This window comes from Oncorhynchus keta, chromosome 25 (assembly GCF_023373465.1).
Source record: "Oncorhynchus keta strain PuntledgeMale-10-30-2019 chromosome 25, Oket_V2, whole genome shotgun sequence".
Taxonomy (NCBI): Eukaryota; Metazoa; Chordata; class Actinopteri; order Salmoniformes; family Salmonidae; genus Oncorhynchus; species Oncorhynchus keta.
In genome coordinates, this window is record NC_068445.1 from 8,775,379 (window position 1) to 8,919,557 (window position 144,179).

The window sequence follows — 144,179 nt, forward strand, 5'->3', positions numbered from 1 at the left end:
TGCATCTCAGTGCCAGAGGTGTCACTACAGACCCTGGTTCGATTCCAGGCTGTATCACAACCGTCCGTGATTGGGAGTCCCATAGGGCGGCGCACAATTGGCCCAGCATCGTCCGGGTTAGGTTTTGACCGGAGTAGGATGTCATTGTAAACAAAAATTTGTTCTTATCTGACTTGCCTGGTAAAATAAAATACTTTATTTATAGCCACTATGCTGCACCAGTTAAAGTATGAGGCACAAAACACTCTCACAGGGTTGGTTAACTCTTGAGGTCCCTTGTGTCTCTACCAACCTAGGTAAATGAGCCCCCCCCACACACACAGACACACACCTGAATGCTAATAGCATACCTGACCATATGAACCATGCATAGGTTATGCATGGTCCAATATTAAAAATAATTTTAACAAAGAATTTTACCAATATGTTCATTGGGCTCATTTCTGGAGGTGGAAATTATATTTTAGATAGTGTCAGGATCATTTTATTTTCATTTATTTTTGAGTAGAATGTTCTTTTAAAAAGTCACTCCGCTACCTTTCCCCTCCACTGCTACAAAACTTTCCAGAGGAAACACTGACTTTAGCCCATTCCTGTCATGGGCCATAGACCGGTGCCCAGCGGCAAATTATAATCGAATCCGCCCACTTTGTAGGTTACTTATGTCAGGTAAAGGTGTGGACCTACGTCAGGTCCATTTGTGTGCCAATATGAATGCAGCTCCTACAATGGTAAGTTAAAAAATACGTTGTATTTTATCTTCCTATAAGCAAGGCAGTTCATTAGCAAGTTTCTATGATAGCCCAGTTGTCAAATTATGGAGGCTACAATGCGAAGAGATAATTGGAAAAAAGGTGATGATAGCCAGAAATGTTGAATTAGTATCTAATTAGAATATCAGTGGTATGAAATGGCAAAATTGTAGCCTAACTGAAATTAGCACTATTTTCCTTTCTAAATTCATTTGGATAAAGTTATGAGTCCTCAAATGATTCTGAATTAGTCTTTACTATCAGATAATAATACAACTGCTTATTATATAAGTACACGGAAATCAAAAAGGTGTGAAAAGTATAATCGTTAAGTAACTCTAAACCTGAAGTCAAAGTTTATATATGCGATTTAAAAGAAAAAAAATTGTAACCCAAACGTGGGGTGTGCAAAACAAAAGCTTGAAGTGTGTGTGCTGCATAAATGATGAGCGACATGGGAGTTGTTGAGATGCCCATAATGAAGGTAAATCTCTTTGGCTGTGTCCGAATGCCCATAATACATCCTAAATAGTAGCCAGTTTGAGTTTGCGATAAAATTAAGTTTTATAATATGTGAATTTTCCAATATCGAATATGTTTTAAATGCCAGGATGTTATACTCATTTTGGCTTTTCATTTAGTAGGATTCGTCGCATACTTTTAGGGAATTTCACAGCCACAATGCATTGGAAGAATGGGGCTGCAAGTTTTTCATAGCTAGATCTCTTCAAGTAAACAACAAAACAACTTGGAAGATTGCGAATACCGAAGCCTCTGCGGTGGTTCTCAAATGTAAGTAGGTTTTGTTATTTAAAATGATCATGACCTTTTCATTGTAGCTACATCTTTGAAAGCAGATTTGCAGCCTGCCGTGCCTTTCGCTAGTAGGATTAGAAGTTAGCTTTAGAACAGTAATGTTAGTTACAGGTTTACTTGCTGTTGAGCAACGACTTCATATTTAACATTAGCCTAGCTAGCTAGTTTCATTGCACATAACCTGTTATGGTGAAAGTAATGGTAAGATGCTCTCATGGCACTCTTAGAAAAAAAAGAGTTCCAAAACGGTTATTCGGCTGTCCCCATAGGAGAGCCCTATTTAGTTCCAGGTAGAACCATTTTTTGTTCCAGGTATATAGATTCCAAAAAGGTTCTACCTGGAACCACAGCCTGGTCTCAAAGTAAATGTAAATCCGGGGTCAACTTAGTATGATAAATTACATACCATATGGTTACATAAGACAGATGCTTACTTAATGAAAAACTAAAGTAGGATGGTTGGTCAGGGTGGATGGGTGAACTTAAAACGCAAATGTCTAGCAACCCAAAGGTTTGCGAGTTCGAATACCATCATGGAGAACTTTAGCATTTTAGCTAATTAGCAACTTTTCAGCTACTTACTCAGATTTACGTACAGAATAATGCGAAATACTCTGAGACCAGGTTGGGAACCAAAAGGGTTCTACCTGGAGCCAAAAAGGGTTCTTCAAAGGTTTTTCCTATGGGGACAGCCAAATAACCTTTTCATGTTCTAGATGGCACCTTTTTTCCCTAAGAGTGTACTGTTTCACCTTGGCACTGCAATTTGATAAAGTATGTGGCAGTCTAGCTACAGAAAGTTCACACAACTCTACTTTGCTCATGTTTTGGTTAATGTTGTACTTGATCTTATGTCTTTTCACGATCTTTGTGAAGGAGGTGGAGGGACAGCTATCACCTGCATGGGTGAAAAAGAAGTGGGAGGACCTGAAGCAAAATACTTACACTTAATGTTGTGCTTGGCTAATAAAGTTCCCCTTTTCTCTGAAGCAACAACACTTTCCCATCTATTTCCTATGCTTCACTGGCACATTCATGTAAGTGTGAAAATATGCATGCTAGAAATGTGCATGTATTCCAGAGAAATGTACTGCAATTGGCATAATACCTTTTACAGGGTTTTACATGTAGTATGTTTGATGCTGAAAGCTATCCTTACCATATTTTTCAGGTGTTGAAAGCTCCCCCCACCGGAGTCAGCATGGAGGGAGGGGAGGTCACAGCCACATCCTGGAAGTGGTATGCGGGGATGGGTGAGGCGCTGCAGGGGCTCTCACTCTAAGTCCTTTAAACTCAAAGTGGATTTCTGTTTTCTCATTGAAAAGTGTTTGTTTGTAATAAATAAAAAATTGATACCAGTACATCTACTGTTGGTGTGTTTTACTTCCAACATTAAAAAAATGCACTCGCACATCAGAGCTATCTTGTGTAAGGTGCATGGTAACAATTAAGTTGAAAGAAAAAAGTAACCCGCAGACTGCTCTTGCATGTATCACTTTTTTTGTGTGAAGATTACGCTCTACTAAACTAAGTAAACCAATAATAATAACAAGATTACATTTCTGTAGTGGTTTTCATAACTATCTCAAAGCAAAAAACAAACTAGTAATACATCCTCATGAGTAGCCTAGCTATAGTTGGCTAGGTCAACCAATAAATGCCATGTCTGAGTGCATTCAGCATCCTCCAAAGATGGAGAGGGGCAGTTGATCATGGCTTGATCAGAGGAAGGTGGTCAGGGGGATGGTCGATGAAGATGGAGTCTGGGGACGATCTTGTAGAGACCCACTGGGCACAGACGTCTATTCCATCTTGGTTCAAAGTAATTTCATTGAAATGATGTGGAACAATGTTGATTCAACCAGTGTGTGCCCAGTGGGGGGCTAGTTACCCTGGGAATCAGCCTGAGTCGTGTGGCCACTGGACTTCTTCACAATGTATGACACCCACGGGTGATACCTCAGCAGCTCTGGGCGCCAGGAAGCTTACCACACACACAGTTCAGTTCAGTCTTTACCAGTCGTCCTCTATTGCATCTCCCATTCCTCTCAAGCTTCAGGTGACTTTTCAATTGATACATGCATAGGCCTACGGTGCACTCAAGTTTACTTCAAATTAGTTGTTCCAAATGCTAGCTACATAGCTAACGTTTGCACAAAATAACGAAAGGTCAATGGGTGGTGCTACAGACGATACTTCCGGGTTCATATCTGAAGTTGTATGTGATGGTGCATTTACGACGACGGGGAACTCCGAAATAACTTTCTCAGACTGAAAATTCCAGGTGACTACCTCATGAATCTGGTTGAGAGAATGCCAAGAGCGTGCAAAGCTGTCATCAAGGCAAAGGATGACAAATTTGAAGAATCTCAAATACAAAATATCTTTTGATTTATTTAACACTTTTTTGGTTATTGAATGATTCCATATGTGTTACTTCATAGTTGTGATGTCTTCACTATTATTCTACAATGTAGAAAATGGTCAAATAAGGAAAAACCCTTGAATGAGTAGGTGTGTCCAAACTTGTGACTTGTACTGTACATTCCACTTGAACAGCAAAAGACAGAGAAATAAACAAAGAAAAACATATTTACAAAAAAGATGAAAAAGCGATCTGTTCATTGAGACCCTTTGGCTTGATGCAGTCTAAGCAGTTGAACTTAAGTGCCTCTCTGTAACAATTTCCTCACAATATTGGGTAACACTATTTTAAGGGGTCCTTATTACAGTGTAATTGCATATGTAATTACACTAACAAGTATTGTAATTAATTGTAATAATTCATAGCTACTCTAGTAACAACATGTAACCAACCGGTGGTAATTGCAGTCTGTAATTACAGAGGTGTGACATCGAATGCTTGTTATCATGCTTATTAAAAATGTTCAAGTTTCTGATAGCATCCGGACTCAACATTCTTCAGTACAAACCATGCTATAAGTGTTAGCCAATTGAAAACCAACCACCTCTGACACAACTCTGCTATAAAGGACTCTGGAGTCTGATGCCTAGGCCCAGGTCCAGCTTTTGTTTTAAATTAATGCATGGAAGCTTATGAGTGATAGGGCAAAAATGGGGGGTTTACATAATTGTTGTGTGTTTTAATTGTTGAATTATTTAACGGTGCATTTGACCTGGAAGGCAACAGTAGCTAAGGAGGTCAGGGCTTGAAAATGGGCGATTTCTTTTTCTTTTTTCTTAATAACCCCTCCATCACCCCCCTCTTCTGAGGACAAAGCTTTTCTGCTACATATATATACATTTTACATATACATTTTGCATACACATTTAACATACATGGTACTTTTATATAAAGCAGTCACATAACAATAATACATGACCAAACATGAGCTCTGCAATGCCACCCCTCAGCCCATCCCACCTATCACCATAAACCACCGTTGTTTCGTTTCCATGTGCCATATATTTTTCAATTGTGCTGTGATGTTTTACACCATTTTTTAAACTTTTCTAATCATATAGTATCCACAGATTGTGAGCTACAGATGAAAACCTTTATTGACTGACTATGGCTTTCCAAATCGCCCAACACTGCTATTTGTAAGGTTCATTTTAAGTGAATGATGTGCTTTTTTAACCATTCCTGAACCTGTGACCAGAAACAAGCTACATAGGGGCAATACCAGAATAAATTATATATTGATTCTGTCTCTTCCAGAAAAATCTACAGAGCTGAGATTGTTGTATGCCCCATACAGTGGGGCAAAAAAGTATTTAGTCAGCCACCAATTGTGCAAGTTCTCCCACTTAAAAAGATGAGAGAGGCCTATAATTTTCATCATAGGTACACTTCAACTATGACAGACAAAATGAGAAAACAAATATCCAGAAAATCACATTGTAGGATTTTTTATGAATTTATTTGCAAATTATGGTGGAAAATAGGTATTTGGTCAATAACAAAAGTTTTTCTCAATACTTTGTTATATACCCTTTGTTGGCAATGACAGAGGTCAAACGTTTTCTGTAAGTCTTCACAAGGTTTTCACACACTGTTGCTGGTATTTTGGCCCATTCCTCCATGCAGATACCCTCTAGAGAAGTGATGTTTTGGGGCTGTTGCTGGGAAACTGGAGACTGGCTAGGCCACTTCAGGACCTTGAAATGCTCACCCCACGGGGTGAGATCTTGTGTGGAGCCCCAGATCGAGGGAGATTATCAGTGGTCTTGTATGTCTTCCATTTCTTAATAATTGCTCCCACAGTTTATTTCATCAAACCAAGCTGCTTACCTATTGCAGATTCAGTCTTCCCAGCCTGGTGCAGGTCTACAATTTTGTTTCTGGTGTCCTTTGACAGCTCTTTGGTCTTTGCCATAGTGGAGTTTGGAGTGTGACTGTTTGAGGTTGTGGACAGGTGTATTTTATACTGATAACAAGTTCAAACAGGTGCCATTAATACAGGTAACGAGTGGAGGACAGAGGAGCCTCTTAAAGAAGAAGTTACAGGTCTGTGAGAGCCAGACATCTTGCTTGTTTGTAGGTGACCAAATACTTATTTTCCACCATAATTTGCAAATAAATTCATTAAAAATCCTACAATGTGATTTTCTGGATTCATTTTGTCTGTCATAGTTGAAGTGTACCTATGATGGAAATTACAGGCCTCTCTCATCTTTTTAAGTGGGAGAACTTGCCCAATTGGTGGCTGACTAAATACTTTTTTGCCCCACTTGTGGTCCTTCTGTAGCTCAGTTGGTAGAGCATGGCGCTTGTAACGCCAGGGTAGTGGGTTCGATTCCCGGGACCACCCATACGTAGAATGTATGCACATAAGTCGCTTTGGCTAAAAGCGTCTGCTAAATGGCATATATTATTATTATATATATATATATAGCATTCTGTTGGTGGCAAGAATTGTATATAATAATTTAAATTTAAAAACTGTAAGTGTTGAATCAAGTGTAGTTTTTTGTAATAGTTCATAAACCATGTGCCATGGAATTGATACATCGAAAATCTCTTCCTATTTATTTTGCAACCTGTATGGCACAGCTGTCAACATTTTTGTCCTCAAAGTGCCAGTTCCTTTCAGCCAATTTGTATCTTTAACACATGGCAGGCAAACAAGTTAACGACGTCTCCTCCATTTTTGTGGTAATGCTTTTGGTTGTAAAATTTGAAATATTCCCATATAGTTTTGATAGCTGCATATGTGACGTCACTCTTCCGTTTCTATTCATAATATCATTCATAAATATAATTTAAAAAAAAAAGTTTTATCCATTAAGAATGTTTTTTTAAATTAATCATTCTATTTGAGTTCAATCATAACATTTGTTGTAATATTTGTTATATCTTTTCTGGAGGATAAAACGGAAATTGTAACCAGCTTTGTAAGGCTTGTTTAAGAAAGGGCGATACTTTAAACAAAATTTCATTTTCAATTAGTCGGAAATGAGAAGTTGTAATCTGTATAAAGGCAAAAAGGCAATTTTTTAACAAAGCCTTTCTGAATAATCTACTGGAGAACCATTTTGGGTTTAAGTATAACTTATGCATGAGTGAAGCTTTAGTGAGAGGTTTAAAGCTTTAATATTTAATCATTTTAGCCCCCCCAAACTCATATTCATTATATAAATAGGCATGTTTAATTTTGTCTGGCATAACATTCCAAATAAAATGACATATTTTTTGCTCATACGATTTAGTTTACGAATCGTCTGAAGTAGGCAGTGCCATTAATAAGTAAGTAAGATAGGACCAAAAAGTTAATCAATGTGATTTTTCCATAAATAGACAAGTATTTACCTCTCCATGGTGGCAGAATCTTATCTATTTTTGCTAACTTTCTATTGAAATTGATTGTGGTAAGTTAATTCATATATTTTTTGAGATGTGAATACCAAGTATGTCTAATTCACCATTCACCCATTGTCACGTTCTGACCTTTATTTCCTTTGTTTTGAATTTATTTAGTATGGTCAGGGCGTGAGTTGGGTGGGCAATCTATGTTTGTTTTTCTATGTTTTGGGGTATTTCTATGTTTCGGCCTAGTATGGTTCTCAATCAGAGGCAGGTGTCATTAGTTGTCTCTGATTGAGAATCATACTTAGGTAGCCTGGGTTTCACTGTGTGTTTGTGGGTGATTGTTCCTGTCTATGTGTTTTGCACCAGATAGGGCTGTTTTTGGTTTTCCACATTTATTGTTTTTGTTAGTTTATTCATGTCTAGTGTCTTTATTAAAAAACATGAATAACCATCACGCTGCGTTTTGGTCCGCCTCTACTTCACCTAAAGAAAACCATTACACCCATTTTATTGGTAAACTACAAGGTAGTGTAAACACATTTTTTTTACGATCCAATACAGAATATGGTACACTTGTCATAATTAGGTTTTAATCCTGAGAGGCTAGAAAAGTGATCAAGATCTTCAATGAGACTGTACAGGGATCCAGATTGTGCGCTTAAGAAATAACTAGAGTCATCAGCATACATTGACACTTTTATTTTTATCCCCTGGATTTCTAACCCCTTGATGTTCTTGTTGGATCTAATTTTAATAGCTAGCATATCAATGGCCATAATAAATAGATATGGAAACAACGGACATCCTTGTTTTACTCCTCTTAAAAGCTCAATACTTTTTGAGAAGTAACCATTATTTACTATTTTACATGTGGGGTTGCTGTACATAACTTTAACCCATTGTATAAGAGATTCAACTAAATTAAAGTAATCAAGGCATTTATATATAAATTATAGTCGTACTTTATCAAACACCTTTTCAAAATCTGCTATGAAGACCAGGCCTGGTATCTTCAATGTTCAATCTTTGAGTACATCAAAAAAAGGTCTGATATACCTCTACTGGTATACCGTCAAGCCCTGGTGTTTTTCCAGACTGAAAATATTTTATTGCCTCAAAAAGTTCCTCTTCTGTAAGCTGGCCTTCACACAGTTCTTTCTGTAAATTTGTTAATAATACATTATTATTATTATTAGGAAAGAATTCCATACAGTTAACATCATTCAGTGGAAATGGAGGAGACTGAAAATTTAACAATCCCGCTATGTCCTCAGACGAACCATCAAACAGGCAAAGTGTCAATACAGGACTAAGATTGAATCCTACTACACCTGCTCTGACATTCATCAGATGTGGCAGGGCATGCAAACTATTATGGACTACAAGTACAAAGGGAAACCCAACCATGAGCATCCCAGTGATGCGAGCCTACCAGATGAGCTAAATGCTTTTTATGCTTGCTTCGAGGCAAGCAACACTGAAGCATGCATGAGAGCACCAGCTTTTCCAGACCACTGTGTGGCCTTTAAACAGGTCAACAGACCTTTAAACAGGTCAACATTCACAAGGCAACAGGGCCAGACGAATTACCAGGATGTGTACTCAGCACGTGCGGACCAACTGTCGGTAACCATGAAGTGCTTTGAAAGGCTGGTCATGGCTGACATCAACACCATCATCCCGGAAACCCTAGACCCACTCCAATTTGCATACGCCCCAACAGATCCACAGATGACACAATCTCAATCACACTCCACTCTGCCATTTCCCACCTGGACAAAAGGAACACCTATGTGAGAATGCTGTTCATTAACTACAGCTCAGCATTCAACATCATAATGCCCACAAAGCTCATCACTAAGCTAAGGGCCCTGGGACTAAACACCTCCCTCTGCAACTGGATCCTGGACTTCCTGACACATCTGCCACACTGATCCTCAACGCCGGTTCCCCTCAGGGGTACGTGCTTAGTCCCCTCCTATACTCCATGTTCACCCACGACTGCATGGCCAATTACGACTCCAACAACATTAAGTTTGTTGATGACACAACAGTGGTAGGCGAGGAGGTCAAAGACCTATCAGTGTGGTGCCAGGCCAACAACCTCTCCTTCATTGTGAGCAAGAAAAAGGAGATGATTGTGGACTATAGGAAAAGGAGGGCCTGAACAGGCCCCTATTTACATCGACAGGGCTGGAGCGGGTCAAGAGTTTAAAGTTCCTTGGTATCCACATCACCAACAAACTATCATGGTCCAAACACACCAAGACAGTCATGGAGAGGGCACGACAACACCTTTTCCCCCTCAGGAGACTTAAACGATTTGGCATGGGTCCCCAGATCCTCAAAACGTTCTACAGCTGCACCCTCGAGAGCATCCTGACCGGTTGCATCACTGCCTGGTATGGCAACTGCTCGGTATCTGACAGTAAGGCGCTACAGAGGGTAGTGCGTACGGCCAAATACATCACTGGGCTAAGCTTCCTGCCATCCAGGACCTATGTTTCCCAGGTGATGTCAGAGGAAGGCCAAAAAATTGTTAGAGACATAGATTGCTCTCACTGCTACCGCATGGCAAGCGGTACCGGAGCGCCAAGTCTAGGTCCAAAAGGCTCCTTAACAGCTTCCACCCCCAAGCTATAAGACTACTGAACAATTAATCCAATGACCACCTGGACAATTTACATTGAATTTACATTAAAATCACATTATATCTACAGCAGCTTTGATTGTACTGTCAACATCATACAACAAGTTGGAAATTGCAAATCGAACAATGAGTGGTTTGGAAGGAATTAGTAGCTAACTGCAAGCATTGCAAAGACTAGCCTGCTATTCAGTGGAGTGGGTGTGTGGTCCGCAGCCTGGATTTAAAGGACTGTTTTAACATTGGACATGATGTCAATGCAGCATGACTTCTGCCGAGCTCAAAACAACTGGAAACTCTGGGAAAAACAAACTCGGACTGGGAAAATACTTTGGAAAAAAAATGTTGAAATGAATTATTATTAACAACAAATCACTACAAAAAGTACATGGGGGAGCACAAGTACAGTACCGGTCAAAGGTTTTAGAACACCTACTCATTCAAGGGTTTTTCTTTATTTTGACTATTTTCTACATTGTAGAATAATAGTGAAGACATCAACACTATGAAATAACACATATGGAATCATGTAATAACCAAATAAGTGTTAAACAAATCTGAAAATATTTTATATTTCAGATTCTTCAAATAGCCACCCTTTTCCTTGATGACAGCTTTGCACACGCTTGTCATTCTCTCAACCAGCTTCACCTGGAATGCTTATCCAACAGTCTTGAAGGTGTTCCCACATATGCTGAGCACTTGTTGGCTGCTTTTTCTTCACTCTCTTTTTTTTTGCCCCACCAAGATTTACATGCTAAAATCGCCACTGGATATATATATCCTAGCTACCTAACCATTGGTAATCTTATAAACTAGCGATATGCCCCTAGCTATAGTTAGTCAATGGTTGCACATCTAACTAGCTGGAACGAAGCAAATGTGTGAATAGTAGACATGTAAATATCCTTTCACTGTTTATAGCCTGTCTCCAACTATTCACAAACATACTCTGAGGAAGAACCAGCACTGCCTGGCTAGTGTGATCAGCCTGATAGGGTACCGTGGGTGTGTCCAGCAATGGAATGAAACGTCCAACCAATGCCTCAACTGACATGCTGAAGGTCCAGAAACAACCATTAGCACATACAACCTAGGCACCTGTAAAGATCTGAGAGGATTGGACAGGTGTAAGCAAAATGGCAAAAAAATGTCACCAAGTCTGTCGGAGGGCAAGGTGGTGGAGCTATCTCCATGTCACCACATCAATCCCTCTCAGATTGTGTCTAGAGCGTAGGGTCTATGGTAGCGGTTGTGTCTGGGCAGTGCCTGGTATCTCTCTCTCTCTCTCTCTCTCTCTCTCTCTCTCTCTCTCTCTCTCTCTCTCTCTCTCTCTCTCTCTCTCTCTCTCTCTCTCTCTCTCTCTCACGCACGCACGCACGCACGCACGCACGCACGCACGCACGCACGCACGCACGCACGCACGCACGCACGCACGCACACACACACACACACACACACACACACACACACACACACACACACACACACACACACACACACACACACACACACACACACACACACACACACACACACACACACACACACACACACACACAGAACTTGTTCATCATGTGAGCGTTTCACTATTCTTATGTAATATGCAAAGTTCAAGTGCCATACAAAGTCAGTAATGTTGAGCTCCCGAAACCAACATAAATAGTCATGCATTAGCTCATTGGTTGTGTGACTATAAAGAAGGGGACTGACCATGGTAGACTATATCAAACCTGAAGAGGTGTCGTTTCAGAATGAGGGGTACTGTAGCTCTGCTGGTGTTTCTATTCTGATACAAGTATGTGTGTGAGTGCATATCAGTAGATTGAAAATGGTAAATTCAATACACATTTTGAACTTTGAAATTACAGATGACAAGTAGGAGCGATAAACACACACACACACACACACACACACACACACACACACACACACACACACACACACACACACACACACACACACACACACACACACACACACACACACACACACACACACACACACACACACACACACACACACAAACAAACAACCAAACAAACGTTTGTATCACTATGCTTTCTTTATGGTTATGTTCCATTTTACCCACCCACCCACTAGCTGTCAAATCCTTGCGGCTCTTTCCTTGTTTCCTCCATTCCTCACCTCTCTTTCAAAGCCTCTCCCCTAATGTGGTTTCAGAGGACATTTACATTACATTACATTTAAGTCATTTAGCAGACGCTCTTATCCAGAGCGACTTACAAATTGGTGCATTCACCTTATGACATCCAGTGGAACAGCCACTTTACAATAGTGCATCTAAATCTTTTAGGGGGGGTGAGAAGGATTACTTATCCTATCCTAGGTATTCCTTAAAGAGGTGGGGTTTCAGGTGTCTCCGGAAGGTGGTGATTGACTCCGCTGTCCTGGCGTCGTGAGGGAGTTTGTTCCACCATTCGGGGGCCAGAGCAGCGAACAGTTTTGACTGGGCTGAGCGGGAACTGTACTTCCTCAGTGGTAGGGAGGCGAGCAGGCCAGAGGTGGATGAACGCAGTGCCCTTGTTTGGGTGTAGGGCCTGATCAGAGCCTGGAGGTACTGAGGTGCCGTTCCCCTCACAGAGGAGTTGAGTAATGATAAAAACAACGACAGAAGAAGCAAGCATTTGACAGCCTGTAACATTTTTAGAGTGCCTGAGTGAGACATTTACATGTCTACTATTCACACACTTGCTTCGTTCCAGCTAGTTAGATGTGCAACCACTGACTAATCTATAGCTAGGGGCATATCTTTCGTCTAGCAATAGATACTGTTGTTTTGGCTGTATGCCAATCATTGAAAAAGATGATCAATGGTTAACCAGTTAGCTGGGATATAACAGTTAGCTAACCAGGTACAGTAAAGCAGTTCATCAAGTAAGTCAATAAACACTTATTTTTGTGGCTAGTTTATAATCTTGAATCTAAAGAAGAAACTGAGAAATGTCACCTTATCGTAACATGAATATGATATAATGGAGTTAGAAAGGTGAACCTCTATTTTGAAGGGACAGGAAGTGTTGGTTGTGCATTTGACATGCATTCCACATTTAACCCCAATGCGCTAAACGAAAGGCAAGCAACAAGTGCCTCTATAGATAGCTAACATTACATGATTGTCAGCAATAGTGAATCAATGGAGCTATCTTTACAGCTAGAGCTAGCTATGCAGCATATCTTTTGCCAACTAGCACAAATGTCATGTAGCAAAGTATCTCAATATTCATTTCGTAAACACTTACATAACCACACTAAGCTAATGCTAGAAGACGCACACTACTAGACAGCTTTAGCCCAATCGGCATTGTAACATAGCGATAACAGTTGTTATAATTCAGTTTACAAAACTTTCCGAATTCCCAGTTGTCTTGAACGCACGCACCAAAAGTAATACGTTTCGGGATACTTTTTACTGAACAGTACGTGCTAAATTTAGTTGATTTCTGGTAGCCTATATCATCAAAATAAGAGCCCCACCTGTTTTGAAACCCACATTTTTAGCAACAAAAAGGGGGGAAATTAATACGAGTCACATATCAGTTTGCAAACAATGTAAAATATATATATATATATATCATTGAGTTATTAAAGCCGCATACAAACAGTCTCTTTTTTGTTTTCTTGAGTAAAGCAGCTTCAATATGCAGGTATTTCAGCCTAGCACAGTGCTTTCTATGTTGGTGAGGCAAGCCGGCAGAAAATAGGAGCGTTGCGCTGTGATTGGCTCAGTGTTCTGTCACTCATGGGGACACTAGTCACCGCCAAGTTTAAGTCCTTAGTAAGGGTAGACATCGACAATTCAAGCCCTTTGGGTCCTGCCTTAGAGTTACATTAGTAGTGCCCTTCCAAGAAGGCTCAAGGTCATTGGCCACAGATAAAATGACGGCAAATCACGTTATATCTACTGTAGCTTTGATTGTACTGATCATGTGAACATCTTATTTTCAAAATCTTAGCTTGCAGTCATCATCATGAATCAAGTCAGCAATCTACCGGCAAATCCTTTTTAGTCCTTGTCATACGAATAGAAATAATGAAGAGAAATTATAGATAAAACGTATCGGTGCCCATCGGCCACTGTACATAAACATTCCACAACAAGTTGGAAATCGCAAATTCAACAATGAGTGGTTTGGAAGGAATAGTGACAGTGGCTAAATGCAAGCATTGCAGTTATAGCCCCTTATAAACTGTGCAGGGAGAGAAGACAGCTAGCTACATTTTGAAGTATTGCATTTGGATTCAAGTGGGTCGCCAACACCATATGTGTAATGCAAAGATTTGTGGTTAAGGGACAGGGCCGGTCAAAATGTATGCATTTGTTACCCGGAGGAAAATGGGGAAAGGTCATGCTTTTTCAATTTCAGTCAGGGAGTGTTTAGTATATTTTTCTTTAATCCAGGGGATGGTCATGTCATTTGTAATCGATTAAATGTCAGCATTTTAGCATTTACGTATTGGATTCTACTATGTGTAACTTCTGTGTATAACCCAGAAATGCTGCATTCAAAACAACTGAGAACTCGGGAAACAAACAAACTCCGATTGGGAAAATAGTTCTGAACGGTAATCCAACTCGTATTCAAAGTCAGAAACGTTGGCATCTTTCTAAAGCTCAGACTTTCCATCATTATTTGAGTTCGCTTTTTTTTTTTCTCTCTCGAGTTCCCAGTTGTTTTGAAAGCACCAAAAAACTCTTGAGCAATTATGCGAGACCACAGCTTGTGAAAAGTGATCTAATTTAAGGGTTTCTTGCAGTCTTTATCCGTTGAAGATGAATTCAATGGGAATCAAAAGGAGATGGTTCCTCAATGAGGAAAAAGTGATTGGATTAAATCAGATGTTTGAGGAGTTGTTACCAAATGGGGAGGACGACAGTCCATGTGGAAGGCAGGAATATCAGTATGTCTATGAGTTGTTCTTCTTTTTTGAGCAATACGTTTATCCTAGGCTGCCTGTCATTTCATATAAATCTAATTTGTACATTTAAAAAATAAAAAAAAATCACTGTAAATTCATTGGGTAGGCCTACAGGATAAAACAGCAGTTCCCTACCTTTTTTGGTTACTGTACCACCAACAGAATTTGGCTCTGCCCGGAGTACCCCTGAAGTACCCCCTCATGTGCATTTTACTAGTAGTTTTTTTACTAGTAAGTACCCCTAGTGGATAGGCCAAGTAACCGGAGGGGTCCTAGTAGCCCTGGTTGGGAACCATTGGGCCAAAAGCTAGACTTGGCCTACAATAGCTTGTTGTACACTTATTTTGAAAAATGTATTTACTACTACAGCTTGCTCTTGCTTGCTGATTTTAAAATGAAGAAACCAAAAGAACTGGGGCGTATTCATTACGTTGATTCTGTTGCAAAATGTTTCGCAGACATTGGAGGGACCAACCTGAATTATTCCAATAGAAACTCTTGTTTTTCTCCTTTTGCCTCTGTTTGGTTCTAAACGGTTTCCATAATGAATACACCCATGGCTGGGAGCAAGAAGAAAGAGAGAGAGAGCACGTGCGATGTTGTGATCAAATACACCACATGAGTAGCCTGCTAATGTACCTTTCTGGACCTTGTAAACTATACTCCCTCTATATAGATCAATTCTTGTATGTTATTTTATTCCTCATGTTACTATTTTATTTGTATTATTATTTTAAAACTCTGCGTTGTTGGGAATGGCTCGTAAGCAATGTTCCCTCAATTATTTTCCGGCACTGAGCAGATTTTTAGGTCTGTTGAGCTCACACTTGAAAGCTGTGAAAATCCTTTGCAACTTCTGGTATATGTTTTCTGGTGCCCAAGTAGCCTGCTTTGGCTTTTTGATCAGTGTGGCCTACCATAAAAACTATGGAGAAAATGCATCCCATAACATTTTAACATGGAAATAGCTGTTCTGTCATTCAGCCTACAGTAGCAGCCAATGTGTGTTGTTCATTGTAGGCCTACAATCAATGAAACTTTTGAAAAAAAAAACATGTAGGGATTGACATGAACCTGTTTATCCACTTGTCCTTCAGAAAAGGAGGTGACTGAAAATGTTTTGTTTGATGCAAAATAAAATGCATTATTATTCCCATACCGTTATTACAGAGAATCAGACAAATTATGAAATCCTCTGCCTATTGGTCTCAAAATACAACACTGCCCCTTTAAGACAGAAAAAAGCTCTTTACCTGACTTGCTTTTCAAAGATGGCTAGAAATGCATACGTTTTGTGCTCTTGTAGGAAGCAACAACTTCCATTGCTGAAATAATAGCTATAACTGGGCTACTAACTGACTTACTAGCAAAGAATATGAACAAATGTGATCTCAAAACAAGCGCATCTACTCACAACCACTCGTGCTGTAAACACAGTCCAGTTCAAAGTGAATGGCACAAATCCATATATGGCAATGGTCTATTTGCATATACTGTAGGGATACTGCAGCTCTGATAGGATACAGTGCACCGGTCTGTGTAGAGTATGGGCCTGTCAATGCAATAGAATCCTACTTCAATGCACTCTGCATACAAGAAAATATCTGTCATAGTTTGTTTTGTTTTGTTATGTTGCATTGAAAGTGACTAATATTGTGTTGATTCGATCACAATTCCCACAGTAAATGGAAACGTTGATAGTGTTAACTAAAGGGGATAACTAGAAAGTTGAGTAAAGTTCAATCTCGTTGCTTCTCTGCGTGGGCTGATATTTCTTCTGTGAGGCAGTCCTGGGAGAGCTGTGCTCCTGTTCGCAGCTTAGAGGGAACATTGCTCGTAAGCAAGCATGCCACGGTAAAGTCTACAACAGTTGTATTCGGCACATGTGGCAAATAAAATTTGATTTGATTTTATGCAGTCATTTTGGTATGAAGCATTCGAAGAAGGACGTTTGAGTGGTTATTGTCTTGCTCTTCACTGTAATCAGAGGGCTAATACCAATACTATACATGCCACTCTCTCTTGGCTAAAAGTAAAGGAGAGACTGACTGCATCATCTTTGTTTTAATATAAAAAGCATTAATATGTTAAATTGCAAATAGTTTCCATAGTTAAATTACACACAGCTCTGACACACACACTTACCTCACCAGCTATGTGTGACATTTTAAATGTATGTACACTACCGTTCAAAAGTTTGGGGTCACTTAGAAATGTCCTTGTTTTTGGGGTTACTTAGAAATACAAGTTTTGTGCTCTTGTAGGAAGCAACCACTTCCATTGTTGGAATTAGCTATAACTGGGCTACTAACTGACTTACTAGCAAAGAATATGAACAAATGTGATCTCAAAACAAGCGCATCTACTCACAACCACTCGTGCTGTAAATGAGAGAGAGAGTCAAAAACAGCAGGTTCGGGACAAGGTAGCACCTCTGGTGAACGGGTCATGGTTACATAGCCGCAGGCAGAACAGTTGAAACTGGAGCAGCAGCACGTCTGGTGAACAGGTCAGGGTTCCATAGCCTCAGGCAAAACTGCCAGGAGTCATCAGGCCAGGTAATCCTGAGGCATAGTCCGAGAGAGAGAGAGAGATTAATTAGAGGGAGCATACTTAAATTTAAACTGACCCTATCCCCCGGCACATAGACTATTGTAGCATAGACAATGGAAGCTGAGACAGGGGGACACTGTGACCTTGTCCGACGATAGCCCTGGACAGGGCCAACCAGACAGGATATAACCCCACCCATTTTGCCGAAGCACAGTCCCCACACCACTAGAGGAATATCAACAGACGAGTATAGCCCACAAAGTTCTCCTCCACCGCACAAGCCCGAGTTGGAGCAAAACCGGACAGGAAGATCATGTCAGTGACTCAACCCACTTAAGTCGAGTATAACGAAAAAAGCCTGCCACGATGTGACACATCCCTCCTAGGTATGGCATGAAAAAGCACTAGTGAACCAGTAACTCAGCCACCTTAATAGGGTCAGGGACAGAGAATCCCAGTGGAGAGAGGGGAGCCGGCCAGGCAGAGACAGCATGGACAGTTCGTCACTCCCGTGCCTTGCAGTTCACATTCGCACCCCTGGGCCAGGCTACACTCAATCATAGGACCTACTGAAGAGACAAGTCTTCAGTAAAGACTTAAAAGGTCGAGACTGAGTCTGCGTCTTTCACGCGGATAGGCTGACCATTCCATACAAATGGATCTCTATAGGAGAAAGCCCTGCCTCCAGCTGTTTGCTTAGAAATTCTAGGGACAACAAGGGGGCCTGCGTCTTGTGACTGTAGCGTACGCGTAGGTATGTACGGCAGGACCAATTGTAGTCCATGTAATGCTTTGTAGGTTATCAGTAAAACCTTGAAATCAGCCCTAACAGGAAGCCAGTGTCGAGAAGCTAGCACTGTAGTAATATATTACAATTTTGGGGTTCTAGTCAAGATTCTAGCAGACATATTTAGCACTAACTGAAGTTTATTTAGTGCTTTATCCGGGTAGCCGGAGAGTAGAACATTGCCATAGTCTAATCCAGTAGGGTATAGTAGTTAAGTAAAAATACTTGAAAGTACTACTTATGTAGTTTTTTGGGGTATCTGTACTTTACTATTTATATTTTTGACTACTTTTACTTCATTAGATTCCTAAAGAAAAGCGTACTTACTGACCACAACTAATAACCACAACTACAGGCCACAACCACACAACTACAGACCACAACCACACAACTACTGACCACAACTAATAACCACAAATACTGACCACAACCATGACCACAATTACTGACCACAACCACACAACTACTGACCACAACAATTGGCCACAATTACTGACCACAACCACACAACTACAGACCACAACCATACAACTACTGACCACAACTACTGACCACAACCACACAACTACAGACCACAACCATACAACTACTGACCACAACTACTGACCACAACCACACAACAACTGACCACAACCACAGAACTACTGACCACACAACTACTGGCCACAACTACTGGCCACACCAACACAACTACAGACCATAACTACTTACCTCATCTCCTGTCCACAAATACTGACCACAACCACACAACTACTGACCAAAAATATGTGAGCAGCATTAGGTGAAGATGGATGAGAAATACTCCTACAAGACAGATGGAAATATATACTTTCTGGAAAATGTACCTGTTAGTTTATCAATAGCAACACCAATGGCCATTCTCTCATCAACCCGAGAGGTGTTTCAAAAGAAACGTTCTGGAATTTCTGTTTCTTACGATGTGAAAAAATCAAGAGTAGCGGTGTAGTAGATGGTAAATGCAAACACAGGTTAGCCACCTATTGCGGAAGAATTCATGAAAACTATATGTATATGTACTGTAGACAAACAGTGGTTATGTGTAGGATGATCCGGCAGAATCAATTCTTCCTTAGCAGTTGACTGTACAGTATGTTATTATTCTACACAAGATTACAACAATCATGAATGAGCATCATTAGGTTAATATGAATGAGAAAACATATTGAACAAATGCAAGATGTTTTCAGGGAAAGTAGATTTTTTCAGAACAAGTCAAATGGTGTAACAAGATAGGCAGTTTTCATGTTTTTCTCGTGTATCACTTTAATCACATTATTGACAAAATGTCTGTCTTTCTCATTTTCTTCCACTACCACAAAAATAATTTTTAAAGAGCTTTAGCAAGCCTCACAATTTTACTTATAAAGTTACCCTCTAGTTATACCTCATTGTTTCACAGATACATTGAATCACAGCCCTGCCAGACTGATATCAGTGCAGCGTTTAATGTAAGCTTGCTGGATCAGGCGGCTTTGTGAGGCTACAGGGGTCCTGAAACTCAAAATCAAATATCTAAATAGTCGTTGGTATGACCATCTTAAAACAATTCCATATGTTAGCGAATTAGAAAGTCAGCCCCAGGCCCTTAGACCTTAATGTTGTGTGTTGTGTTCCAGTCACAGAGGTCTTGGATTGACGACACCTTCTGCAAGAGAGAGTGTATTAAATTCATCCCAGCATGTGGAGACATACACAGGTGCACTGGAATTGGTATTTGCTGAACAATGTCAAAATGTCATATGATAGTAGTGTTGGAATAATAATTGCAATAACTTTTACCATGTCTGGTTTTTGAAAAAGCTAACTTTTGGTAACCATACTAACTGTTCCAGGGAAACTCTAGCTATGTGGTTATGTTGCTCATGTATCATTTCCTGTTTATTACAGATGTTCAGTCCCTCCAGGATTTCTTGATTCTGTGATAGCAGTAATTTTGGCAAAATCAACAATTCCCCCGCATGTTATGCGAGGACTTGCATATTTGACCGCATAAAACAGTCAAATCATTCCAATATTATTGCATAAAATGGACCCATTGCCGCAGTACAAGAAGAGGGCTCGTAATTTCAACCAATCACCTCACATTTACAGCATACAGCATGGTTCAATCAAGCCACATGCCAACAAATGTTTTCCCTCGTCATTGCATTTTTTTTTTGGACAAATTTGACAAAATCTTCACATAATGTCATAATTGCAGCAGCAAAATTTTAGATATCATAAAAAATCTCTGCGGAATCCTGAAGGGACTGTGTGTCAAGTATGCCAAAACCTAATAAGATATGACTTTACTGTGTGTGCGTGTGTGTGCATGTTTTGAGAGTGAGATTTCCCATGTTAGTGTAAAGGTAAACTAACACAGTAATTCCACGTATAATATCATGACATTTATAGGGACAGCAATGCATTTTTGTGCCAATGTTTAACAACTATAAAGGTTTGAGTTTTTCCTCTCTCCCCCCAGATGCTGCTGCGGACGTCTGGTAGGGGAGCACACCTGGCTGGAGACTGGCCCCTTCATCTCCCACTGGCCTGGGCCCCAGGCAGTGCAAGAAGAGAGGTGGTCAGTGGAGTGTCACACACAAGCCAGTGCCACCGATGCCTACGGAACCATTGACTTCCAGGACAGCGCTGACCGTAACTGCCATGCCAAGGTCTGTAGCTATTGCTGCATTCATGTGCTAGTCGAAACTAGGAAACTCCGAAATATCCAACTGAGCGTGCAACGATGCTACCTGAGTTTCCCACTTGTATTTACCACTTGGAAGCTTGTTAGGAACCGTTATCTCATATTCATGTGGTTGACCATGCTTTATGTGATGACTGTGCAGTACGTTCGTGTTGCGGTCGACACAAAGGCTGAGGCTCTGCTGCAGCTGATGCTGAGGGAGTGGCAGATGGAACGGCCTAAACTACTGCTGACGGTCCACGGGGGAGCAGAGAACTTCCCTCTCCCCCTCAAGGTTAGACAGGCCTTCAGCAAAGGCCTGATAACTGCAGCCCAGAGCACTGGAGCCTGGATACTCACAGACGGCATCAACACAGGTGTGTGAAATAATGCAGATTCATTTTGCACTGGGGCTTTAATTAAGACAGTAAGCACGGGTGGATGTGAGCATCTGTGTGAGTGTGATTTTGGCTGACTTACATGTGTTATACTGTGTGTGTGGGATTACGTTTATATGTGTGTAAGTGGACTGAGTATCCGACCCTTCCTAGGTGTGTCCCTGTATGTAGGGGAGGCTGTGAAAGCATACGGCACCAATGGCCGCAGGAAGAGGAACGCTGTAGGGGTCACGCCCTGGGGCGTAATTGACAACCACGGTGACCTTATAGGGAGAGATGTGAGTGTTGTTCTCTGTAAATATATCAGTGCTTTTAAGGAACGTTTCAAATGAACCTTTTACTGCAGCAGGCTAAATCAGGGCCACACAGAATGTTTCTTGGTAGTCTTAAACAAATGTACCTTCAAACAAAAACATACACCTCACACACATGGTTGTGGGCTTAAAAAAAGAAGACATCTATAGAGTTAAATGTAGTGCATTTTGAGAATGCATCCCAATATTGCACTTTTATACATCACAGATGACTGAAATAAAACCATTTGACATAGAAACACTGGATTTTAAGCGGCTTTTTTGAAATCAATATGAATAACACTCCACCCATGAGGCCACTAGGTCATTTGACTGCAGGAAAGAGCTACACCATTCTGCCACCTTATAAGAAGATTTGCTGTATTTTTTGCACAGATCTGTACTAATTTTAACCACAGAAATGTCACCTTTTATCTCCTTTGAGCTACCATGTGCTCTCACTTTTCCGCTTGGACTATCTCAAATCCTTTATTTTCTCTCAACCTGCTTTCTGACCTGTTTTCTGTCCTGTTTTCTGATACTTAACCCAGGTGCTCAGGCCTTACCAGCCCCTGAGAAGCCCCTTGAGCAAAACTGTGTGTTTGAACAGCCTGCACTCCCACTTCCTGTTAGTGGACGATGGAACTCTGGGGAAACATGGCTGCCAGCTGGGACTCAGGAGGAAGCTGGAGAGACACATTCAACTGCAGAAGATCCATCCTAGTGAGTATGTGTGTGGCTTTGTGCATGTGTTTGTCTGTGTGTGTGAATGAGAATGTGTATGTGAATGTGTTGACGTGTGTGTGTGTGTTGTGTGTGTGTGTGTGTGTAAGAAAAATAGAGACTGCAATGTGTGTGTGCGTGTGAGTATTGTAATACACATGTGTTTAAGAGTCTATGTGTGTGTGTGTGTGTGTGTGTGTGTGTGTGTGTGTGTGTGTGTGTGTGTGTGTGTGTGTGTGTGTGTGTGTGTGTGTGTGTGTGTGTGTGTGTGTGTGTGTGTGTGTGTGTGTGTGTGTGTGTGTGTGTGTATCTCTCTCTGGCAGGGGTTAACCAGGGTGTGCCAGTGGTGTGTGTGGTGGTGGAGGGCGGCCCTGACATTGTGTCCATGGTGTTGGACTATGTGAGCAGTGTGCCCCCCGTGCCTGTGTTCGTCTTCGAGGGATCAGGCCGGTCGGCTGACTTGCTGGCATTCTTGCACAAACAGACCGCTATGGATAGGTGTGCGGTGCCACTGTCGTCATCTATATGTTTTTTCAGGTTTTCGCTCTCAAAATCACACTTTTAAAAAAAATAGAGAAACAACATCATTGGATGTTCTAAGTACACAACAATGATAAAACCAAAAGTTAAAAAAGAAGGGTTCCGTTTTTCGGGGGTAGTTACCCGTTAACTCAAGTGTGAATGCATCTAGCTAGCACTGTTGTTTGGTTAGCAGCGTTTCTGTGGGGCACACGTGATGGAGTTTGCAAAACAAATGCCCACTGCATTGATGCAAATAATCATGATATCATTCTGCCAGGTAGGCATAGGCTTCATTCCATAGTTCACATTTAATTGGGAAGTTTTTGGGGAAATCCTTTCCATCTACCAGAAGGCTTTCATTAACATCGCAGCATTTTTTCCTGTTCAGTATTTTTTGGGGGTGGTGGCAACAATTTAGCAGCGGCGGTACGTCACTGCTAAATTAATACAGGGGAAACACTGCTTACATGTTGAAGACTTTGGTGCTTGTCCATGTAGAGGAACTACAGAACTACAGAGACACACGATTGAATAGAGCCCTGAGGTTTCCCTGACTACCGCGTGACCTGTCCAAGGAAAATGCTGAGCCCTAAAGGACAGATTGAAGTTTACTAGGGGGGAGGGGCTGGTCCAACTTAAGGTGTAATAAAAAACGGCACCTTTTTGGGGCCCCCAAAAGTAAAACATATTTTGACATGACCCTCCACTTATACTGTAAAATAAATTTAACACACTCCCCCCTCATAGAATTAACTCCAAATGATGTTTACGACCACAAATAACTGTAGCGACCCTGTGTTAATAAACGGGGATATTGACTTTGCCACTTTTGTGGCACTGTCGATGCCGCGCATGGCTACGGGCCAGAAGGTTGAGAGTTAACTGACCACCACAGACGAGCTCACTCTCCCTGCCTGTTTCATTTACACTACGATCAGAGCTGGCTGCAGATAGTGATCAGCTAGGGGGGAATCTGATTTTCAACATTTTGATGCATTATTTATAATGATGTCAAATATATGCAACTCATTTTCCACCAACAGATTTCTGTGTCAATGCACCACACAACCAATAAACAAAGCATGCCGAATTCGTGCACTTCAATCTCATGGTTTGCGTTTTCAACACTGCAATAGATAGGCTATGTCAATTCTGACAGAAAATACAGTAAATACTTCCCTCCCTAACTTGTGGGCTTACCCAGTATCGAAGGCTTGGCTTGACAATGTCTGAATGTCATTAAACTTTTTGGTGTTTCGTAACAGATGTCTCTTTCTTTTCATCAATTGGCCGCTGCACAGTTTGGATTAATTGATTGATTTGAATTGTCGGTTAAAAAAATACGTATACAGTGCATTCTAAAAGTATTCAGACCCCTTCACTTTTTTCACATTTTGTTACGTTACAGCCTTATTCTAAAATGTATTAAATATTTTTTTTACTCATCAATCTACACACAATATCCCATAATGACAACGCGAAAACAGGTTTTTAGACATGTTTGCACAATAAAAACAGAAATACTTTATTTACAGACCCTTTGCCATGAGTCTCGAAATTGAGCTGAGATGCATCCTGTTTCCATTGATCATCCTTGAGATGTTTCTACAACTTGATTGGAGTTCACCTGTGGTAAATACAATTGATTGGACATGATTTGGAAAGGAACACGCCTGTCTATATAAGGTTCCACAGTTGACAGCACATGTCAGAGAAAAAACCAAGCCATGAGGTTGAAGGAATCAGGCCTTTATGGAAGAGTATCCAGACGGAAGCCACTCCTCAGTTAATGGCACATGACAGCCCACTTGGAGTTTGCCAAAAGGCACCTAAAGGACTCTCAGACCATGAGAAACAACATGCTCTGGTCTGACGAAACCACTATTGAACTCTTTGGCCTGAATGCCAAGCGTCACATCGGGAGGAAGCCAGGCACCGCTCATCCCATGGCCATATCATCCCTACGGTGAAGAATGGTGGTGGCAGCATCATGCTGTGGGGATGTTTTTCAGCGGCAGGGACTGGGAGACTAGTCAGGATCGAGGGAAAGATGAACGGAGCAAAGTACAGACAGATCCTTGATAATAACCTGCTTCAGAGCGCTCAGGACCTCAGACTGAGGCAAAGGTTTACCTTCCAACAGGACAATGACCCTAAGCACACAGCCAAGACAACGCAGGAGTGGCTTTGCAACAAGTCTCTGAATGTCCTTGAGTGGCCCAGCCAGAGCCCGGACTTGAACATCTCTGGAGAGACCTGAAAATATATGTGCAGCGACGCTCCCCATCCAACCTGACAGAGTTTGAGAGGATCTGCAGAGAAGAATGGGAGAAACTCCCCAAATAAAGGTGTTCCACGCTTGTAGCGTCATACCTAAGAAGACTCAAGGCTGTAATCGCTGCCAAAGGTGCTTCTACAAAGTACTGAGTAAAGGGTATGAAAACTTATATAAATTTGATATTTCATTTTTTATTTTTGCTTTGTCATTATGGGGTATTGGTTGTAGATTGATGAGGGGGGGGGGGGAAACAATTTAATCCATTTTAGAATAAGGCAGTAACTTAACAAAATGTGGAAAAAGTGAAGGGGTCTGAATACTTTCCGAATGCACTATATACACAAATATTTTAAGTGCCCGAGATTGCACAATGAAGTCGGGAACTTATTTCCATTGTGGTCCTTATTTCTTTTACATAAATACATATACAATTACACAGATACAGACACATTACAGAGATACATTACATAAATACATATATGATTACATAGATACAGACACATTACAGAGATAGAGACAACAAATGCTCAACCTCAAGATGAGTATGGGGGGGATTAAATACAATTCTTACAAGCTTGTTTGGCTGGTACCTTATTCATTAGATGTTTGGGGCTGCTGGTGAACCATGATATGCATGTATAATCACAGTGAAACTGGACCAGTGCACTTGCCAGAGTCTTTAGGGTGTCTATAGCTAGGTTTCCATCCAATTAGCGACAGATTTTCATGTGAATATTCTAAAATCTTCATAAAAACAATATGCCATTTTAGAGTTTCCTTTCCTGTTTTACTGGATATTTTAGAAATTTTACGAGCATCCATATACATTCAGATATTGTTGGATTATAGGAGTAAATCTGGTAGGCCTGAAACAGTCTTCCTCACCTAAAGTTCAACTGTCGGACTCAGTTGGAGCGTCAGGGTATACTGCCTTCATATCATAGGCATACAGTAGCTAAAGCTTAATAATAGCCATACCATACCAAACATTCACAAACATTTCTAAACTTTATTAGGGTAATATCAAAAGTAAGTCAAGCCATTGTTAATACAAGCAGAAGACAAAATCTCCCCTGTGCCCCCCCAAAAAACACACAACCCTGCCCAAAGCAACAACAAAAAAAATTGGACAACCCTCCCCTATTTGGATCACCCCTCCACAACAGTAAATTTCGATCTGTCCCTAACACAGTGGAAGACCCAGAGTTTTTCCTGGTCTGGTTACGTGCTCAGGAAAATCTCAGGGCTCTACTCATGTGTATGCGTAGCTCTGTAGTCAGTGTGTATGCGGAATACTGTATGTAGGTACAGCATACAGACGAAAAACATGCCTTTTTTTGGGCCAAAATATGACAAAAATTTGAACTGAGTGGAAGAGGAACCTCGCCAACCAGACCTCATATCTTAGCATATGGTCAGGCCAAATGGACCCATGTTGTTAGCCTGTGTCTTACTGTACCTCACTGGTGTATCAGTCTATACTTACTGTGTTGGTACTGTGTACAGGCAGCTGGACACAGACATCAAAGAGGACTTCCTTCTGAGGATAGGTGGCATGTTTGGTCTGGAGAGAGCAGACGTCAACCAGCTCTACAACCTTCTGATGGAGTGTATGGACTACAGACAGTCTGTGAGTAATGTGATTGTGGGCCGGTTGCCTACTCATGGTCTAAAATGCACTTTCAATTGAGATTCTCCTTTAAATAATGATTTAGGCTTAACCTGGGTCTAGGAAACCATCCCATCCATGTTCAGTTCATGATTATTTTCTACTATTCAACAAGCTCCCAGGCTTAGTATAATGTTTACATAAAGGGTGGAAATCCAATGACTGTCGTTCCCTGCATAGAACTATTTATATATTTATAAAACACAGATCACAATCTTCGACTCGGAATCCGAAGATCAACAGGAGGCAGACTGCGCCATTTTGATGGCCACACTGAAAGGTACCCCTCCTCCTGCCCTTTATGCGTCTTTCACTGGAATGTGTGATGCCATTCAGTAGATACTCAGATGAGACTTGACCTAGTCATGTTGTGCCGAGGTCTGTGGTGGTTATGACATTTTGGCAGCTGGTGATTGTCAAACAAATAACTGCCGGTTCGCTAATTGACCGTTAATTAACATAAACACATTTAGCGTCTCCTGGCTTCCATGCTTAGCCTACAAGCCACCGATGCAGACCTTCGTAACATCTACATTTCAAAAAGTCAAATAAATCAATTTAATATAGCCTACAGCATCACAATAAATCCATGATGTATTTTTAGACAGGTCTAAAGAAACATGATATGAAGATAATTTAGTCTATTTCAGAAGAACAGAATAGCATACTCTGAGTTGTCCTTATGTTAGGCCCTGATCTGGCTATGCCATATGGCTGTGGGCTACACTAGTTCATTTAGCAGACAAGATATGCTTAGAATTCTTTGGCATTATTTTATATTATTATATAGTATGAAGAATACAATTGAACATAGCTGAATAAAATTGAAAGGATATTTTCTCCAAACGATTTGAGGGAGTGCGCACATGCCGCTAGCCTATGTTGAGCGGCTAACAAAGAAACAGGTTCTCCGATTTGCTTAATTTAGAGTTATTTATGCAACTTTAGTTGTGATACAAATGTTGGGCTATATGTTTTGATATTTAATACATTCTAAAGGCTGCATGATGCGACTCTAATAATGATTTGAAAAAAGTTGCATGAAAGGCATGTGATCTGCTTTGTTGCTTGCGCAGGCTGCACACACTTCATCAGTCTCTCATTCACAATTTGACAAGCACTTGACAATGCCTCGAATTTCCCAGCAGCATCTCATTTGTGTGGCTGTAATACCCACAAAAAAACAAAAAAAAAACATGCCTTTTGCAGCCAATGGCGGTTGTGCCCTTGTGCTGAATATAATAATTGTAATTCCTTTCTCCCGGCTGCTTGCCCCAAAGCACCTCTCACTCACATGGCTCTCTCAGATATCTCAATTCTTATTAGCCAATACCCTTCACATGATAGGGTCCTTCTCGCAGGCATCCCAGGTCCTTCTCACAGGCTACAAGTGAAGACAGACAAATTAGAGATGCAACTGCGAGCGCCCTTATCTAATTCTGAGGTGCATATTGAAGGTGTTGGAGGAACTGTCCATATTTACTTTTTGTCAGCCAACAAGATGAGTAGGCCTAACGAACAGCAAAAGCACTGGCCCATGTCAATCTACTATCCTCAATAGTACAAAAGTTGACCTATTCTACTGGTCAACATGTCCTTCTGTGCGATAAATAAATATTCCAAACATAGTCTGGGACAGTTGTGGGATCCGATAGATCTCAAATTACTACAACCACTAGCATCAACAAACATTTTCAAATAAAATAAAATAAAATTTTATTGGTCACATATACATGGTTAGCAGATGATATTGCGAGTGTAGTGAAATGCTTATGCTTCTAGTTCCGACAGTGCAGCAATATCTAACAATTCCACAACAAATACCTAATACACACAAATCTAAGGAAAGGAATGAGCAATGTCAGAGCGGCATAGGCTAAGATAGACAGTATAGAATACAGTATATATATATATATATATATATATACATACATACATACACACACACACACACATGTATATATATATATATATACAATGGGGAGAACAAGTATTTGATACACTGCCGATTTTGCAGGCTTTCCTACTTACAAAGCATGCAGAGGTCTGTCATTTTGATTATAGGTACACTTCAACTGTGAGAGACGGAATCTAAAACAAAAATCCAGAAAATCACATTGTATGATTTTTAAGTCATTAATTAGCATTTTATTGCATGACATAAGTATTTGATACATCAGAAAAGCAGAACTTAATATTTGGTACAGAAACCTTTGTTTGCAGAGATCATACGTTTCCTGTAGTTCTTGACCAGGTTTGCACACACTGCAGCAGGGATTTTGGCCCACTCCTCCATACAGACCTTCTCCAGATCCTTCAGGTTTCGGGGCTGTCGCTGGGCAATACGGACTTTTAGCTCCCTCCAAAGATGTTCTATTGGGTTCAGGTCCAGAGACTGGCTAGGCCACTCCAGGACCTTGAAATGCTTCTTACGGAGCCTTAGTTGCCCTGGCTGTGTGTTTCTGGTCATTGTCATGCTGGAAGACCCAGCCACGACCCATCTTCAATGCTCTTACTGAGGGAAGGAGGTTGTTGGCCAAGATCTTGTGATACATAGCACCATCCATCCTCCCTTCAATACGGTGTAGTCATCCTGTCCCCTTTGCAGAAAAGCTTCCCCAAAGAATGATGTTTCCACCTCCATGCTTCACGGTTGGGATGGTGTTCTTGGGGTTGTACTCATCCTTCTTCCTCCAAACACGGCGAGTGGAGTTCAGACCAAAAAGCTCTATTTTTGTCTCATCAGACCACATGACCTTCTCCCATTCCTCCTCTGGATCATCCAGATGGTCATTGGCAAACTTCAGACGGGCCTGAACATGCGCTGGTTTGAGCAGGGGGACCTTGCGTGCGCTGCAGGATTTTAATCCATGACGGTGTAGTGTGTTACTAATTTTCCTTGAGACTGTGGTCCCAGCTCTCTTCAAGTCATTGACCAGGTCCTGCCGTGTAGTTCTGGGCTGATCCCTCACCTTCCTCATGATCATTGATGCCCCACAAGGTGAGATTTTACATGGAGCCCCAGACCGAGGGTGATTGACCGTCATCTTGAACTTCTTCCATTTTCTAATAATTGCGCCAACAGTTGTTGCCTTCTCACCAAGCTGCTTGCCTATTGTCCTGTAGCCCATCCCAGCCTTGTGCACGTCTACAATTTTAGCCCTGATTTCTTTAGACAGCTCTCTGGTCTTGGCCATTGTGGAGAGGTTGGAGTCTGTTTGATTGAGTGTGTGGATAGGTGTCTTTTGTACAGGTAGCGAGTTCAAACAGGTGCAGTTAATATAGGTAATGAGTGGAGAACAGGAGGGCTTCTTAAAGAAAAACTAACAGGTCTGTGAGAGCCGGAATTCTTACTGGTTGGTAGGTGATCAAATACTTAAGTCTGCAATAAAATGCAAATTAATTACATAAAAATCATACAATGTGATTTTCTGGAGTTTTGTTTTAGATTCAGTCTCTCAGAGTTGAAGTGTACCTATGATAGACATTACAGATGTCTACATGCTTTGTAGTGTATCAAATACTTGTTCTCCCCACTGTATATATGAGATGAGTAGTGCAAGATAAATAAAAATGATTAAAGTGCCATTATTAAAGTGACAAGTGTTCCATTTATTAAAGTGGCTAATGATTTCAAGACTGTATTCAGGTAGCAGCCTCTCTGTGCTAGTGATGGCTTGAGATAAAAAATAGTTTCTAAGTCTCTCGGTCCCAGCTTTGTACTAACCTCGCCTTCTGGATGATAGCGGGGTTAACAGGCAGCGTCTCGGGTGGTTGTTGTCCTTGGTGATCTTTTTGGCCTTCCTTCGACATCAGGTGCTGTAGGTGTCCTGGAGGGCAGGTAGTTTACCCCCGGTGATGCATTATGCAGACCGCACCACCCTCTGGAGAGGCCTGCGGTTGTGAGTGGTGCAGTTTCCGTACCAGGCGGTGATACAGTCCGACAGGATGCTCTCAATTGTGCATCTCTAATGTTTGTGGGGGTTTTAGGTGACAATACAAATTTCTTCAGCCTCCTGAGGTTAAAGAGGTGTTGTTGCGCCTTCTTCACCACACTGACTGTGTGGGTGGACTATTTCAGTATGTAAGTGATATGTACACAGAGGAACTTAAAACTTTCCACCTTCTTCACTGCTGTCCAGTCGATGTGGATAGGGGGGTGCTCCCTCTGCTGTTTTCTGAAGTCCACAATCATCTCCTTTGTTTTGTTGACGTTGAGTGTGAGGTTATTTTCCTGACACCACACTCCGAGAGCCCTCACCTCCTCCCTGTAGGCTGTTTCGTCATTGTTGGTAATCAAGCCTACTACTGTTGTGTCATCTGCAAACTTGATGATTGAGTTGGAGACGTGCATGGCCATGTAGTCATGGGTGAATAGGGAGTAGAGGAGGGGGCTGAGTATGCATCCTTGTGGGGACCCAGTGTTGAGGATCAGCGAAGTGGAGATGTTGTTTCCAACCTTCACCACCTGGGGGCTGGGTTGAGACCCAGGGCCTCAAGCTTAATGATGAGCTTGGAGAGTACTATGGTGTTGAATGCTGCGCAATAGTCAATGAACAGCATTCTTACATAGGTATTCCTCTTGTCCAGATGGGATAGGGCAGTGTGCAGTGTGATGGTGATTGCATCATCTGTGGATCTATTGGGGCGGTAAGCAAATTGAAGTAGGTCTAGGGAGACAGGTAAGGTGGAGGTGACATGATCCCTGATTAGTCTCTCAAAGCACTTGAAGTGAGTGCTACGGGGCGATAGTCATTTAGTTCAATTACCTTTGCCTTCTTGGGTACAGGAACAATGGTGGCCATCTTGAAGCATGTGGGGACAGCAGACTGGGATAGGGAGAGATTGAATATGTCCGTAAACACACCAGCAAGCTGGTCTGAGGATGCGGCTAGGGATGCTTCCTGGGCCGGTAACCTTGCGAGGGTTAACACGTTTAAATGTCTTATGTCGGCCAAGGAGAAGGAGGTCCGTGGTAGTGGGCCGCGTCGGTGGCACTGTATTATCCTCAAAGCGGGCAAAGAAGGTGTTTAGTTTGTCTGGAAGCAAGATGTCGGTGTGCGCGATGTGGCTGGTTTTCTTTTCGGAGTCCGTGATTGTATTTAGACCCTCCCACATACGTCTTGTGTTGAGCCGTTGATTTGTGACTCCACTTTGTCTCTATACTGACATTTTACTTGTTTGATTGCCTTGCGGATGGAATGACTACTGTGTTTGTATTCTGCCACATTCCCAGTCACCTTGCCATGGTTAAATGTGGTGGTAGGCGGTTTCAGTTTTGAGCAAATGCTGCCATCTATCCACGGTTTCTGGTTAGGGTAGGTTGTAATAGTCACAGTGGGTACAACATCTCCTATACACTTCCTTATAAACTCACTCACCGAATCAATGTATACATCGATATGATTCTCTGAGGCTACCCAGAACAAATCCCAGTCCGTGTGATCAAAACAATCTTGAAGCGTGGATTACGATTGGTCAGACCAGTGTTGAATACTCTTTAGCACGGGTTCTTCTTGTTTGAGTTTCTGCCTATAGAAAGGGAGGAGCAAAATGGAGTCGTGGTCACATTTGCCAAAAGGAGGGCAAGGGAGGGCCTTGTATGCATCGCGTAAGTTAGCGTAACAATGGTCCAGTGTTTTTCCAGTGCGAGAGCTACAGTCGATATGCTGAAAGAATTTAGGTAGCCTTTTTCTCAAATTTGCCTTGTTAAAATCCCCAGCTACAATATATGCAGCCTCAGGATATATGGTTTCCAGTTTGCATAAAGTCCAGTGAAGTTCCTTGAGGGCCGTCATGGTATCGGCTTGAGGGGGCATATACACAGGACTGCCGAGTGCTGAAGCGTGTAAAAATCGTCTGTTCTCGGTTGCAACACTCACTACCGAGTTCCAAACTGCCTCTGGAAGCAAAGTCAGCACAATAACTGTTCGTCAGGAGCTTCAAGAAATGGGTTTCCACAAGTCTAAGATCACCATGCGCAATGCCAAGCGTCAGCTGGAGTGGAGTAAAGCTCGCCGCCATTTGACTCTGGAACAGTGGAAACACTTTTTCTGAAGTGACGAATCACGCTTCACCATTTGGTAGTCCAACATACTAATCTGGGTTTGGCGTAGACCACGAGAATGCTACCTGCCCCAATGCATAGTCCCAACTGTAAATTTTGGTGGAGGAGGAATAATGGTCTGGGGCTGTTTTTCATGGTTGGCCCCTTAGTTCCATTGAAGTGTGGATGACGGATCACCACCTCAAGCTGAACCTCGGCAAGACGGAGCTGCTCTTCCTCCCGGGGAAGGACTGCCCGTTCCATGATCTCGCCATCACGGTTGACAACTCCATTGTGTCCTCCTCCCAGAGCGCTAAGAACCTTGGCGTGATCCTGGACAACACCCTGTCGTTCTCAACTAACATCAAGGCGGTGGCCCGTTCCTGTAGGTTCATGCTCTACAACATCCGCAGAGTACGACCCTGCCTCACACAGGAAGCGGCGCAGGTCCTAATCCAGGCACTTGTCATCTCCCGTCTGGATTACTGCAACTCGCTGTTGGCTGGGCTCCCTGCCTGTGCCATTAAACCCCTACAACTCATCCAGAATGCCGCAGCCCGTCTGGTGTTCAACCTTCCCAAGTTCTCTCACGTCACCCCGCTCCTCCGCTCTCTCCACTGGCTTCCAGTTGAAGCTCGCATCCGCTACAAGACCATGGTGCTTGCCTACGGAGCTGTGAGGGGAACGGCACCTCAGTACCTCCAGGCTCTGATCAGGCCCTACACCCAAACAAGGGCACTGCGTTCATCCACCTCTGGCCTGCTCGCCTCCGTACCACTGAGGAAGTACAGTTCCCGCTCAGCCCAGTCAAAACTGTTCGCTGCTCTGGCCCCCAATGGTGGAACAAACTCCCTCACGACGCCAGGACAGCGGAGTCAATCACCACCTTCCGGAGACACCTGAAACCCCACCTCTTTAAGGAATACCTAGGATAGGATAAGTAATCCTTCTCCCCCCTAAAATATTTAGATGCACTATTGTAAAGTGGCTGTTCCACTGGATGTCATAAGGTGAATGCACCAATTTGTAAGTCGCTCTGGATAAGAGCGTCTGCTAAATGACTTAAATGTAAATGTAAATGAAAGGAAACCTTAACACTACAGCATACAATGACATTCTAGATGATTCTGTGCTTCCAACTTTGTGGCAACAGTTTGGGGAAGGCCATTTCCCGTGCACAAAGTGAGGTTCATACAGAAATGGTTTGTCAAGATTGGTGTGGAACAACTCTGGCCTGCTAAGAGCCCTGACCTCAACCCCATTGGGATGAATTGGAACGCCGACTGCGAGCCAGGCCTAATCGCCCAACATCAGTGCCCGACCTCACTAATGCTCTTGTGGCTGAATGGAAGCAAGTCCCTGTAGTAATGTTCCAACATCTCGTGGAAAGCCTTTGCAGAAGAGTGGAGGCTGTTATAGCAGCAAAGGGGTGAACAAATCCACATTAATGCCCATGATGTTGGAATGAGATGTTCAATAAGCAGGTGTCCACATACTTTTGGTCATATAGTGTATTCACAAGTGATAGGCTAATATTGCCGCCCATCAGACTATTATTGATTTAATCTGGTCTTTACATAAATGTAGCAACAACAAAAAAACTCCCCATTTTCAGGACCCTGTCTTTCAAAGATAATTAGTAAAAATCCAAATAACTTTACAGATCTTCATTGTAAAGGGTTTAAACACTGTTTCCCATGCTTGTCCAATAAACAATTAATGAACATGCACCTGTGGAACGGTCGTTAAGACACTAACATTTTACAGACGGTAGGCAATTAAGGTCACAGTTATGCAAACTTAGGATACTAAGGCCATTCTACTCTGAAAAACACCAAAGAAAGATGCCCAGGGTCCCTGCTCATCTGCGTGAACGTGCCTTAGGCATGCTGCAAGGAGGCACGAGGACTGCAGATGTGGCCAGGGCAATAAATTGTAATGTCCGTACTGTGAGACGCCTAAGACAGCGCTACAGGGAGACAGGACAGACAGCTGATCGTCCTCGCAGTGGCAGACCATGTGTAACAACACCTGCACAGGATGGGTACATCCGAACATCACACCTGCGGGACAGGTACAGGATGGCAACAACAGCTGCCTGAGTTATACCAGGAAAGCACAATCCCTCCATCAGTGCTCATTCTGTCCGCAATTGGCTGAGAGAGGCTGGATTGAGGGCTTGTAGGCCTGTTGTAAGGCAGGTCCTCACCAGACATTACTGGCAACAACGTCACCTATGGGCACAAACCCACCATTGCTGGACCAGACAGGACTGGCAAAAAGTGCTAGTCACTGACATGTCACGGTTTTGTCTTACCAGGTGTCACGAACCGGCTCGAAGTTCGTAACTAGAAGGGAGACAAAGCGGAGATAAGGAATAACAAAATATATTTATTAATAGAAGTAAACTAAATACAATTAACAATGATGTATGTAGTCAGTAATCAGTAGTGTAAGTGAGTGTTTGCATACATACATGTGATAATGAGGGGTGTTGAAAGGTGCCAAGGTGGAGTGGCAACTAGGTAGTTTTGGTCAGTGCCCTGGCGCACAACCGTATATGGACTTTGAAACTTGGCTTGAAAAGGAGAACCAACAATTGGCAGCAGAGCAAGAACCTGGTCACCTGGACTAAAGTGACGAGGCTCAGTTCACCGATCAAATATGCCCTTCATCCTCTCCTGTGAATATGATAGCTTCTCGTTAGCCATTTCACCAGCGGCATACAGGCGTACAGGCAAAATCACACACATAAGATACCAGGGACTGAGGGGTCTCGGGAGACTTCCAGTCATCCTGGAGAACAGATAGAAGTCCACGCACCCTATGTCTAAAGGTAATTTGGACTGAAACCCGTACTTTCCTGTGAAACCTCCCTAGCGGCTAACCAAGGCAACCCCTTGTCACAATCCATCTCAGTACCATAAGCTGATGGAAACGTTCCAGCGCTCCTTGACTGCGCGTGATAGGCACTAGACAAATTATGTTTAATATGGAGCTGTTGGAGAACCTGACCAAACAGATTAAAGGTGAAATTAGATCCTTGATCACCCTGAATGACCTTAGGGATTCCAAACAGTGAAATAAACTGAGTCAAAGCTTTTAGCACAGACTTAGTCGTGATAGAACGGAGAGGATAGGCAGCAGGAAACCTAGTGGTTAGACACATCACAGTGAAAAGGTAGCTACTACCCCTTTTAGAACGAGGCAAAGGACCAACACAGTCAACAATCAGATACTCAAAGGGTTGGCTGAGTACAGGAATAGGAAACAGTGGTACCGGCTTAATAGCTTGATTAGGTTTACCAGTTAATTGACAGGTCTGACAAGTTTTGATGAACTCAGAAACATCTCTCTTTAACTGTTAAAGAACTTTTATTCCTATATGTTCATCAACCAATTCAATTAAAACACTCTGCCCATTTCTAAGAATTTGTAAGATACTTATTTGCATAAAATGGACAGAGACCAGTCTCAGAATTAATCAATAGTGTTTATTCTCGAGAGTACTGATCATAATACAATGTACATTGGTTTATATCATATTTTGTCATAGCGTTTTGAATGCTGCTCCTCCTTCTCTCCGATACAATGGCAATATAGTTCACAAGCCTTCCCACATTGTATGCCACCTGTTAAACAATCTACAACAAGCCCAAGGTCTCTCCCCTCCCTGGTAGGGACAGAATGTCCTGTAAGGAACACAGCATTCCAGCCAGTCTGACGATAGCTCCATTCGTTTCTAACAAGGAACAGACAGTCCTAATTCTGGACAAAAACTACACATTACATTCAGTATTATGATTATAATAAGATTCATACGTCCATACAGTAACATAGTAGTATTCTGTTTAGTTATAATTTAGTAATTATTCATCAAAATCCCATAACATTAACCTAGGCCAAAAGAAATGTCTTAGTATGCGATTGTAGGTTTTCCTCACAACCATATGTCCAGCAACGTCGTTGTGGGATGTTGTCCACACCAACTCACGAAGCTTAACAGGTACAACAACCTGACTAATCACCTCCCCCAAAAAACAACTACCATGAGACACCCACTTTCTCATCGGGACATCCGCTTGGATAAAATAGACATGGGCGACATCTCCCAACTGTTCCACAGGCACAATTTGGTCACTCAACTCTTCTAATGTGGAGTCAGTCCGTTGCTCCTTGATTATATCGGAGGGGGATACAGATAACGGGATAACAGGGAAAGCAGTAACAAACTTCTTTGTGGTATTCTCGTTAGCTGGCGCAGTGACCAGGTCGCCACGGCTCATAGAACGTGACACTGCACACGCAGAGAACGCCTCTGGGAAACTCTGCGCACTCTCATCAGGAATCCCTACAAATGACGGCTTAGTGGAAACCACTAGAGATGAAACACGACAGGCCATACACGCTCACCAGCCAAGTTATTCCCAAGGATAACGTCGATACCCTCAATGGGCAACGAAGGACGCACCCCCACAACAACCTCACCTTTCACCAGTTCACAATCCAACATCAGTTTATGCAATGGAACTGACAGTGTTCAAACCTATTCTCCTAATTAGAACACTATTCCCTGAATCAGTCTCAGCAGAGAAGGGTAACACAGACTCCAACACAAACGACTCAGAGGCACCTCTGTCTCTCTCAGGATCTTCACTGGCACAAGGTCGTTACTTCCTAACATCGACACAACACCCTCTGTGATGAAAGGTAAATAGTCTGGGTCAATATTGACTTTCACATGCCCCTGAGCATGAGACAGTGTGTCAGGAGTGAACTGATGTGGGACAGGCGCTGCTAACGCCGCAGGCTTAGATTTAACATAAGCGCAAGTACTGAATTTACCCCTAGCCCTGAGAACTGGACCTTCGTTTTTCCAATGACCTGAACCATGACAGTAATGACACTCTTGACCAAAGTCAGCTTTACCACGGGAGTCAGGCGCAACCCTAGTTGAATGAAACTCTGCCCGTGAACAAGAGTATCTCCGTGAGCGAGGCCCAAATCTCTCCGAACGCCCCCATTCACTCCGAATACGGGGCTCTGCAAAGACACTTTTGTGAGTCAAAACTTACTCGTCCTCCAAAACCGCAGCTTCAGCGACAGTCTTTACTTTTCGTTCGTTAATGTACGCGGCTATATGATCAGGCATTGTGTCCTTAAATTGCTCTAGCATAATCAGATCACACAGCCCTTGAAAAGTCATAACTGCAGAGGCGGAACACCAGCAATTAAACTGTGAAGATAACTCTTGCGCAAACTCAACATGAGTCTGTTTATTATCCCTTTTTTAAGTTCTAAATCGTTGGCGGTAAGCCTCAGGAACCAATTCGTAAATCTGTAACACAGCCATTTTAACCTCATCATAACTGACACTAAGAGCTGAATATGCTTCCTGCGCTTTACCAGTCAACACGCACTGCAACATTAAAGTGCGGTCAGAATCAGGCCAACTCCTAGCGTCAGCAACACGCTCTCAAACAACAACAAAAAATGTCTCAGGGTCCTTCTCATTAAATTTTGGCAACAACCGTAAGTTCCCAACAATATCAAATGTGTCCGGGGCACGACCGAAAGAGGAGTGACCCCTAGGTAAATCTGTGTCACCTTCCAGAGCAAACACTCCCCTGAGAGCTTTCTTTCCCTAAACAACTCTAGCGCTCTTGATTTTAGCACGCTTCAAATCCTGTTTCAATTCCAATTCCATTTCAAACTTTCCCGATCATCAAGCTCCAAATCTTGTTTAAATGCCAATTATATTTCATACTTCACACGATCATGCTCTAGCTGCAACAGAAGCAGCTCTATCTTCTGTTCAAAAGACAGACCACTGGGTCTAACAGATGGGGTGGCCATTGTAACGTTACGGGGAGATGGCGAGTCCTCGGCAGAGGCTGCCCCAGTGGTGACTTCAAGAATACCACTCTCCATCAAATTGGCCTTCAATATCAACCTAACATAATTTTTTTCATGTTTATCACTAATTTCAACCTTGTAGTGTTCAGTGATCTTCAATCTTCAAGCTGTTCTTTAGTACATAATTCTAACAGTTCCTCTGATGGAAAGCGAATACATTTGTCTACGTAAGACGCTATAGTCACAAGTAAATACAAAAAAATAAATCTAGCTCTTCTCCCACTGCTGAGCACACCAGACCGGACCACAAGAGAAATGACAATCACACTGGGCACCACAGAAGAGAGATGAGATTTATATGGAGCTTCCCCAAAACCTACAATAACTCAACCCTAGTCTTTGTGCTGATTTTCGTTGGGTAATTACGCAATGTAGCCAGCTGGCAAGGGGGGGAAAAAAACACCCAGCGCACTGGCAGATTCCCACAAGCCAAGGATGTGCCACCGAGACAACTGCTCAGTCCACAGACACCACACAAAAATAACAAACAAAATAACCATGCCCAACGTATTCCAAAGTGAAACACGTCGCTAAGCCTAACAGGGTAAGAAGAAAGGCTATAGCTCCGGGTAGTAAGTGTCACTACCCTACCCAAATCTCCCACTGAGGAACACAGCCAATTGTATTCACCTCCTCAAACCGATGTCCAAACAGCGAGTAGAGCAAGAGTTTCCAGCCTGGGCAGAGGCCTGGAAACTAACTAGTGTGCTCTCTCCAACGCAACACACAACCAACTATCCACTACAGTGGCAAGTTTACCAAACAAACAAAGGCAACCAATATTGGTTACCAAACATTACAACTCAAACAAGGGGTAACAAACGATGCAAACAAAGCACCTACAGAATTCTCAAACATTAACTCCACGTTTTCTCCCAAACACAACACACATACTAGTAAGCCCAACGACACTAGTGTTAGTCCTTCATAACGCAACAAAGTGCTATACGCCAAAATGTCTAGGAACCAACCTTATGATCCTGGAACGAGCCCCCACTTGTCACCAACTGGCTCAAAGCCCGAAACAAAAAGGGAGACAAAGTGGAATAAAATAAGGAATAACAAAATATATTTATTAACGGAAGTAAACTAAATACAATTAACAATGATGTGTGTAGTCAGTAATCAGTAGTGTGAGTGTTTGCGTGCATAAATGTGATAAGGAGGGGTGTTGAAAGGTGCCAAAGCAAACAAACAAACTGGCCACAAAAATGCCACAACCAAACTCTATCAGTGTGTCTGCATGGAGAGAGTCTCCTCAATGAATGAGGAAGAGGTGTATTTATCCCGGAACACACCTTGGGCCCATGTCGCTGCCGACCCTCCCGGCTCCGCCCACTGACATCCTAATAAGGAAAACGAGCAGAGAAAGAATACGGCAGACAGAGTGGGAGGGTCGTCACACCAGGCATGATGGTCGGATTTGCGTTTATTGTCGAAGGAATGAGCGTTACACCGATGCCTGTACTCTGGAGCAGGATCGATTTGGAGGTGGAGGGTCCGTCATGGTCTGGGGTGATGTGGCATAGCATCATCGGACTGAGCTTGTTGTCATTGTAGGCAATCTCAACTCTGTGTGTTACAGGGACGACATCCCTCATGTGGTATCCTTCCTGCAGGTTCATCCTGACATGAGCCTGCAGCATGACAATGCCACCAGCCATACTTCTCGTTCTGTGCGTGATTTCCTGCAAGACAGGAATGTCAGTGTTCTGCCATGGCCAGCGAAGAGCCCGGATCTCAATCCCATTGAGCACGTCTGGGACCTGTTGGATCGGAGGGTGAGGGCTAGGGCCATTCCCCCCAGGAACTTGCAGGTGCCTTGGTGGAAGAGTGGGGTAACATCTCACCGCAAAAACTTGGCAAATCTAGTGCAGTCTTTGCGGAGGAGATGCACTGCAGTACTTAATGCAGCTGGTGTCCACACCAGATACTGACTGGTACTTTTGATTTTAACCCCCACTTTGTTCAGGGACACATTATTCCATTTCTGTTAGTCACATGTCTGTGGAACTTGTACAGTTTATGTCTCACTTGTTCAATCTTGTTATGTTCATACAAATATTTACACATGTTAAGTTTGCTGACAATAAACGTAGTTGACAGTGAGAGGACGTTTCTTTTTTTGCTGAGTTTATACTAAATAATATATCTGTGAAATTTGTTTTGATTTCGAATTGACCATTATCATGCTCCTGTTTCGAAACAGGGGCAGGGGAAAAAATACATATCATTTATGCTCTTAAATAGGGAATGGATGACACTTTTCCCATGGTTCGTTTTCATGCCAGCCAGGTAGGCTGTAAACCTGTTGTAAAGAGAAACAATGTGCTTAATATTAGGAAAGTTGAGAAATAAATATAGTTGGCCTAGCCTATAGAAAGCTGAGGGGATCCTCCTCATTTTAATAGAGGCCATCAAAACTTTGTTTTCTCACGGAATTGCATTAACTATTGGAAAGGTCAGAGTGATTAGAGGTACAATAGAGTGCTGAGTACCAGGCAGTTAGCAAGTTTTGTAGGCTACTAACGACCATCAGCAGCATCAGAGCTTGGAGGAGACTGTGACTTAACAGTCGCATGGAATCACTGCCGGTGAGCGGTAATACGGTCACCATAGCAGCCCTAGTCGTGCCTGTTCTATGTGTTCTCAGGGCTGAATCCTAACTTGAAATATGAGTTCACACAAATGTACAATAAATCTACACGTGATCTTTAAAATTGTGAGTTAGGCAGGGCGGATGTTGCGTTAGGATCGGCCCACAGTCGTTAACAGATTTTGTGACAATTGACAGGTACCAAGTCATCTCCAGCGGAGCAGCTCGGTACGGCTCTGGCTTGGGACAGAGCAGACGTGGCTAACAAACACATCCAAGTGTACGGCCAGTACTGGCAGGTAACACAGACAAGGAGGCAGCCAGGGCAAAGCTGCCCAGTGTCATTGATTTTATGTTGATTCTTAAAAATAAAAAAAAATTGTATTCAGAAAGTAAAATGGAACTGCTGTGTTTGATGGTATGACAGTCATGCTTGATGGTGGTGGTTGTTGTCTGTCAGGTTGGCTCGTTGGAGCAGGCCATGCTGGATGCTCTCATAATGGACCGGGTTGGCTTTGTCAAACTGTTGATCGACAATGGTATGTCCATGAACCGCTTCCTGACCGTTTCACGTCTGGAAGAGCTCTATAACACGGTAATGACTTAATCACTTTCTCTCTTATCGCCTTTTCAGCTCTGTATTTACGAGTTACAATATATTGTATGCTGTACATAAAGAAGCAATTCTGTGTTGTCATATTGACACTACATTGGTTGTCAGCTTACTCATATACCATAATTGCCATAACAATGGTTTCTTTTGCAATCACAGTAATACAGTGTAAGTATCTCTTTGGTTGTTTGGTTTTCCCACTGTTTGAAAATGTTTTGTAGATCACATAGCTCTTTGTCATGAGTCCAGCTGTGGATGATATTTACAGTCATAAACAATATTCAATAATTCATAACGTTCTAAATGATGTAGCTCCATAAAGAGACAAGTAACACCATATATGATCATATAAAATTCATTCCGTAGGAACAAATGTATTATAATCCAGAAAACTAGCCATTTAAGTATTATTCTGGCTGGCATTTGGTTGTTTCTGAGTTGATTGTGGATAATTAATCATTTTTTATAGCAACAGGGACCAACAGACAATTTCCTCCATCACCTTGTGGAAGATGTGAAACAGGTGAATATGGTTGAACATGCAACATTGGGGAAAATGTAAGGTTTTCCTATGTGTGTTTCTATAGTATTTGTGTGTGGAAATATTTATGGGTGTGTGCACGTGTGTTTTTGTGCGTGTGTGTGCATTTGTGTGTAGAACCATATACCCAAAGGATACAGAGTCTCCCTCATAGACGTGGGGCAGGTGATTGAGTATCTGATAGGAGGAGCCTATCGGAGCACATACACACGGAAACACTTCCGGGCCTACTATAACCACTTACACGCCCACTGCATGGTAAGTGACCATGGTCGCGTTTCAGGCCAACTATTTTGCAGTTGCCTGCCAGATGTCACAGCGTCTGGATAGGTGTTTAACCTAGTCCTATAAACTGACCGCATCATACGATATAGGTGGAGTTCCTCTGCTCAGACGTTGCATGCATCAACCAATGTTTGCGTGTCAAGTCATCGACTGTGCCGTCGGGCACCGTATTGCTATAACGTACACTGTGTATTCAAAACATTAGGAACCTTCCTAATATTGAGTTGCACCCCTCCCTTTTGACCACAGAACAGCCTCAATTTGTCTGGACATATCGAAAGTGTTCCCCAAGGGATTCTGGCCCATGTCGACTCCAATGCTTCCCACAGTTGTGTGAAGTTGGTTGGATGTTTTTTTTGGGTGGTGGACCATTCTTGATACACACAGGAAACTGTTGAGTGTGACAAACCCAGCAGCGTTGCAGTTCATGACACAAACCGGTGCACCTGGGCCTGGCACCTATTACCATAATCCGTTCAAAGGCACTTTTTTCTTGCCCATTCACCCTCTGAATGGCACAGATACAAAATCCATGTCTCAATTGTCTCAAGGCTTAAAAATGGTTATTTATCCTGTCTCCTCCCCTTCATCTACACTGATTGATGTGGAGTTAACAAGTGACATCAATAAGGAATCATAGCTTTCACCTGGGTTCACCTTGTCAGTCTATGTCATGGAAAGAACAGGTGTTGTATACTCAGTGTGTGATGTGGCTAGCTGATTGGCCTTGTTAGGTTCTAAATGAACTGAGTAGAAACTCACCCACGATTGTTAAAGCTCAAACCAAGTTTATTCCCCCAAAGGGTCAGACAGCTGAGCAGACCAAGATATATTCACACAAGCCCTGGTATTTAACCCTTCTTCCTTATGTTGAGACTCCTCATTACATCTCTGAACAGCCAATACACCTCTGTGCTGGACATAACTTTAGTGATATCTGTTCTTCCTCACTTCATCTGACCTATGTCCCCACTTCTCCTCAACTCACGGCTGTCGTGACTTGTACCAGACTGTGGCCATTCTCCTTCCATAGGATGCCTGATGTCTAGCAATAGAATATTCTGACAGAATGTAATGTTCTACATTCCCCTCTCTCCCTCAGTGACATGAATAAGGATATTTCAAGTTTTTCATCAGCCTACATATAATACCTATCCAGGTGTTGTAAGATCTGGCATGCGTCAGCAACGTCTTGGCAGAGGAACACAACCATAGTAATGTGTAGCCCCACTACTCAGTCGATAGCATGGCACACAGCCATTGAATGTTGCATGCAGTGTGACTACAATGAAGTTGGTCTATAACACAGCCCGTGTTAAATGTCTGTATGCTGTACACGCAGGGCAAGATATCACCCTTGGCCGTCAAGCAGTTGTAAAAATGGACACCAATAATATAGCTGTATTCGTTTTTGTTTGTTATTTTTTATTTTGAAATGTAACCTGGTGTACATTTCACTTTGCACTGATTTGAGTGGCCATCATTTCCAGGACACTGGACTGGACAGGATAGTTCAGGACCCCGGACCAAACGGGGAAGCCTGCACCCTTCACCCACCCCAAACCCCTAACAACAGTCCGTCATGCAAACCTGTCTTCCACACTGCTCAGCCCTACAAACGCAAGGTCTGTGAGAGATCTGGGACAAGAACAAACTGATCTGGGACTACGCTAACTTTTCACCTACAAATGCAGTCTTTTAAAGACACTTGTCTCCACTCACACACTGAAACACACACACACACACACACACACACACACACACACACACACACACACACACACACACACACACACACACACACACACACACACACACACACACACACACACACACACACACACACACACACACACACACACACACACACACACACACACACACACACACACACACACACACACACAGGCTATTGATTGCTAGTATATTCTGTGGCTACAAATACCCCATGTGCATTAGTATTCTCATTGGCTGGCCGCCTCTCCCCTCCCTCCTTTCTCTCCAGGAGAGATCCATGGTCCACAGGGACCCGAAGGAAGCCCAGCAGCAGAGCTCCAAGCTGGGCGACTCTTCTCTGGTAGTGTTCAACTTCAACGACCTGTTTGTGTGGGCCGTGCTGCAGAGGCGCCAGCAGATGGCGCTGTTCCTGTGGCAGCATGGGGAGGAGGCCATGGTCCGGGCTACTGTGGCTTGTAAGCTGTACCGCGCCATGGCCCACGAGGCTAAGCAAAGCAACATGGATGACACCACAGCGGAGCAACTCAAAACCTACTCGCTGTCAGTCTTTCCTTATACACATCTTGAAATGTTTGTTTAGTAGTAGTGTGTCTCTGGGGTTTTGTGTATGTTGTTTCAGCAGAGTGGACTTTTGTGGTTGTGTGTGTATATTACTATGTTTATGAGTGTGTGTTTTCCGGTCTGTGTTTATCAATGTTCGTGTGTGGTGGCATGGTTGGCCGCAGGGACTTTGGTCAACTGGCTGTAGACGTGCTGGACAATGCCTTCAGGCAGAACGAGCGCATGGCCATGAAGTTGCTGACCTCGGAGATGGAGGCCTGGAGCCACTTCACCTGCCTGCAGATGGCCGTGTCCTCCCGGCTCCGCCCCTTCGTCTCCCACTCCTGCACCCAGATGCTGCTCACCGACCTGTGGACCGGCCGCCTCAACATGAGGAAGAACTCCTGGTTCAAAGTGAGGGTCTCAAACTCATTTGGTCTTCAACAAGGTCTGGAGGGCCACCCGGTATTGCCTTGCCCTCAAAAGCCACGGGCCGTACTTACTAAGACAACCACAGATCGCATTAAATCAGTTCATGGGATGTATCTGGCCCAAGGGCCGACAGTTTGAGTGTTCCAGGCACCTTGTCTCCTTTTAAGATCCTGGAAAGTAATGTAAAACCAGTGCACCTCGATGTTCTTTCCCCATGATAAGATTGAATGACTGCATAAATAAGCATTAGTTCATGTGTGTTCTTATGTCCATCAGTATATTCATATGATTAGTCTATTAATAAGTCTATTAGTCTATACATATTTCTAGTGTAGTAATATCAGTCGATGTTGTACTGTTCTAACAGTTTACCCCTCAGATTAGATTTTTGTTTATGTGTCTCAATCTTGTGTGTGTCAGATCATCCTGAGCATCCTCATGCCCCCTGCCATCCTGCTACTAGACTTTAAGAACCAGGCGGATATGTCCCATGTGCCCCAGTCCCAGGAGGCTTTGCAGTTTATTTGGGACACGGGGAGACCAGAGGCAGCCCAGGAGGAGGGGCATACAGTAACTAAGGTGCCAAAATGTACACCGTACACCAGTCTCTCTGAATTTCAGTCCTTCAAATCCTTCAAGGTTGGTATTCTAATGTGAGATTGATGCTAAATGTTGATACCGGAGTCATTTTTATTAGACATCAAATGGTAGGAAATGGACTGAAATTGGGAGGGACTTTTCTCATTATTGATTTCCGTTGCAAAGCGTTTTCTGATGTGTGCCCTAATGAACGTGGCCATGATCTCGTGGTGCTCTGAAGGAGGGCCAGGATGTGGAGAAGGGGTCAGCATGCTGGGAGAGGATCTCAGACCCCGATGCTGACACAGTCATACCCGTTACCACCCTGTGTCTCTTCTGGACCAGGAGGCTGTACGAGTTCTACAACACTCCGGTCGTCAAGTTCATGTTCCACACGGTGAGCTAGCAGCACCCCACTTCTGTTATTCAAGGTCATTTCTCCCATACAGTTTGCAATATGTCGAGGGGGGGGAAGGGGAGGAATCATTATACTCTTCTACGCCTCAGGACATGCGTATTATACAAAGACCTTTTGTTGAAGATATTCCTCAGTCTGACACGAATGACAGTGATTAGACTCACTTAGATCCCTGTGTCTTGGTGACGTTCTCACTCTGGTCCGTGAGCTGACGCTTTGTCACTGTGTGGTCTAGATGTCCTACCTGGCCTTTCTCATGCTGTTCTCCTACACTGTTCTGGTGAAGATGGAGGACCGGCCCAGCACTCAGGAGTGGCTGGTCATTGTCTATATTGTATCCACCGCGGTGGAGAAAATAAGAGAGGTGAGTGCGTAATACATTGAAGACTAAAACCTGCTCTGAGAACAGCTGTCTCATCTCTGGCATGTTAGACTCAAAAGGTCTGACACAGGTTATCTGCTATACCTGATAGGGAATTTCACATCTCTCGACCCTTCTTTTCCTCTCTATTTCTCTCGCTCTCTACTTTCTCGTTCTCTTTTCACATGTTCTCCAACCTCTTTTATCACTGTTCAACCTCACAACCAGTCTGAATACAACTTCACACATTTCCTTTATTTTTGACATGCAGTCTCATCTTTAACTTAGTAGGAAATTGTAATTGCTCACCTTACAAATGCACTTGTTTGTAATTCAAACTTGATGATTGAAGAGTACCAGCAGCGTATATGATGATTGTATGTGAGTGGATGTGTGTATAGTCAGTATAAATGTGTGTGTGCAAATGATGGAGTGAGTGTTTGTATGTGTGTTGGAGTGTCAGTGTGCGTAACTGTGTAGGGCCCTGTGAGTGTGCATAGAGACAGTGCATATTGTTAGCTATTAAGCAGTCATTTTGGCATGGGGATAGAAGCTGTTCAGGAGCCTATTGGTGTCAGACAATGCACTGGTAACGCTTGCCATGTGGAAGCAGAGAGAACAGTCTATGGTTTGGGTGGTTGGAGACTTTCCGGGCCTTCCTTTCAAACCGCCTGATATAGAGGTCCTGGATGGCAGGGAACTCAGCCCCAGTACTGTCCGCACTACCCTCTGTAGTGTAAGATGATCAAGGGAAGTGCTATTGCTGTACCCTTATCCATCTCCTCCTCTCTTCCTCTGGTGATGTAGAGGTTAATCCAAGACCTGCAGTGCCTAGCCCCACTCCTATTCCCTGAGGTGCACTCATTTGTTGACTTCTATAATTGTTAAAACCTTGATTTCATACATGTTAACATTAGAAGCCTCCTCCCTAAGTTTTTTTTCTCTCACTTCTTCAGCAGTCTGCCAACCCGAATGTCTTAGCCATGTCTGAATCATGGCTTAGGAAGACCACCAAAAACCTTGAAATTTCCATCCCTAACTATAACATTTTCCGCCAAGATAGAACTGCCAAAGGGGGCAGAGTTGCAATCTACTGCAGAGATAGCCTGCAGAGTTCTGTCGAGGTCTGTACCCAAACAATTTGAGATTCTACTTTTAAAAATCCACCTTTCCAGAAACAAGTCTCTCACCGTTGTCGCTTGCTATAGACCACCCTCTGCTCCCCGCTGTGCCCTGGACACCATATGTGAATTGATTGCCCCCATCTATCTTCAGAGCTCGTGCTGCTAGGTGACCTAAACTGGGACATGCTTAACACCCCGGCCACCTGAAATCTAAGCTTCATGCCCTCAATCTCACACAATTTATCAATGAACCTACTAGGTACAACCCCAAATTCGTAAACACGGACACCCTCGTAGATATCATCCAAACCAACTTGCCCTCCAAATACACTTCTGTTGTTTTCAACCAATATCTCAGCCATCACTGTCTGCATCCGTAATTGGTCTGCGCTCAAACGACCACCCCTCATCAATGTAAAACGCTTCCTAAAACACTTCAGCGAGCAGGCCTTTCTAATTTGACCTGGCCGGGGTATCTTGGAATGATACTGACCTCATCCCCTCAGTAGAGGATGCCTGGTTATTCTTTAAAAGTGCTTTCCCCACCATCTTAAATAAGCATGTCCATTCAAAAAATGTAGAACCAGGAACAGATATGGCCCTTGGTTCACTCCAGACCTGACTGCCCTTTACCAGCACAAAAAAACATCCTGTGGTGTACTGCATTAGCATTGAATAGCCCCCGCGATATGCAACTCTTCAGGGAAGTTAGGAACCAATATATACAGGCAGTTAGGAAAGTTAAGGCTAGCGTTTTCTAACAGAAATTTGCATCCTCTAGCACAAACTCAAAAAAGTTCTGGAACCCTAGGAAACACTTACCACCAACAAATCCACTATAATTGAGAATTTCAATAAGCATTTTTCCACCATGCTTTCAACCTGGCTACCCCGGTTAACTGCCCGGCACCCCCCACAGCTACTCGCCCAAGCCTACCCTATTTCTCCTTCACCAAAATCCAGATAGCTGATAGCTACAAAATCTGAACCCCTACAAATCAGCCGGGCTAGACAATCTGGACCCTCTCTTTCTAAAATGATCTGCTGAAATTGTTGCAACCCCTATTACTAGCCTGTTCAACCTCTCTTTCGTATCGTCTGAGATTCCCAACGATTGGAAAGCTGCCATGATCATCCCCCTCTTCAAAGGGGAGACACTCTAGACCCAAATTGCTACAGACCTATATCTATCCTATCTTTCTAAGGTTTGCGAAAGCCAAGTTAACAAACAGATAACCGACCATTTCGAATCCCACCGTACCTTCTCCGTTATTCAATCTGGTTTCAGAGCTGGTCATGGGTGCACCTCAGCCACGCTCAAGGTCCTAAACGATATCATAACCGTCATCGATAAGAGACATTACTGTGCAGCCGTATTCATCGACCTGGCCAAGGCTTTCGAATCTGTCAATCACCACATTCTTATTGGCAGACTCAACGGTCTTGGTTTCTCAAATGACTGCCTCGCCTAGTTCACCAACTACTTCTCTGATAGAGTTCAGTGTGTCAAATCAGAGGGCCTGTTGTCCGGACCTCTGGCAGTCTCTATGGGGTTGCCACAGGGTTTAATTCTCGGGCCGACTCTCTTCTCTGTATACATCAATGATGTCGCTCTTGCTGCTGGTGATTCTCTGATCCACCTCTACAGAGACGACACCATTCTGTATACTTCTGGCCCTTCTTTGGACACTGTGTTAACTAATCTCTAGACGAGCTTCAATGCCATACAACTCTCATTCCATTGCCTCCTCCCTTATCTTACCTCTTTTGCACACACTGTATATAGACTTTTTCTACTGTATTATTGACTGTATGTTTGTTTATTCCATGTGTAACTCTGTGTTCTTGTATGTGTCGAACTGCTTTGCTTTATTCTTGGCCAGGTCGTAGTTGTAAATGAGAACTTGTTCTAAACTAGCCTACCTGGTTAAATAAATGTGAAATAAAAAAAATAAAATTGAATTGCCATACCAGGCAGTGGGGGATTTGAGGGCCAATGCTGTAGTCCACCATCAGCTCCTTGGACTTACTAAAGTTGAGGGAGAGATTGTTGTTCCGGGCCCCACCCTGCAAGGTCACTTACGTCCTCCTCCCTGTAGGCCATCTCATTGTTGCCGGTGATCAGGCCTACCACCGTCGTGTCGTCAGAAAACTTGATGATGATGTTGGATTCGTGCATGGCCACTCAGTCCTGGGTGAACATGAAGCACAGGAGGGGACAACGCACACACCCCTGTGGGGTCCCCGTGTTGAGGATCAGCGTGGCAGATGTGATGTTGCCTACCCTCACTACCTGAGGTCGGCCCGTCGGGATGTCCAGGATCCAGTTGCAGAGGGAGGTGTTCAGTCCCAGAGTCCTAAGCTTGTTGACGAGCTTGGAGTGGACAATAGTGTGTGGACAAACACTGAACTGTAGTCAATGAACAGCATTCTCACATAGGTATTCTTAGTATCTAGGTGGATGAGGGCAGTGTGGAGTGCAATTGAGATTGCGTCGTCTATGGATCTGTTGGAGCGGTACGCAAATTGGAGTGGGTCTAGGGTTTCTGGGAAGAGGGAGTTGCTGTGTGCCATAACCAGCCTCTCAAATCACTTCATGATTACAGACGTTGACTGTTATAGGGCGGTAGTCATTGTGACATGAAGCCTTAGAGTTCTTGGGAACAGGAATAATTGTGGTCTTCTTAAAACATGTGGGGATTACAGACTGGGACAAGGAGAGGTTGAAAATTACTGTTAATATCCCTGCCAGTCTTTCTGTACATGCTCTTAGAGCACGCCCTGGTAGCTACTGTGTAGCTGCTGTGTAGCCTAACCTACTATGTTTATGTTATTTATTTATTTTCTGAACCACTCCAAAACAAAGTTCCCTTGCGGGGAAAATAAAGTTCTTATTTTTAGTCTTCAACTTTACCATCAAGCACATGAGAATCACAATGATAACCAATCACACTGCCTGTCATTAGTTATACAGTATGCTTTATGACGTCACCATCGTGAGGCAAGAGGTTGCCAAGGGAGCCAACAAATCACTAGCCACATTGTGCTTCTCAAGTCACATCCTACATAGGAGTAGGCAATCTCTGGAATAGGCTACTACTTTTGAGGAGAGTGTTTGTAGTGCATAAATGAACTAAAGGAAATAGAGATTAGCCAAGAGGATACCTACTAATGGGGAGAGGAGCATTGCTAAATGGACCTTGCGTCGGGGGCAATAAGTGCCACTAGTTTTTTCAATCTATAGTTTCCTATATTTCAGTTATCATTCATTTCATCAAGACCGATACATCTATTGTATCATGTTTGTATGACTTAAAGAGATGCTCCGGAACTTTGGTGACTAACAAGTATTTTATAAACCTCCTGCTTTGGGCTGGATAGGTTAATGTGTAGTTCATACATGCATAATCTATGAGCGGAATTAGTTTTACGTCAATTAGCCACAAAATCCCCATTTTGAAAGTGACGGTTTACTGGTGGCTGTGCATTGCCATTATCCCTACATTTTCCCCACACGTGGGTAAGCCCCCTAGCAATTAGAGTTCTAGCTAGTGAGCTTCAGACCCTTGCCATTTGAGTGACAGCTAGCAAGTGGCAAGAGAGAGAGAGAGAGCAATGACGTTGTGTACATATGTGATGTAGTATGCAATTTGAGCACTACTTTCACAACTGCTGGCTAAAAAAGTATACACAACTACTGGAGAATCTCTTTAGACCCCCACAATAATAGACTGTTCCTCCTCTGCATTAGACTTTACATAGTGATTCTTTCTACCAGCTCTCACAGTTTCACATCAGAATGAGATGTTCATCCACGTTTCTCAAATGTCACATTTGAAGTTGTTCCAAACATCAAAGTGTTTTAACCGTTCAGACAATTTTTTAAAAAGTGCTGCATCAGAAGAGTCTGTACCTTTTCAAAAAGTAGATTACAACCAATGTTGCTGATTGATGTGCTGTTGGGTTGTTTTTCTGGTAGCTGGATGTGTTTTCTTTCTACTAACTGTATTGGTAAGTGATGGTATTTAACAAACTTCAAAGTACACTCCAAAAAAAATTATGGGTTCAACAAGCGTTCTTCTTCGTCGAAGAACCCTAGGGTTCTTGGCACTGACAATTGCCCCCAAAAGGTTCTTCCAAGAACCCCAAAGGCGGTGGGGTTCATCAAGGAACCTCCTTGGTTGGTGGGGGCTCTTGCAGGAACCTAAATTCCCAACTGAAACATTTGGATTTGAATTTGAAAAGGACAGCAGGTGCAGACACTTAACTGAAAAAAAGTAAATATATCTTCAAGGTAAGGTTAGTCCCTTATATGATCTAAATTGATATTGTTTTATGACAATACCCATTTATCTTTTCATATTTGTGCAAATCTTTCGAAACAGAAAAAGGACACAATTCAATGGATATCAATCAACAAAGAGGTAAGAATATGTAGGCTGTAAGATTATGTAGCATGCTAACTGTATTGGGTGGGCCTCTGGGATATTCATTGAAGAGGTAAGGGAGGAGGAGGGTAAATGTGATCTGCATAACATACCAATAGACATACCTTTGTACGCCTCCTCGTCTATATACCTGCAGACACAGACACCAAAGTGAGCAGTTCAGTCAGTCATCTGCACCCAATACAGCTAGCCGTCAACATATTCTTACCTCTTTGTTGATTGATATCCATTGAATTGTGTCCATTTTCTGTTTTAGAAAGACAGGCACAAATATGAAAAGATAGATGGTTCATCATGAAACAATATCAATTTAGATCATATGGGGACACACCTTAACTGAAATATAACGACCTCCTCAATTTAGGGTAAGTGCCGAGACCTGCTGTTCTTTCAAATTCAAATGTTTCAGTTGGGCAGTTAGGTTCCTGCAAGATCCCCCACCAACTACCTCCAATGGAAGAACATCTTGGGGCCATGTTCAGTGCCAAGAACCCAAAGGTTCTCCAAAGAACTTTAGGGATCTTAGAAGAACCCCTAATTTTTTGAGTGTAGTTATATCAATTTGTAGCAGACAGATGGAAGTTGTTCCTATCACATTTTAATGTAGTAACAATCTCTGAGAAATTGACAAACAATTTGTATTTAACTAGGCAAGTCGGTTAAGAACAAATTCTTATTTACAATGACAGCCTAGGATCTGTAGGTTAACTGCCTTGTTCAGGGGCAGAACAACAGATTTTTACCTTGTCAGCTTAGGGATTCAATCTAGCAACCTTTTGATTAGTGGCCCAACACTCTAACCACTAGGCTACCTGCCACCTCACAATTCATCAATCAGTGGTGTAAAGCACTTAAGTAAAAATACTTTAAAGTACTACTTACTACTTGTAAGTAGTTTTTTGGGGTATCTGTACATTACTTCTATTACATTTTTTTTTACATTTACTTCACTAAATTCCTAAAGAAAACAATGTCCTTTTTACTCCATATATTTTCCCCGACTCCCAAAAGTAAACATTACATGTTGAATGCTTAGCAGGACAGGGAAATGGTCCAATTTCACACACTTATGAAGAGAACACGTGGTCATCCCTACTACCATCTGGCAGACTCACTAAACGCAAATGCATCGTTTGTAAATGATGTGTTACGAGTGTACCCCTGGCTATTTGTAAAAAATGTAATCAAGAAAATGGAGCTGTCTTCTTTGCTTAATATAAGGAATTTGAAATTATTTATACTTTTACTTTTGATACTTAAGTATATTTTAGCAATTACATATACTTTTGATACTTAAGTATATTTACAATTGCACTTCGTAGTCATTGTTTGATTTCAAATCCAAACTTTGAGCATTGAGCCAAAAGAATAATAATTACTGAGGGCACTGTAAATCATATCGTAGGCCTAATAGTACTGTAGAGCTCTTTATACTTGCACACAATATAGCTTGGTCGCCTCGTCCTGCCCCTAGGGGTTCACCGCCCTACATTGCCCCAACCCAACACACCCCACTCAGCTTTAGGATCATAGTGAAACATTCATTATTGGTTTCAGGTGTGTTAGACCAAGGCCAGAGTGACAACCAACAGTACGGTAGACCCCCAGTGTCAGGACTGAGCAGCCCAGCAGCTAGAGATGGCCAAAATAGGTATCTCCCTTGAAGTGGGCCCGTTTTCAGTACAGATTCCTTTGTCATACAGTATTCCATATAAGGCATCCAGACCTTATTACATTTACATTACATTTAAGTCATTTAGCAGACGCTCTTATCCAGAGCGACTTACAAATTGGTGCATTCACCTTATTACATCCAGTGGAACAGCCACTTTACAATAGTGCATCTAAATCCTTTAAGGGGGGATGAGAAGGATTACTTTATCCTATCCTAGGTATTCCTTAAAGAGGTGGGGTTTCAGGTGTCTCCGGAAGGTGGTGATTGACTCCGCTGTCCTGGCGTCGTGAGGGAGTGTGTTCCACCATTGGGGAGCCAGAGCAGCGAACAGTTTTGACTGGGCTGAGCGGGAACTGTACTTCCTCAGTGGTAGGGAGGCGAGCAGGCCAGAGGTGGATGAACGCAGTGCCCTTGTTTGGGTGTAGGGCCTGATCAGAGCCTGGAGGTACTGAGGTGCCGTTCCCCTCACAGCTCCGTAGGCAAGCACCATGGTCTTGTAGCGGATGCGAGCTTCAACTGGAAGCCAGTGGAGAGAGCGGAGGAGCGGGGTGACGTGAGAGAACTTGGGAAGGTTGAACACCAGACGGGCTGCGGTGTTCTGGATGAGTTGTAGGGGTTTAATGGCACAGGCAGGGAGCCCAGCCAACAGCGAGTTGCAGTAATCCAGACGGGAGATGACAAGTGCCTGGATTAGGACCTGCGCCGCTTCCTGTGTGAGGCAGGGTCGTACTCTGTGGATGTTGTAGAGCATGAACCTACAGGAACGGGCCACCGCCTTGATGTTAGTTGAGAACGACAGGGTGTTGTCCAGGATCACGCCAAGGTTCTTAGCGCTCTGGGAGGAGGACACAATGGAGTTGTCAACCGTGATGGCGAGATCATGGAACGGGCAGTCCTTCCCCGGGAGGAAGAGCAGCTCCGTCTTGCCGAGGTTCAGCTTGAGGTGGTGATCCGTCATCCATACTGATATGTCTGCCAGACATGCAGAGATGCGATTCGCCACCTGGTCATCAGAAGGGGGAAAGGAGAAGATTAATTGTGTATCGTCTGCATAGCAATGATAGGAGAGACCATGTGAGGTTATGACAGAGCCAAGTGACTTGGTGTATAGCGAGAATAGGAGAGGGCCTAGAACAGAGCCCTGGGGGACACCAGTGGTGAGAGCGCGTGGTGAGGAGACAGATTCTCGCCACGCCACCTGGTAGGAGCGACCTGTCAGGTAGGACGCAATCCAAGCGTGGGACGCGCCGGAGATGCCCAACTCAGAGAGGGTGGAGAGGAGGATCTGATGGTTCACAGTATCGAAGGCAGCTGATAGGTCTAGAAGGATGAGAGCAGAGGAGAGAGAGTTAGCTTTAGCAGTGCGGAGCGCCTCCGTGATACAGAGAAGAGCAGTCTCAGTTGAATGACTAGTCTTGAAACCTGACTGATTTGGATCAAGAAGGTCATTCTGAGAGAGATAGCGGGAGAGCTGACCAAGGACGGCACGTTCAAGAGTTTTGGAGAGAAAAGAAAGAAGGGATACTGGTCTGTAGTTGTTGACATCGGAGGGATCGAGTGTAGGTTTTTTCAGAAGGGGTGCAACTCTCGCTCTCTTGAAGACGGAAGGGACGTAGCCAGCGGTCAGGGATGAGTTGATGAGCGAGGTGAGGTAAGGGAGAAGGTCTCCGGAAATGGTCTGGAGAAGAGAGGAGGGGATAGGGTTGAGCGGGCAGGTTGTTGGGCGGCCGGCCGTCACAAGACGCGAGATTTCATCTGGAGAGAGAGGGGAGAAAGAGGTCAGAGCACAGGGTAGGGCAGTGTGAGCAGAACCAGCGGTGTCGTTTGACTTAGCAAACGAGGATCGGATGTCGTCGACCTTCTTTTCAAAATGGTTGACGAAGTCATCTGCAGAGAGGGAGGAGGGGGAGGGGAGGAGGATTCAGGAGGGAGGAGAAGGTGGCAAAGAGCTTCCTAGGGTTAGAGGCAGATGCTTGGAATTTAGAGTGGTAGAAAGTGGCTTTAGCAGCAGAGACAGAGGAGGAAAATGTAGAGAGGAGGGAGTGAAAGGATGCCAGGTCCGCAGGGAGGCGAGTTTTCCTCCATTTCCGCTCGGCTGCCCGGAGCCCTGTTCTGTGAGCTCGCAATGAGTCGTCGAGCCGCGGAGCGGGAGGGGAGGACTGAGCCGGCCTGGAAGATAGGGGACATAGAGAGTCAAAGGATGCAGAAAGGGAGGAGAGGAGGGTTGAGGAGGCAGAATCAGGAGATAGGTTGGAGAAGGTTTGAGCAGAGGGAAGAGATGATAGGATGGAAGAGGAGAGAGTAGCGGGGGAGAGAGAGCGAAGGTCGGGGCGATACCATCCGAGTAGGGGCAGTGTGGGAAGTGTTGGATGAGAGCGAGAGGGAAAAGGATACAAGGTAGTGGTCGGAGACTTGGAGGGGAGTTGCAATGAGGTTAGTGGAAGAACAGCATCTAGTAAAGATGAGGTCGAGCGTATTGCCTGCCTTGTGAGTAGGGGGGGAAGGTGAGAGGGTGAGGTCAAAAGAGGAGAGGAGTGGAAAGAAGGAGGCAGAGAGGAATGAGTCAAAGGTAGACGTGGGGAGGTTAAAGTCGCCCAGAACTGTGAGAGGTGAGCCGTCCTCAGGAAAGGAGCTTATCAAGACATCAAGCTCATTGATGAACTCTCCGAGGGGACCTGGAGGGCGATAAATGATAAGGATGTTAAGCTTGAAAGGGCTGGTAACTGTGACAGCATGAAATTCAAAGGAGGCGATAGACAGATGGGTAAGGGGAGAAAGAGAGAATGACCACTTGGGAGAGATGAGGATCCCGGTGCCACCACCCCGCTGACCAGAAGCTCTCGGGTGTGCGAGAACACGTGGGCGGACGAAGAGAGAGCAGTAGGAGTAGCAGTGTTATCTGTGGTGATCCATGTTTCCGTCAGTGCCAAGAAGTCGAGGGACTGGAGGGAGGCATAGGCTGAGATGAACTCTGCCTTGTTGGCCGCAGATCGGCAGTTCCAGAGGCTACCGGAGACCTGGAACTCCACGTGGGTCGTGCGCGCTGGGACCACCAGATTAGGGTGGCCGCGGCCATGCGGTGTGGAGCGTTTGTATGGTCTGTGCAGAGAGGAGAGAACAGGGATAGACAGACACATAGTTGACAGGCTTCAGAAGAGGCTACGCTAATGCAAGGAGATTGGAATGACAAGTGGACTACACGTCTCGAATGTTCAGAAAGTTAAGCTTACGTAGCAAGAATCTTATTGACTAAAATGATTAAAAATGATACAGTACTGCTGAAGTAGGCTAGCTGGCAGTGGCTGCGTTGTTGACTTTGTAGGCTAGCTGGCAGTGGCTGCGTTGTTGACACTACACTAATCAAGTCGTTCCGTTGAGTGTAATAGTTTCTACAGTGCTGCTATTCGGGGGCTAGCTGGCTAGCTAGCAGTGTTGATTACGTTACGTTGCGTTAAAAGAACGACAATAGCTGGCTAGCTAACCTAGAAAATCGCTCTAGACTACACAATTATCTTTGATACACAGACGGCTATGTAGCTAGCTATGTAGCTAGCTACGATCAAACAAATCAAACCGTTGTGCTGTAATGAAATGAAATGAAAATGTGATACTACCTGTGGAGCGAAGCGGAATGCGACCGGGTTGTTGAGTGCGGAAGTTCTATTCAGTAGACGTTGGCTAGCTGTTGGCTAGCTAGCAGTGTCTCCTACGTTAAGGACGACAAATAGCTAGCTAGCTAACCTCGGTAAATTAAGATAATCACTCTAAGACTACACGCTCTAAACTACACAATTATCTTGGATACGAAGACAGCAAAGACAACTATGTAGCTAGCTAACACTACACTAATCAAGTCGTTCAGTTGAGTGTAATAGTTTCTACAGTGCTGCTATTCGGTAGACGGTGGACGTTTGCTAGCTGGCTAGCTGCTGGGCAGATAGCAGTGTAGACTACGTTAGGACGACGAAATACGAAGTTGCAATAGAAGTGCTGACTGTTTCATTTTGTTGTCCTCTTTCTTTTCCTTTTTCTTCTGTCCTTCTTTTGTCCTTATTTTGTCCTTATTTTGTCTTCCTTTCTTCTGTTAACTAGATATTTTTTGTTGTTATTCTTATGAAATTATGAAAGTTATGAAAGTTATGAAGGTTGCACAGTGTGCCCTTAATCTGGTAATAAATTAAATCATAAATGGACATTTCTGCCATCCATTGTGACATTGTGGGACGATAACCATCCTTCAAATGAATAGCAATGCATTTCTTAGCCGCTATAAATGCTATAGTTTATTCTTATAACAGTCTCCATGACTGGGCATTCAAACATATCTGTATCCATTCATTATCATCAATAGCGTCTCCCAGGTCTTCCTCACATTTTTGTTTTACTTGTTGTGTGTCATCAGGAAAAGCCTCTATCAACCCTTGATACAGTTTGGAAATCAACTTGAGGTTTGTCAGACTCTTAAAATAGCATGCAGCTTCTTGCTTGTCCAGTGTTCGCTGCACAGAGATAATAAAGTATTGCATCTACAAAAGTTCACCTCAGCTCCACCACAGACTGGTGTTCTCTGGCTGCCTGACCCTGATGAGACCCCGGTCACCATCTGATCCTGCTCAGATGAGGCATAACAAAGAAGTGCACTGTGTCTGAAAGGGGTATACAATTATATATTTTTATGGATTTCAACTTTGCTGTATTATCATTTAACCCCTGGTTAAACTTACCTCCATGTAGCCTACTTGAGAAACACTATCTGGCAACAAATTAAGCTGTATTATCATGCTACTGCAAATCATAGGCTATGGTTCAACATTTACATTTACATTTAAGTCATTTAGCAGACGCTCTTATCCAGAGCGACTTACAAATTGGTGCATTCACCTTATGACATCCAGTGGAACAGCCACTTTACAATAGTGCATCTAAATCTTTTAAGGGGGGTGAGAAGGATTACTTTATCCTATCCTAGGTATTCCTTAAAGAGGTGGGGTTTCAGGTGTCTCCGGAAGGTGGTGATTGACTCCGCTGTCCTGGCGTCGTGAGGGAGTTTGTTCCACCATTGGGGAGCCAGAGCAGCGAACAGTTTTGACTGGGCTGAGCGGGAACTGTACTTCCTCAGTGGTAGGGAGGCGAGCAGGCCAGAGGTGGATGAACGCAGTGCCCTTGTTTGGGTGTAGGGCCTGATCAGAGCCTGGAGGTACTGAGGTGCCGTTCCCCTCACAGCTCCGTAGGCAAGCACCATGGTCTTGTAGCGGATGCGAGCTTCAACTGGAAGCCAGTTCAACAACAGTGGCAAACACTGATTGAATTATTCTGTTCACCATTATTACATAAAAAACATACTTTGTGACATGATTTTGATGCAGACAGTTTCCATAGGCAACAATACATCAGACACCAAACCACCTAGACCTACTTCAGTTGTCCTCTGTAATTGACTAATTTCTGTAATTCAGGGCTCATCTGTGAAAGAGACCGTGGTCTCAGTATGACTCCCTGAAAAAAATAAAGGGTTTTAAAAAAAGTATCAGACTACTGTAGGCTACTCATACTACTACAACCTCTACCGCTACAGTATTGCAGTAAAGAAAGTGTTAAAACTCCCTCTGCACTAGAGGGCTATGGGACTGTAGCGCAAATATTAGTTTACAGTGTCCGTAAACAAATATTTGTGATGGAAGCCAAGTGAGTCGATGTGCAAATCCAAAAAATGTGATCATCATTGAAAAGGAAAAGGCGCAACACAGTCTACCATGGTGAGCAAGCATTGCTCGTTTTCATCTTCAATTAACATTGAATCTCCAGTTATTTGTCTCTGCCTGCAAATCGTCCTCCTAAAAGTGTTTGACGCCAACACACTCATCCAACATATTACTACTTTACTCAAATTATCCACATTTACCTTAAGGCTTTTCTACTTGTATATTTTTTTAAAACAAATTCTAGATCTAACGTCTAATTTACCACAAAATCCTTTTGTTGAAATATCCCCAAAAGTTGTGATGAGACAGAGGGATTTTTTTTGTTGAGCAAGAGCAGTGGCAGCCAGTGAAAGTCTTGTCAGTTACACTCATATTTGTCTCCGTTAAAAATCATCGCACTCCTAAAAGGTAGGCCATGAAACGAAGCTCAAGAGAAATTGAAAGTCTCTCTAACTTTGCTCTTTTCAAACTACGACTGTATAGCCTCATATAATGGTCCATGTGAGAAGCTCTGCTAATTTAACCGATTTCTTAGGTTATTTCTGCACATTTTGATATTGCCTATAGTGACCATGGCTGACAAGTGATCTGCGTTACATGACTCAAATCACATTGTGAGACTTGTGTTCGGGACCAGTTCTTGCGGTAACGGGGTGGGAGTCTGACGGGGAGCGGGATGAATTCATCAGTCCCGCACAGACCTCTACTCTGCACCCACTCAGTGTACTTCTACTACTAGCCCGTGAATGTTCATCTACTGCAGACGCGTTTCTGTTTAAACTGTCTTACCACAGCTGTTCCCCAATTTCAGACGACCACACTGGTAGCTACAGTATCCCAATCCTAAAAAAAGGTCCAATAAATCAGTAAATGTGACAAATGTGTGGGTTGTCTGCCTGTTAGGTGTTCATGTCGGAGCCGAGGAAGCCCAGTCAGAAGCTGAAGGTGTGGTTCGGAGAGTACTGGAATGTGTCTGACTTCCTGGCCATCCTCCTCTTCCTGGTGGGGCTGGCACTGCGCTGGCACAGCGGGTCCTACCGGATGGCAGGGCGGATCGCCTACTGCCTGGACATCATCTTCTGGTATGTCCGGATGCTGGACCTGCTAGCGGTCAACCAGCACGCTGGACACTACCTCACCATGATCACCAAGATGGTGAGTACAGCCTTTCCTTCCTTGGGCTAACATCTAGGGTACGTACAAAACTATATTCCCTATATAGTGCACTACTTTTGTAAGCCATTTCAGGCGCACCCTACTGGGTTAGTGTAATAGAGGTCCTGAGTGACGCAGCGGTCTAAGGCACTGCAGCGCAGTGCTAGAGGCGTCACTACAGACCAGTGTTCAATCCCGGGCTGTATCACAATAGGCGGCTCACAATTGGCCCAGTGTCGTCCGGGTTAGGAGAGGTTTTGGCCAGGGTAGGCTGTCATTGTAAATAAGAATTTGTTCTTAACTGACTTACCTAGTTAAATAAAGGTTAAATAAAATACATAGCTCCACTTAATCACAGCCCAGTGTTTTTAGAATCTTGGTAGAATCTATAGCCCTCAAACACAACTCTGGAACTCAATGTCACGATCGTCCATTTGAGGAGACCGCAGCGTGGTGTGAATACATACTTTTAATTATAGCCGGGGGAAAAACGAAGTACACTAAACAAACTAAACAAACTAACCAGACGCACGTGACCGCTATAGAAACTGAGTGCTAACATGCAACATCACATAGACAATAACCCACGAACCACAATACAAAACAGGCTACCTAAATATGGTTCCCAATCAGAGACAACGACAAACACTTGCCACTGATTGAGAACCATATCAGGCCAAAACACATAGAAACAGACTAACTAGACATGCAACATAGAATGATGACTCATATCACACCCTGAACAAACAAAACATAGAAACAAACAATGCAAATAATGGTCAGAGTGTGACAGTACCACCCCCTCCCCCTTAAGGGAGGGTCTGGGTGGGCATCTGGCCGGGGTGGCGGCTCTGGCGCGGGACGTGGACCCCACTCCACCATAGTCATTTCCCTCTTCAAGGGCCCCTTTAGAGTGGCGACCCTCGCCTCCGACCTTGGGTCTAAGACCCTAATTAAAGGCGCCTCTGGACTGAGGGGCAGCTCCGGACTGGCTGATGGCTCTGGCAGCTCCTGGCTGGCTGACGGCTCTGGCAGCTCCTGGCTGGTTGGCGGCTCAGGACAGACGGGAGACTCTGGCGGCTCAGGACAGACGGGAGACTCTGGCGGCTCAGGACAGACGGGAGACTCTGGCGGCTCAGGACAGACGGGAGACTCTGGCGGCTCAGGACAGACGGGAGACTCTGGCGGCTCAGGACAGACGGGAGACTCTGTCGGCTCAGGACAGACGGGAGACTCTGGCGGCTCAGGACAGACGGAAGACTCTGGCGGCTCAGGACAGACGGGAGACTCTGGCGGCTCAGGACAGACGGCAGACTCTGGCGGCTCAGGACAGACGGGAGACTCTGGCGGCTCAGGACAGACGGGAGACTCTGGCGGCTCAGGACAGACGGAAGACTCTGGCGGCTCAGGACAGACGGGAGACTCTGGCGGCTCAGGACAGACGGGAGACTCTGGCGGCTCAGGACAGACGGGAGACTCTGGCGGCGCTGGGCAGGAGGAAGGCTCTGGCTGGAGGCGGGAGCACCTGTAGGGATGAGCGGGAGCAGCCTGCGGGGGCTGCCACCGGGGATGAGCACCGGAGAGACCAGCCTGGTGCGGGGGCCTGGTTGAATGCTCCCCATAACCAGGCCAGGCTGGTGCCACTGGGCTGTGCCACCGGGGACACCATGCCTAAGGCTGGTGCCATGTATGCCAGCCCGAGGTGACGCACTGGAGACCAGATGCATAGAGCCGGCTTCATGGCACCTGGCTCGATGCCCACTCTAGCCCGTCCGATACGAGGAGCTGGAATGTACCGAACCGGGCTATGCACACGCACCAGGGACACAGTGCGCTCCACCTCATAACACGGTGCCTGCCCGGTTCCTCACTCTCCCCGGTAAGCACAGGAAGTTGGCGCAGGTCTCCTACCTGGCTTCGCCAACCTCCCTGTGTCCCTCCCCCCAATACATTTTTGGGGCTGCCTCTCGGGCTTCCAGCCACGCTGCCGTGCTGCCTCCTCATACCGGCGCCTCTCTGCTTTCTCTGCCTCCAGCTCTGCTTTGGGGCGGCGATATTCCCCTGGCTGTGCCCAGGGTCCTTCGCCGTCCAGAATCTCCTCCCAAGTCCAGGAGTCCTGCGTTGTTTGCCGCTGCTGCTGCTGGCCGTTACCACGCTGCTTGGTCCTTTGTTTGTGGGTTATTCTGTCACGATCGTCATATTGAGGAGACCAAAGCGCAGAGTGGTGTGAATACATACATTTAATTATAGACAAAAAAAACACGAAGTACACTAAACAAACAAAACAAACTTACCAGACAAACGTGACCGCTATAGAAACTGAGTACTAACATGCAACATCACATAGACAATAACCCACGAACCACAATACAAAACAGGCTACCGAAATATGGTTCCCAATCAGAGACAAAGACAATCACCTGCCACTGATTGAGAACCATATCAGGCCAAAACACATAGAAACAGACTAACTGGTCATGCAACATAGAATGCCCACTCATATCACACCCTGACCAAACAAAACATAGAAACAAACAACGTAAATAATGGTCAGAGTGTGTCACTCAAAGCCAGTTCCACTGCATTTGTCCATTGTTCCCTTCAAATCAGGGAGTGATTTAGCCTTGGGATATCAGGTGTGTGCAATTAATCATCAGGTAGAACAGAAAACCAGCATGCTCCGGACCTCGTAGGGTAAGAGTTGAATACCCCTGGTTTATAAGGACCCAAAGGGATGCACGTTGTAGTTCTAGTCTAGCAATGAAATATCTGATAAAGCGAATCAAGGACTTGTTGATGAGAATCAGGGATTTTATTTTGTTGCTTGGACAACTAAAATGTGCACCCTTGTGTGACGCCCTAGCACCAGGATAAAACAAACGGACTTGTGCCTCATAGGGATGTAACGGTCATGGAATTTTGGATAACATTTATTGGTCAGCCTGTGGTCACCATTATAGAATTAGTAGAACCGGCGTCCCCATTCAAATAAATGATGGCATAATGGGTGTACTGGTGGCCATTGCGAGTGTACCCATAGGATCAAAGCAGGAAATAAAAGCAGGAAGTGTACCCATCAATATGTCCTATGATTTGCGATTTGTGATGTGATTACTATGGAAATTACCAGCCAGCCATGGCGGGGGAGTTTATTAGCCAAATTTCCAGGCTTAGATGTTCCAAGCCCGTTCTATTCATTATATTTCTAGGTGTGCTGCTGCTGCAGGGAGCGGGGCGTTGCCTAGGCTTGTTTCAGCAAGGAGCAACAAAGTTTCATTATGTTGTAAAGAGTCCATGTTACCGCAGAAACGGGCTCAACCGCACAAATGCCTGGCCATCTCTTCTTCAGTCAGCTGTTCGTTCCACAAAAAAAGGAAACAGTTACGACGGTTATTTTATTTTCATGGTGGTCTTCATACATAACCGTTGGTTACATAGTTATACAGTAATTGTGCCAGCCCTAATGCCACAGCATAGGGAAGTATTCAGACCCCTTTACTTGGTGGAGGCCCCTGTGTTCTTGGGGACCTTCAACGCTGCAGACATTTTTTGGTAACCTTTCCCAGATCTGTGCCTCGACGCAATCCTGTCTCGGAACTGTACGGACAATTACTTCGTCCTCACGGCTTGGTTTTTGCTCTGACACGCGCTGTCAACTGTGGGACCTTATATAGACAGGTGTGGGCATTTCCGAATCATGTCCAATCAATTGAATTTACCACAGGTGTAAAAACAAGGATGATCAATGGAAACCGGATGCACCTGATCTCAAGTTCGAGTCTCATAGCGAAGGTCTGAATACTTATGTAAATAAGGTATTTCAGTTTGACATTTTTTATACATTTGCAAACATTTCTAAAAACCTGTTTTCACTTTGTCATTATGGGATATTGTGTGTAGATTGATGAGGATGTATTTTTATTTGATCAATTTTTGAATAAGTCTGTAACGGAACAAAATGTGGAAAAGGGTCAAGGGGTCTGAATACCTTCCAAATGCACTGTAGTTCTAAAAAGGGCTTAAAATTGAACATTTTATTGTGATAAAAAACAAAAAAAACAATGTGTGATACAAATGTAAAAAGTCAAACATCCTTCCTTTCAATTAAGTTTCCATGTGAGAATTGCCAGAACACTCTGAGATAACCAAAATTATTTACCACTCCCGCTTGCGTGGAATCGCCCATTTTAAAATATTTTCCTCTATGTTCTCGACCCATCTGCTCAGACCAGTAACATGTTTTACATTGTGGTCATGATGGCCATCGTGCTGCTGAGTTTCGGGGTGTCCAGGAAGGCCATCTTGTCTCCAGACGAAGCTCCGTCATGGAGCCTGCTCAAAGATGTGGTCAACCAGCCGTACTGGATGATGTTTGGAGAAGGGTACCCCGATGAAATAGACGGTGAGTAACTACTAACCGGTGACCAGTTACAGTTGTGCTTCCGTTTGGTTGGAGTTGCTTGCAACACCAGAGTTGTGGGGGTGACTCCTGTATGGGCCACAGTCAATGGGAATATGGTGCCATTTGAGACCCCTTGTCCCTTTTGTGTTTATGGCAGCCTGTGCAGAAGGCAAGCCGTGTGCCCCCGGGGCTTTCCTCCACCCTTTCCTCCAGGCCGTCTACCTCTTCTTCCAGTACCTCATCATGGTCAATGTCCTCCTTGCCCTTCTCAAGTAGGGACTCTAAACCCTCCATTAAAAAATATAAATTATCTTTTGAATCTGTCTTTCTCTGCCTGATTGTGTCTTCCTGTTTATGCTTTTATGTACAAATAGGGTTTTGCAGCATCTCTCAGTGCTTTACGGTTTGTTATGGATCTTTTTTTTTTGACAGCAATGTCTACTTTAAAATGAAGTCCACGTCCAAAAAGCTGTGGATGTACAACCGTTACCGTTACATTATGACCTATCAGGAGAAGCCGTGGCTGCCCCCGCCCCTCATCAGCCTGAGTCACGTGACCCTGTGTGTGACCGCCATTTACCGGAAACACAGGGGCTTATCTGAGAAGGAGAGGGACTCCTGTCGGCTTAGTGAGTGTGTGTGTGTGTGTGTGTGTGTGTGTGTGTGTGTGTGTGTGTGTGTGTGTGTGTGTGTGTGTGTGTGTGTGTGTGTGTGTGTGTGTGTGTGTGTGTGTGTGTGTGTGTGTGTGTGTGTGTGTGTGTGTGTGTGTGTGTGTGTGTGTGGGGGCGCGTGTTTTTGGATGAGTACAACTAATTTAACCTTAGTCTCCTATGCTGTTGTTCTATGACAGTATTGATTCAAAGAATTTCCACGTGGTAGGAAAATGCTACAGTACTTCTAAGTGAGTGTATGTGTGTTTGAAATATGGACTTGTTTGTAATCTTTCTCTCCCTCTGTCAGAGCTTTACCTCGGCCGAGAGGAGCTGAAGAGGCTTCATGAGTTTGAGGATAGGTGTGTGATAGCGTATTTCCACAAGAAAAAACAAGATGTTCTCTGCAGCCAGATCCACAGGATCCGAGCCACTGCAGAAAGGTGAGACTGAGATTTCGATAGCCATAGAGTTTTCAATAGCCATAGAGATACCCTTTTTGTGACTCCCCTGAATGTCTCTGTGTCCTTGACCTGACAGGACTGATGAGATGGGTGTAGTTATTGGTGAGGTGTCTGAAAGGGTCCATTTCATCCAGGACAGCCTGCAGGTGCTGGACAGCCAGCTGGGCCAGCTGCAGGTCCTGTCCGCCCTGGCCGTGGACACCCTCACCCTACTGTCGGCCTCTGACAGCCTGCAGCAGAAGGAAGCCCACCTGGGACATTGCCGGCCAATTGCCCACTCCCATCACCACTCACCCAACAGCTGTACCCTCCCCCACATTGACATCACGCCCTGCCACACACCCAAGGCCTACCACAGCACCCCACCCTCCCTGCTGTGGGGCCTCACCTCCCTCAGCCACCGTCCGCCACTGGAGTGGCACCCGGGAACATGGGGGGACAGTGTCCGTGAGGGGTGGGTGGCTGGCGAGACAAAAGAGGAAGAGGAGGTACAGAGTATCATGGTGCATCACGGTGGCGAGGTATGGCCGGTTGGTTTTGGCTTTGGCTCGCATGACTCTCTCCCTCACCTGGGCGGTGCAGGGCTCAGAGACAAGACCCCCTGTGAGTCACTCGGGCCTTCCCACTGTGGCTCTCCCCTGCACCCCTGGACCTGGGCTGTAGAGGGTTCTCTGGAACCCCCCCACTGCAAACCCTGGGCCTACTACGACCCTGAGATGTGCATGGAGGAGGACAAAGAGGGGGAGGTTGGGCAGCCCTTTAATGTGGATGTGTCGAGGGCCTCTAGCCATGACTTTCTGTTGTTGGACCCCCAGGACGAGAGAGGCTGTGGGGCCATGGGTTTGGTGAACCCTTCCTTCTGTAAGGATGACGACCCTGGGGCAGCTAGCTCCAGACTGGGCCAGTGGGGCAGGAAGTGTCCTCATCGGTGGACATGTCTGTCCAAGGACCAGCCGCATAGACACAGGCGCTCTCCTTCCTCTAGCATGGAGAACATGGCTCTATCTAATCCCTCCCTGAGGCCATTACAAGCCTCTTTCCCCGCCCTCGACTGCCTATCAGGGGAGCGGAGCTTCACAGCTGACATACCCCTTGGCTGCAGTAAAAGCAGAGGTACTGTACTACCCTCTTATGCTTGGTGAGCATTAGCAACAACGTGCAAAGAAGGCTCAGTAACCCAATATTTTATTTTGTCATCACATTTGTACTATGTACCTCATTTCAAATCAAATCAAATGTTTGTCACATGCATTCGTAAACAACAGGTGTAGACTAACAATGAAGTGCTTCTTAATGGGCCCTTCCCAACAATGCAGAAAGAAAAACATGAGAAATAGTAGAAAAACAACAACACAAGGAATAAATAAATACATCACGAGGAACGGTAACTTGGCTTTATACACGGGGTACCAGTACTGAGTCGATGTGCAGGGGTGCGAGGTGATTGAGCTAGATATGTACATATAGGTAGGGATAAAGTGACTAGGCAACGGGATAGATAATATACAGTAACAGCAGTGTGCAGTATTTGATGAGGCTAAATAGTTTGTGCAAAAAGGGTCAATGTAGCTATTGGTTAACTATTTAACTAACTATTTAGCTGTAGGCCATCATTGTAAATAAGAATGTGTTATTAACTGACTTGCCTAGTTAAATAAAGGTTAAATAAAACAATTCTAAAATTAAAAGCAGTTTTATAGCTTAGGGATAGGAGCTGTTCAGTGGTACCGCTTACCTGTGGTAGCAGAGAGAATGGTCTATGACTTGGGTGGCTGGAGTCTTTGACAATTTTTAGGGCCTTAGGGCCTTCCTCTGACACCGCCTGGTATAGAGGTCCTGGATGGTTCTCTTCGGCCCCAGTGATGTACTGGGCCGTCCGCACTACCCTCTGTGGCGCCTTGCAGTCGGATGCCAAGCGGTTGCCATACGAAGCAGTGATATAGCCAGTCAAGATGTTCTCAATGGTACAGATGTGAATGCTACGGGACGATAGTCATTTAGACAGGTTAACTTGACGTTACCTTGGCCACATACCCATATACGAGTACAATACCCATAAAGTAAAGATTCCACTAATCCATTTCCCAATGCATCTCTAGTGATTCTACCTGTCCTGGTTGTGTTTTGCAGAGTGGTCCAAGTCGTCTGACCTGGCGATGACCTCAGGGAGCAGAGAGAGGTGTCAGGCCAGGAAAACAGTCAAGATTTTGGAAGGGAGTTCTTCAGATGCTGTAAGACAGACAGACAGACAGACAGACAGACAGACAGACAGACAGACAGACAGACAGACAGACAGACGTCTGAACACTGAATCTGTTCAATCATAGACTCAAACTGCATCAGCCATTTACTAATAGGTCCTGCACAGTGCCAGTCTAACGGAGCCGTAGCTATTTATATCAGTACATGTAAAGCTGTGTATAGCCCATGTAAATTGATTGATTTGAGATGACCCTTCATTGACCTCTTTGCTCTGGTGAAACAGGTGGACTCTTACCTTTCTGACGTGTGCAGGAAGAGGAGGCGCAGGGGAGGAGAGCCTGTGTGCTGGTCTGCATCTGCTAGCCTCAACAAGTTCGGTATGTGTCAATGAGCAGTTCCCATAGAGACAGAAACAGGGCACACCTTTCTTTGCCATAGATCACTTCTGTGACAGCATTGTAAAGCTGCACTCCATCTCTATGACAGTGCTCTACCCAAAATGTCAGAATGTACCCGAACCTAAAGCTATGGATATATCCTACACTCTTAGGAAAAAAGGTTACAAAACGATTCTTCGGCTGTCCCCATAGGAGAACCCTTTTTGGTTGCAGGTAGAAGGCTTTTCTGTTTCCATGTAGAACCCTCCATGTAGAACCCTCTGACTTCATATCAGCTTTTGACGATTCACCATTATCTTTTCACCAAACACCCTCTGATGTCAATATTGTTACAGATTTGGAACCCCTGGATACTTTGCAGAAAGAGCATTTTTCACGTCAGGTAAGATTTGATGTTGTGTATAAGCAGTTATATTTCCTGAATTATAAACATGTTAAAGGTCCAATGCAGTCATTTTTATCTCAATATCAATTAATTTCTGGGTAACAATTAAGTACCTTAACTGTGATTGTTTTCAGTTAAAATGGTTAAAAAATATATATATATTAAAAAATAGCTTCTTAGCAAAGGGCAATTTCTCAAGGAATAATTTTTCTAGGACAGAACATTTGCTGTTATTCGCAGAGCAGTTTGGAATTCTTTCGTATTTGTCTATTAACTCATTTACTGTGTAGTGATGTCGTCTTGGAAGGCCAAAACGCCATCCCACCTAAACAGGCTGAAATGTCAGTCTTTTCAAACAGCTCTTACACTAGAAGGTCATTATCATAATTTTCACAAATTCATAGTATTATTCCAACCTCGTAGTGTGAAAATATATACAAAAAACAGTGAAATCATGTTTTTGACTGCCATGGGCCCTTAAGTAATAAAACCGTGGAGATGTATACTGTATAGCGATATCTCTATAAGGGTTGAAGACTGTTTAAAGATGTTCAGCTAAAACTATGGCTGCGTTCCAAGCTGACTACATTGCAGTTGCCTGCCAGATCTCACAGCGTCTGGATAGTTGTTTAATTATCAGCTAACCATATCATATGACATACGGTACATTGTGAACGTCTACTCACCCTTGCAATTTATATGTTTTTGCCTTAAATTTCTATTTTCCCCACCACTGATCTACAGTTTACTCCACATTTAAGTGAAATAAAAACTGTCATCAGAAATGAATACAATTTTCTTAACAAAGACGTTGTGATTGCAAAGGTCTTCACACCCCAGGAGCAAATATTTTCATAAAGAATCACAATTTCTTGATTGGTGTCCATCTGTTTGCAAAAGTAGTGGCTCTCTTGATTTGAGAGCAACTTCCTCTGCCTGTCAAGTATCAAGGTAAGACCCAAGTGCAGACGGAGTTGAAGTAACAATGTTCATTGTTACAACAGGGGCAGGCAAACGACAGGTCATGGCAGGTAGGGGTCGATAATCCAGAGTAGGAGCAAAGATGCAGGACGGCAGGCAGGCTCAGGGACGGGCAGAGTGGTCAGGAGGGCGGGTACAGGGTCAAGGGTCAAAAACCAGGAGGACGGGAAAAAGAGAGACTGGGAAAAGACAGGAGCTGACAGGACAAACGCTGGTAAGTTTGACAAAAAAAGACGAACTGGCCCAGACTGACAGGAAACACAGGTATAAATTCCCAGGAAATAAGTGGGGAAGATTGGTGACACTTGGAGGGGGGGGGGGACAGGTGAAACAAGGACATGTGAAACTAATCAGGGCGTGACACTGCCTCTATAACGTCAGAGGATAGTGTATAGAGAATTCTGCCATACATCAATCATTTCCAAACAAACTGACTGAGCAATTTTGACCAAAAACAATGGATATATGTTGGCCTAAAAGTTGTACATAATTGGTGGAATATTATTCAAAATGATTCATAGCTGCAATTGCAGCAAGTATTAACTCTGGGGTGTGAAGACCTTTGCAATCAAGATATCAGTTAGTTATTATTGTTAGTCATTTTTTAAATGTTTTATACATTTTCCTTCACTTTGAAAATGTGGAGTAAATTGTGTAGATCGGAAAAAAAAAATCGAATTTAATCCCTTTTTAAATAAAAATTTAAGCAGTATGTGCAAACTGTGCAAGGGGATGTGTAGACTTTCACTAGGCACTGTAGCATTCTGATGCCCGACTGTGCAGTCGATGACATAGCAATCAACTATTGGTTGATGCAATGCAACAACTGTTATGTATGTTCTGCTCTTCTCCTGTAGGATTCTAGTCAGTCCGTGTTGACCAGCTGGGCCTGCTCTGTCAGCCGCAGGTCCTCGTAAGTCTGCATGTGGCGGGATGAGCTTATGAGATCACATGTATTGTACATGGACCCTTTTTACACTATCCCGATTCGGCTTAGTAGTGTAAAAAGTCCAAATGGAGTCCGACCTGGGTTCAAAAATGTTCTTGAACTTTCAAATACTTTTGAGCGTTTGATTGAGCCTACCTGGAGTGACAGATGAGCGGGGTTTACAGTTTTTGTACTATCCCATTGGTTCCATTGCGGCAGACAAGATCAATCAACCACAGCTAGTGATTTGCTAGCAGTTAACTAGCAGTTAGTAATTGAAGGTAAACACATTTGATCTCAGGTCTGCATGGAGTAGTGCTGGAATTGTGGAGAAAGTAGTCATTGTGGAAGTACTGAAGTTGTGTATAGTAGGCTAGTTTTATCTGTTCTGTATGTTCTTCTGTTGTAGAGTGCAGGGTGGGATCACACCTGAAGGTAGGCAACCTGACTCGTGTCTAGATAAATTGCTTGTATATAAAAAATGTATATATTCGTTTTCACTCTCATTCTTTTTCTCATCTTTCCCCTCTTCTGGAATATTCACCTTCCAAATCAAAGTCGTAATTGTTAACTGTAATTGTTCATTTTGTTCTGTTCTTTGTTGTTTACTCTGTGTTTGTCTGTTACATTTCAATCGATGGAAGACCTAGACCCACACTACTCAGGTACTCCTCAACAATCACATAAATCATATTTTAAAAATTATAGCTGCAAGCAGCAATGAACGGTGTTCACAGGTTGACAGATAGGACACAATATCAGTTGGATATCAAAGTAAGCACTTTATCATGTGGGAACTATCTTATTTTATGTGCAAACAGTGAAAGCATTACCATGTTTATCTCTCAATACCACACGGATGACACTAGCAGGACCAGATTACCGAATGGGCCGAAGGGCATGTGCCCTGTGGTCCCCGACCTCCAGGGGGCCCCCAACCAAATGTATTTATCATTTTTCGGGGTTGAGGTCGCCCCCCCCAGATAGCATATGATAGCAAAATGTGTAGAATAGCAGAAAATTAGCTTTAAAAATGCAAAATGTTAAAGGGTAATTTCACTGCTGCTCTATTCCACTATATATGTCCATTAATATGTTATTAACATATCATGTGTCATAAAAATAGATAACTTCACTACATGAGAATATTAGCGTTTCTGCATCTCATTTCCTTGTTGTAAGCCAACCACAATATCTAGAATTCATAGCGATTTCAGGACAAGTATCGCCCCGTTGAAGGTGGATCCAGTTGATGTGGAGAAATATCAAAATGTCTGTGTTTGTAACCAGCACTTTCGGCCAGAGGATTTCTAAACTGATGGGTTTTCCAGGTCGTCAAACATTGAAAAGTGAAGCTATTCCATCTATTTTCCCTTTCAAAAAAGAAGGCATCCGATCAGCCAGCATCAGCGCAGCAGAAAAGAAGTCATGCTGAGGTAAGGTAGCTAACATTACTTAGCTAACTAGCTAGCGAACTACATTTGTTTATCTAAACCAAAATCTAGCTAGCTAGCTAGATTTAATAATATGCTAGCTAGACATTCCAAAGCATATCAATATAATTAGCCAGCTGCTATCTGGCGACGTAGCTTTGCAAGCTATCGTTAGCTTCGTTAGATTATGTTAGTTACAGTCTACCGGACCGTATCTGGTCTAGCTAGCAACATCAAGCTCAACACTATGGCTCCATGATGAGCAGATACAGTGCATTCAGAAAGTAGTCAGACCCCTTGACTTTTCCCACATTTTGTTATGGTATAGCCTTATTCTTAAATTGATTAAATTAATTGTTTTCCTAATCAATCTGCACGCAATACCCCATAATGACAAAGCAAAAACATTTTTTTTTTAAACGTTGCAAATGTATTAAAACAAAAAAAAACAGAAATACCTTATTTACATAAGTATTCAGAGCCTTTGTTATGAGACTTGAAATTGAGATATTTCTACAACTTGATTGCAGTCCACCTGTAGTAAATGCAGGGTTGGTCCTACAAAGCCAGAGCCCCCTGATGGGAGAACATAATATACAAAGGAAATCTCAAAGCTACTAATGAGAACCTTGATGACCTTATACCTAGTCGGTGGGGATTCCGGTGGGGTACCCCCACCCAGGTAGTGGTAGTGCTGACAACACTGGCTCCTTTGGCTGAGAAGCAACCTCACACATGAATGGTCTCAGGATGCTTTACTGTTGGCATGACACAGGACTGATGGTAGCGCTCACTTTGTCTTCTCCGGACAAGCTTTTTTCCGGATGCCCCAAACAATCGGAAAGGGGATTCATCAGAGAAAATGACTTTAACCCAGTCCTCAGCAGTCCAATCCATGTACCTTTTGCAGAATATTAGTCTGTCCCTGATGTTTTTCCTGTAGAGAAGTGGCTTCTTTGCTGCCCTTCTTGACACCAGGCCATCCTCCAAAAGTCTTTGTCTCACTGTGCGTGCAGATGCACGCACACCTGCCTGCTGCCATTCCTGAGCAAGCTCTGTACTGGTGGTGCCCCGATCCCGCAGCTGAATCAACTTTAGGAGATGGTCCTGGCGCTTGCTGGACTTTCTTGGGGGCCCTGAAGCCTTCTTCACAACAATTGAACCGCTCTCCTTGAAGTTGTTGATGATCCGATAAATGGTTGGTTTAGGTGGAGTCTTACTTGCAGCAATATCCTTGCCTGTGAAGCCCTTTTTGTGCAAAGCAAATGATGACGGCACGTGTTTCCTTGCAGGTAACCATGGTTGACAGAGGAAGAACAATGATTCCAAGCACCACCCTGAAGCTTCCAGTCTGTTATTTGAACTCAGTCAGCATGACAGAGTGATCTCCAGCCTTGTCCTCGTCAACACTCACACCAGTATTAACGAGAGAATCACTGACATGATGTCAGCCTTTTGTGGCAGGGCTGAAATGCAGTGTAAATGTTTTTGGGGGATTCAATTAATTTGCATGGCAAAGAGGAACTTTGCAATTAAATGCGTTTCATCTGATCATTCTTCATAACATTCTGGAGTATATGCAAATTGTCATCATACAAACCGAGGCAGAAGACTTTGTGAAAATTAATATCTGTGTAATTCTCAAAACTTTTGGCCATGACTGTACACTACCATTCAAAAGTTTGGGATCACTTAGAAATGTCCTTGTTTTTGAAAGAAAAACAAAACATTTTGTCCATTAAAATAACATACAGTTGATCAGAAATACAGTGTAAACATTGTTAATGTTCTAAATGACTATTGTAGCTGGAAACGGCTGATTTTTTTATGGAATATATACATAGGCGAACAGAGGCCCATTATCAGCAACCATCACTCCTGTGTTCCAATGGCACGTTGTGTTAGCTAATCCAAGTTTATCATTTTAAAAGGCTAATTGATCATTAGAAAACCCTTTTGCAATTATGTTAGCACAGCTGAAAACTGTTGTCCTGATTAAAGAAGCAATAAAACTGGCCTTCTTTGGACTAGTTGAGTATCTGGAGCATCAGCATTTGTGGGTTCGATTACAGGCTCAAAATGGCCAGAAACAAAGTACTTTCTTCTGAAACTCATCAGTCTATCCTTGTTCTGAGAAATTAAGACTATACCATGTGAGAAATTGCCAAGAAACTGAAGATCTAGTACAACGCTATGTACTACTCCCTTCACAGTACAGCGCAAACTGGCACTAACCAGAATAGAAAGAGGAGTGGGAGGCCCCGGTGCACAACTAAGCAAAAGGACAAGTACATTAGAGTGTTAGTTTGAGAAGCAGACGCCTCACAAGTCCTCAACAGGCAGCTTAGTTAAATAGTACCCGCAAAACACCTGTCTCAATGTCAACAGTGAAGAGGCGACTCTGGGATGCTGGCCTTGTAGGCAGAGTTCCTCTGTTCAGTGTCTGTGTTCTTTTGCCCATCTTAATCCTTTCTTTTTATTGATCAGTCGGAGATATGCCTTTTTTTTGCGACAAAAAATTGAAGAATGGGAGAAACTCCCCAGATACATGTGTGCCAAACTTGTAGCGCCATACCGAAGAAGACTCAAGGCTGTAATCGCTACCAAAGGTGCTTCAACAAAGTACTGAGTAAAGGGTCTGAATACTTATGTAAATGTTATATTTCATTTTTTTGCAAACATTTCTAGAAACCTGTTTTTGCTTTCTTATTATGGGGTATTGTGTGTAGATTGAAGAGGGGAAAAAGCTATTTCATCACTTTTAGAATAAGGTTGTAACGTAACAATGTGAAAAAAGTCAATGGGTCTGAATACTTTCCGAATGCATTGTAAATATACTGAGGCATAAACATGGTCCATGTTTTGTTGTCATAGTTTGTGTATTCACAAGTAAGCTACAACTTCTACTGTAGTTTGTCTGTATTGTCTGTATTGTGGAGACTAAGTTGATTGTTCATGCAAGACTTGAAGTCTAATTTGCATAAAATAAGGTCTTGGTTACTGACTGGTTTCTATTGGGGGTGCGTATTGTGTGGAGGGGATGGTGTGGGGAGACTGACTGTGTCTTGTGGAGGTGGGTATTGTGTGGAGGGGATGGTGTGGGGAGACTGACTGGTGTCTATTGGAGGTGGGTATTGTGTGGAGGGGATGGTGTGGGGAGACTGACTGGTGTCTTGTGGAGGTGGGTATTGTGTGGAGGGGATGGTGTGGGGAGACTGACTGGTGTCTTGTGGAGGTGGGTATTGTGTGGAGGGGATGGTGTGGGGAGACTGACTGGTGTCTTGTGGAGGTGGGTATTGTGTGGAGGGGATGGTGTGGGGAGACTGACTGTGTCTTGTGGAGGTGGGTATTGTGTGGAGGGGATGGTGTGGGGAGACTGACTGGTGTCTTGTGGAGGTGGGTATTGTGTGGAGGGGATGGTGTGGGGAGACTGACTGGTGTCTTGTGGAGGTGGGTATTGTGTGGAGGGGATGGTGTGGGGAGACTGACTGGTGTCTGTTGGAGGTCTTTCCAGGACACTTGCAGTACAAACAAATCTTCTGCAAGTGGTAGAAGCAGTGGGGGCTGAACAAAGTGTACAAGCCCAGAACCCACCACTACATGGAGAGGCTTTTCCACCTCGTTGTGAAGTGCAGAAAGGACCAGATAGATGTCTACAAGGAGGCAGAGTCACAGCTCCCCAAAGCCAACATCGCCACAGCGCCAAAACCTGCTAAACCATTACCCAACACAAGAGTCGCACCAGTTTAAGAACATTCTGGAACCTGCTGCAATGTTCAACCAACACAACCTCCATATTCAGTTAGACAGATGTTGTAGTATAATATAGAATACCTATTATGCTCCCAACTGCATTGTGGTATAGATATTACTAGCTGTACATATGTATATAATTGTGTTTTATATAAGTACTGTCAACTGACTAAATGATTCCAGCTGCATCAGAAACCAATAAAGTGAGTGACTTCAACTTGTGGATCAGTTCATTGTGATGTCCATGAAATGTATTTGGATAAACTAGCTCCAATCTCACTGCTGAAACAAATGATGCAGGAAGTTGGTGTATCATTTACATTTTAATTTCTTCGCAAGTAATATTGACAGTCTGTCAATATAGAAAATAAGTAGACATGGCTTATTTGCTCTAGAGACTGAAGTGAGTTTACAAAGCAGTATGCAGGAACAGTTATGGCAATGTTGCCAGTTGCCATATGTCATAACATATATATATACAGTAGAATAAAAATGTACTACTGACGCCTTTAATAAGTATTACAGTTCTACAAAAGGAATACTTGCATAAGGTGTGTTTGGGTGGTGCATTAGGTGTTCGCAGTCACTTTGCTACAATGGGATATTGTTGTTATGTGACCTTTCACATCTCCTCTTGAGAGTCATCAACTTCTTTTTTTATTTTTATTTTTTTTATTTTACCCCGTTTTTCTCGCCAATTTTGTGGTATCCAATTGTTTTTAGTAGCTACTATCTTGTCTCATCGCTACAACTCCCGTGCGGGCTCGGGAGAGACGAAGGTTGAAAGTCATGCGTCCTCCGATACACAACCCAACCCAGTCGCACTGCTTCTTAACACAGCGCGCATCCAACCCGGAAGCCAGCCGCACCAATGTATCGGAGGAAACACCGTGCACCTGGCAACCTTGGTTAGCACGCACTGCGCCCGGGCCGCCACAGGAGTCACTGGTGCGCGATGAGACAAGGATGTCCCTACCGGCCAACTCCTCCCTAACCCGGACGACGCTAGGTCAATTGTGCGTTGCCCCACAGACCTCCCAGTCGCGGCCGGTTACAACAGAGCCTGGGCGCGAAGCCAGAGTCTCTGGTGGCACAGCTGGCACTACAGTACAGCGCCCTTAAACACTGCGCCACCCGGGAGGCCCAGAGTGGGCCTTCGTATCCACTTCTTCGTATCCACGTGGTATTGTCGCATGGGCAATCATTGTGTACTGTCTGTATTTCTACTGAAGCAGCATGATGTTTAATATGAGACATCTCACAGACAGTGCCTCTTTGCTTGACATCGATGGAAAATCAAAAGAAATCAGCCAAGGCCTCAGAAAAAAAATTGTAGACCTCCATAAGTCTGGTTCATCCTTGGGAGCAATATCCAAATGCCCGAAGGTACCACGTTCATCTGTACAAACAATAGTACGCAAGTATAAACACCATGGGACGACGCAGCCGTCATACCGCTCAGGAAGGAGACGCGTTCTGTCTCCTAGAGATTAATGTACTTTGGTGCGAAAGGTGCAAATCAATCACAGAACAACAGCAAAGGACATGGTGAAGATGCTGAAGGAAACAGGAACAAAAGTATCTATATCCACAGTAAAACGAGTCCTATATCGACATAACCTGAAAGGCCGCTCAGCAAGGAAGAAGCCACTGCTCTTAGACCACCATAAAAAAGCCAGACTACGGTTTGCAACTGCACATGGGGACAAAGATCGTATTTTTTGGAGAAATGTCCTCTGGTTTGATGAAACAAAAATATAACTGTGTGGCTATAATGACCATCGTTATGTTTGGAGGAAAAAGGGGGAGGCTCGCATGCCAAAGAACACCATCCCAAACGTGAAGCACGGGGGTGGCAGCATCATGTTGTGGGGGTGCTTTGCTGCAGGAGGGCCTGATGCACTTCACAAAATAGATGGCTTCATGAGGAAGGAAAATTATGTGGATATATTGAAGCAACATCTCAAGACATCAGTCAGGAAGTTGAAGCTTGGTCGCAAATGGGTCTTCCAAATGGACAATGACCCAAGCATACTTCCAAAGTTGTGTCAAAATGGCTTAAGGACAACAAAGTCAAGGTATTGGAGTGGCCATCACAAATCCCTGACCTTAATCCTATAGAAAATGTGTGGGCAGAACTGAAAAAGCGTGTGCGAGCAAGGAGGCCTCCAAACCTGACTCAGTTACACCAGCTCTGTCAGGAGGAATGGGCCAAAATTCACCCAACCTATTGTGGGAAGCTTGTGGAAGGAGAACCGAAACGTTTGACCCAAGTTAAACAATTTAAAGGCAATGCTACCAAATACTAATTGAGTGTATGTAAACTTCTACGCCACTGGGAATGTAATGAAAGAAATAAAATCTGAAATAAATCATTCTCTCTACTATTATTCTGACATTTCACATTCTTAAAATAAAGTGGTGATCCTAACTGACCTAAGACAGGGGATTTTTAGTAGAATTAAATCTCAGGAATTGTGAAAAACTGAGTTTAAATGTATTTGGCTTAGGTGTATGTAAACTTCCGACTTTAACTGTATGTACATTTCCAGCTGCAGACTGATAACGCGACGTCTAGGATTTGCTTCTTCTGTAGTGATCAATAGTTTCAGTGTTTATAAGCGTTTTGCAACATTTGGCTCGTGCCTCAGTCTGCTTGGTCTATAGAGCGGTAGATTTCTGAACCATTTCTAACGTTTTCAGCTGGCATTGCACGTAACTGGTCTCATACGTTAATTATTCAGTGCGTCCTTTTAAACACTTGGGGAAAAACGGTGTTCCATTATGTTTTGCATAATCTCTGTGCTCACGTGGGCGTGGTTACTGACTTGGTAAACTTGACATAAAAAATAATTTTCTCATTTAGAAGACTAAAATCACATTTCTATCCTTTTTAAAGTATTCTGATACTTAATCATTTATTTTTATACAACATTCAGATGCAAACCTCATAATTGAGAGGTACAGTTATATGGTTCTACAGTCTTTCATGATGTCACAACGAGGGTTCTTTCAGTCTCCACTGAACATTTACACATTCTCAAAAATATAAATATTGTTTAATTCTCCAATTTTGGGGCGGTAGGAGTTTTGGCGGGAGAAGGTCCTTTGTTCTGCTAAGGTCTCTCCCTCCATACTGCTTGACAAGGGAAGGTATTTACGACCATCATAAAACCCGCCCCGGGGGTGGGAGGGGTTGCCTAGCCAGCACCCCCGATCTCCATCTCAGGACTGGCAAGTCATAACTCTAGATATCCTGCAAAGTCCTGGCCGACAGGAACATCGTTGAGACAAGTCCAATGGCTCTATTGAACAAGGACAACCATATCTACTCACTGCTAGCGTGATCATGCAATCCGTGAAACACAAAGGCCACAATAATTGCTACAAAACATGGCTCAAAATCAAACAATGACGTCATTGGTTGAACTCTCCCGGCGCAAACATTCTAAAACACTGCTATAGTGCATAATTATGTCTGAAACACCTCTCGTCACAATTATGTAAGGAGACTGGAAAAACACCCCAAATAGACTAGTCTGGCCCTTGACACAAGTTAAGTTTAATCTCGTGCTGTAGCTTGATTATCTTTGAATGCAGCACAGAATGATTCTTAAAGTCATTACTTAATGTATGTAGTTTATATACCAATTCTGGGGTTTATTCGACTAATGGTTTATGTTAGTGTTGTTTTCACGATATTTCACGTTGTTCGTCTGCATAATTTAAATCTAACAATAATTTGCACAAGACAAAGTCCGCTTGATCAATAGTTATTGCTCTTGTATCCAAAAGTGTCATTGGTGCCAATGACATCTATAGTACCACCAACTGGTCTGGCGCAGCCATCTAATGTTGCAGTGACTTTATATTCACACAGCTTCTAAGGACAAATACATAAGGTTTATACATCAAATTTTCCACACCAAATTTCATGCCCCAATGTCCATCGGCTCAGTGGTGTAACGTGTCTGACTTTGAATACAGCGGCGAATCATTCTCAAGTTTATTAGAGGCTAATTCATTGAGTCTACTGTGTATACCAAATCTGGAGTCAATCGGACTTAATGGTTCATGAGAATAGGTTTTTTTAGCATTAGTATATGTACTAACGTGTATTTGCAGGTACAGTGACGACATGTTTGAATGCGTCAATGAATCATATTCTCAAAACCTTTAAAGACGGGATGTAATAAGTCTAAATCCAACATCTGGAGTGAATCTGATGTGTGGTTCATGAGGAGAAGATGATTGCAGATGATTATTGTCAATAGCTCAGCCCTCTTTTGACAAATCCCTTAGATTTTCTCAACTAAGTTAAGACATGTACCATGGGCCTACATTCATATGGTTCACGAGAAGTATTTTTTAGGAATTCTTTTTAGCATATTAGCTCATGTGCTAATATGCATCTACTGGTATAATGTGGCCATATTTTAATGCATTTCTGTTATTTTTTTCAAACTCTTTAGGGACTTGTGATGAGTCCAAAGAACACATTTGGAGTGAATCTGACTTTTAGTTCATGACAGGTAGATTTTGTATGATTAATTTAAGCATTAGCGTTACATTGTGAAAAAGTGAATTCTTAATAGTTTTGTTATTTTTTAAGATATCAATACCAAACGGTATATGGCTCATCGTGGTAATGGCTTTAATGAACCTACAATGTTTCAAGTAGATAGGCCATTGTGGAGCAGATTTATGAAGGATTTAAATGGACACAGAAAATCGGATTTCCTAATTTTATCTATAATTCAGCCATCTCTGAACCAACCCCTTAGCTTTTCTCAAACTAAGTTAAGAGATTCGTACCATGGGCTTACCTACTGCATTTGGTGTTATTTAGAAAATACATTTGAAAAAGTTACCAATCTGTGCTTGAGTTATTTGACCATGTCACGAAAAAATAACACACAGAAACAATAGGTTTCACAGCTTTTTTGTGAACCACAAAAATATTTCTAATACTATATTACCTCATTCCATGTGTGTTTTTATCTGGCTATGTTGTGTTATATTGTGTTCCATTGTGCTGTGTTATGATTTGTTATATTGTGTTGTGTTGTTGCCATGTCAGCCATGGAAAAGAACAACCTGATGAGGCTTGCTCACACCATACCTTTCACACCTGGCTCCATAATGGGTAAGTCATCAGCCAGTTACGTTAAAGGGATAGTTCACTGTTTTTGAATTTTAGATCTTTTTTTACTCCTAGGTTGTGGTTGTTTCCTCTAAACTGTTCTTACATTTGTTAGCTGGTTTATGTAGCAATTTCTAGAATAATCTGTGTAGCATTTTATGAGAATATAGCAATGCTACTGGAATTGGCTGTTTCTGTTAGGGATTGATTCAGAAGCATGCCATCTCCCCCATTGTTGCATGGTCCCTGGCAGCGGGAGAGGAGGTGAGTGTCTACTCCCTGGAGGAGGTAGAAGCTGCAGGTGCGGAGTCCTCCGTAATCTCCTGGTCGCCCCGGGGGCTGTCTGCAGTGCTGCAGCCGCTGTCCAGCGAGGGCTGTCTAGATGGGGCCCTGCGCAGGGCCATGCGCGTGTTGTGTACCTGGGCCGAGGGGGACATCCTGAGTGTGGGCTGTGTGTACGTGGTCAAAGCCTTCCAGCCCAAGGTGATCCGAACCTGGCAGAGGGTCTTCCACAGCGACACCCCCCTCCAACTCTGTCTGCGGGTATACAATTAATATCATCATTTCATCACTTCATTATATACATTGTATACTGTATAACATCATATATTGTTGTTAGGGCCAGGAGTGTTTTCTGACTATGAGACCTGTTAAACTCTGGGCCTTGGTTATTGTAGCCGATAGTATCCTATAGTTATAGGCTATAATTGGTGCTCGGATTCTTTACTTGTTCAGGTCACATAGTCAGGGAAAACTCCTGGTCCTACTTATGTATATCCACTTTCCACAGACAGCTGTTCACAACACCTTATTTTTGTTGTGTCTATTCGTTGTCTTATTTTTGACCCTAATGTTTTACTTGGCATGTATTACATCCACTAATAGCATCATTCTGGCCATCTCTTGTCCATATAGGAGATACAGCAACAGAGAGCTGCTCAGAAACTCATGCACGTGTTCAACCAAGTCAAACCAGAAAACGTGCCCCTTTCTCCCAGGTCAGTACTCAACATTTAGGACTTGTCTACATTACACGTGTGTGTGTGTGTGTGTGTGCGCTTGTGTGAGCTGATTGACTCTGTCTGTGTAAGAATGGGAGACAGGCGCAGGATTACGTAATAGGTGTTTTTTAATTATCAACCCAAAACAAAAGAACGAGGTGTAAAACCTCTAAAATAATTCACAGGACGAGACCCGTAATAACATAAATACATGTCGCACCAAAAACCAAAACCAAACAAGACCAACGGTCATGGGACAATGAGCGACAAGGACAATGGGGAACAGAGGGCACATGTATACACATACTAATCAGGGGGAATGGGATTGGTCCGGGTTTGGTGGTGATGATCCAGTTCAGTGACATCTAGAAGGCTGGTGAACAGAATGAGCAGCAGTACCAGGGGAATCCATGATAGTTTGAATGTGTGCACACATGTGTACGTGTGTTCATATATGCATCAACTTGTGTGTGTGTGTGTGTGTGTGTGTGTGTGTGTGTGTGTGTGTGTGTGTGTGTGTGTGTGTGTGTGTGTGTGTGTGTGTGTGTGTGTGTGTGTGTGTGTGTGTGTGTGTGTGTGTGTGTGTGTGTGTGTGAGAGATATATGTGCTACATATTGTAATGTGTTTCTCCCTCCTAGGTTCCTGGATGTGTCTCTTCTTCACTGTCACTCAGACGGACAGTGGTTGACCATAGAGAGGAACATGTTGGGTGACTTCAGGAAGTACAACAATAACACCGGAGAGGAGATCACCCCCTGCTGTGGAATGGAGGAAACGCTCCTGGCCTTCTCCCACTGGACCTACCAATACTCCTGTAGAGAACTACTGGTGCTGGACATACAGGGTCTGTCTTTCTGTCCTGTTCTGTCTGTCCGTCCGTCACATTCTGCTGCGCTGTCTGTACGTCTGACTATGGATAGATCAGAATGTTGTTAACACCATGCTTTGCTCTTTATCATTTATACTGTTTTGCACCCACATCACCTAAACAGGGTCGTCCTATCAACTACTACATTGAATTGAAGTCTCTTCTGTCTTTCCTTAATCTTTCACAGGAGTGGGGTCGGAGCTTACAGACCCATCGGTCATCCGAGCGGACGACAAAAGGTACTCGCCTCACGCGGTGGAGGTTCAGTGTGTGACACCGACACTTATCATCTTCTTGACATACATTCTTTTGAGGTTTAAAGATGTATCTGACAAACGTAGATTTTTGGAGTACCCTATTCTGCCCCTGGTCTAACTGTAGCTTGACTGGTGACATGGTGTTTGGTCCTGCTAACCTGGGAGACACTGCCATCCAGAGCTTTGTCCTCAAACACACCTGCAACTCCTGCTGCAAGAACCTCGGACTCTCGGGTAAGAGAAAGGAACTATTCAGACCACCACTGTCATAAGGGGGTTATGGAGGAGATAGTGTGTGTGTGTGTATGCGTGCTTGTAATGTGTGAGACTATGTTGTCTATTTGGCATTTGTAATCAGACAGTGGACCTGTAGTGCTCGTGTGTGTGTGTGTGTGTGTGTGTGTGTGTGTGTGTGTGTGTGTGTGTGTGTGTGTGTGTGTGTGTGTGTGTGTGTGTGTGTGTGTGTGTGTGTGTGTGTGTGTGTGTGTGTGTGTGTGTGTGTGTGTGTGTGTGTCACATTCATGTCTTCACCTGGGACATCGCGTTGGCTTGGAGATGAATGCCTGAACTTCAAATGAAGATAGACCCAGCTAATTAAGCCAAGGGAAGAATTTATTTTGATGACAACAAAGCATTGGAGGCAGGGGGAGGGACTTGCTTTGTGCGGTGTGGTGGGCTCTCTTTGATTACATATTAAACAGGGCTTTGTGCTGGCAGAGTGCTGTGGAGACATTAGCTTTGATTAGATATTAATTGCAGTCTCTGGGTAGACCCGAGACACACGATACTAGCATCTAGAGGGAGCCTCGAAATTCACTCCAAAATAAACAAGTGAGCAAACAGATAAACACACATGCAAACATTCAGCCATACTGGTTTTGATATTTTCAAAGGTGCTTTTTTCTTCTTCTTGTGTCCTCTCCAAGATTCCCATGAAATCAAAACATATTAATGAAAAATCCATGGACTTCCTCTCTGGTCTGATCCAATTATCTTTTAAGTGGCAATGACTACGTTGACTGATTGTAACTGATTGATGTTTGTGTTGTCAGATTTGAAGAGGAGCACAGACAGCTGTGGGAAAACAGAACACAGATCTTCTGAAGAGGAAAGTGGAGGGATCGTGACCAGAGTGTAACCTCTGACTTGAAATCAAAAGTCCGCCATCCTAACCTCTGCTTCAGGTGGGATGAAGTTGCCATTAAAGCATAAAGACACTAATCAGTTTAGTTTCTTTCTCCCGAAATGGTTATGGATAGGAATAGGGAAGGCTTACTTGATCCAGAGGTGTGCTTAAGGGAAACTTCTACCATGAATAAAAGCACTCACTTGGGGCTTTGAATGGAAAGTGTACATTGTATAACGTCATGTGGACTACCTCCTGTGTTAGATGGCTGGTAGGGCTTTGGTTTTAAAAATGATTAACATTGCACTAGTCTCAACAGCAAGCCAGATGCCGTAGTCTTGCATTCGTTCCAACTATGGCGTGCATAGTGGAGGGAGGCCAAGGCGAATACATTTTATGTACATACACTCCCCGCCATATTTATTTGGACAGTGAAGTGAAATTTGGCTCTGTACTCCAGCATTTTGGATTTGAGATAAAATGTTTCATACGAGGTGACGGTACAGAATGTCACCTTTTATTTGAGGGTATTTTCATATTTGTTTTACCGTTTAGAAATGAAAGCACTTTATGTATCTAGTCCCCCATTTGAAGTTGTCATAAGTATTTGGAGAATTTCACTTAAAGTGTATTAATGTATTCAAAAGTTAGTATTTGGTCCCATGATCCTAGCATGCAATGACTATATCAAGCGTGTGACAAAACAGGAAACAGTCTTTAGAGAGTGACCAAATTGCTCTGGCTGGACTCAAGCATTTCTTTATGAAATTAAAACAAAACTTGATAAAAAAATGTAAAAAAACTATTTATTTATCAAACATTGCACATTAAAGCCTCAATCTAGGATTTTTTTTCTTCAGCAAAACAGTCCCTCTCAAATGTTTTTTTTTTGTTTTCAAACACTCATATTTTCATTTTTTTTTAGCAATGCTGAATGCTGAATGCTGAATGCTAAATGCTGAATGCTGAATGCTAAATGCTGAATGCTGAATGCTAAAATGTATTGTTATGCTGCTGATGTTCAAACTGGTTACATGAAGAAAAAAAAACCGATTCTTCTCATCGAGCATTGGCATAACTCGGTTGACGCATGGTTTATGTCTTACATTCAGAATTAAAATACTAATACAAGAATAACTCAACCTGATCTCTTGGTTGTTGGAATTCGCACAGCTCAGACTCAAACTATTACAAGTATAATGCATAGCATAGATTTTTTTGATACTGCTATTAGTCCCTTCACAGTTCCCATTGAAGATGTCAGCATTGTTACCCTTAAAATGCTAGTTTGTGTGTTTGTATGTGAATGGAAAAAGAACAAGACAGAAATGCATCCATAACATTTCTTTTATTTTTCTTCCCACAAAGAAATGTCTACAAAAGCGATAAAATATAGAATTTAACAAAAATCACTTCAGACCTTGACTTCATTATTTACATCTCGAAGGAGGAGACACTGAGATGGCTCAGGAAAACTCAGAACTTCAATACAACTGGATCACCAAAGCTCTTAATTTATGTCGCTACCTCTCACTCACACACACACACACACACACACACACACACACACACACACACACACACACACACACACACACACACACACACACACACACACACACACACACACACACACACACACACACACACACACACACACACACACACACACACACACACACACACAGCTGGGTCACAGCTGGGTCAAAGTTCTAAGGTCTGAGCTGACTCAACAAGTGAAAAAAGCAAACATATAAACAAACAATTCAATGTAATGAAATACACACTTGCCTCAAAATTCCCCTTTTTGATTGGACCTCAAGTAAACTCACAGTAAAGCAACTATTTCCCATTACGCCAATCGAGCTTGTCCTCTCTAACTATGGCACTTGAAAAAAACGTGTTCCTTTAAAAAAAATATTTTTTTAGTTTCTGTACCCCATACCTTTAAGGGTTTTGGTCACAGATGCTACATTTACTTTACTTTCTCACCCTGGGAAGCAAAGACATTCTAATCAATAAATTAACCATTTCAACACTACTCCAATAGCACACACGTTTAATGCATTAAGAAAGTATACAAAGCATCAATAGAACAAAGAACCTCAATTTCTCCCTCTCGTTCATTCACTCTCTTTCAGCCTCACTCTCTCTCTCTCTCTCTCTCTCTCTTACACAAGCCCCCACACGCACATACACAGGTTCTCTAAGGAGGCAGAAGTTGGGGTGTAAGTGTATTTGACTAAGCATGTGAAACGTTTCCGATGAAGTATATAAAATGGCGGCGCACGTTGTCCAGTGGTCTCGTTGGGATTAACAACCAATCGATCGTTGGGATTGTCTGCGCTCCATGGTGTCTGTTGATGGAGTAAAAGGCGCATTATGCGTTCAGTCCCTCACACTGAAAACGCTACTCCATAACATTCAGAATAAAATAATCCCACCCCTGCCAAACCCACCCATCACTCCCACCCCTGCCAAACCCACCCATCACTCCCACCCCTGACCCACAGCATTGCTTGAGAAAACACAAAAGCCCCAATGTTTCATTGCCATGAAACGGCATGCAAAGATAACAGAACGACAATAGGCTAATAGTAATAAGAGTAATAGTAATAATAACAACAATAATAATAATAATAATTGTAATAAAATTCAAATAATCTTACAATACAGTAGTAAATGCTTTCCAGATATTATTGCTACAGTACCTTACAGTGTTGATTTGTCACTCAGATGACCAACCCCGTCCCCCAAACCCAACCCCAACCCCCTGATTCACAGTCTAGAAAGGGAAAATAAAAACAAAGTGGGTTTAAATTCACTGTCCTATAGGCATGGAATGGTTGGACGCCAGCTTAGTTATGGTCTTCCTTCATTGTAACACAAGCAGCATATCTAGAACAGGGGTGGTTTTATGAATGCACCTGAAAATGTTATTTTCAGGACATTATTAAAGGAATTTCTGGGACTATTGTAGATAATGGCTCTCCCCATTATATGGACCCGGACAGTGAATCCTAGACAGACAGACAGACAGCCAGACAGGACAGACAGAGACAGACAAAGACAGACAGACAGGACAGACCTTGTCTGGGTAGGTTCCTTCGCTGGGAGCCACCAGCATATTCATCTCTCCCAAAAACGCTTACATTTTTCAAAAATGTAAAAATGTTATTTTCATGCAAAGACAGAAAAATCGTTGCTCCCTGAGAGAGATGCTGTGTAGTGCATTGAAATGCAAGTGATTGTCTTTAACGAGCCACTGACCTCTGACCTATGAGGGGAGAGGGATGGGAACTACTTTTGGGCCGGGGGGTGTATGGAATGAAGGGTTGGGGAGCTATGACTAGAAGCTCATCCTGTGTATACAGAGGATGACAGGACAACATAGTGGTCACTGCATATGGGAAAGGGTGGGGGGTAATGGATATGGGAGGAGGAGGAAAATGTCTCCGGTCATACTGTTCTGTACACTGGCACTGGCTAGCATCTATTCTCCACTAAAAGCTCAGAGGGATTTGGCAACTGTGCGAAACACGTAAACGTGTCTATTATAACATCTAAGGAAATCCTCGAAGATCTTCAACATTAACATTTAAAAAGCATTTGAAAAACATTCTAAACTGTTCATAAATTAAACAAAACAGGAAGTGATTGTCTATCATAGCTTACTATAAAGATTATACAATGTATTGCAACTTTAAGTGGCAAACGTTTCAGTGAAGAATATCTATTACCCCTAGAATAAGCAGTGCAAGATCTACAGTCTCAGAGTGCACTCTCTGTAATGTGGAATGTGTTTCAAGTTTCCATTTTAATCTGAAAGATTGAACGTCCGATCGTCAGTCAAATTGAAAGAAATGATCAGTGGACATCCTGGTGTATCCACTCCAGCTAATCATGACTACCCTGTGATTGACTGTTCTAGAAGGACGAGGCTGAGCAGAGGAATGCAAGGGTAAGGATAAAGCAGTGTGAAAGTTCTATCTCCTCGGAAAGTTCTATCTCCTCGGAGAGAAAGAGCGAGAGAAAGTATTCTTCATTTAAGATGCCCAGTGATTAGCATGGGCGTAGATTGTGCAAAATGAGGGGGATGTAAGAGAGGAAGAGGTTTATGCAGTGTCTAGGATTCTTATATTCACTGACTAACTAAGCCATCATGAAAAGACACCAAGATCAACAGTCGTTTTGGCTTGGTGGGGTGGAGAGAGGTGGCGGTAGGTTTAGGGGGGCTGGCAGGATGGCAATCTGCCAGAAACTTTTTTTTCTCACACAAAATATAATATTTATGTACATATCTTCACCTTGAAGAGTAGCCATAATTGTTTTACTCCTTCTTTTACAGTTGAATAGTTCTCAACTGAAAGATGCAATACCCTCTTCACATATCAACAGAGCCCAGACAAGGTTTCTCGACGTACCGAGAGCACCCCCCCCAGGTTTAACCCAATATTCTTTAACAAGTCTCCTTTAAATCTTGACAAATTCTGTACACATTAATCCATCAAATAAAAACACATAGACAGGTTATCAGCCACATAGAGCAGCTGCAGTTTTAAATTAGGACTAAAATATTAACAGAAAAATAAGTAATACTGGAATCCGCTCTGTACTAAAGAATATCTACAATAGTTTTTCTGAATCCACACGAACCCCCCACCTTCAATATCACAATATCATGTAAAAAAAAAAACATGTATCAAAGATAAACAAATTGACTTACCCAGTTAAAAGACAGCTTAAATGTGCTAGTTAAAGTCTGTACATTTCTGATCAGTTCTGAAGAGCCCCTTGGTCATGGGTGCATTATATACATTCTTTAGACTGTATCGGTGAATAGGGTTGGACAAGTGCTGGACATTCCTAGTGTTTGCGGCTGTAAGTGTCTGGAGGGTCCGGGCCTGGGGTCCGGGCTTTGCGGTTGCGTTAATGATGCGTCCGCGGTCACGGTGTGGTCCACTCTCTGAGATTGGACCGTAGGCAGTCACTTGGGTATGGTGATGGCTGCATTGGGGTCAGGATTGAAGAGCTCCTTGTAGAGTGGGGGGAAGAGCACATTGACCGTCTCGGGATGAAGCTGCTGGAAGGCCTGTAGCTCCTCGGTGTGGAGAGTACACAGGGCCGACAGCGTGGGGATCCGACCAATCAGCTACAGAGGACAGAGAGGAGTCAGCGGTCAGGGGTGATGGGTCAAGAAGTCTCAGGCTGTACAAACCGCAGCTTAAGCAAAAAAGGCTGTCTAAAATACACTGCCATCCAGGGGTGCAACTTTCACTGGGGAAGGGGGAAATGCCCCCCCACACGCATTTTTGTCCCCCTCCCAGTTTTATCATTGGAAGGTGATACAAAACTAGGCAACGGTGTGCTTTCGGACCACGCGGACGCCTCAGAGCGGTCAGGTAAGCTGTTGGGGAGAACAAGTATTTGATACACTGCCGATTTTGCAGGTTTTACTACTTACAAAGCATGTAGAGGTCTAATTATTAAGGTACACTTCAACTGAGAGAGACAGAATGTAAAACAAAAATCCAGAAAATCACATTGTATTTTTAAGTAATTAATTTGCATTTTATTGCATGACATAAGTATTTGATACATCAGAAAAGCAGAACTTAATATTTGATGTAATTTGCAATTACAGAGATCATAAGTTTCCTATAGTTCTTGACCAGGTTTGCACACACTGCAGCAGTGATTTTGGCCCACTCCTCCATACAGACCTTCTCCAGATCCTTCAGGTTTCAGAGCTGTCGCCGGGCAATACGGAATTTCAGCTCCCTCCAAAGATGTTCTATTGGGTTCAGGTCTGGAGACTGGCTAGGCCACTCCAGGACCTTGAGATGCTTCTTACGGAGCCACTCCTTAGTTGCCCTGGCTGTGTGCTTCGGGTCGTTGTCATGCTGGAAGACCAAGCCACGACCAATCTTCAATGCTCTTACTGAGGGAAGGAGGTTGTTGGCCAAGATCTCGTGATACATGGCCCCATCCATCCTTCCCTCAATACGGTGCAGTTGTCCTGTCCCCTTTGCAGAAAAGCATCCCCAAAGAATGATGTTTCCACCTCCATGCTTCACGGTTGGGATGGTGTTCTTGGGGTTGTACTCATCCTTCTTCTTCCAAACACAGCGAGTGGAGTTTAGACCAAAAAGCTCTATTTTTGTCTCATCAGACCACATGACCTTCTCCCATTCCTCCTCTGGATCATCCAGATGGTCATTGGCAAACTTCAGATGGGCCTGGACATGCGCTGGCTTGAGCAGGGGGACCTTGCGTGCGCTGCAGGATTTTAATCCATGACGGCGTAGTGTGTTACTAATGGTCTTCTTTGAGACTGTGGTCCCAGCTCTCTTCAGGTCATTGACCAGGTCCTGCCGTGTAGTTCTGGGCTGATCCCTCACCTTCCTCATGATCATTGATGCCCCACGAGTTGAGATCTTGCATGGAGCCCCAGACCGAGTCTGATTGACCGTCATCTTGAACTTCTTCCATTTTCTAATAATTGCGCCAACAGTTGTTGCCTTCTCACCAAGCTGCTTGCCCATTGTCCTGTAGCCCATCCCAGCCTTGTGCAGGTCTACAATTTTAACCCTGATGTCCTTACACAGCTCTCTGGTCTTGGCCATTGTGGAGAGGTTGAAGTCTGTTTGATTGAGTGTGGACAGGTGTCTTTTATACAGGTAACGAGTTCAAACAGGTGCAGTTAATACGGGTAATGAGTGGAGAACAGGAAGGCTTCTTAAAGAAACACTAACAGGTCTGTGAGAGCCGGAATTCTTACTGTTTGGTAGGTGATCAAATACTTATGTCATGCAATAAAATGCAAATTAATTACTTAAAAATCAAACAATGTGATTTTCTGGATTTTTGTTTTAGAATCAGTCTCTCACAGTTGAAGTGTACCTATGATAAAAATTACAGACCTCTACATACTTTGTAAGTAGGGAAACCTGCAAAATCAGCAGTGTATCAAATACTTGTTCTCCCCACTGTATATATAATTGTCCCCCCACTTTTAAAACCAAAGTTGCACCAATGCTGCCATCTAACAGTGCCTAGGTTTGACGCTCTTCGATGTGACGCCTCACAACAGATGTACTCTATGAGGCTCAGTGATCTGAGTGGTGATGCGCCCTACCTTAGCCAGCGTGTCCTCATCAATGTGGTTCTTCTGCATGATGTGCTGCAGCGCAAAGTAGATCTTCTCCTGGAGCTTCTGCACCTTCCTGGGCTCCATCAGCCACGGCCGGTCTGACAAAGGAACACACAACCACATCACATGCCAATCAATCAATCAAATGTATTTATAAAGCCCTTCCCTTTTTTCCATCAGCAGATGGCACAAAGTGCTTATACAGAAACCCAGCCTAAAACCCCAAAGAGGAAGCAATGCAGATGTAGAAGCACCGCGGTGACGTAAAACTCCCTGTAAAGGCAGGAACCGAGGAATAAATTGTGTCCGTCTTACTACTAATAAAGACAGCCTCGGTAATGTCAGTCACTGTGACCGCAGCATTCTCCAGCCAGGCAGTGCCTCAGTAAGGTCTGCCTGTAGGTGGCAGCAGAAGGTAACTGTGGCTGTGTGTCGTCAGTACTGACCTGTGGAGATGAGCACTGCTGCGGAGAACAGGGCGATTTCCTCCTCAGTGAGCTGCAGAGAGCACAGACTCTTGGCAAAGTCAAACACCGCGCTGACCAGATCGTCACAGCCTGAGAGAGACAATAGAGAGGCGGTCAATTCATTGTCATAGTTATACGTTGTCCAGAGCATTATGGGTACTGTAGTACATCATGCTACTTAGATAACAGTCGATGAGGTGGTACAGTAGCGCTAGCAGCAGTGCCTTACCTAGAGCTTTGAACATCTGCATGCCCCCGTACTTCCCCTCAAACAGCACTGTGTTGTTGAGTGGGTTAAACGCGCGACACATTCTAACCAGGACCACCTCCAGACAACCTAGATAGAGAGAGACACGTTGATTACTTTTTGCTAATCCAATATGTTTTTCATGTTGGTGCTGCATCGTTGATACATTTAAAAAAAAAAAATGTTTTAAAGGATGTGGAAACGTGGTTGTTTCAAGCAGCTTGTTTCCAGTAGGTCAGCAGTGTCAGCTCACCTGACTTGAGCAGAAGGATCTGGTCATTCTGGCACAGCTCCATGAAGCCGGAAATGCGCTTGGCAAACTCCACCACATACTGGATGGCATGTGTGATCTGGATGGCACACTGCTGCCACAGCATGTCTCGCGTCTGCAGAGAAATACACACGTTGGCAAGTTCAGAACTTCAGCTCGTATACACACTGCTATAGCACTTCCGCAAGTGCAAACAGTATTTAACACACGTTTATGCCACAGGACTATGCCCACAACAAGACGCGCAGAGTTGTATTTCCCTTTTTACAGTTCAATGAAGTACCATACAGGAATAGGGAAAATGCATACTTAGAAAATTGTCAGCTCCCTCGCTACTCAGAATATGCAAAGTACAATATCAGCAAATTGCTTTTGTGTGTTCTTTAGTGTCTGTCTGTAAGATGAATCTCTATGGAGAATATTTCAAAGGGTTCTTCTGTAATGACCCATAATCCATTAGACACAGGGGAATGAGAGAAGTCACGGTGATATAAAAGAACTACTGCTGTCACACACACACACACACACACACACACACACACACACACACACACACACACACACACACACACACACACACACACACACACACACACACACACACACACACACACACACACACACAGAGACTCAGACACAGACACAGACACAGAGAGAAAAGGAGCGAGAGAGAGATAGAAACAGAAGCAGGAGAAACGAGCAGAGAAAGGGAGAACTTGAGAGAAAAAAAAAGAGACAGAAAGAGAGGGGGGTGAGATTCTCTAGACAACCAGAGTTTGGAAGAGAATGAGGGCAGTTGGTATAGCGAACAAAAGAGACATTGAATGACAATAGAGTTGGGAGGTGCTCAGAGGTTGTACTGTAGGTTAGTGAGCAGTGTAAACTCGGCTGGTCACAAGGAATACACACACACACACCACAGGAGGCTGCTGATAGGAGGACGGCTCATAATAATGGCCGGGAACGGTGCAAATGGAATGGCAACAAACACCTGGAAACCATGCGTTTCATGTATTTGATACCATTCTCCTGATTCTGCTCCAGTAATTGCCACAAGCCCATCCTCCCCAATTAAGGTGCCACCAACCTCCTGTGAGGTACACACACTTGTCACACTCACTTTGCTCTGGTACATCTTGATGTCATCGTAGGAGTGTGTTTGCCAGGCCAGCTGCTGGAGCTCATCTGCTGTGTATTGACAGGTCTCCAGGTGAGACTTTATAATGTTCTGGGCGATACGATCTATGGAGGGAGAGGGGGTGAAGATACAGAGTCAGACACACTTTGATCACAATTCGAGCAAAACGGTAGCTTACCATTCATTGTCTATGGAGCATGAATCCAATGAACCATACACAAGCTTAATGAAAACTAACTTTATTCAACTTCCGAAGGTTTCAGTCCTCATGCAACTTTCTATGTAGTCTCGTCCACCAGCCTGGGGACAAAGTTTATTTTTATGTATCTGAATCTGAATTGTAGAAAATAATTGTTGGGCTAATTGAAACGGGGTGTAGAAAACAGCAGAACGGATCTTTAAAAGAATCAGCTAATGTATTGTGTACCCCCATCCAAGTATGTGACAACTCCAATAGAGAGTGCACTAGTAAAACTGTGTTCAGCTGACTTGACATTGCAACCTTAGTAAGGCAGGCAACACTCAAGCTTCACTCTGCAATCTTGACAGGGTGTTTCTTGCATTAATGGGCTGAGCTTCAATATGATGCCCCCCCCCCCTAGGAAAGTCTGATCTCAGGTTGCTCACACTGCTTATCACAATGACAGCTTATCACACTTAGCTTCTCCATGACACCTTCCTGTTCAAATCATCAACTAAGGCCTGGTGTCTTCCTGCCCCCTACAACACTCGGGCCTCATTAGGTCATGCACCTAATGTTTTTGAAGGCGGCACTGATGGTCCAATTGAACACCTATGAATAAACTTAACCCTAACCCTTAGTTACCTAGCTCTCCCATGCTGACATTGCTTGGCGCCAGCTGACTGTCCTGGTAGGAGCTGTAGTTGAACAGGTTGGTCACAGGGGTCAGGTCGTAGACAGGCTCCTGTTTTATGTGCTTCATGCCCGCCATGTCCAGGCCTGACTGATCCGGGGAGGGCTGGGTGGAGTCCATACCATGGTAGTAGCCGCCGGGGGCACCACCATTCACCTGGCCCTTGGGAAGCTCGATAACGTGGCCGTTAGCGTAGGTGCCTCCGATCTCGTGGTTGAGGGTGTTAAGGCCGTTGGTCAGGCTGGAGGAGTAGACACGCGCCAGGGCCTCGGCCTCTCCAGTCTGCTGCTGCCGCTCATTCAGGATCCGCTGCTGGTGCTTCTGCACCTCGGCGTACAGGCTGTCTCGCTGCTTCTTTGACATGCGGCCAAACTTCACCGCTACGCACAGAGGGAGGGTTCTTTATTAGTCACATTGTGTTTGGTTTCTCTCTCAGCTTCACCTGTGCTTTTACATTCCAGAGATTACACTAGTATTAGACGATCTTAAAGGGATAGTTTGTGATTTTGACAATGAAGCCCTTCATCTATTTCCCTAGAGTCAGATAAACTTGTGGATACCATTTTTGTTTCTGCGCCCAGTATGAAGGAAGTTTGAGGTAGTTTCGCAAGCTAATGGTAACTAGCGTTAGCGCTAGCATGCTAGCTGTAACCGAAGCCTTTCAGTTTTTCCGCTAAGCTAGTTAGCATTGGCTCGCGAAACTACCTCGAACTTCCTTCATACTGAGCGCAGAGACAAAAATGATATCCATGAGTTCATCTGACTCTAGGGAAATAGATGAAGGGCTTCATTGTCAAAATTGCAAGCTATTCCTTTATGTAAGCAAGTGTCTACATTGTATATGTATTTGTGTGTACGTTCATGTGTGTGTCGAAGGGGTCTCACCATCTCTGGACATTCCGAGTGCGAGACACTTCTGTAAGCGGCAGTGTTGGCAGCGGTTTCGGTTGGTCCTGTCGATCAGACAGTTCCTCTGGCGAGGGCAGGAGTATGCGGCGTTGTTCTGCTGACTACGTCTGAAGAACCCCTACAGGACAATCACAAACACGAGCGGTCAGTCAATGTTTTGTAAATAAAGGAAAATATAGGCAAGAAGATATAAAACAAAATGACAGAGGAGAAGGATGGACAGAGGGAACAACAGAGCTGTGTTGACAACTCACTTTGCAGCCCTCACATGTGATGACTCCATAGTGGATTCCTGATGACTTGTCTCCGCAAATTTTGCATGGTATAACTTCGATTTGGGCTGTGAACAGAGAGAGGGTAGGGAATAACACACACATACCTGAGTTACATAACCGTTTTATTGGATCACACACACTTGCCTGTACTGTAACAGTGTTAATGGCCGCTCAACTTTTCCCCCACTGTCGGGGGGCTCATTTGTGTTTGTGTGTGTGTGTGTGTGTGTGTTCGTGTTTGTGTGTTTCTGTCACATATGACCCAGTGAGGGGGCACAGCACTCCCAATCAGAAGGAACCTCTCCAGTCAGCAGGTCACTGTGACATTGGGACATCCTGTTAATTTTAGCATTGTTTTTTTTTTTTGTAGTGGTAATGACAGGAACACTAGTGACAGACTTTATGTCAGGACGATGAGCACGGGTCCTTAGATGTGCTCCCAGGATTGTAGTGGGGTTACATCACCAAAGTATCTTCCTTTATTCACTCACTCGCATTGTAAACGTAGTGTACTGTAGGTCTGAAATCGCCACACATAGAAACCATTAGGAGTGTCCAGTGACCACAGCAACCAGTGTAGCCACGTAGTTCAAGACAGAGAAGGAGAGTGACAGATAGATCGAGCGATAGGTGGCACATATCTGCTGAGACTGCACACTCACTATAAAGAGATTACACACACTCAATCTAATCCTAAATGACTTCCTTCCTCCCAAGCGGTTTCCTTGCGATGCACACTGGCTTATCCAAAGCACCAATTCCCCAATATTCTTTCTGTACCTGAACCTGGTAGAATCCGGTAAGATGGTTATTAACAGACATTTCAGGTGATAATAAAACATGTTTTGTTGAGTTACTTTTTTCTTGAAATGTTTCTCTAACTTTACTGCAAATCAAGCTAGCTAGCAAACGTTAGCTAGTTAAAAGATAGGCTAGGTTGAATATAAAATTGTGGCTAGCAACCTCAACCTAACAATTACCATCACAATACACTTAAATGGGAGGCAACAGTCATATATATATATATATATATATACACACACTACCATTCAAAAGTTAGGGGTCACTTAGAAATGTCCTTGTTTTTGAAAGAAAAGCAATAAAATGTGTCCATTAAAATAACATAAAATTGATCAGAAATACAGTGTAGACATTGTTAATGTTGTAAATGACTATTGTAGCTGGAAATGGCCGTTTTTTTAACGGACTATCTACATAGGCGTACAGAGGCCCATTATCAGCAACCATTACTCCTGTGTTCCAATGGCATGTTGTGTTCGCTATTCAAGTATATTATTTTAAAATGCTAATTGCTCATTAGAAAACCTGTGGCAATTTTGTTAGCACAGCTGAAAACTGTTGTCCTGATTAAAGAAGCAATAAAACTGGACTTCTTTAGACTAGTTGAGTATCTGGAGGACCAGCATTTGTGGGTTCAATTACAGGCTCAAAATGGCCAGTAACAAATAACTTTCTTCTGAAGTTCGTCAGTCTATCCTTCTTCTGAGAAATGAAGGCTATTCCATGTGAGAAATTGCCAAGAAACTGAAGATCTTGTATAACGCTGTGTACTACTCCCTTCACAGAACAGCGCAAATGGTCTCTAGCCAGAATAGAACGAGGAGTGGGAGGCCCCGGTGCACAACTGATCAAGAGGACAAGTACATTAGAGTGTCTAGTTTGAGAAACAGACTCCTCACAAGTCCTCAACTGGCAGCTTCATTAAATAGTAAACACAAAACACCAGTCTCAACGTCAACAGTGAAGAGGCGATTCCGGGATGCTGGCCTTCTAGGCAGTTGACAGTGCATGCCATAGCAAACACCAAGCCATGAAGTCGAAGCTCCAAGACAGGATTGTGTCGAGGCACAGATCTAGGGAAGGGTACCAAAATATTTCTGCAGCATTGAAGGTCCCCAAGACAGAGCTCCAAAGATATTTTTTGGCATGAATGTCAAGCGCCACATCTGGAGGAAACCTGGCACCATCCCTGCGGTGAAGCATGGTGGTGGCAGCATCATGCTGTGGGGACGTTTTTCAGCAGCAGGGACTGGGAGACTAGTCAGGATCGAGGGAAAGATGAAAGGAGCAAAGTACAGCGAGATCCTTGATGAAAACCTGTTCCAGAGAGCTCAGGACCTCAGACTGGGACAAAGGTTCACCTTCCAAAAGGACAACGACCCTAAGCACACTGCCAAAACACGCAGGAGTGGCTTTGGGACAAGTCTCTGAATGTCCTTGAGTGGCCCAGTCAGAGCCCGGACTTGAACCTGATCGAACATCAATGCAGAGACCTTAAAATAGCAGTGCAATAACGCTCCTCCATCCAACCTGACACAAGATTGAGAGGATCTGCAGAGAAGAATGGGAGAAACTCCCCAAATACAGGTGTGCCAAGCTTGTAGTGTCATTCTCAAGAAGACTCGAGGCTGTAATCACTGCCAAAGGTTTTTCAACAAATTACTGAGTAAAGTGTCTGAATACTTATGTAAGAACTTGTGATATTTCTGTTTTTTAATGGCTTCTGTTTTTTAATGTCATTATGGCTTATTGTGTGTATATTTTTATTTCAACCACTTTAGAATAAGGCTGTAACGTAACAAAATGTGGAAAAAGTCTAGGTGTCTGAATACTGTCCGAATGCACTGTATGCACCAGTCAAAAGCTTGGACACACCTACCCATTACAGGGTTTTTCTTAATTTGTACTATTTTCTATATTGTAGAATAATAGTGAAGACATTAAAACTTTGAAATAACACATATGGAATCATGTAGTAACCAAAAAAGTGTTCTCATCAATTTTACAGATTGTAAATGAAAGAAACATTTTTGCCAAAAGTATTATTATATTATTGATCAATTGATTTAGATTTTTCAAATCACCCAGCAGTGCTATTTGCAGAGTTAGCTCCAGGTAAATGTTGCAGTCTTTCAGCCATTCCTGAACCGTCGACAAGGGACCCCAACTGGGTTGTGTTCATTTGGAACCAAACGGAAGAAAAATGAGAAACAGGAAGGGATTACCTGGATTTGTCCAATAAGAAACACTAGTTTCCCTTTTACGTTGCAAACATTATTTTTTATGTGTGCCCTCTTGAACACAACCAATGATTCATTACAATCTGTGGTAGAGCAATAACAGAAAAACTGTACACTATACAAAGTACACAGAGAAATTACATCTAACGTTTTAGCCTATGAATGTAGTAATTTGTGGTCAAAGGCAATGTCCAAAAGTATGTCCTACCTATGGCATCCATTTTCATTTTCCGCGGAGACACATGCATAAACACATGTAGCCGACACACACCGCTCTGTGTTGCAGCTACAACATGATAACAGGTGTTTTAATGTGTGTGTGCATCAGAAGTGTTTATGGAGTGTGTGTATGTGGTTTGTATCTCATCTGTGTGTGTATAGTGTCATAATGGGATTAGCTCAGGGAGATAATGACTACTCAGAGTTGTCTGCTGCCTAAGCTGGAGCTGTCTTGTACCTCTGTACCCAGGGAGGGATGTACCACTCCCCCCACAAAGCCTGAGTAAGAGAGGGTCCGAATGCAGCTTTAATGACATTGACCTCTGTGACCCCGGAGTCTCAGACCATGTGGTGACACAAGGTTATTTGGATCCTGACCCCACACGACCCAGGACACTATTATGAGACAGACAGACCGAGTCAGTAGGGGTTAAAACTGATGAGGGGTAAGACAAGGCCCTCTTGAGAGCTGAAAACCCTCAGCAGACAGGACAGTTTGTATTTACCCCCATTTATATAATCTTCCACCTATTCCTTTCCCTTATCGATCTACAAGCCCTACATACCCATTGTGAATGTGAGTCATTAACTGTGTGTCCGGGGGGGGGGGCATGTGTGTGTGTGTGTGTGTGTGTGTGTGTGTGTGTGTGTGTGTGTGTGTGTGTGTGTGTGTGTGTGTGTGTGTGTGTGTGTGTGTGTGTGTGGACTGGGACTGTGAGTGTTATGAAGGAAGGACTCTCTGGGTTTGTTCTAGAGGTGACCCACTTCCACCAGTTCCTGGCCAGTGCCAAACTGGGTCAGCGCAGCGGGCTGGACTGGGCCGAACTGGGCCGGACTGGGAAAGAACACACACACAGTGTGATGCAGTGAAGATGTCTATTTATACTGTGAAAAACAGGTCAGTTGTGCCTCAGGAAATGGCAGTAAAAGAGAGAACAACACTGTGTTTGTGTGTGTGTTCAGCCGCTCTCATTTACAACCACGTTCTGCTATATTCCCCAGAATGTCTCTTTGTAGCTCCTTTAGGAACAACTCCTAATTGAACTTCAAGGAAGGACATCTTAAAAACGCATTTATCAACTGACCAGTCTACAGTTTCTAATAACGTTTTGAGGGGTGTGTGAACCGACAAAGATTATAATCCAGCTGTGTTCATGTGGGTAAGTGTGTATGAGTGTGTAAGCTTTTGGATGATTTTGTGTATGTGAATTTGTGTGTAGGCGTCTGTATTCTTATGTGTGTGTTTGAGAGTGTCTGTGTATGTCTCTGTGTGTTAGAGATTGTGTGTGTGTGTGTTAGAGAGTGTGTGTGCATAGCCACCGGGCCTGTCAGGTGGAATGAGGAGCCAGTCGTGACAGCTTGGCTGTTGCTAAGACGACCACCCACTCGCTTCTGTCGTCTGCCTGTCAGAGCAATGATTTGCTGAGCGGTCACACACACGCCTACAGGAAGTGATGTCACCAAACTATGGAGTATTTCTTGCTTACCATCACCATCCTACCCTTCTTACTGCCTCTCACTTGGTGTGCCAACACTGGTTGCATTTTTCACCAAGTCAAATCAAGTGGCTCTAAAACAGTGTATTTACATAGTAGTACTGCAGACAGGTACATTGAGTGCAGTTACTACTGTATATATGGAACACGTGCTTCAGGATCCTATTCTACATGAGTTTAGAACAGATAGATAGCAGATAAATAGCTGCATGAATGATTCCTAGGCCCTCTGACTGGCTGGCTGCGTGGGCGTGGCTGCCCTCTGACCCTCTGACTGGCTGGCTGTGTGGGCGTGGCTGCCCTCTGACCCTCTGACTGGCTGGCTGTTTGTTATCCAAAGGTTATGTAAGAGTGCAGCGCTGGCGATTCCATGGCTAAGAGGAGCTCAGCCCTACAATCTCCTCAAAGAGAGAGAGAGAGAGAGAGAGAAGAGAGACACAGAGAGACCAACAAACAGATAGACAGACAGGCAGGTGGGTTACAAAAAAGTAAGGGAGACAGTTTTGTAGGGTAGTCTGGTTGGTGCAGTGAGTGATGTGTAGTGAACTGGCACGTGGAGTGTGTTAATTGATTTTTAATGAAGTGAGGAACTCCACTCAGTCTCCTGGGTTCCCAACTCTCTAAATAGAGCCTTAATTAGCTTCATTAGAGGAGATGGGAGCATCCGTACATGAGCACTGGCTTACCATAACTCAATTTATAAAGAACACACACACACACACACAAAGCAAAGCAAGACAACATCAAAACTTGAAATTGCCATGTGGTCTCCTGATTAAATGGGCGGAAGTTGATGTGCTCGATGTACATATCCCAGAAAACTTTAAAATAGATAGGATGTTGAAACTGTGAAAAGGAAATACCTCTCCATCTACAGGAAAATGACCCAGATGAATGTCCTATTGATACCGCAGGTTCCATATTTATTCATGGCTCTGCTGACTCCAGGAGAGTCCTTTTTCAAGCCATGCAAGACATTTCTTTTGATTTGGAATGGCAAACCATTAAACAGCCACCTTTGTATTATGAACATGAGTTAGGAGGGTTAAAATGAGGACATATTAAGGCATTAAACCTCTCTCAAAATGATATTTAAATCCAAACTGGTTTTGCAGCAGACTATTAAGCGCGGCACATCCAAGGTTCAAAGTGGTCTTTTTGCCGTTATACAGATTAAAACCAACCATTTCCGGTGGATTGATAATGGATCCCTGCTTAAAATATGATTATTTTTAAATGAAGCAAAATACAGAGTTGGTTACAATTCCAATTTCATCCTCCAGATGAGGCAGAACAAGTATTACAGCAAATAATGTGGTTAAAACTCCAATGTACTAATAGAGGACATTTTCTTGGGAGAAATGCATAAAATATGTTTCTGAATGACATTGGAAGGTAATATTGTCACACAAGCTATTAACAAAGGTGTATGGAGATGTATATTCCATCCCAAATTATAGCCAACTCATTGAAGCTCTGCCACAAAAATGGAAGAGGCAATTCCTCAAAAGAGAAAGGAATTCAACGATTTGTCTGCCTCCAATGAAAAACAAAGCATATGGCCTAAAATGTATCAGTTTCACTTAAAGTCGAGAGGTTTGATAACTATGCCGCTTCAAATTCAAGATTGTTGGGAACAGGTTTTGTATGTGCCAAACTCATGGCATCGGGGTTTATGAACTGATGTACAAAACAACAACTGAAGCATCAATCTGTTCTTTTCAATTTAAACTAAAATATAAATCTGCACAACAAGCAGAGGGATGTCTCCGGTCACCATTCCTTTTCCCTGTAGCCATCGACTGGATCATGAGGAAGACAACAGGGAACAGGCGAAATGGCATACGGTGGTTTCTATGGACACAGTTTGACGACCTCAACTTTGCAGACGATCTAGCACTCCTGTCACACAGTCAAGAGCAAATACAAGATACAATACCAGACCTGGACACCACATCATCTCCATATCCACAGAAACAAAACCAAGATAATAAGGCTCAACAACTGTTCAGCCCCTGGTTCGACTGTGATCTTGCAGAGTTACTCCACCTCCAAGAATAGCATTTGGTGAAAGGTTCGGCACCAGCATACTCAGGCTGACTGGCTCTCGTTCAGGCAAATGAGAAATAAGAGCACTCAGGCTATTCGGAAGGCCAAAGTTAGTTACTTTAAGGAGCAGTTCTCTCTCTATGGGTCCAACCCCAAGACGTTCTGGGAAACGGTTAAAGACCTGGAGAATAAACCCTCCTCACAGCTGCCATGCTTCTTAATGTTGATGATGTGGTTGTTACTGACAAGAAGCACATGGCTGAGCTCTTTAATCACCACTTGATTAAGTCAGGATTCCTATTTGCCTCCTTGCCCATCCAACATTTCCTCATCTCCCACTCTGTCACGACGTCCGCCAAATGTGTTGCCTCTCCTTGTTCGTTCGGCGGTCGTTGTCACCGGCTTTCTAGCTGCCACCGATCTACGTTTCTTTTTCTATTTGTTTTGTCTTGATTGTACACACCTGGTTCCCATTACATTAATTATTTTCCCTATTGAACCCTCTGGTTCCCAATATGTTTTGTGCGTGATTGTTCCTTGTTGAGTGTTAGTAGACTTCTGTGTATTGGTGTGTTTTCCCTGCGTGGAATTTTATGGTTGTTTCTTTTCGAGTAAAGTACGTTATTTTACTCAGTTCTGTGTCCTGCGCCTGACTCCGTCCTCACCGCTGCACACTGGCGCATGACACACCCCTTCTAATGTGACTATCCCCGATGCTTCTCTCTTTTCCCCCTGCCCCGCTACAAAGTTTCTGGCTGCAGACAGTCACTGAGTCCGAGGTGCTAAAGGAGCTCCTTAAATCCATCTGGGTCAGACCCCTTTCTTCTTTAAGGTTGTTGCCCCTATCATCGCCAAGTCTGTCTCTCCTTTTTGGGGAGGTTCCCATTGCTTGGAAGGCAGCCACGGTTCGTCCTTTATTTAAAGGGGGAGATCAAGCTGATCCTAACTGTGATAGGCCTATCTTCCTATTTGCCCTGTTTATCAATAGTGTTGGAAAAACTTGTCAATAATCAACTGACTGGCTTTCTTGATGTCTATAGTATTCTCTTGGGAATGCACTCTGGTTTCTGCTCAGGTTATGGATGTGTTACTGCAACCTTAACGGTCCTCAATAATGTCACCATTGTCCTTGATTCTAAGCAATATTGTGCTGCTATTTATATTGACTTGGCCAAAGCGTTTGATACGGTAGACCATTCCATTCTTCTGGGCCGGCTAAGGAGTATTGGTGTCTCTGAGGGGTCTTTGGCCTCGTTTGCTAACTACCTCTCTCAAAGAGTGCAGTTTATAAAGTCCGAAAATCTGCTGTCTCAGCCACTGCCTGTCACCAAGGGAAACACAATTCATAGATCAGCAGGTAAGGGTGCTCTCGAGCGGCTAGATGTTCTTTACCATTCGGCCATCAGATTTGCCACCAACGCTCCTTATAGGACAAATCACTGCATTCTTTACTCCTCTGTAAACTGGTCGTCTCTGTATATCTGTCACAAGACCCACTGGTTGATACGTATTTATAAAACCCTCTTAGGCCTCACTCCCCCCTATCTGAGATATCTACTGCAGCCCTCATCCTCCACATACAACACCCGTTCCGCCAGTCACATTCTGTTAAAAGGTCCCCAAAGCACACACATCCCTAAGTCGCTCCTCTTTTCAGTTCGCTGCAGCTAGCGACTGGAACGAGCTGCAACAAACACTCAAACTGGACAGTTTTATCTCAAGCTCTTCATTCAGACTCAATCATGGACACTCTTACTGCCAGTTGTGGCTGCTCTGTGTGATGTATTGGCGTCTCTACCCTCTTGCCCTTTGTGCTGTTGTCTGTGCCCAATAGCGTTTGTACCATGTTTTGTGCCATTACCATGTTGTGTTGCTACGATGTTGTTGTCGTGTTGTGTTGCTACCATGCTGTGTTGTCATGTGTTGCTGCCTGGCTATATTGTTGTTTTAGGTCTCTTTATGTAGTGTTGTGTTGTCGCTCTTGTTGTGATGTGTGTTTCGTCCTATATTTATTTTGTATTTATTTATTTTAATCCCAGGCCCCCCGTCCCTGCAGGAGAGGCCTTTTGGTAAGTCTTCGTTGTAAATGAGAATTTGTTCTTAACTGACCTGTCTAGTTAAATAAAGGTTCAATAAAACATCCAATCCAAATCACGCTCAAAGAACCACTGGAGGATGTGAGGTCCTTCACCTACCTGGGCAAGATGGGTTAGTCAGGTAGGCAAGATGGGTTAGTCAGGTAGGCAAGATGGGTTAGTCAGGTAGGCAAGATGGGTTAGTCAGGTAGGCAAGATGGGTTAGTCAGGTAGGCAAGATGGGTTAGTCAGGTAGGCAAGACGGGTTAGTCAGGTAGGCAAGATGGGTTAGTCAGGTAGGCAAGATGAGTTAGTCAGGTAGGCAAGATGGGTTAGTCAGGTAGGCAAGATGGGTTAGTCAGGTAGGCAAGATGGGTTAGTCAGGTAGGCAAGATGGGTTAGTCAGGTAGGCAAGATGGGTTAGTCAGGTAGGCAAGATGGGTTAGTCAGGTAGGCAAGATGGGTTAGTCAGGTGGGCAAGATGGGTTAGTCTGGTAGGCAAGATGGGTTAGTCTGGTAGGCAAGATGGGTTAGTCTGTGGAAATCTGAGTGATGGAATTAAGATTAGAGTGATTGGTTGATTGGCTGATAAACTTGGAATCCAGTATGATTAGGAAATAAACATTATATATTGAATTGTAATGTTTTCCACCAAGTCCTTCAACTAGATCTAAATTGATATGGGAGAATCTAAAAAAGTTAACAGGGAAAGACCATAGTAACACTGCAAAAAGACTAGAAATCATGGTGAATAACAATCTAACACAGGATGCAGTTGAAATAGCAACAGCCTTCAATTCCTACTTTATTGACTCTGTCAGGTTACTGACACAAAACCCCTCCACTGGTTTCTTGGGCTCAGTGCTAGTGAATGACACTCAACCTGTCTTCATCATAAGGGAGGTTCCTGAGTCAAAGGTGAACAAGGTGATTAGCTCACTAAAGAACTCTAAAGCCAAAGATGTGTTTGGGATGGACTCTACCTTTCTTAAAAACTACAAAGAGTCACTCATTGGCCCCATTACTAAGGTCACCAACACATCTATTGGTCTCGGTGTGTTTCCAAGGGTATGGAAGTCGGCCATAATAACGGCCATCTTTAAATCAGGCGACCCTGCTGACGTGAGTAACTACAGGCCCATTAGTATACTACCTGTGGTGTCAAAGGTTGTTGAAAAGTGTGTAGCAGAACAACTGATTGCCCACCTCAACAACAGCCCTTTCACATTACACTCCATGCAGTTTGGCTTCAGAGCGAAACACTCCACAGAAACGGCCAACTGCTTTCTTCTGGAAAATGTGAAGTCCAAGATGGACAAAGGGGGTGCTGTTGGGGCTGTGTTTCTGGACCTAAGGAAGGCTTTTGATACTGTTAACCATGAGATTCTCATCACAAAATTGTCCAAGTTCAACTTTTCCCCTGATGCCTTGAGATGGATGAAATCATACCTTGAAGGCAGAACTCAGTGTGTCAGAGTGAGCAATGAGCTGTCGCCCACTCGTAGCTATGATGTGGGCGTGCCCCAAGGGTCAATACTGGGACCCCTCCTGTTCAGCCTGTACATTAATGATCTGCCTTCTGTCTGTACTGGGTCTGAAGTTCAAATGTATGCAGATGATACAGTGATATATGTGCATGCAAAGAGCAAACAACAAGCTGCACAAGAACTCACTACTGTAATGGTCCAGGTTACAACGTGGCTCAGTGACTCGTGTTTGCATCTCAATGTGAAAAAAACTGTTTGCATGTTCTTCACAAAGAGGGCAACAGATGCTACTGAGCCAGATGTCTATGTGTCAGGGGAGAAGCTCCAGGTGGTATCCGATTTTAAGTACCTTGGCATCATACTTGATTCCAACCTCTCTTTTAAAAAGCATGTGAAAAAGGTAATTCAAATAACTAAATTCAATCTAGATAATTTCCGATTTATACGAAATTGTTTGACTACAGAGGTAGCAAAACTGTACTTCAAATCTATGATACTCCCCCACTTAATATACTGCTTGACTAGTTGGGCCCAAGCTTGCTGTACAACATTAAAACCCATTCAGTCTGTCTACAAACAGGCTCTCAAAGTGGTTGATAGGAAGCCCAATAGCCATCATCATTGTCACATCCTTAGAAAACATGAGCTCTTGTGCAATACACTGACGCATGTCTTGTATTCAAGATCCTTAATGGCCTGGCTCCCCCTCCACTCAACATTTTTGTTAAACAGAAAACCCAGACATATGGCAGCAGATCCACAAGGTCTGCCATGAGAGGTGACTGTATAGTTCCCCTAAGGAAAATCACCTTTAGTAAATCTGCATTCTCTTTGAGAGCTTCCCATGTCTGGAATACACTGCCATGAGACACACATAACTGCACCACATATCACACTTTCACAAAATGCTTGAAGACATGGCTAAAGGTCAATCAGATTTGTGAACATGGTCCCTAAGCTGTGTGTTGCCGCTTTCCATGTTGTCTGTAGCTTGTGAGGTATGGAAACACTTTGTTGCTTTTATTATTATTATTATTATGAATTTTGTCTTGCTGCTTTTTGTTCTATGTTGCTCTGTCTGTATGCTATGTCTTGCTTGTCCTATGTTGCTGTGTCTATGGTGCTATTGTCTATATTGTAATTGTTTTTAATAACCTGCCCAGGGACTGCGGTTGAAAATTAGCCGGCTGGCTAAAACCGGCACTTTTACTGAAACGTTGATTAATGTGCACTGTCCCTGTAAAAATAAAATAAACTAAACTAGGAAAGAGGCGAGTAGGGGCATAATCAAACCTATATAAAAAGGAGATTAGAAATGATGCAGTAATGGTATCTGATAGACTCCAATTCTATCTGCTAATTTCATAGCTGATCCAACCCCCCTTAAAAAAACACATCAATACCAAGCGCAATACAAGCCCTTCTTACAACAGCAATAAACTGTGGGGTGATCTTTCTACCACTAGGTGTTGCTGTATTTCAACAGCCGTAGGGGCTATTTGTGTAAGGGTGAACAGGAGGGGCAGATTGGACATGCATGTTTCATATATTAACTAGAGGGGACTAGCTACAAAAAAATTACACCCGGGGCTGTACTATGTTCAGCATGCTGTTACATGGGGTGGGAGCTTGGAGTAGCAACAATAGGGGTTATGTAGCTACTTGTATTGCTGCTCCCCCCCCCCCCCACACACACACACACACCTGTGTTTTCACTAGGGTCAGCAACGGCTACATTGACCCACTTGGACAGCTCTGGCATCATGGCAGCAGCCGGGTATTGTAGGTAATTACTCAGGCCTGTCTGTATGGTTGGCACTGTCTCCATGGGCTCCGTACAGTCTGCTGGAGTGAAGAGTAACACCGGGCAGGCAAGTAGGGAACTATCCCCCATCCCCCTTCCCTCCCCTGATGCCTGCCCTGTGTTGTGGGGGCAAACATGTCTTTGTCCAGTTGACAGTAGCCATGACGCATCAAGGATGTTAGTTACTCCCCCCCTTGCCCTCCTCCCCTCCCATGTGTAAGAGGGCACAGGCTCGTCCAGTTTGCCGCAATGCTCTGTGGGTAATTGCTCATGGGGCAGGTCTGGGATCAGCTGCGCTGGGCTCATGGAATCCAGCTCTGTGCTCCGATTGTACACCCCAGAGAGGGAACAGAAGGGGGCCACTGGCTGACATTCAACGCATCGATTCACACACACAGACACACGTGCACGCGCACAAAAGTGTACATATGTATACACACGTACAAATGCACTCATACGTACGCACACGACAGTGTTTCTATAGTGTTTATGTAGCGTTGATACATCCCATGTTTTAACTACAGCTGTGTGCATGAGTATACAGTATTTTTCTCCACCCTGTGGAGTATTTCCCACGTCTCCCTTGCACGCCTCCACCCCCCTGCCCACTAGAAGTGAAGCCCACACAACACATTGTGGGGTTCCTAGTGAGTGGCCCCGAGATGGGGAGGCATGCAAAGGAGGCGTGGGAAATACTCCACAGGGTGGACCCAATCCCATCGCCCCCAACCTGTCCCTCCCACCCCCTGCCCCCCTCAGGTCTACCTCTCAAGTACACTGTGCCATCTCCTTCCCAGCACCATCCTCTGTGACTTGTAAGGCCTCTCCGGGATTGACCCCTGACCTCTCTTTCAGGCCTGAGAGAGAGAGAGGGGGGGGGGGCATCGGACTGGAAGGAACAAGTCCAAGGATGATGTGTGTGACCACAGCACCTGGTCTCTCCCCCTCTGCTCTGAGAGCAGGGGTAGCCTACACACTGTGTGCAGAGATAATGATAAGAAGGATCCAAATCATGTGTTTGCTGGAGTGTACAAAAATAAGTAAACATGAAAATGGCTGTCTAGCAATGATCAACAACCACATGGAGGCATGGACACACATACTGTCATCGTAGCGTCCCACCTATTCTGGTTCGAGAAAAAAATGATTTTGTCGTCACTGCCTGCTCCTTAACCCTCCCTTAACCTCACACTGTTCTTCCTATGGTCTTAATCCTAATTGTAGATGACATTGTGTGTGTGTGTTGTGCGTTTGTGTGTGAGAGAGGGGGAGGGTAGAGGGTAGGACTAATAGGGAGACAGAGAGCGAAAACAAGAGAGCTATAGTGTTAAAAACCTGCAGATTCTACCACATCTGGGCTGGAGGACACTAGCGAATCACATGGACCCAAAAGGAATGGAGGCTAAACATATCAATTATACTAAAATAAGTGTTACCGTAATCCACAGACAAATTAGTGGGCATGCACAAATATTTGGACCAAACTACAACACTTGCCACTTGCCTTGTGTGTGTGTGACACAGAGAGAGAGGGAGAGAGTGTGTGAGAGAGAGAATGTGTGTGTGTGTGCGCGTGTGTGTGTGTGCGCGCGTGTGTGTGTGTGTGTGTGTGTGTGTGTGTGTGTGTGTGTGTGTGTGTGTGTGTGTGTGTGTGTGTGTGTGTGTGTGTGTGTGTGTGTGTGTGTGTGTGTGTGTGTGTGTGTGTGTGTGTGTGTGTGTGTGTGTGTGTGTGTGTGTGTGTGTGTGTGTGTGTGTGTGTGTGTCTCTCAGGGATGGACGCTAATAGCTCGCCTCAGGCCACAATTTAACTCAGTCTAACAAGGTTTTCCCCAAAGTGGCCCCAGGGGCATCTTTCGCAAAGAGCCAAATTGATCACAAAGACAATCAAAGTGTTCGCTTCACCTGCACTCTCTCTTTCCCTCTCTCTCTCACACAGACACACAATATCAGTATTTTATGAAAATTAATATGAAGGCACTGCTTAAAACAAAGAGGCTATAATGAAATATGACTTTGTTTTTATAAGGACACTATTCTGAGCACTGAGGTTAGAGAAGACCTGGGTTAAAATGCTATTTGAAATCTTTAATACATTGAGCGTTTGCTTTAGCCTGTCTGGAGTACCAGATGGGCAGGGTTTATAATTGTGGGAGCTACCAGCAGGTCAGTACCAGCAGATCTGGTACTGAGGTTCAAGATGAAGCGCAGCTCACAAGAGAGAAATAGAACTGATGATGCCCTGGAGAATCTCCTCAATGAGATTAGCTACTGACGCTAACACAGGCTAATCTTTGCCACTCACAAAACACTAACCCCTATTAGAAGCTCACCCATATAGTTGACACAGTAAGTGCTATAGGTATGCTACCACAAACTTCCTTCTATGGAATACAATGGTGGGCAATACCTTTTTACAGCATCTAATTGAGTTGTAGAATACATGCTAAATGCATAATATAAAAAAGTATTCAGAAAAGACCTTTAGGTAACTAAAAATGAGTTGCATCCCATGGTAGCCATGGTCACCTTCTATAGGAAGCTATTAAGTGCACAGAAATTTCACCTAGTTTCCTCCCAGGACATAGTAAAGACTGGAATGTAACAGGGACATACAGCAACACTACAGAAAGTATTCACATCCCTTGACTTTTTCCACATTTTGTTGGGTTACAGTCTGAATTGAAAATGGATTAAATTGCAATTGTGTGTCACAATACACTATAATGTCAAATTGGAATCATGTTTTTATAAATTTTTACAAATGACTTACAAATAGAATGCTGGAATGTATTGAGTCAATAAGTATTCAACCCTGTTGTTATGTCAAGCCTGAATAAGTTCAGGAGTAAAAATGTGTGCAATAATAGTGTTTAACATGATTTTTAAATGACTACTACGTCTCTGTACCCCACAAATACAATTATCTGTAAAATGCTGAGTAGAAAGTCTTATGTTTGGGGCAAACACATCACTGAGTACCACTCTTCCTATTTTCAAGCATGGTGGTGGCAGCAACATGTTATGGGTATGCTTGTCATCGGCAATGACTAGGGAGGTTTTTAGGATAAAAGGAAATGTAATAGAGCTAAGCACAGGCAAAATCCTAGAGAAAAACCTTGTTCAGTCTGCTTTCCAACAGACACTGGGAGACAAATTCACCTTTCAGCAGGACAATAACCTAAAACACAAGGCCAATTATACACTGGTTGCTTACCAAGATGACATTGAATGTTACTGAGTGGCCTAGTTACAGTTTTGACTTAAATCGTCTTGAGAATCTATGGCAAGACATGAAAATGGCTGTCTAGCAATGATCAACAACCATCTTGATAGACCTAAGGAATAATGGGCAAATACTGTACAACCCAGGTGTGCAAAGCTCTTAGAGACTTACCCAGAAATAATCACAGCTGTAATAACTGACAAAGGTGATTCAAACATGTATTGACTCAGGGGGTTGAATACTTATCTAATCAAGATAAATTAGTGTTTTATTTTCCATTAATAATCATTTAAAAAAATGTGAGAATGGTGGAGGCTACTGTAATGCCTCTAGAAAATACAGCTACGGGTTCTGCCTGACTTCACACTGTGTCCAAGAAATTGTATTAACTGTGTATTAGCTGTTTATTAGCTGTCCTTGTTGAATTGTTAAGTAAGACACCGCATAGACACACACACACACACAGATGGTGAATTGCACACATCCAGAAAGCTGAATTAACCGCTCACACGATCTGACTGTCTTTATCTTTTCCTTTCTCCCTCCTTCTCCCTTTCCCTCCCCTCTCTCTCCCATCTCTCTTTCCCTCTCCCATCTCTCTATTTCCCTCTCCCATCTCTCTTTCCCTCTCTCCCATCTCCCTTTCCCTTTCCCATCTCTCCCATCTCGCTTTCCCTCTCTCCCATCTCTCTTTCCCTCTCTCCCATCTCTCTTTCCCTCTCCCATCTCTCTTTCCCTCTCCCATCTCTCATCTCTCTTTCTTCCTTGCCCGTTCTTGTATCCACGTGACTCACGTCATGATGACTACCACCCACAATAGACACGTCTAGTTACTACTGAACAAAAGTGAGCTGATGAGATCAAAGTTCAATCCCATAGTGCACCACATCACACTCCACCAGACTACCAGGGTGCCTCTGCTTCCACCACCAGCCAGCGTATGGATACACTGCATAACTGAGAGAAACTTCCAGTGTGTTTAACAAGGACATAAAGAGAGAAAGGCTGCTTCTTTAACTCAGGGTCAGGCAGCACTGGGGCGATTGCAAGAGATCCCTCACAGCCAATATAAACTAGATGCAATGTACTGCTAGTGTGACACACACACACACACACACACACACACACACACACACACACACACACACACACACACACACACACACACACACACACACACACACACACACACACACACACACACACACACACACACACACACACACACACACACACACACACACACACACACACACACACACACAATCCCTCTCAGCGGGGTATCGCATACAATCCCTCAGACACTGAGGAATAAAATCAACACGGAGCAGTCGCTAAGTAAGCTCGCTTGGATGCCACCCTCACGCTCAAAACCACTGGGACCACACACTGATAGAGAAGCACGGTCTACAGGCTGCTGTTAACAACATTATCTCAAAATTAAATTAACATTAAGTCAAACATGCAACAGCAGGCACACACACACACAAGCTCTCTTAATTTGAGTTGAGAGCACAAGTGATGGAAGAGCAGACCGGTCGAGTGAGGAGAGACAGGGACACAGGGTTAGAGCAAGCGCAGTGGTGTAAAGTAACTAAGTAGAATGTCTTTGATTTACTACTTAAGTTATCTTTTGGACTATCTATACTTTACTATTTCCATTTTTGACAGCTTTTGCGCCACTACATTCCAAAAGAAAATATGTACTTTTTAAACCCATACATTTTCACTGACACCCAAAAGCACTTGTTACATTTTGATTGCTCAGACAGGACAGCAAAATGGTCCAATTCACACACCGTCAATATAACAAGTTGTCATCCCTTACTGCCTCTGATCTGGCAGACACACTAAACACAAATACTGTGTTTGTAAAATATGTCAGTGTTTGGAGTGTGCCTGACTGTCCATAAAAATAAAAAAAATTGGTCCGTCTACTTTGCTTAATAGCAGGAATTTTATGAAGCTTGTACTTTTACTTTGGAATTTTACTCGAGTACTTTTTCCACCACTGTACTTTGGTATATTTAAAACCAGAGACTTCTAGAACTTTACTCAAGTAGTATTTTACTGGATTACTTTCACTTTTACTTGAGTCATTTTTCTATTAAGGTATATTTTCTTTACTTTTACTCAAGTATGACAGTTGAATACTTTTCCACCACTGACCAAGAGACAGAGGGGATCGAGGAAGACAGGAACACAGTTACAGAGAGATAGGCTATACATACTGTAGTCATACGTGGATGAATTGGGTGCAGTGCGTGTGCGTGTGGTTGTGTGTGTATGTGTGTGTGAGTAATGGTGCAACACCTCAGTGTGGAGGATTAGCTCTCCCGACCCAGGCTTTGAGTAATCTTTCCCCTAGTTACATAACACTGGGCCATTAGTCAGTAACACGCACACACACACACACACACACATATATACATACACATACATACTGTGCACATACAAATGATGAGTATATTTTCCTCTAAACTGTTTCCTCCCACCAACTAAGGTGTTGCCTGATCCTTCCCCACAATGAATGCTACCCAGTGAAACAAAGTTATGTTCCTAATTATGACAATATAGAGAATGCTGTTCAAGCTGTGGGTAATGTTGATGAGGAGATGAGATAGATCGTGTAATGTGATAAATGATTTGGAGTAGATTATGTAAATTAAACTGTGCACCACAGTATAGATTATGCTGTGGATTGCTTCCGTAGACCTTCAGGAAGCATCGATCCCCTGGTAACGCCGGGATTGGCTGATCAATGCAGATGCAGGATGCCTCAAATTATATTGGCATTGGGACCTCATGCATGGCATTGTGGCTATTTGTGTTTTACAGGCCAGAGTTGAGAACAGAGTGGGTGTATGTGTTTGTGTGTATTTGTGTGTGTGTGCTCACGAAAGAGAAGGAGAGAGAGAGAGAGAGAGAGAGAGAGAGAGAGAGAGAGAGAGAGAGAGAGAGAGAGAGAGAGAGAGAGAGAGAGAGAGAGAGAGAGAGAGAGAGAGAGAGAGAGAGAGAAGAGGAAGATACAGAGAAAGAGATGATGGCGTGTGGCGTGTGGGGTCTTCTGTGGTGCTGTCTGTAGATTATGGAGTGTGTCGCCGTCTCACATCTCCCCACCACACCCCCTTTGTCATCCCTCTCTCTCTCTCTCTCTCTCTCTCTCTCTCTCTGTCATTCTGTATTTTCCAATAGAGAGGAAGTGTTGGAGATTGTGATTGACACCTTTCACTCACAGAGAGGATCACATAGACCACACCCAACCCCATGACCCATCCCCCTCCTGCTCTGGACTGAACTCAGTGACCTATACCGTCTATGGGAGGGTTCGCCTGTGTGAAAATGGCATTGCATTGCAGTAGTGTGTCATCGTGTATCTGTGTGTGTCTGTTGGAATGCATTTGTGCATGTACACACATGCATACATATACATATTATTACATTGTGTGTTTGGTCACCTGTGTTAGGCTTATGCATGTATGCATATCTGTGAGCATGTGTGTGTGAGCATGTGTGTGTGAGCATGTGTGTTTGCATGTGATGTGCGCATGTGTGGTGGTATCATACTATTATACTGAAGGTGTATTTTGTGGGTTACTGTAGATGAGGGTGAGAGTGTACAGTAAGTGTAGGTGTGAAGGTACACCTGGTTCCAGAAGCCCCCTGTGGCCAAACATAATCAAACCGAAAGAAATGAACCCATCTGCAAATATCTTCAATTAGAAAGGACAATTTGCGAAATAAAAAAGTAGGGTATTCATGATTAGAATAGGCTTATAGCCCTCAACAAAATGGCTTTAAATTGTTTAATTGGCAATGAAAATGTATGGGGAGGTTGAACTTGGGAAACAAAATGCTTGGACCCCAACCATTAAATCCAAATTAAAATAGCAACAATTAATCAAGAGCACGTAAAAAATATTTGACCCTGAGCACGTTCTTTTTGTATGTGTTTCAGGTGCATCAGGTCATAACTATTTTCAGAAGGTATCCTTCTTGTCATTGGATAACTGCTTGTCATTAAATAACGGAAATTGAACCGTATCAAAACGAGAAACTTTTCTCACCACAGCATTTTCTCCCTCCCCTGGTTGGTTTTGGTTATCGTTCTAGTATAGGCTACATCATCGTCCGCCGGTCAGCCGGGACAGGAGGTTTGACAATTGCTACATGATAATTAAACAAGGCATATGAGGGGGGCTCTATTTTTCATAACCTCGTGGATGTGATTGCATTTCTCTGTGAGCAGTGCAGACTCCACAGGCTGCGAAGGTTGGGAGAGGGGCCGCGTGGCGCACACTGATTTAATTCTATCTGACAAACCCTTTGGGGCGTTCAGCAGGATAGACGGAGAGAGAAAGACAGGAGGACAGAGAGAGACGCTTCGGGCCCTCTTCTACCCACCACAGCTATGAAGCCGGATATTTCGGCATCCCCCCAAGAAGCCCATGCACTAGTGGTCGCAAGGCCCAATAAAGTGTGAGGGTAGGCTACAGTTATTGCAAGGCGGGCGGGGAGAGACGAGTTAAGTCATTTGCGCGCGCGCGAGAGAGAGCGAGAGCGAGAGAGATAGATGTCCTCCCCAAAGTTGTCGTCCTCTTTTCCCCCCAGGGTTATAAAAGAAGGCCTGCTAAATTGCTAATCGCAGAGGCAAACAGAGGTGTATTTTAATCCTTCTAATGTTGCTTGATTTTCAAAGCCAAATAGTAATAGCATTGGACGCAATAATATTAATGTAAAAATAGGAAAATAATGTTAATTAACATCACAGAATATTGTTGCACTTTGAAAAAATATTCATGAATTAGTCTAAATATTGTCTTATAGCTTATAACTTCAACAATGGGCTTAATAATCATAATTATTATTTGAATGTTGTTTATTTTAAGAGTAATTTCTGTACTGGGCATGTTGTATATTTAATGATGACCAACTCAAATTAAGCTCGCCATTGATAATCTATGTTTAACGTTAATATTGCCCATAATTCAGTACAGTTTAGTTTAACTACACTTTATTAATATCAACACAATGGCGTTTTTGTATCATTTGTCACAGGTCTACACACCTACAACGAAGGAATGCAGCCTGGAACAACAGACGCTATAGACTACCTCTAAGACGAGACTACCTCTAAGACGAGACTACCTCTAAGACTATACTACCTCTAAGACTATACTACCTCTAAGACGAGACTACCTCTAAGACTATACTACCTCTAAGACTATACTACCTCTAAGACTATACTACCTCTAAGACGAGACTACCTCTAAGACGAGACTACCTCTAAGATGAGACTACCTCTAAGACTATACTACCTCTAAGACTATACTACCTCTAAGACTATACTACCTCTAAGACAAGACCACCTCTAAGACGAGACTACCTCTAAGACGAGACCCTCTCTAAGTGAGGCCCTCACCTGTCTTTCATTGAACGAACTAGTTACTTTATTTATACTTTTACACTATCATAATAGTTCCTGTAGGCTTATTTTCGTCACGGGTTTCCGTTTAAGTGATGATTGTTATTTTACAATTCACAAGGTAGCCTATAGGCTAGTGATCACACAAATGAATAACACTAGAACTACGCAATTTGACAACAATTGGTCATCGCGGAAATGTTCATTTTCAATAATTGGACCGAACAGCATTGCCACTATGTTTTGTTAGTCTAACATCATTTGTAGGAGTAAATTGTAAAATAGGTCTACTATTCAGCATTGAAGGCCTTGGATCCAAAGCGGAGAAGGGGAGAAAGAGGGAAAAAGAGAGAGAGAGCTGTGGGTTGAACTTCCGTCTCGAGGACATGGGGACATTACCCTCTCTCTCTCGTGTGTGTGTGTGTGTGTGTGTGTGTGTGTGTGTGTGTGTGTGTGTGTGTGTGTGTGTGTGTGTGTGTGTGTGTGTGTGTGTGTGTGTGTGTGTGTGTGTGTGTGTGTGTGTGTGTGTGTGGACGTGGGGGGCACTAATGTTGCATTTCGATGCTTATGGAGCGGTGCAGCGCTTGACTGATGGATATGGGTTAGTAGAGCGCACTCCCAACACAGAACCTCCTTGCTTGGCCCTATATCACCAGGAAGGTATGTAGGACACAGCCTATACATGGACAACAAGCTTATATTTGGGGTTCTGGTGGGGTACGAGAGTTGAACGAAGCTCATGAGGCATGTCTAACTTGTATTCTTCAAGAATTAATGGGTACATATAATTTCTAAGTCCAAAAATGGATGCTGCAACTGCAGATTGCCCTTTAAAGAAACAAAATGTATTTGCATTTTTTTTCCAGAGAGCAAACATGTATAAAACTGTGTGTCCTGCAGCCCATGGTGCTATAGGGCCAAGCTTGCAGGTTATGTGTTCCAACGTGTCATGCGCTCTACTAAACCATTTACATTTATCCAGTCCCATCCCTCAGCTTTTTGCCGAAACAGGGGTGGGAAAGGCTTTGTTATTGTTTCAACTACGAATTGCCGTTTTAAATCGTCAGTGGCAATAGTTTACGGCAATAGCAAATGATGTTCTTCGTGAAGATGATCTCTATTCAGGCACTCCATTCAGCCAGAGCATCTGAAGTCTTGACGCTCCTCCAAACTAAATAGTGTTGCGTTAACTCAGAGTTAACTCCAACACTGGGACTTATACAAGGTGTTTAATGGGCCATACATGGACGTCTCATGGAGAACCACACGCACACACATAGTATAAAGATCCGAATAGGTTACTGAATAGTGAGACTAAATGGCAATTGTATTCTCAAGCTGGGGCTAATAGTGACTGAGGCATGAGCAAGTTGGGATAAAAAAAACTTCCCTAGTAAAGTTCACACAGCGCACATACAACAGAACTATAGTACAGAATGGATGTGGGGAATACCAGTGATGTGAGTGGGTAGATGCGCCTGCTATTTAAATGAGCTGTCAAAAGCAGTCGGATCCTTACCTCGCATGGTGGTGTTTGTGCGACTCTCTTCCGAATGCAGCAGTCATGAAGAAACAAACATAAATACTTTTAAAAAGCAAAATCCCCGGGCAAAAACAAAACAACGTTAATGTTTGCCGTCGTCCACGTTCATTCGGGGAGTGTTGTTTCTGCGCAAAAGCATTCCAGAACAGAACAGGCTCGTGCTTGTTGACGCGCTGGGCAGAGCGGAGCAGAGAGACCGGCGGTGGAGTGTGGAGAGGTGGTCAGACGGTTTGAGTGTCGTCCGCTCAGCGAGCATGCGGCTTTTCACATGACATCTGCGCCTGAACATCTACGGGAGGTTTTCACTGTTTCCCCCGGCGGAGGGGAGAGCGTTAGAGAGGTTTAGAAGAGCAGGGATTGGACGAGCACTTTCTGCTCCTCCCACTCTCGACGTCCCCAATAACGAGCCAGTGTAGTAGCCCATAGCGTACTGTGGGCCCTAATCCAGCACGTACCTTCATAACAGTGAGGATACTTTCGTTATATCGTCCTCCCTAATATGGTGTTTACTAACAGTTAGTTAGCCTACAATAACACATTATCCAACCATCTAACAACCATATTTCTACAACATTTTATAGACTAAAGAGGAGCGTTTGAGTTCAGGCTGTGCATGCCCACATCGTCAATAATCTTTGGAGTTGACTATGGAAAGGGGTCAGAATCACACGTTTCTTTCATTTCACAGACAATTTACAGTCAAATAAATGATTTTGTAATGTATAGGCAGGCCTTAACCTCTCACACTTAGTTAGATTAGGCTACATCAATTAGACTAGCACATTTTGAAACCATTTAAAAATGGTTGAATCTAAATAGTTTATTGGTTACACAGTTCCAACACTCTCCCTGGTAAATATTTCATATATTGGATGTTAAACACTGTAATGGCTGTGGATTGAATAGTTAAAGAGAACCACTGAAAAAACATTGATACCCGCAACTACATATATATTGAAATACGAAATGTTTATCAGTCAAATGTAGCTGTTTAAATGCGTATGTGTCACTGAGAGGATACGGGCTCAAATGATATTACACACACGTCTAATGTTTCTTCTCTACTGCACATAAAGCATTTCCCAATGCATATTTCCAGGGTGAGGGCGTTTATTTACAGTGCAGACGCTGGAAAACTATCCGCTATGTGCGGAACACGTACAATAACAAACAGGACAATTCAAAAAACAGGACATATAAACTGGGGATAACGGAATGTAACTCAAATCGTAGTAGAGTACTCAAAACAACCAGGCCTCAAGTGCTCCTGAAACTGTCGGCATGACAACTTTTACCTGTCTGATCAGGACAGAAATGAAGGAGCTTACTTTTTCAACATGGCCTTCAAACCTGGACCATAGCCTGCCATTATTTACAAATCCTTAATCAGTGTCGTGAAATAAAAATCATATGCGCATTTTCCTACCAGAGATGTTTCCCTCAAATTGACTAGTTGTGTATAAAAGTGTGGATATCGTCTATATGGTGAGATTAGCATGGACAAAAGAGCAACACTATTTTTTATATCTCAAACGGCAGCCAAGCAGCGATGATCATGTCACCAGAGTAAGACCCTCGATATTTACTGGAAAGGAGCATCAAGCTCATCCGCCTTGCTCTTTCACCACCCTGTGAAGTTCATCATCATTTGTATCATCTGTAGCCTAATAAACTGCATGCTTTCCCCCAACGAGTCGTAGTTGGAGGACCACACAACATATTGTGACTTGAATTTTACTTTGATAAGATGGTTAATACTGTACAGTATATCAATATTTGTACACAAAAGCGCTTCCACTGACATTTCTCGCATAATTCATTTTACCGACACAAAAAGATCCCACCTTGTCTAGCGTATTTATTTTTGCCGACATCTGGAAAGTTTACTGTCAATTTGCTGTTTCCATCAGGCCTGTCTTGACATTTTTCTCAGTACTTTACTCACATAAAAAGGTTGGATGGAAACCTGGTTTGTGACTGACATAACAAGAGGGAAACTGCTGATGCCCAACCACATTTTGAAATTGCACTTTGTGTAGTTTACTAATCTAATGCTTAACAGTAAGTTGAGACCCGACTGAGTTGTTAAAAAACAAAACAAAAAAACCTTGGGGCCGGGGCCCTGGGCAACCGCCTATGCCACTTATGCACATGGCCCTCCCTGATTCTTCTTCTACCTACAATGACTACTAGCCTGCTACTACTACTACTACTACTACTACTACTACTACTACTACTACTACTACTACTACTTCTACGAGGCCTGCCACCACTATACGTTTCAATCTAAATAAAGGCACAATATTTACCCCTATGTCAAGAGGCCCCCACCGCCACACACACACACACAGACTGATTTCATTCAAATTAAGCCCAGTTTCTATGTGCGCCCCTGTATAATGAAGAGTGATTAAAGGTCAGGTGAGGTGATGATCATGGAGTTGTCCCATAGACTTTATTATGCCACTCTTACCCCAGCCTGACCAGCTCTAACCCCTGACCCCAGACTGACCCCACATGACTTCCTATTTCGTCTGGCGGCTCTGGCCTCACAGTACCTACATACAGTAGCAGTTTCAGCATGCATTACAGAGACTGTACCTTGTCACTTATGGGACCATTACTGTCCTTACTGATATTTTAACACCACGCCTTGTTTTCATTCTGAGTAGCCCAGCTACGGTAGTTCATCTTGTATTTCATGGAGAATATTAGGCTCTTGATGGACATTTTTTGAGCACAGATGTGAGCAACTTTACATGCAAGGGTATATGTTGGTTTTTAAATGCAGGCTGTAGCCTAAGAGGTCCCACTAAGTCTCTGTTTTCGTGGCGTCAGAGTGTTGGACCTGGCGAGGAGAAGAGAGAGAGAGAGAGTGAGTGAGAGAGATGGAAGGCAGGAGGGAGGGAGAGAGACAGAACGCCCCGAGCACATCTCCACTGACCTACATTTCATCCCTTGCTTTTTTCATCCATCCTTTTCTTCATCTCTCATTTCTCTCGTACCAACAGCTCCATAATTGTGATGTAATGACCAAAGCAAGCGTGACAAAAGCCTAGACTGGTCAAAGTGAGATGGTCCTGAAGAGCAACAGACAGACAGCGAGAGAGAGAGAGAGAGAGAGAGAGAGAGAGAGAGAGAGAGAGAGAGAGAGAGAGAGAGAGAGAGAGAGAGAGAGAGAGAGAGAGAGAGAGAGAGACAAGGGAAGAAAGAGAAGAGTGAGCTGTGTCAAAATACAAAAGCTTTTCCATTTTGTTCAGGCAATAAAACCGGTCCTCATATGATCTTTGTGTGCAGTGATCTTAATGGCATACAGTAGCGCAAGCATGAGCCACTGAGCACTAAGGATCCATTAAGCAGGATTACCTCTCAAACTGATGCCTTATCAACGGAGAGAAGACCTATTGATGACATGGAACTGAAATGATTGTTCCTTGAGAAGGGAAAAAATCAAGTTAAGTTAAAGAAGAGAGGATACATTGTTCTGTCGGTGGAGGTTTCTCTAGATATGTAATGGAAGATAAACCTCCATAGAAATAATATTAATAGGCTTATCAAAAATCCTCCTTGTAAATACTATTGCCGGTATACTAAATGTGTAATTCTGAATTGAAGAAGTCAGATGCCATATGGTGTCTAAGCCAACAAGCTCTCTGAAAATGATTTAGACATTCACCCAAATTTCGAAGTTGTTCCAAACGTCACATTTCAAAGTGTTTAAGGTAAGAACTCTGAATGGTTAATGTTAAGGGTTAAGGTTTGCAATAGGCTTTCAACAAAAATCTCAAAAACAATTTTCAATGTCTGGATTTGAACATGTGACCTTTGGCATCAGAGACAGATGTTTAAACCCAGCTATCGCCCCCATCGCCCTAGTAAAACTCAAACCTACTTGAAGGTAACAGCACTCACGGTTGCTCCTAGTGGCTGGTTTCCACATCATCTCCCGACCGCGTCAGACATAGATGGACGTCGAATACTGACTTGTATCACGAGTGACCTGGCTGGTCTAAGCAGAGTGAGAAAGGAACAGACCTGGCCATGCCCAAGGGCTTAGCATAGAGAAAGCACTGAAAAGCACTCAGACCAGAGAGAGAATCCAAGGTCCCTCTCTCTCTCTGTCCGTCTGTCTGTCTGTCCGCTTGTCTATCTCTGCTTGATTCAGTACTCCTGCTTTGCTTTACCTTCTCGGGATTATTATTCTGTGTGTGTGTGTGTGTGTGTGTGTGTGTGTGTGTGTGTGTGTGTGTGTGTGTGTGTGTGTGTGTGTGTGTGTGTGTGTGTGTGTGTGTGTGTGTGTGTGTGTGTGTGTGTGTATTTCTATCCCAACCCATCACATCCTCCAATTCTGGCATCCTGAAGTGGATGTCAGTGAATCTGGACTTTTCTTTCCTATCCGTCAGGAAATTTGTGCCACATACAGTTCTTATTTCAACACACAAGCAACCGCCCACCTAAACACACACACATGCACCACATAATTAAAGAGGACATTGGGAGGACTGTTGTGTGTGAGCAGGAACAGGAGAGAAGCAATAAGATTGTGTTCCGGAGAGAAAGTACAAGATGTGACAGTACTTTTATTGGGGTAAAACTCATTCATACAACTCTGTCCTGCCCTTGAGTCGACCATCAGGAAGTTAACTTACATATAATTAGATAAGTTTCCTCCTGAAAATAATAAATTAGGCCAGGGGTCTCTGAGGATTCCCCCTCTCGTCTCAATCGACATGTAAAACGTTGCCTTTTATTTTCTCCCGAAACAAGCAGGTGATTTTCACTCTATGAACATGTGTGTGTGTGTGTGTGTGTGTGTGTGTGTGTGTGTGTGTGTGTGTGTGTGTGTGTGTGTGTGTGTGTGTGTGGGGAGGGGGGGGGGGCGTGCATGTGTAAATCTGTGTGAGGGAACATTTGTGTCTGTGTGTATAAATGGGTGTCTGTTTGATATTATCCACCTTGAACTTTCTGAGTTGAAATGAAGGGGTTACCCCCGTGCTTCACAATCATCTACCCAACTCTGATATGACATTGACAAAGGTGTCAAAGTAGAGAGAGAGAGAGAGAATGGGAGAGAGAGGGAGAGGGGTAAGGGAGAGAGAGAGAGATTGAAAATACACTTGAGAAATTTGCAGAGACATACCACAAGTGACATAGGCAATTTCTGGAGAAAAATTACTTCATCATAATTTAAATCCCAAAAAGAATCGAAAGGAAAGCCCTGAAGGAGGAAGGCCGTGTCACCTTGAGAAGCATTTTAGGAAAAGTCAGCTCACACACACACACACACACACACACACACACACACACACACACACACACACACACACACACACACACACACACACACACACACACACACACACACACACACACACACAAATACATTCACACATAATCAAAATAAGCACAAGCAGTGTGCTGTTCATCATGTATGCTCTTCATTATATTTGTAATACGTGGAAAATCATATGAATATGATTGAATAATGAAAATGACTGTAGGATCTGATTCAAGGCACAGGCCTAATCCTATTCTTGTTGCACTCCAGTTACAGTATAAAGGCTGTGGTAACCAGCATCATATCATCAAAGCTTTATATAGAGTCAGTCAATCCGACAAAACAGGCCTATTTCCAACACTATACCTCACAGTACCAATCAACTGATTTAATTGGATTTCTGTATTATCCCTGTTTTTTTTCCACCCAAAATCATTAAGATATTCAATCTCGTTTTACTTTGAGTCAGTCGTTTTTTTCCCCCCGCTGTCCTTATTTTACTACACTTCGGAATATGACTGTATGGCCTGAGGCGCTCTTTGAAAATAATTTAGTCGTTGCTTTCGTTCGGAGAGCTTAATAAACGTTGACGTTGAAATGGTGAGGAATAGCACTCAGAAGCCTAGAAGCTTTCATTTTCAGGGACTGTTGTCTGATATGTTCTGGATGGCTCTGGCAAGGGAGACAATACATACTGTTCTCAGATCAGTTTCTAAATGTTGCACACTTCATCAGAAATCAATGATAATGGTTGTCCCATCAGCCCTTATTGGAAAATATCCTTTATAGCAGCTATGAGTAACAAAAAGGACCAAGAACACTGGCTACAGTATAGAACCCCACAGTGGAGGTGTCATAATACCCACAAAACCTAGAGGTCAAACAGGGAAATGGTTCCAATATTTTCCCCACCATTAATGTTTTGTGTAGGCTTACCCTGGTGTGACATTTTGATAACTATGTAAATCTCTCTCGGACAACGTGACTTTTATCAATACATGTGGCTCTATTTACTCTCACATTAAAAATGGCTAATTTAGCAAAACTACAAATCCCTGCAAGCTCCTGTACAACGATCTAGGTATCCCCCTTTCCCCTTCATTTCCCTTTCCTGCACATCATCTCGAGCTGACACCTTTGCTAACAGGTATTGTGTCAAATTAAGACTTGTACAAGACAGTTCACAGAATTGTCAATTTAAAGAAATGTTGCCATTACTTATTCATTACTACATTTAGCTAACATTAGACAGTTCATCCAGAGATTCTTACCGTTGCCTCGTTACGGCAGTCTTGTCCAGATCATCATGGCATTTGTAGTTCTTTATGATAGCCACATTAGCAGGTAATTAGTGTTTCATTTTCGAGGGGTAAATATATGCAAATATATTGATGAAAGTAATCTTGGCCTAGAGAGATTTACACGGTTAGCAAAACGTCACGCCAGGGTAAGCCGACACGAAACACAGCCCTTATTTTAAGTGTTTCTATAAAAATGAAGGGTGGAAAAACAATTGGAACCATTTTCCTGTTTGAACGCTAGGTTTTATGGGTATTATGACGCTATTATTACCGTTTCCGATGATTCGGTCTCCAATAGTAATGTTTGCTATGACTGCGTAAATGTCATTAAAAGGTTAACTTCTTCACAGTTTTTCTTTCGGTAACAGTAGGCATTTCCACCATGTATTTATCTTATTTTCTTATGGCCTTTATGGCCTGTCACTGTGTTACGTCTATACCTGGAATGACAAGATCCCTATTGTCGGAATGATAACACAGCACTTTATCAAATCCTGTCCACCGCTAACCGTTACCCTTAGACTTCTGCCCTATCAGAGGGATGCTTGGCCAGAAGCTTTTACAGGGGACCAATAGATCCTCTTACTGTCTGTTCCACAGGGGCAGCACTAAGCACTTTAATCTGGAGATAGTGACTGTATGGATGTGGGGGAGTGAGCATGGGTAGAAGAGCAGGGGCTCATGTTTTTAACCCCTCACTCGCCCCCTCCTCTTTAATCCCAAGTCTAGCATGAGGATTAGAAGGCAGTGTCCCTCACCACTGTTTGACAGAGAGCAGCGTTTCTTATGGCACATCTATAAGATTACGCCGATAAGCAGTTTACCCTCCCCGCATGTGAGAATATTACAGTCAGCACGAGGCCAATGACTTTATATGCAATCAGAGCATCCCTCCATACATCCACCATGTATGATCAGGGCCTGGTATGTCTACAGCTGTGTGTGTGTGTGTGTGTGTGTGTGTGTGTGTGTGTGTGTGTGTGTGTGTGTGTGTGTGTGTGTGTGTGTGTGTGTGTGTGTGTGTGTGTGTGTGTGTGTGTGTGTGTGTGTGTGTGTGTGTGTGTGTGTATCCAGGTGTGTCCATCAATTTGTCCCTATCACTCACCCTCTAGACTATAGAAACACACACACCCCGCCATGCTAATGCGACCATAACCTTTAACTGTTGGAGAATATTTGACATCTCTCTTTGTTTGGGGTGAGGTGTGTGCGTGTGTGTATGTGTGTGTTTCTGTTTGTTTAATAACGTTACCGGATTTTAGTGGAAAGAAAATAACCTCGTCATGATACAGTTGACTTACGTAATATACAGTATAGTAAGAATAATGTTCAAAATAGGCTAAATATAGTATATTCCCAAATCAGTCCAAAGTCATCAAGCTCTCACTCTAAGCATGAGATCTGATTTTGAGTTTTGACCTCACATAACTCTTGATGTTGGTTCATTTACAGTATGTTGATTCATCTGACCACACTGAGGATAAGTTCCTAAGTAAACACAGAGTAATAATGTTTTTGGGGGATTTGATTGCTAATGTGACAGTGTTGTCAAATGAGGAGGGGACGCATCGGGGATTACATTATATTTCTCTGGTATTACGTACGCTTTGATGAACATCTACTTAAGTTCTGCCTTATGTGCTGCTGTCTGGAACACACACACACAAAGCACCCTGTTCCATTCATACACACAAAGACCATTAGTACAGTCCAGCTGATCCTCTCAATACGAAGAAGAAAGGAGAGAAAAACATGTAAAGTCTTTGTCTTCCTCTGTCTGGCTCATTCTTTCTCTCGCTCAGAGTTGAAGGGATGGGAAAGAGAAAGTGGACAGATTTGTTCATTTTCAGTTTCTGGTTGAAGTGACAAACACTTTACTTTACATCGGCTATACTGTGCCGTTTCATAAAGGAATACAATGGAACCCTTACTCCACCACAAGTACGCTAGACGTACACATTTTACATCTAAACGTTTTGTTGTTGTCATTCGAGTTTTGTCGTGGTGAAACACAATTACAATTTGATCAAATGCAGTTGCTCATCATGTCGGTAATGTCAACTACGTTATAGACTTTGTTCAGAGGGTTTGAATAGTAGGATATTAGGGTTTTTAGATACCATTACAAAATGATTGTTTCAACTTTCTCTAGGAATAATGCAGTAACACTTTACATGAAGTGTAATGTAATTGGAGGACTGGCTCTAAACTGCTTATAAACTTTAGTTGAAAAGGTTGTTTCTCTCCAATGCAGCTCGGCACAGGCACCAGGTGACTGCAGCAAGTACAACTGCAAGTTTGATTGGCTTCTAATTTGAAGACATTCGAGTGAGCGTTAATATCAAAGTCACAAGATGTGCACAGTTTCAGTAGTGCACTGAACAAACTACAAGTACGTCATGGCACATTACTTTGCTTTTGAGGGCAGTCTGAGATTCTGTGGATGTTTCAGATAAGTTGCTCCCTTCGAGAGGTCCATTTGCGTTGGCCGATATTTATTTGGACACTTCTGGAAACCACAAAACCCGTGCCACGAATGTTCAACGCCATGCTTGTTCATGGAGATGCAAGGGAAATCGATTATACTATCCAGGCAATAATGTTTATTGGGTTACGGTCATTTTTATCAAACAAAATGGCAAGAATCGATTTTAATACATTTCTGGAGTGAATCTAAACATTTATTGAAGCAACTATTTTATTTACATAGTCCACATGTGTACATGATTAATGATTTATGAATATTTTAAATCAAATCAAACTGTATTAGTCACATGCGCCAAATACAGCACTAACCACAATGCAGTTTCAAATAAATATGGATAAGAATAAGAGATAAAAGTAACAATTATTTATTAATATCAATGAATGCATGAGGAAATGATATATAATGATTTACTAACAGTTTGGTAATGATAACAAGCTATTTAACAGTAGCATATTCTACAGGCAGACAATCAAACAAAGTATTTCCAAGGATGCAAATTGCAAGGGTTTGACATACAATACTGTATGATGACAGTTTAGCTCTTGCCTTTACATAGGACACATTTATGAAAGTGGAGGTCGATGGTATCTGCTAGCATTGCTCTAGCACTAGTTCAAATATTTTATTCAAACTTTTGTTTTTGGCATATTTTATAATGGCATTCAGTGACATTATGGTATACAGTGACATTATGGTATACAGTGACATTATGGTATACAGTGACATTATGGTACACAGTGACATTATGGTACACAGTGACATTATGGTACACAGTGACATTATGGTATACAGTGACATTATGGTACACAGTGACATTATGGTACACAGTGACATTATGGTACACAGTGACATTATGGTATACAGTGACATTATGGTATACAGTGACATTATGGTACACAGTGACATTATGGTACACAGTGACATTATGGTATACAGTGACATTATGGTACACAGTGACATTATGGTATACAGTGACATTATGGTATACAGTGACATTATGGTACACAGTGACATTATGGTACACAGTGACATTATGGTACACAGTGTCATTATGGTATACAGTGACATTATGGTATACAGTGACAGTGACATTATGGTATACAGTGACATTATGGTACAGTGACATTAGTACACAGTGACATTATGGTACACAGTGTCATTATGGTATACAGTGACATTATGGTACACAGTGACATTATGGTACACAGTGTCATTATGGTATACAGTGACATTATGGTATACAGTGACATTATGGTATACAGTGACATTATGGTATACAGTGACATTATGGTACACAGTGACATTATGGTACACAGTGCCCCTTGACTTATTCCACATTTGTTATGTTACAGCCTCATTATACAATTGAATTAAATGTTTTTCCCCCCTTATTAATCGACACACAATACCCAGCTGGTTTTGAGACGTTGTTTGCTAATTTACTACAAAAAATAAATAATAATATTACATTTACATAAGTATTCAAACCCTTTGATCAGTACTTTGTTGAAGCACCTTTGGCAGCGATTACAGCCTCGATTACAGCCTCGTGTCTTCTTGGGTATGACGCTACAAGCTTGGCACACCTCTCCCAGTCCATGCCACTAAAAACCATCCTCACAGCATGATGCTGCCACCACCATGCTTCACCGTAGGGATGGTGCCAGGTTTCCTCCAGGTATAACGGTTGGCATTCAGGCCAAAGAGTTCAACCCTGGTTTCATCAGACCAGAGAATCTTGTTTCTCATGGTCTGGGAGTCTTTAAGTGCATTTTGGTAAACTCCAAGCGGGCTGTCATGTGCTTTTTACTGAGCAGTGGCTTCCGTCTGGCCACTCTACCATAAAGGCCTAATTGGTGGAGTGCTGCAGAGATGGCTGTCTTTGTGGAAGTTTCTCCCATCTCCACAGAGGAGAATGAATGTCACTCTGACATTTATTCAGAATGTCAGAGTGACCATTGGGTTCTTGGTCACCTCCCTGACCAAGGCCCTTCTCCCCCAATTGCTCCGTTTGGCCGGGCAGCCAGCTCTAGGAAGAGTCTTGGTGGTACCAAACATCTTCCATTTAAGAATGATGGAGGTCACTGTGTTTTTGGGTACCTTCAATTCCTTCGACTTAATGGATTGGCTTTTGCTCTGACAGGCACTTTCAACCTTCAACTTTATTGAAGTGGACTCCAACAAAGTTGTAGAAACATCTCAAGGATGATCAATGGAAACAGGATACACCTGAGCACAATTTTGAATCTCATAGCAAAGGGTCTTATGTAAATAAGGTATTTCTGTTTTAGTTTTTTTTATACATTTGCAAACATTTCTAAAAACCTATTTTTAATTTGTCATTATGGGATATTGTCTGTAGATTGCTGACTAAATAGTTTTATTAAACCCATTTTAGAATAAGGCACATTCCACAAAATGTGGGAAAAGTATTTCCGAAGGGATTGTAGATACTCCAAGCTGTCTTCTCCTGGGATGTTTTTATTTTGTTTACTTACTTTCTTTTTTGGGGGGGGTTATGGGATAGTGAAAGATAAAGAAAAAAAGTTCAGAATGGGAATCTGACGTAATATTTCTTGATTGGCGTGTTTTGAAGTGCTTTCTAACATGCTTCAGACATATTTTCATAATTAATTGTGGTCAAAGGCAAGTGATGACTCAGCAAAATGTGACAACCAATTTTCTCTGTAACAAAACAAAATATATAAAAAAAAAAAAAAGTTGTTTGGGGGATCAACTACAAGCACAAGAAAGAGTGGAAATAAGGCCATGTAAGAATGGGTTAACTTCACCTTTAACCATTTTTCTCTCATTTTGCTTCAGTGACTTCCATCTCTCCTCATACCCTGCCATCCCTTCCCCCTTTGGACCTCGTTCTGAATTATCCATACAAATATCTCTTCTTTCCTTCATCCCCCTCTTTCCTGTCCTCATGTCTACAGTACATCTCTCTCCCTCTCAGCCCGTCATCCCCATCTCACTTTACTCCCTCCCTCCCTCCCTCCCTCCCTCCCTCCCTCCCTCCCTCCCTCCCTCCCTCCCTCCCTCCCTCCCTCCATCCCTTTTTTTCTCTCTCTCACTCTCAGCCCGTCATCCCCATCTCACTTTACTCTCTCATCCTCTCTCATCCTCTCTCTGCTCCCTCCCTCCCTCCCTCCCTCCCTCCCTCCCTCCCTCCCTCCCTCCCTCCCTCCCTCCCTCCCTCCCTCCCTCCCTCCCTCTCCCTCCCTCCCTCCCTCCCTCCCTCCCTCCCTCCCCCCTCCCTCCCTCCCTCCCTCCCTCCCTCCTCCCTCCTCTCTCTCTCTCTCTCCCTCTCTCTCTCTCTCTCTCTCTCTCTCTCTCTCCCTCCCTCCCTCCCTCCTCTCCCTCCCTCCCCCTCCCTCCCTCCCTCCCTCCCTCCTCTCTCCTCCCTCTCCTCTCTCTCCCTCCTCCCTCCCTCCCTCCCTCCCTCTCTCTCTCTCTCTCTCTCTCTCTCTCTCTCTCTCTCTCTCTCTCTCTCTCTCTCTCTCCCTCCCTCCCTCCCTCCCTCCCCTCCCTCCTCCCTCCCTCCCTCTCTCTCTCTCTCCCTCCCTCCCTCCCTCCCTCCCTCCCTCCCTCCCTCCCTCCCTCCCTCCCTCCCTCCCTCCCTCTCTGACTCCCTGTCTCTGTGCGGGGGGTGTGCTGTGTTACTGTAGGATATAGGTCAGCGGGCGGCTCGGCTGGCTCGTGTCTAGACTCAGCCTCAGTCTTGGGGGCATGCAGTCCCACAGTGAAGCACATTGACCAGCACAATCAGCAAAGCACAGAGGCACTCCAATGCACACTCCACTGTGTGTGTGTGTGTGTGTGTGTGTGTGTGTGTGTGTGTGTGTGTGTGTGTGTGTGTGTGTGTGTGTGTGTGTGTGTGTGTGTGTGTGTGTGTGTGTGTGTGTGTGTGTGTGTGTGTGTGTGTGTGTGTGTGTGTGTGTGTGTGTGTGTGACAGACATGAAACCTCACTTCCGAAACAGAAACAGGAGGGAGCACTAGGCACTCACGAAACAACCAAAACATTTGCACAAACACAAACAAACACATACACACTCACATACATAAGAACACATGTATGTATGCATGCATACATGCACAGACTCACACACGCATGCACGCACACACAGAGGGCAAGAGTGCTTGTTAGGAGGCCTCACGGCACAATGAGCATTACCAAAAATATTCACACTGTCTGTGATGAAGAAATGTACCCGGCGAAATGTCAGGAAAATGCCATTAGTTGATATTTACATGGGAGCCAATATAACTACAGGCAGTCTTTAAATTTATATGAAATTCAAAGGATGCATCCATGCAAATATAGGTATTCATGAATATAAATTGTACATATAAGCATGCAGTATTTTCCATTTTCTTTGAATGGTAATAGAAATAAAACCCAGCTATTTAAAATAATGAATTGAAATCATCATGTCTACAGAACACATGTGCATAGTATACTGTCAGACAGTAGTATTGTAGGTGTGTGCGTGTGTGTCTGTGTGTGGGGGGGAGGCAGCTGTATGGCAATGGGTGCTGCAGGGTGTAGCATGCTGTAGGGAAGGGTAAAGGGGGGCGAGGGAGAAGGGGCAGAGGGGGGAGCATGTGTGCAGGGCAATGATTCATTAAAGGGAATCTAGCCATGTAACCCCCCCCATCATCCCCCTTTTCTCCCCTACTCCCTCCAAGTCTGTAGTCCAGATGTGATCCCCCATGTTTCCCTTGATAAGAGCAGATCACAGCTCTATCCACTACAACCATGAGTCACCAGCTGTCAGCTCACATTCTGATCTCTTCATTATTAGTGTGTGTGTACATGTTTTCCTGTCTTATCAGGACCAGAATATCCAGACAATTCACTAGAATGTCCTGACAAGTCACCAGAATGTCCTGAAAAGTCACCAAAATGTCCTGAAAAGTTACCAGAATGTCCTGACAAAGTAGGAAAAGAAGACCGTTTTTGAAAAGTCATGATTTTATGCTATTTTGGGTTTAAGGGTTAGGATTCGTGTTTGGGGTTAAGGTTAGGGGTTAGGGTTAAGGTTAGGGTTAGGTTTAGGGTTAATGTAAGAAGCTAGGGTATGGGTTTGGAGTTAAGGTTAGGTTTATGGTTAAGGTTAGGGGTTAGGGAAAATGTAATTTTGAATGGGAATACATTTTTACTCCTCAAAAAGTATTGAAAAAATGGTGTGTGTGTGTGTGTGTGTGTGTGTGTGTGTGTGTGTTTGTATAACCGGTGGTTCCAATGAATATGAGAGGATGAACAGGAAATCTGAGAAGTCGGCAGATATTGCTTCCTCCTCGCGAACAAAAGAAGCATCAGCAAAGAGAAAAAAGGCTTTCTTATTTACCCCAAAGAATACAGTCTGTAACATGGAATCCTGTGTGCACGGCTTCCATCCATTGTTTTTCTTCATAAATGTTGAGAATATCTCACCCAGTAATCAAACCCGAGACACCTGGCTTATTGTGATGTTGGAGCTGATGGCAGGGTGCAGCCTAAACATCTCAACTCTGCATTAGACTGGTGTCCTCAACCCCACTAGTCTCTCAGACCTGTTCTTAACACCACAGGTCAAATCAACATGTTCTAAAGAGTAGAGACCGGACGAGAGCACCCTGCAGCTATTTTGCACCACGTCTCTTTCCAAAAGGACATTTCATGATCTCAACGAGACTATAACCAGAATAAATGAAGGTTAAATCAAATAGAAATCGTAAGAGGGCTTGGTGGAAGGATAAAGAGAGCAGAGAAAGAGCAGAGAGTGTGAAGGAGAGTTGGGCATGGCTGGCCTTCGCCTCAGAGCTGTTTTATTAGGCACACAGCTCTCTGCGTGGTGACTGGGGATGGCAGTGAGCACAGCTGTAAAGCAGCTAGATACATTAAGGACATGTCTCAAGTCCTCAGGCAGTAAAACCCAGTCGAGGAGATGAGCAACCAGAGAACAAGGAAGGGAAATCTGGGGGAGAGAGATAGAGAAAGAGAGAGAGAGAGAGAGAGAGAGAGAGAGAGAGAGAGAGAGAGAGAGAGAGAGAGAGAGAGAGAGAGAGAGAGAGAAGGAAGGAAGAAAGGAAAGAAGGAAAGACAGGAAAATCTCAGTAAGACAAAAATTATTTTGTTACAAAAAAAAGGTCCAGTTGCCAGGACTACAAATACAAATTCCATCGAGACACCCTTGCCCTAGAGTACACAAAAATACGATAAATACAGTACCAGTCAAAAGTTTCGACACACCATTTTCTACATTGTAGAATAATAGTGAAAGACAACAAAACTATGAAATAACACATATGGAATGTAGTAACCAAAAAAGTGCTAAACAAATCTAAATATACTTGAGATTTTTCATAGTAGTCACCCTTTGCTTTGATGACAGCTTTGCACACGCTTGGAATTCTCTCAACCAGCTTCATGAGGTAGTCACCTGGAATGTATTTCAATTAACAGGTGTGCCTTGTTAAAAGTTAATGTGGAATTGACTTTCTTCTTAATGCTTTTGAGCCAGTCAGTTGTCTTGTAGGGGCCCTATTTGGTAAAAGACCAAGTCCATATTATGGCAAGAACAGCTCAAACAACCAAAGAGAAATGACAGTCCAGCATTACTTTAAGACATGAAGGCCAGTCAATTTGGACATTTTCAAGAACTTTGAAAGTTTCTTCAAGTGCAGTTGATTACGGGTCTCGTCCCGTGTAATAATCATAATCGCTGTCACGCTGGTATCATGGCTCGAGAGACAGACGCAGGAATGCGTAATAGTTTTTCAAAATTTAGCCCAAATTACGGCGTGCCGTGTTAGCACGGGGATGAAGACCAAACAAACACTTACACAAAACACAGGTTTGAAACCCAAACCAAAGAGTGAGGAGTACCTCAAATAAATACACACGCGCACAATGATTATTACACGGGACGAGACCCGTAATCATCTGCGCAATCCACAAGGGCACGAAAGCCCAAAACACACAGCACAGTTACTCACATGCACCAATGGACATTGTAACAATACTGGACAGCCCAATGGAAACCAAAGGGAACATATATACAATCAATGGGAATAGGGGACAGGTGTGCGTGATGAAAGTTCCGGAGGGATCACAGGAACGCAATGCGAGTCGATCAGGACCCGATAGAGCTGCCGAAGTTACGTCTAGTCGGGCGGGCCAGTTGCCACTGCTAAAGTTGCTGCGGTGTCGGACGGACCAGTAGCAGTGGCGTTGGACGGACCAGTAGCAGTGGCGTCGGACGGACCAGTTGCTGTGGCGTCGGACGGACCAGTAGCAGTGGCGTCGGACGGACCAGTTGCTGTGGCGTTGGATGGACCAGTAGCAGTGGCGTCGGACGGACCAGTAGCAGTGGCGTCGGACGGACCAGTAGCAGTGGCGTCGGACGGACCAGTAGCAGTGGCGTCGGACGGACCAGTAGCAGTGGCGTCGGACGGACCAGTAGCAGTGGCGTCGGACGGACCAGTAGCAGTGGCGTCGGACGGACCAGTTGCTGTGGCGTTGGATGGACCAGTAGCAGTGGCGTCGGACGGACCAGTTGCTGTGGCGTCGGACGGACCAGTTGCTGTGGCGTCGGACAGACCAGTAGCAGTGGCGTCGGACGGACCAGTTGCTGTGGCGTTGAACAGACCAGTAGCAGTGGCGTCGGACGGACCAGTTGCTGTGGCGTCGGACAGACCAGTAGCAGTGGCGTCGGACGGAACGGTAGTGGCGGTTTCAGACGGGCCAGTTGCAGTGGCGTCGGACGGAACGGTAGTGGCGGTTTCAGACGGGCCAGTTGAAGTGGCGTCGGACGGAACGGTAGTGGCGGTTTCAGACGGGCCAGTTGAAGTGGAGTAGGACGGAACGGTAGTGGCGGTTTCAGACGGGCCAGTTGCAGTGGCGTCGGACGGAACGGTAGTGGCGGTTTCAGACGGGCCAGTTGCAGTGGCGTCGGACGGAACGGTAGTGGCGGTTTCAGACGGGCCAGTTGCAGTGGCGTCGGACGGAACGGTAGTGGCGGTTTCAGACGGGCCAGTTGAAGTGGCGTCGGACGGAACGGTAGTGGCGGTTTCAGACGGGCCAGTTGAAGTGGCGTCGGACGGAACGGTAGTGGCGGTTTCAGACGGGCCAGTTGAAGTGGCGTCGGACGGAACGGTAGTGGCGGTTTCAGACGGGCCAGTTGAAGTGGCGTCGGACGGAACGGTAGTGGCGGTTTCAGACGGGCCAGTTGAAGTGGCGTCGGACGGAACGGTAGTGGCGGTTTCAGACGGGCCAGTTGCAGTGGCGTCGGACGGAACGGTAGTGGCGGTTTCAGACGGGCCAGTTGAAGTGGCGTCGGACGGAACGGTAGTGGCGGTTTCAGACGGGCCAGTTGAAGTGGCGTCGGACGGAACGGTAGTGGCGGTTTCAGACGGGCCAGTTGAAGTGGCGTCGGACGGAACGGTAGTGGCGGTTTCAGACGGGCCAGTAGAAGTGGCGTCGGACGGAACGATAGTGGCGGTTTCAGACGGGCCAGTTGCAGTGGCGTCGGACGGAACGGTAGTGGCGGTTTCAGACGGGCCAGTTGAAGTGGCGTCGGACGGAACGGTAGTGGCGGTTTCAGACGGGCCAGTTGAAGTGGCGTCGGACGGAACGGTAGTGGCGGTTTCAGACGGGCCAGTTGAAGTGGCGTCGGACGGAACGGTAGTGGCGGTTTCAGACGGGCCAGTTGAAGTGGCGTCGGACGGAACGATAGTGGCGGTTTCAGACGGGCCAGTTGCAGTGGCGTCGGACGGAACGGTAGTGGCGGTTTCAGACGGGCCAGTTGAAGTGGCGTCGGACGGAACGGTAGTGGCGGTTTCAGACGGGCCAGTTGAAGTGGAGTCGGACGGAACGGTAGTGGCGGTTTCAGACGGGCCAGTTGCAGTGGCGTCGGACGGAACGGTAGTGGCGGTTTCAGACGGGCCAGTTGCAGTGGCGTCGGACGGAACGGTAGTGGCGGTTTCAGACGGGCCAGTTGAAGTGGCGTCGGACGGAACGGTAGTGGCGGTTTCAGACAGGCCAGTTGAAGTGGCGTCGGACGGAACGGTAGTGGCGGTTTCAGACGGGCCAGTTGAAGTGGCGTCGGACGGAACGGTAGTGGCGGTTTCAGACGGGCCAGTTGAAGTGGAGTCGGACGGAACAGTAGTGGCGGTTTCAGACGGGCCAGTTGCAGTGGCGTCGGACGGAACGGTAGTGGCGGTTTCAGACGGGCCAGTTGCAGTGGCGTCACAAAAACACAAAAACCAACATAGAAAAACAAACATAGACTGCCCAACCCAACTCACGCCCTGACCATACTAAAACAAAGACAAAACAAAGGAACTAAGGTCAGAACGTGACGATCAGAAAATGTTTTGTGTGGTAATTATTGATGTATTTACTGTTTTACTCACGTTTGTCAAGTACCGGTGATATATCGCAGGAAAAACAGCCTGGCGGCCCACCGAGAAACAAATCATCATCGGTTCTAGAAAGTGCTTAACTCAATTATTTCTATCAATGGTGAGCTCACCCGTGATGTGATTAATTATAAATAGTAATATTGAAGTTTATGTCAGCTGAGAGTTAGAGAATATGACCTCTTGTGTTGCGTCAATCTTTCCTCAGTTAGCGCTAGGACAAAAATAGCCTACATTCTTTTGGTTTGAATGATTGTGTTATGCTATAGATACTTCTGTGAATATCTGAACATTGCATCCAACTTTGTAAGGACTATGTTTGCGTAAATAGTTTCTGAAAAAAGTGTGGCCAGCTCAAATGTTGATTGTTACGTCATTCGAAACTGTCCGTTCTAAATAAGCATTCTAAATAAGCGTTCTAATCACACGGGTGTGATGGTACGTGTGAAAGGGTTAATGGTCCATTATTCTGTCAAGTTGGTATGATGGATCGGGAGACAGACGCAGGAATGCTGAATTTTTTAAATGTTATTGTACCCAAATTACGGAGTGCCGTGTAACACTGAACAAAACACAGGGTATAAACCCAAAACAAAAGCGCGAGGAGTACCTTGAATAAATAACACACGCACAATGATTAACACACGGGACGAGACCAGTAATCTTCTACTCAATCCACAAGGGCATGAAAGCCCAAAACACACAGCACAGGTACTCACAAGCACCAACGGACATTGTAACAATAATGGACAGCCCAATGGAAACCAAAGGGCACACTGATACGTACTAATCAGTGGGAATAGGGGTCAGGTGTGCGTTATGAAAGTTCCGAAGGGATCCATGACAACCGCCACAGGAAATGAAGACCCAGAGTTACCTCTGCCGCAGAGGATGTGTTCATTATAGTTAATTGCACATCGGATTGCTGCCCAAATAAATGCTTCACAGAGTTCAAGTAACAGACACATCTCAACATCAACTTTTCAGAGGAGACTGAGTGAATCAGGCCTTCATGGTCAAATTTCTACAAAGAAACCACAATTAAAGGACACCAATAAAAGAAGAGACGTACATGGGCCAAGAAACACGAGCAAGGGACATTAGACTGGTGGAAATCTGTCCTTTGATCCGATGAGTCCAAATTTGAGATTTTGGGTTCCGACCGCCGTGTCTTTGTGAGACGCAGAGTAGGTGAACGGATGATCTCTGCATGTGTGTTTCCCACTGTGAAGTATGGAGAAGGAGGTGTGATGGTGTTGGGATGTCCTTCTGTAGCTCAGTTGGTAGAGCATGGCGCTTGTAACGCCAGGGTAGTGGGTTTGATTCCCGGGACCACCCATACGTAGAATGTATGCACACATGACTGTAAGTCACTTTGGATAAAAGCGTCTGCTAAATGGCATATATTATTATTATTATTATTTTGCTGGTGACACTGTCTGTGATTTATTTAGAATTGAAGGCACACTTAACCAGCATGGCTACCACATCATTCTGCAGCGATACACCATCCCATCTGGTTGGTGCTTGGACTATCATTTGTTTATCAACAGGACCATGACTCCACACACCTCCAGGCTGTGTAAGGGCTATTTGACCAAGAAGGAGAGTGAAGGAGTGCTGCATCAGATGACCTGGCCTCCACAATCACCCGACCTCAACACAATTGAGATGGTTTGGGATGAGTTGGACCACAGAGTGACGGAAAAGCAGTCAACAAGTGCTCAGCATATGTGGGAACTCCTTCAAGACTGTTGGAAAAGCATTCCAGATGAAGCTGGTTGAGAGAAGGCCAAAAGTGTGCAAAGCTGTCATCAAGGAAAAGGTAGCTACTTTGAAGAATCTAAAATCTAAAATATAATTAGATTTTTTTTAAACACTGTTTTGGTTACTACATGATTCCATATGTGTTATTTAATTGTTCTGATGTCTTCACTATTATTCTACAATGTAGAAAATAGTATGAATAAAGAAAGACCTTTGAATGAGTAGGTTTGTCCAATCCTTTGCCTGGTACTTTACCTCGGCCTAAACATCAGTGCCACAATGCTGTGAATGATCTGAGAGTCATGAAGGACCTTCTACGCCATCAAAAGGAACATCAAATTGGACTTACCAATTAGGAAATACTTAAATCAGTCATTGGCCTTTATGGTTGTGAGGTCTGGGGTCCGCTCACCAACCAATAATTCACAAAATAGGACAAACACCAAATTGAGACTCTGCATACAGAATTGTGCAAAAAATATCCTCTCTGTACAACTTGAAACACCAAATAATGCATGCAGAGCAGAATTAGGCTGATACCCACTAATTATCCAAATCCAAATGATTAAAATCTACAACCACCTAAAACGATGTGATTCACAAATATCAAAGCCATCACCTACAGAGAGATCAACCTGGTTAAGAGTCCCCTAAGCAAGCTGGTCCTGGGGCTCTGGTAACAAACACAAACGGGCCCCACAGAGCCCCAGGACAGCAACACAATTAGACCCAAGCAAATCATGAGAAAACAGAAAGATAATTACTTGACACATTGGAAAGAATTAACAAAAAATTTAGCAAACTAGAATGTTATTTGGCCCTAAACATAGAGTTCACGGTGGCAGAATACCTGACCACTGTGAATGGCCCAAAATGAAGGAACGCTTGACTATGTAGACTCAATGAGCATAGCCTTGCTATGACCATATTAGAGACACATATTTCCCTCAGATTAGACATAGCCACAAAGAATTTGAAAACAAGTCCAATTTTGATCAAATCATATTGATTTACATAGCCCTTCTTAAATCAGCTGATATCTCAAAGTGCTGTACAGAAACCCAGCCTAAAACCCCAAAAAGCAAGCTATGCAGGTGTAGAAGCACGGTGGCTAGGAAAAACTCCCTAGAAAGGCCAAAACCTAGGAAGAAACCTAGAGAGGAACCAGGCTATGAGGGGTGGCCAGTCCTCTTCTGGCTGTGCCAGGTGGAGATTATAACAGAACATGGCCAAGATGTTCAAATGTTCATAAATGACCAGCACGGTCAAATAATAATAATCACAGTAGTTGTCAAGGGTGCAACCGGTCAGCGCCTCAGGAGGAAATGTTAGTTGGCTTTTCATAGCCGATCATTGAGAGTGTCTCTACCGCTCCTGCTGTCTCTAAAGAGTTGAAAAAAAGCATGTCTGGGACAGGTAGCACGTCTGGTGAACAGGTCAGGGTTCCATAGCCACAGGCAGAACAGTTGAAACTGGAGCAGCAGCACGGCCAGGTGGACTGGGGACAGCAAGGAGTCATCATGCCAGGTAGTCCTGAGGCATGGTCCTATGGCTCAGGTCCTCCGAGAGAGAGAAATAAATAATTAGATGGAGCATACTTAAATTCACACAGGACACCGGATAAGACAGAGGAAATACTCCAGATATGACATATATTACATACTAACCCTAGCCCCCCGACACATAAACTATGTCAGGAGACACTGTGACCCCATCCGATGATACCTCCGGACAGAGCCAAACAGGCAGGATATAACCCACCCACTTTGCCAAAGCACAGCCCTCACACCACTCGAGGGATATCTCCAACCTCCAACTTACCATCCTGAGACAAGGCCGAGTATAGCCCACAAAGATCTCCGCCACGGCACAACCCAAGGGGGGGGCGCCAACCCAGACAGGAAGACCACATCAGTGACTCAACCCACTCAAATGATGCACCCCCCCTGGGGACGGCATGGAAGAGCACCAGTAGGCCAGTGACTCAGCCCCAGTAATAGGGTTAGAGGCAGATAATCCCAGTGGAGAGAGGGGAACCGGCCAGGCAGAGACAGCAATGGCTGTTCGTTGCTCCAGTGCCTTTCCATTCACCTTCACACTCCTGGGCCAGACTACACTCAATCATAGGACCTACTGAAGAGATGAGTCTTCAATAAAGACTTAAAGGTTGAGACCGAGTTTGCATCTCTCACATGGGTAGGCAGACCATTCCATAAAAATGGAGCTCTATAGGGGAAAGCCCTGCCTCCAGCTGTTTGCTTAGAAATTCTAGGGACAATAAGGAGGCCTGCGTCTTGTGACCATAGCGTACGTGTAGGTATGTACGGCAGGACCAAATCAGAGAGATAGGTAGGAGCAAGCCCATGTAATGCTTTGTAGGTTAGCAGTAAAACCTTGAAATCAGCCCTTGCCTTAACAGGAAGCCTGTGTAGGGAGGCTAGCACTGGAGTAATATGATCAAATGTTTTGGTTCTAGTCAGGATTCCTTTGAACTATTTGTACATCGTTACAACACTGTATATAGCCATAATATGACATTTGAAGTGTCTCTATTCCTTTGGAACATTGGTTGTGTGTAATGTTAACTGTACAGAGAGAGAAATGAGTGCCATCCTGGTTGGGGTAACAGCTACATACAGATAGAAAGGACAACTGGAAATTATTTTTGGGATGGAGAACTTTTGTGGTGTTGTTTGTCACTATCGTTCATCCTGATCACTAATATTTTTGAATTAACTATGTATTTTAGTAGCTTTCCCCCTAATTAATACCGGCATGGCTTATCCTACACTATATATAGGATGCCACCTTTCCAACAAATCAGCTCGTCAAATTTCTGCCCTGCTAGAGCTGCCCCGGTCAACTGTAAGTGTTGTTTTTGTGAAGTGGAAACGTCTAGGAGCAACAATGACTCAGCTGCTAAGTGGTAGGCCACAAAAGCTCACAGAACGGGGCCACAGAGTGGTGATGCGCGTAGCTCTTAAAAATCGCCTGTCCTCGTTTGCAACACTCACTACCGAGTTCCAAACTGCACCTGGAAGCAACGTCAGCACAAGAACTGTTCGTTGGGAGCTTCATGAAATGGGTTTCCATGGCCGAGCAGCCGCACACAACCCTAAAATTACCATGCGCAATGCCAAGTGCAGTCTGGAGTGGTGTGAAGCTCGCCACTATTGGACTACGGAGCAGAGAAACGCGTTCTCTGGAGTGATGAATCACACTTCACCATCTGACAGACCGATCGATGAATCTGGGTTCGGCGGATGCCAGGAGAACGCTACCTGCCCCAAGTCATAGTGTCAACTGTAAAGTTTGGTGGAGGAGGAATAATGGTCTGGGGCTGTTTTTTCATGGCTAGGCCCCTTAGTTCCAGGGAAGGGAAATCTTAACGCTACAGCATACAATGACTTTCTAGACAATTCTGTGCTTCCAACTTTGTGGCAACAGTTTGGGGAAGGCCCTTTCTTGTTCAAGCATGACAATGCTCCCGTGCAGAAAGCAAGGTCCTAACAGAAAAGTTTTGTCGAGATCGGCGTGGAAGAACTTGACTGACCTGCACATAGCCCTGACATCAACCCCATCGGACACCTTTGGGATAAATTGGAACGCCGACTGCGAGCCAGGCCTAATTGCCCAACATCAGTTCCCAACCTCACTAATGTGTTTGTGGCTGATTGGAAGCAAGTCCCCGCAGAAATGTTCCAACATCTAGTGGAAAGCCTTCCCAGAGGAGTGGAAGCTGTTATAGCAGCAAAGGGGGGACCAACTCCATATTAATGCCTGTGATTTTGGAATGAGATGTTCGATAAGCAGGTGTCCACATACCTTTGGTCAAGTAGTGTATCTAGAGCACCTTATTCTAATGTATATGCTTTTAATGCCTTTCAGCATCTCTCATCATGACTTCATTACCATTTAAGTGCACATTATTACCAGGCATTTACATTACTGTTAATATTACTTCATCAAACAGTCAAAGTAAAATGTCAATATGACTTTTGTGAATTTTACTTGAATAGTCGTTTTTATAAGGCCTCTTTAGGGAGGTTGACAGTGAGAGACTGTGGAGGAGAGATGGACTGAGCAAGTGAGACAGACTGAGAGAAGGAAGAGAAAGGTTTTTAAGAGCATCAGAATGAGCTTTACATGTAGGCATGTCTAGACACTCGGGGCACCGCTATGCACGAATGGAACACTTTATGAGTAGAAGACCCATCCAGAAGCACTATCCTGCCTTATCTGCTCACCCTCTCAGAATACAGACGTGCACACACACACACGCGCACACACACGCACACACACACACGCGCACGCACGCACGCACACACACGCACACACATGCACACACACACACACACACACACACACACACACACACACACACACACACACACACACACACACACACACACACACACACACACACACACACACACACACACACACACACACACACACACACACACACACACAGCTCAAGGCTTCCACATGATATGTCTGTTAGATTCACTCCGCAGGCGATGGGGGATGTGAGGAAGAGGAGAATAACCGACCTTGTATACGACATGTCCTCACTAATACTGTACCCAACAACGTTTTACTAAACAAGAAGCAGTTGTTTGCCATTATTCGACTACAACAAATATTCCCTATCTAGCACTGCATGTACAGTATGCTAGCATTAGACTTAGCGTCCTTCAACGTCAAGAAGGGCTAATTTGTGATGTTAGCTCTTTAGCCTAATTTCTTCCACGGTAGTGTAGTGACACTTGTTCAGTGAGGTTGGGGTGCTGAGCCTACTCAATGGGGGTCCAAGAGCAAATGACACTGTGTGTCACTGTGTTATGATTGGTTTATATTTACCGTTTACAATTTGATGTTGCAAAGGCCTAGATTCAATCAGATCAAACGTTAACCCGGCAATAGCCAGCACGTCGCGAAGCTGATGTTTTGACGGTGTCGGGGGTGTAACTGCCTGCGTTGGAGCAGTTCCACCTCCGGTGAGCAGCCGCTCGTGATCATTGTCAGGAAGCCACACCCGTCCCACTCGCGTTCAGAAGTTCAGAAGGAGAAAGTGCAGGCTATATAGAAATAATGAACACTCAAATTGAAAATCATTAGACAACATAATGAGGATTTCTATCAGCCCAATTGAGGTGTAAATTACGTCTCACATTCCAGTGTTCAAACTTGTAGACAAGGCTGCATGGGTTTTTTTATTCATGCAACTCTATG

At 43.8% G+C, this 144,179-nt stretch overlaps 2 protein-coding genes across 2 annotated transcripts; one reads left to right on the plus strand and one right to left on the minus strand.

Annotated features, from left to right (window-relative positions):
- The first annotated feature begins 710 nt into the window (after positions 1-710).
- LOC118357824 (transient receptor potential cation channel subfamily M member 6-like) lies at positions 711-85,901 on the plus strand. The gene is made up of 37 exons (XM_052479984.1): positions 711-731; positions 19,907-19,986; positions 20,755-20,944; positions 21,122-21,335; positions 21,510-21,634; positions 22,201-22,372; positions 22,696-22,885; positions 26,679-26,802; positions 27,049-27,121; positions 41,598-41,698; positions 41,860-41,994; positions 42,482-42,535; positions 42,671-42,811; positions 44,844-45,115; positions 45,301-45,529; positions 45,968-46,093; positions 46,377-46,523; positions 46,780-46,908; positions 60,758-61,009; positions 65,237-65,411; positions 65,569-65,683; positions 65,844-66,040; positions 66,372-66,504; positions 66,602-67,638; positions 68,656-68,756; positions 69,011-69,104; positions 69,461-69,507; positions 71,349-71,404; positions 71,829-71,854; positions 72,064-72,084; positions 81,686-81,751; positions 82,002-82,291; positions 82,664-82,746; positions 83,389-83,594; positions 83,806-83,857; positions 84,000-84,109; positions 84,928-85,901. The coding sequence occupies exons 1-37, from the start codon at positions 711-713 to the stop codon at positions 85,011-85,013; spliced, it is 5,670 nt and encodes a 1,889-aa protein (XP_052335944.1). The 3' UTR covers positions 85,014-85,901.
- Positions 85,902-89,662: 3,761 nt separating this feature from the next.
- rorb (RAR-related orphan receptor B) lies at positions 89,663-119,008 on the minus strand. The gene is made up of 10 exons (XM_052478586.1): positions 118,675-119,008; positions 96,316-96,401; positions 96,038-96,179; positions 95,104-95,532; positions 94,260-94,381; positions 93,122-93,254; positions 92,851-92,958; positions 92,601-92,711; positions 92,140-92,252; positions 89,663-90,153 (listed from the first exon to the last, which is right to left on the minus strand). The coding sequence occupies exons 1-10, from the start codon at positions 118,679-118,681 to the stop codon at positions 89,989-89,991; spliced, it is 1,416 nt and encodes a 471-aa protein (XP_052334546.1). The 5' UTR covers positions 118,682-119,008; the 3' UTR covers positions 89,663-89,988.
- Between the last annotated feature and the right edge of the window lie 25,171 nt (positions 119,009-144,179).

What these genes read in the sequence shown, in the direction of transcription:
- LOC118357824 (XM_052479984.1), top strand. Translation starts at nt 711, where the DNA reads ATGAATGCAGCTCCTACAATG. An exon ending in CAACTCAAAACCTACTCGCT is followed by an intron (nt 45,116 to 45,300) that starts GTCAGTCTTTCC and finishes GGTTGGCCGCAG; the next exon opens with GGACTTTGGTCAACTGGCTG. An exon ending in CGGTGGAGAAAATAAGAGAG is followed by an intron (nt 46,909 to 60,757) that starts GTGAGTGCGTAA and finishes TCTGCCTGTTAG; the next exon opens with GTGTTCATGTCGGAGCCGAG.
- rorb (XM_052478586.1), bottom strand. An exon ending in TCAAGATGTACCAGAGCAAA is followed by an intron (nt 93,255 to 94,259) that starts GTGAGTGTGACA and finishes ATTTCTCTGCAG; the next exon opens with ACGCGAGACATGCTGTGGCA. An exon ending in GCAGATGTTCAAAGCTCTAG is followed by an intron (nt 92,712 to 92,850) that starts GTAAGGCACTGC and finishes TGTCTCTCTCAG; the next exon opens with GCTGTGACGATCTGGTCAGC.